This window comes from Eptesicus fuscus, chromosome 4 (assembly GCF_027574615.1).
Source record: "Eptesicus fuscus isolate TK198812 chromosome 4, DD_ASM_mEF_20220401, whole genome shotgun sequence".
Lineage (NCBI taxonomy): Eukaryota > Metazoa > Chordata > Mammalia > Chiroptera > Vespertilionidae > Eptesicus > Eptesicus fuscus.
The window spans coordinates 24,921,542-25,065,720 of record NC_072476.1 but is presented as its reverse complement, the minus strand read 5'-3'; the positions used below and the strand labels follow the sequence as shown (position 1 = coordinate 25,065,720).

Here is a 144,179-nt window from a genome sequence, read left to right as displayed (position 1 = left end):
GAGTCAGGCCCTGGAGCAGCCCTCAACTGATGACGCTGGGACTGGTGGAGAGACACCCCAGCTCCCTCGCCTTGCAAGTAAGAGAGCTCGGGATGCATGCTAGGGGTGTGGAAGAAAGGGTCTGGTAGAGACCAGAAAGGAGGCCCATGCTAAGAGGGTGAGCTGATTGGACTAGGGAAGCCCCTCCCGCCTCGCCCATGCGCTTCCTGTTGAAGTGGAGAACTAGTGGGCCTGTCCTTGGATGCAATCCGAGCCTGCTCGGTAGGCTGACACCAGGTCATGCTGTTCCTGATGCGCTGGGGTACCATGGGGACCAGGGGGAGGACAGTGGTTAGGAGCTCAAGCTCTGGGATCAGATCTTGGTTTTCTGGAAGCTGTGTGACTCAGAAGCTGTGTGATCTTCAGCAAGTTTCTTAAGCCCTCTGAGCCTCAGTCTGCCATCCCAGTATCACTGTGGTGAGCATTCCTGCCCCCATCTCCTTGGACAATGGGCAGGAGTTTCTCTAGAGCACATCCCTGCGGTCGGGAGGAGCTGAGTAGTAGGAAGTAGGCACCTTCAGTGTTATTAATGAAGGCCAGGGGCACTCTGCAGCGAGGAGCAGTTTACACTCCCACCCGTGTGTGCTTCCCCTGCTCCTGGGCGTCTTACGCAGCACAAGATGCACGTTCTTCAGCTTGCTTTGTTTTTCACTTACTATGTGCACTGCAGATATTTTTATATCAACCATCTAAATATGCCTCATTTTTAAAACAACAACAACAAAGTTTTATTGAGTTTTAACATAATTATAGAAAAGTGCACAGTGTGATGCTTTTCCAGTGAAAACCACGTGAGTAATCAGTGACTACTTAAATCCAGAAACAGAATGCTCCCCTCACCCCAGAAACCCCCTGCCTTCCCCTTCTTGCTCCCTGCCAAAATGCTTTTGTAAATAATTTGTAGTGTGTGTGTGTGTGTGTGTGTGTGTGTGTGTGTGTGTGTATTTCCTTTGGATAAACATTATGTGTCAGATTATCTATGTTGTTGCATGTAACGACATTTGGCAATGTCTGGAGACATTTGTGGTTGTCACAGCTTGCAGAGGGGATGCTACTGGTATGTAGTGGGTGGGGTCCAGGGATCCGGCTACACAGCCTACAACTCACAGGACAGCCTCACGGCAGAGAACACCCAACCCCAGTGTCAGTAGTGCTGTTGTAGACCAGGCTGAGAACTTTGGATTAGATATATGTTCAGATTAACTAGATCCCGCCAAACTATTTTCCAAAGTGGTGTGCCTTCATTCTTGATTAATGCTTGCATCCTTTTCCATCCCATGGGCATCATTTTACCAGTTCCGATTGATTAACTTTATAGAATTTACTACAATCTTTCGACCTTTACACCAGTATCAAAATGCAAACCCTCGTCACAGTGTATTTAGAGAGAATATCATATGTATATATAAACACACAAACATTCTCTCTCTCACACACAGTTTCTCTCTCTGGAGACTCCAGACAATGTGAACAGGACCAGAATTTAATGTGAGTGTACATTTCCTTCACCCCCGCATGTCGAACATAGAACTGACTTACAGAAATAGCTCCTGTCATCTTGGCTTCTGCTGCGGGTCCACATCTAGTGCGAGCGGACACACGATCTGGAAAGATAAACAGGAAATCCCTGGCTGCATGGGAAGATGGGGCAGGCCTCCGTTCCACCCAGAGCTGGGACCTGAAAACTCGCGTCAACCCGGGTGGCCCTAGAGGACCCAGAGCTGACCGGCCTCTGCCCACAGGCAGGACTGACCAGCTCCGAGGATGATTTACAGGTTTTGCTCTGAATGCTTCATGTGAACTAACTCCACTTTGAAATGACTCTCTGGCCTGAAGGCATCTCCATGCCTTTTATCTTTATCTAAAATGCAAACAATGAGCAATGCTTTGATTTCAAGTGCACTGCTTTAAACTATAACGACATAATATGTCCTTATCATTTTATCAGGCCTATTTTTCAAGCAGCTGGCATAACAATTTAAAAAAATTAACCCTAAACAAATATTACAAGAACAATAAAGTCAATAGGACAGATATTTTAAAATATGCATCACATAAAGAAAGACTAAGCCCAGACTCATCCAGTTACTTTTTAAATTTTTAAAAAATATGTTTTATTGATTTTTAGAGCGAGAGGAAGGGAGAGAGAGAAAGAAAGAGAGAGAGAAACATTGATCAGTTGCTTCCCCTTTGCACCCTAACTGGGACCAAACCTGAAACCTGGGTATGTGCCCTCACCAGGAACTGAACCAACAACCTTTCAGTGCATGGGACAACGCTCAACCAACTGAACCACACCAGCCAGGGCAGATGCAACAGGGACCGGAGCGTTCTGAGCCCATAAAGATGTCAAAAAATAAAAAGATAAATACTGGTAAGTGATTACCAGATAAATACTGGTAATATTCTGCAAATTCAAACTGAATGTAATCAGCTATGTAAAAGAGCTTGGAAATAGAGCTGCAGAGAGACAGTTTTGACCTCCTCCTACTGAGTGTATGATCAGACAGTGGAGAAAACAAGAACTCCTTAAGATGCCAAAAAAGGAGGCCTTAAGAGGAAAACCAGCAAAATGTTTAAAATATTGATTTCTTAATTTTGGTTTGGAAAAGTGGGGGCATCTTATACACGGAAAAATACGGTACTTATTTCTTTTTAATATATTTTTATTCATTTCAGAGAGGAAGGTAGAGGGAGATAGAAACATCAATGATGAGAGAGAATCATTGATCAGCTGCCTCCCACACACCCCTCACTAGGGATTGAGCCTGAAACCCTGGCATGTGCCCTTGACCAGAATGTAACCCAGGACCCTTCACTTCGCAGGCTGATGCTCTGTCCACTGAGCCAAACCAACTAGGGCAGACACCTTAAATTTCTTTAGCAACTACCAAGTGCCAGGCACATCGTAGGGCATTTTGTGTAATTGTGAGGGGGTATAGGTTGAATTTAAGAGAGTGGCTGATTTGGGCTCACTCTGCTTCTTACTAGTCATATGACTTTAGGCAATTATTTAACTCCTTTGAGCCTCAGTTTCCTCACCTGAAAAATGCACAGAGAATGGTGTCAACCTCAGGGGGTGTTGTGGGGACTCAGCAAATTGAGCCTTGGGAGGACTTTGCACAGAATCTGGCCAGGAGGGTGCCCATTGATGTGCTCTTAGTATTAAGAACCCTTTGTGATAAAAAATATGTGGTATAGCCCGGCCAGCATGGCTCAGTGGTTAAGTGTCGACTTAGGAACTAGGAGGTCACCATTTGATTTCAGGTCAGGGCACATGCCCGGGTCTCGGGCTCAATTCCTAGTAGGGGATGTGCAGGAGGCAGCCAATCACTGATTCTCATCATTGATGTTTCTATCTCTCTCTCTCCCTCTCCCTTCCTCTCTGAAATCAATACAAAATATATATATATGTATGTATTTTAAAGAATATGTGGTATATACATAGGATGAAAGCTTATTCATCCTTGAGAAAGAAGGAAATCCTGCCATTTTAACAACATGAATGGAACTAGAGGACATTAAACTAAGTGAAATAAGCCAGACACAGAAGTCAAAAATTACATGATCTCATTTATGTGTGGAAGCTGACATAGCCAGATCCGTAGAACAGTGGTTGCCAGGGGCTGGAGGGAAGGGCAAAGGGGAGATGTTGGTCAAGGGGTACAGAATTTCAGTTGTGCACAATACGTTCTATATAGAACAACATAGGGCCTGTGCCTAACAGAACTGTATTATATACTTAAAATTTTACTGAGAAGGTAGATCTCATGTTAAGTGCTCTTATCACAAAAGAGAAAAACCACAGAGGGCAGGAGGAAACTGGAGGTGATGGATAACGTTATGGCATTGATAGTGATGGTTTCATGGGTGTATGTTTGTCTCCCAATGCATCAGATTGTGTACATTAAATCTCCATATAGATATAGATGTAAAAATCCGCAATGAGACCAGAATGGCCAGCTCTGTGCCTCAGTGGGATCACCCTCCCTTCCCCCGTTTATAAGCCTTTCTTCTCCCCAGCCCTGCACTTCCCCAGATCTCTAGTTGCCCTGTGGTGGTGTTGGTAAGTGTGTCGGGGGGGGAGGGAGCGGAGGGGGGGGGGGGTAAGAGGAAACAACTAGGACAGTGGCTGGAGTTCAATAAACAAGCTTCCTGTGAAGTGGCCAGAAGACCTCAGCTATGAGCTGTCTACTTGGTTTTCACTGCAAGCTTCATAATAATGACTTCCATTTTTACTTATAACATGTTTCCCTGTCTACTAAGCTCACATCTGCCTGCTAATTGCCTCACTTCCCTTCTCTGGCAATTCTGTGAAGGGACAGGATTCTCATCTCCATTTTATAAATTAAGCAAAAGAGGCTCCGATACATTAAGTGACTCCCTCAAGGTCACCCAGCAGAGCAGATACAGAACCCAGCTCGTCTGGCTCAAGTTCAGGGCTTTCCTCTCCCACATCCTGCTGCAGACAAGCAGTTGATAAAGCTATTTCTGAAATAGTTAAGACCTAGAGCTGGAAACAAACAAACAGACAAACAAACACATTTTGAATTTGCAAGAGAGATTTTGAAAAATAACATATGTCAAATCCTTGGCTTTTTCCTGATGTGGCTGCTTATCCCTTGTTCACTATCATCTTCACCCTGCTACCCAGAAACAAAGCAGCAGACTAGTTAACTCATTCATTTATTCATTCATTCATGCATTTCCTATTATAGATGGAACTAGAGGCCTGGTGCACGAAATTCATGCACTGGAAGGGGGTCCCTCAGCCCAGCCTGCATTCTCTAGCAATCCGGGACCCCTCGGGGGATGTTGGGCCTAAACCTGCAGTCGGACATCCCTCTCACAATCCAGGACGCTATAAGCACCAGTGACCATACTTTTCATACAGGTGAAAGGCATCTTGCTGTTGTATAGGCAGCTACATTTTTTGCCCTGATTATAAAAAGGGCATGATCCCTCTGAGGCAGTAGCACCATTTTCCCCATCTTATGGGGGTGGGAAACTGAAGCAGAGAGATGTTAATTGGCTTTGTCACACACTTATGTGTCAGAATCAGGGCTGACCACAAAATGTGCAACCCAGAGTCCATGCATGTCATTGCTGCATCATCCTGTTTTTTCAGTGTTAGAGTAGCCTTGCCAGGTTTTAATTTTTAAATCTAAGAGACTGTTCCCAATGTATAGGGTAGGGTCTCTAGGCCTGGCCAGTGATTAGGGCCGATCTGTGGGGTGACTAGCAGGTGGGGGGGTGGGGGGAGACCCCCGCTGGCACCCACCTTGGCTGGCGACCTGGTGCTGCCTGCTGGGGTGGGGCAGACACTCAATGCAACTCCTGCATTGAGTGTCTGCCCCCTGGTGGTCAGTGCGCATCATAGCGACCGGTTGTTCCGCCAGTCGTTCCACTTTTTGGTCGATTTGCATATTAGGGTTTTATTATAAAGGATTGTATCTGCCCTTCTCTCCCCAATTCATATGTTGGAAGTCCTAATCCCCAGGACTCCAGAATGTGACTGTACAGGGAGGGACAAAAGTAGGTTTCCAGTGGTTTGCATGGAAAACAATAAAATAATTACTAAATGATAATACAAGAACCAACTCTGTATTTTTCGTACTCACAACTACAAACCTACTTTTGTCCCTGTATTTGGAGATAGGGCCTTTAAAGAGATACTTAAGGTAAAATGAGGTCATATTGGTGGGCCCTAAACCAATATAATGGGTATCCTCACAAAAAGAGGAGAGTAGGACACAGACACATAAATGGAGAGGCAACCATGTGAGGAAAGAGCAAGAAGGTGGCCATCTGCACACTAAGGAGAGAGGCCTCAGGAGAAACCAAACCTGCTGACACCTTGATCTTGGACTTTCAGCACTTTGAGAAAGAAATTTTGTGTTTAAGATTCCCAGTCCGTGGTATTTTGCTGTGGCAGCCCTAGGTGACTAATACACTCATGCATTCCTTCATTCCCACTTTTATATACACCTTACTTCGTGCAGGCCTTTACTTAACTGTCACCCAGCAAGGCTTCCGGAGCACTCTCTTTCAAGTTGCAACCCCATTTCCTCTGGCCTCATACCCCTAGTCCCTTCTCTGCTTCATTTTTCTCTAGCATTTATCACTATCTGGAAATCCATATATTTGCTTATTTGTGTGTTTATTGCCACACAACAAGGGGAGGGATGTTTGTTTTGTTCCCTGTTGCATTCACAATGCTGAGGGCACAGTAGGTGCTCAATAAGTGTATCTTGAATGAATGAGGTCATGCACCCACTCAACCAATCAACAGCATCTAAGCTATGATTTAGCAGCAGGCACTGTGTCAGAGGCCGGGATATACCTGGGGGCCTAAGAATCTGTTTCCTATACTGGATGGAGAGATACCAGATGTCAGGGGCCATGTAGTATTCATTCCTGTAACCTCCACATCCATCCCGGGGTTGGCCTGGAGGCAGAGCTGGACCAATGATTGTGGAATGACTGTGTGTTGGGAGAAGGACCTAACATATGCTCACACCTTGGTCATGAGGGTGAATGGCCTCACTGTGGGGTCATGATGTGGCAGGTAATTTATTGCTTATTTATAATGAAGTACCAAAGTCTGCAAACAGGAATAGAGGATGTAGCCTCCTCCTCCATTACTTGATTCAACTGCATGCTCCTGAGCATGAGAAAAAGGACAGATGATGTGATGTTTTGCAAGGAGAGATGTGCCCAGAATCCCTAGAGTGATCCACACTGCCCACCCTCCTGGCTTCCTTCCATCCAGGGCTTAGGGGACATTGAGCTGTTATTTTAGAACTACATGCATTTGCCTTTAATTTTACCCACGGAGATATGTTTACTAAGGTGGAAGACCAGCAGGGTTGGAAAAAGCATGAGCACGAGGACACTTTCTGGGGTGATGGTGATGTCCTGTGTCTTCATAGGGGTTTGGATGGCACAGCTGTGTGCCTTTGAATAGGGTGCTTAAGATTTGTGCAAAGTACTATATGTAATTTTACTTGTAAACAAATACGGACTCTAGGGAATGAGAACCTTAGTGAAGTATTTTTTTTTTTTTGTAAATATATTTTTATTGATTTCAGAGAGGAAGGGTGAGGGAGGGAGAGATAGAAACATCAATGATGAGAGAGAATCATTGATCAGCTGCCTCCTGCACGCCCCACACCGGTGAAGTATTTAAGAGGAAGCCAACAATATCTGCAACTTCCTTTGGAATGCATCAAAACTCAGATGGATTAACAGATGGAAAGCGGGAAGGGCAGATTCATGATAAAGGATGAAGTAAAATATTAGTGATAGAGCCTATGTGGTCACCGTAAAATTCTTTAAACTTTTTGGCATGTTTGGAAATTTTTATGATCAGACATTGGGGGTGAAAAGCATGAGCAAAGCACTCATCCTTCTGGGAGGAGGGGATACACAGGTTTCTCGGACACGGTGGTACGAGGGCTGGACAGGGAGTGAGACTGAAGTGCCATTTTCAGAGTAGGTTCCACATGCTCCGGATTTGCTGATCCTTCTCGTTTAAAGAGTTGCAATGGTGATGGCATCTTAAACAGACAGACCTGTGATACCCAATTTATCCCAGTGCGTCTCAATTTATACAGTGGGTTGCAGGTACTTTAGCGAGCCTTACAGTATTTCTAATATTTAATAGAATCATTGTTAATATTAATAAAAATTAACAGTCTTTCTTGGAATTCGGAGACACTCATTCACTTATTCATTTTTCACCCACTCATCTCCTCTTTCCTTCTTTCTTTCTTCTCAATCTTTCTTTCACTAACTCCTTTAAGCGCTCATTCATATAGAAGCAATTCTATGATTAACATCATAGAATTAGTATCAGACAAGTGAAATGTGCAATAATGTTTTTCATATTAATAATGTGTTAAAATCTACACAGCTTGTGTGCTGTCATTTAAAATAATAAAGTTTTTTTATGCTTCTTAATCAGTGATACATCTGGACAGAGTTGCCAGATATAGGAAATACAAATACAGAACCCTAGGTACATTTGAATTTCAGATGAACGGTGAATACTTTTTAGTTTAAATATACTCATGCAATATTTGGGATATATTTATACTAAACATAATCATCATTTTTCAGAAATTCTATTGTAAATGGGCTTCCTGAATTTTTCTCTGGCAACCCTACATGCAGACTCATCTCATGTATATTCCTTGTAAAGTAGAAACCTGGAAAACATAACACTGATTTTTAAAAAATCTTTTTATTTTGCAATAATTTTATATTTACAGAAAAGTTGCAGTGATAGTACAGGCAGTTCCAGCAGGCCCTTCACCTAGTTCTCCAACGTTAACATTTGACAAAACCCTGGTGCATGTCACAAGACTGAGAACTTCATCGGTAACAGGAGGATTCACCAAGATCCACACTTTATTCGGACTTATCCTACTTCTCCACTGATGTCCTTTTTCTGTCCCAGGGTCCAGTCCACGTTTCATTTAATAACTGACTTTCTTTTAAAGTGCCATATTTTTGGAAGTGAGATTGGGTGTGTTTATTCGCCTTTCCTTTAAAAAGGGCAACTTTTTGAGATTTTTTAAATGACTGTTTTACATTTTCATAGGCTAGCAAAATGTTAGTAGGAGAACCATCGCAAAAAGAATTCAATCTTGAGGCACTGATTACTTCCTAACAGGTTTTTTGTTTTGTTACAGTCTGGATGTGCTGATGGGAGTGAATTGTATGTGTGAATTTCTTATGTAGCTGAACTGCAATTATAGCAGCATTATTTATTGAGCAATTACTATGTGCCAAACATTGTGATGTTATTGTTATCAGATCAAGAGCCCCGTGAGGGCAGAGACAATCCTTTACTCGTGTTGGTAACGCCAGCTAGTGTTTGGCATACAGTCTGTGCTCTGCAAACATTTACCAAATAAATGAGGTATATAATTGTTCTCCCCAAGTCTATCACAACCAGTTTAACTGGTTTAGACGTTTAGATTTTTCATTAGTCAGATGAAGCTAAGTTATACTGTGGTAATAAATGAATTCCTGAATCTCCATGGCTTAAGAAAACAAATGTTTATTTCTCATTCCTGCTACCTATCTAACTTAGGGTAGTGGGGGCAGGGGTGGAGTTCTGCTCCCCTCAGAGACTCAGGCTGACAAATGCCCATATACCCCAACCTCTGCATTCTTGGTCCCCAAAGTAGAGTAGGAGAGAACTGAAGGCTGCACCCTACTTTTATTTTTTTTTAATCCTCACCCGAGGACATGGAGAGAGAGAGAGAGAAGAGAAGACAAGGGGAGGGGAGGGAAGGGGAGGGGAGGGGAGGAGAGAGGAGGGGAGGGGAGAGGGAGAGGGAGAAACACTGATCGCCTGCCCTACCACACTCGCCCCAACTGGAGATTGAAGCTGCACCCTAGGCATGTGCCCTAACCAGGAAATGAACTAGCGACCCTTCCGTGCACAGGATGACGCTCAATCAACTGAGCCACTCCGGCCAGGCTGCACCCTTCTTCTTAAAGACATTGGTCACTTGTGCCACAGCCCTTTGGTTAGAACTAGTTAAATGGCCTCAGCTAGCTGCAAGGGGGCTGTGACATGTAATCTTCTTTGACCCCCAAAAAGGGAGAAACGAAAGGGGGCTTGGTGAATACATGGCATCGTGTGCCATGTGTTTAATTACTTTCGTTTAAGTGGAGCATACCTGTGATGTGCGCTAACCTTCTCCAAGGCGGAGAGAAATCCATTTCTATCCACTTGCCAGCAGAGGTTGGCACCAAACAGGTGCACTGTCAGGACTTGTGGACTGAATAAATCACCTCACTTTTTGCCTGGCTTTGGGAAGCACACACTCTGAGTCATATTTAATTCCCTCACTCCCAGGCCGAACCCTTTCAAAGACCCTAATTAGATTCTTAGAAGAAATAATACCCATCAGACAAACAAATGACAGGAGGTTGCCTGTGGAGCGAAACTCGGGCTGGGAAAATGTAATAAGAGGGTCCGTTCCTCGGGGGACTAGACAGATATGAGGGGAAAAGGTCATGCCTATTCACAGCGGGCACAATGCCCATAGACAGTGTCCTTCAAGGACCAGCGCCCTGTTCGCTGTTAGTCTGACAAGGAAGAGAGAACACGCTTATGGAACTGTAAGGACACTCTGTTTCTGATCAATTAAGCTTCAGAGATAAATTAAGTTCTGATCAATGAAGCTCCAAATCGTTGGCAAAGGCTGTATTATGGGAAATATGGGGAATTCCAGAACCATCTCTATGCTGCACTTTGGCAAAGCAACAGCAGTTCACCTTGGTGCTCTGGCCTGTTGATTATCCCCTTGTGTGGATGCACATGGGTTGTCACAGTATCATAGGGTGTCACCTGGGACCTCAGAATCATTTGAGAACAACCAGCTCAATTTGCAGATGAGGACATTGGAGACCAGACAGGTTACACTCAGCACAGTTTAATGTCTGTCACTGAGCAGGCTGTGCACTGCGGAACTTAGAGGGTACGATTAACACAGGCTCCGTGTGAAGGACGCCTCCTGGGATAGTCCTGTTTTCTTCCACGGTGAACACAAAATGACCTCTTGTTGATTTGAATGAAAAATGTGTATACATTTCAAGTATCATTCAACTGAGATGATTTGAAGAAGGTTAGCAGAGCTTTGTAAATTGTAATTCTCAGAATCTTGACGAGTCCCATATTTTTATTTCCTTTTTAAAAGTCAGGATTTTATTGCAGTTACAAGTAAGAGTTCAGACTCTGGAATCAGACAGAAATGTGATCTGACTCCTAATTAGCTATGACCTTAGGCAAATCACTTTAGCTCTCTAACATCAGGCTCTTCATTTGTAATATGAACATAATATTATGACTGGGTGGGACAATGTTACCTACAAATTACCCATTTCCCCCACCCCAACCTGGCTTCTTTGCCTACTCTGGATTTGTTCTAGGCAGGAATGGGCTCACCTTAGACTATGGATCATGATTGGGCACAAGGCAATCAATCTTGCAAACCCATTCCCTGCTTTCTGAGATTCCTTTGCAGCTAGGGGTAGCCATGTGATCTGTTCTGACCAACGGGAGTATTGCTTTCACTTTCAGGAGATTCAATTACACTTGAGTTCATTTTATTCTTTAAAGAATTAGATAGGTCTTGAAGGTGGAGTCCAGTCTGAAAGAGAATCCATCTGTGCCGGTGGCTCTCTTATATGACCTGGGGCTAGCCACTTGCCTTTGGGATCTTGGTTTTCTCACATAAAGTGAGGAGGGCTGGATGGTGCCTGACAGATTATTTATTTATTCGTATGTAGTATAGGCAGAGAGTACTCTTCAGACCTCAGGCCTGGCCACCCACTGCCCAACACCCTTTTAGCTTCTCTCCAAGGGGAAGGTGCTAATTGGCTCCCTCAGAGTCTGGGACACTCCTGGGGCCATGTGTCCTAGTGTGAGGGGTCACTGTGTGGCAATGGCTGTAGCTCTGCTCTGCCTCCTCCCCCACTTCACGAGGCTGAGTAGGACCATGATCTAACACCTGCTTGAAATTTTGTACATTCCTTTAAACATTGGCCACTGGATTGGGTTATATATTAAAGTTGAAAAGACTCTAAGACTATGTTCATGGTTGGGGGTGGGGGATTAGGAAAACTGTTTGAGTCTGGAGTTTAAACCAAGTGCTCTAATCTAACTTTTTTCTAGAGAGTTTTGTATTTGGTGATTATTAAGCCCGGGGTCAACTTTTAATAAGTGTCCAAGCCAGCTACTATTCCTTTCATATGGCTCCCCGAGGAACTTTGGGAGTGGGGTGAATGGGAGGGAAAGTATAAGGAGATTGACAGGGGCAAGATTCAGGCATCCCTGGATCCTAGTTTCAATAGCATCAACAATATTAGCAAAATCTCAGTGCAAGCTAATTCCTATTAAACTTTTAACAAATATTTCAGAAACACCCATTTTATGCTATGCCAGCCATCTCTGATGTTCTAAGATGCTAAAATTCTACCACATTGGTTAGGATCGACATTGAACCCAAAATTCTCATCTTCCCAATGGTTTGTGGTTTCTACTCCTGAGACTGAATACCAGTGGTGGCTCCAAGGGCCAGTTGGTGAAATAAATGGTCCAAGCAGTGTTTTAGGAGGGGCTGGGGAAATTCCCATATTTCAGCACAGCCTCTTCTCCAGTGCTCTAAAGCCATCTCCAGCCCTTCCTTTCTCTGCAGGATGGTTTGCACTTACTGACCTCCCATTTGGTTTATTTAGGAAAATTTGTGTCATGAGCTTCAGATCTTAACTCTGAACCCACTAATATCTAGAACAATGGGTAGTTACATCGGTTTGACATTGGTCCTCACTGAAACCACTTAGGTTGGTGTATCTTTGATTCCCCTCCCCATGATAATCTTCAAGTTGATCAACTTTAATGGAATTTGAGCCTGCAAAAGGCATTAAAATGCACTTTAAGATAAGAATGCTTTCATTCACTCTGTGCCCAGCATCCAAGACTCTGTAGGGTCAGAAATGGAATGATCAAACTTTATTTGGTGTAGTAGAAAGGGCAGGAACTGTGCTCACTGTTACACCTGGATTCAGATCCCAGCTCTGCCACTTACGAGCTGTCTGATCTGGGACAATATCTCTTAGCCTCATTTTTTTCTTGAAAAGTGGGTATTGTCTCTGTGCCTGGCTTACAGAGTTGCTGTGAGGATGGAATGAAAACATGTATTAAAGGGCAGTGCTTGGACACACAGTAAGTGCTCAGTAAATGGAAATTGTTATTATTAAACACTATCAAGTGGCAGCAGCCATGGTGATTGGGGCTCCATTCAGAAAGCCACTCATCATCTTCAACCCACGGCCCACAAAAACTACTGGACAAAGATGAAGGTAAACACTACAAGACATACTTGAAGAATAACACTCTTAAATTGTATATCTCTTTTTCCTCACAGAGCCTCTAGTCTCAGAGATATTTGGATTTCAGCTTGCAGGAGGAGGTGATTTTTTTTTTGTTTTAGGTTGTTTTTTTAAGTTTCTAATAGTGGATAAGAGTGGGGCTGGGATGAAGGAAGAGGGGTGCAGGAGTGACTCAGGGAAGGAGATGAGGTGCTGGAGTCCTCCAGGTGGGATAAGGAAGAAGAATTTATGTCATGAAGACAATGCCCATTTAGTAGCCATGACACAGAAACCTCTTTTCAGAAAGATCCCATGCTTGGTTCGATGTTGTGCTGTCATTATCATCTTGAAATTATTAATAATTTTAATTAAGGGCCCTGAATTTTCATTTTGCACTGAGCTCTGAAAATGTACTTATGAGGCCAGTCCTGCATAAGGGTAAGGGTGAGGAGTGGAAGGGGCTCCGTGTACCTTGAGCTGCCTGCCCCTGTGGATTACCCAGTGATCATCACCGTTGAACCACGAGGTATCCCAGAATCAGCACTTTTTAATCCCCTTGAGAGGAAGGAGGACTTGGATGTGTATGGGTGTCTTTAAGAATGGGGAATCTTGCTGTCCCTGACCAAGGTGGATCTGATATGACCAGGAAGGCTGTTGGGGAGCACACGAGACTTGGTTGGAAAGTTTGTAAGGAGGACATTCTGAGAAAAGGGAAGTGTGTGGAAATGTGAATTACGACTTAGGGGAGTGTTGAAGATGGCACCCTAATTATTCCTTGACCTTTCTAAACAGTCCTGTGCATATGCAGACCCCTGGGTGCTTACTGGAATCCTTATGCCTCATCTTTGGGTGCCCTTGCCTAGAGGACAGTGCAAACACATGTGTCCTCCCAAGAGTACTCATCCCACTGATTGTATCTAAAGATAAAAACAGCAATAAAAGCCTAAGGAGGCAGGCAATCGGGGCTGTCTGGTTGCTATAGCCAGGCAGTCCCTTAGCCTCTCTTTCACAGCAAACATTCTGTCAGAATAATCCATTCATCTGTGGCTCAGGGTCTGCTAGTCAGCCCCGGCAGAAGGCGTTTCCCTATGAGCAACTGTTAGACTGGCACCTATGGCGGATTTATGCTATCAGAAGTATGCCCTGGCTGCCCTTGCCCATAGGACATTTTGCCCTATTATGATTTTTTTCTGCACATGGGAATAATGTAATAACTATATACTGTTTCTGCCTTCTCAGCATCCTTATTTCCTTTGCAGGAACTCTCCTTCTCTTTTCCATATGTTTCCAGTGGAACTGCTAATCATGATTCACTGTCCTCAGCCCATGGACACGTGACCCAGGCTGGGCCAATCACAGGGCTACATCCCCCCCTCAAGTCTGTGAGGGAGGCAGGGTGGCAGTTTAGGGGCTACCAAAGTTGAAACCATCTCCATCCTCTGATTGCATTGAGATGGAAATTGCAGGTCACTGAAAGACAGACTAATCAGAGTATTTCACTCTTCCTTAATTCTCCGTGATCACAATGCAACTGTTCCTGTTGCTTCCTGAATGTGGGAATCATCAATTGCTCTGATGGGCACAGATCCCTGCAGCTGTGCAGCTCACTCAGGGAGGGGGTCAGACAACACAGGGCCTGCAAACATGACCAGGAAACCACTGCAAAAGTCCAGGTTATCGTCACCCCTTTTATTGCCGTAGGGAAGAAAGAGGCCTATTTGTTTGTTTTGTTTATATAGTTAGTTCATTGATATTATTTGAGAACCAATAGGTGCTTTTCTTTGAGCTTCCATGGAAACAGCTATCTATAAAGTGAGGAAGCATAATTCTCAAAGAGAATTTAAGAGGAGATCCTTAAGACATGGAACCATGCAAGGGCTTTTCATTTTATTTTATTTTAAAAAACAGCTTTGTAGACATATAACTTGCATACCTTAAAAGCCACTCATTTTAAGTGTACTATTTAATGATTTCTAGTAATTTACCATCACCACAGTACAATTTTAGAACATTTTCATCTCTCTCCCTAGAATTTCTTGTGCCTATCTGCATACATGCCCCATCCCTACCCCCAGCCTCTGGCAACCACTAATCTACTTTTTCTCTCTATAGATTTGCCTTTTCTGGATATCTCTTATAAACAGAATGATATAATACATGGTTGGTTTTTGTCTGGCTTCTTTCATTTAGTAAAATATGTTTGAGGTTCATCTATGTTGTAGCTATATGAGTAGTTGATAGTTCGTTTCCTTTTATTGCTGTAAATTACCCCATTGTATGCCGACACCACATTTTGTTTATCCATTCATCCATGTGAGCATTTGGGTTGTTTCCACTTTGGGGCAATTATGAATAATGCAACTCTGAATGTTCCCATATAAGTCCTCACATAGAGCGATGGTTCTTTAGACAATGCTGGATTTTTCTTCCTCACCACAGCGAGGCAAGCTCTTTCTTGGGAGAACTTTTGTGAACCTTGCTTGAGAATAATGGATTGGGTGATAACACTCATCTGCTACTCTTGAGAAGCCAAAATTGTTATAGAGGGTGTCAGAAGGTCTTAGTCCCTAAATAAGGGATTTTCCTATAGTTCCCTTAGCAAGGCAGGACAACACCCAAAAGGGGCCAATGAGTCCCCTGATTGATCCGTATGTGGATATTTGTAAAGATCTCTTTTCTCATTGGGGTAGCTATGCTGAGAAAATGTAAAGTTGGCTCTCACTAGTGCCATTTGTTCACTATGTGGAAGGAGACTGTCAGCAGAATTTATCCAATAATATTATTGAGTGCCTTCTAGGTGCCAGGCACTGTCTATGTATTATAATAATAGCTGTATAAGAAATGGGCAAAAAATACCTAGAGCTTATCTCTAGTTGGGGAGACGATGAAAAATATAAGACGTGTTACATGGTGATATGTATTATGGAGAACAATGGAGCAGGAGAGGGAAGTAGGGAGTTCCTGGGATATTGTAGAGGCTGCTATTTTGAAGACGGGAAAGCTGGGGAAGATCAGATTGAGAAGGTGATGTTTTGGCAAGCCCTTAAGGAAGCTGTGTCATCTAAGGCTACCTAACAAATTACCACAGACTTAGCTGCTTAAAACAACACACATTTATTGTCTCACAGCTTATGAGGGTTAGGAGTCTGGGTGTGGCTTAGCTGGATTCTCTGCTTCAGGGTCTCCCACAGTCAGCTTTAATCAAGTCGGCTTGGGTTGGGGTCCTACCCAAAGGCTCAACTGGGATAGGATCTGCTTCCAAGCTATCCTATCTAATAAAGACGGAATATGCAAATTGACTGTAACTCCACGACAAAGATGGCAGCGCCCACAGCCAATAAGGAGGGAATATGCAAATTGACGTGATAAGGAGAGAGGTAGAAAGGTGGCTCCAGCTGGAGCGAAGGCGGTGCCAGCAGCCAGGGGAAGGAAGGCCTATTCTTGCACAAATTTTCGTGCATCAGGCCTCTAGTAGGCTTATAAGAGTCTCAGTTCCTCAAGGGCTTTTGGCCTGAGGGTCTCAATTCCTAGCTAGGCACCCTCATTTCCTTGCTGCGTGGGTCTCTCCATAGTAACTTGTATCATCAAATCCAGCAAGGGAAAGAGTCTGCCACCAACAAAAAAAGTATTGCCTTGTGTAACATAACCACAAAAGTGACATTCCAACAACAGCTGTGATAGGTCTTGCCTATACTCAGTGGGAGGAGATTTTTCAGGGGTGTCAGTACCAGGAAGCAGGATCATTATGGGCCTTCTTAGAAGCCGCCTGTCAGTGAGTCATGGGGGACTTCAGGGGGAGGAGTGTAAGAGGCAGAAGGAACAAGTGCAGAGACCCTGGGGTGGGGGGGAAGGGTGGAGGACTTGTCTGAGTGTTCAAGGAATAGGGAGGAGGCAAGTGTGGCTGGAGTGCACTGAGCAAGGGGTAAGGGAGTGGAGACGAGGACAGAGGGATGGGTAATGGAGGCCAGGTTATGTGGGACCTTTTTGACTTTTACTTTAAATGAGATGGAAATCACTGGAGGGTTTTGAGCAGAGGAATAACATGAGCTGACATTATTCTAGATCCTTGATACTCAAACTGTGGTCTGTGGACCCGCAGCATTGCCATCACTTAAAGCTTGTTAGAAATGCAGCATCTCAGGCCCCACCCCAGACCTACAGAATCCAAGTCTGCATTTAATAAGATTCCCCAGGTAAGTGGACTGCACAGGCAAGTCGGAACCTTAGTGGCATCAGAATCACCTGGAGGGGTTGTTGAAACACAGCCTTCCAAAAGATGGCGACCGGCAGGAAGGTAGGGAGAGAGAGAGTGTGAGTGAGGAACCCATAGAGAAGAGTGTAGACGTGTGTGGTGTGTGTGTGTATGAGCTAGGGTCAGTTAGACTCTGCACGCCTTCCAAGGGGCTGCCTAACCGGGCAGTCCTAGACAGCGGAGCCCCGCGCACAAAGCGGACACATCTCCGCGGCTGTTGCGGTCGCGGAGACCACGCCATCTTGAGAAACAGAGCTGCCTGAGACTCGGATCCTGGCTTCTGACACAAACCAGGACCCTGCAGCCACTGGGGACAGAGAACTGCTATCACAGCTTCAGACCAACAAACAACAAGAATCCAGACGCCCCGGCAGAATTCCGTGAGTCAAAGAGCCTACCCCCTCCCCGCAGGCGCGCAGACAGCGCCATTTTAACTGATAGATCCGCCTCTCTCCCAAGCCGCAGAGCTTTGCGCAGGGACTCGCTCCCCCTCAGGGAATTTGGCGCGCGCGCGAGCGCACAGGAGAGAATCAGCTCCCTGTTGGGGAAATCTGTCAGTGCGCAAAGAGGGCACCCCTTCGGAGAATTTGGGGGAATTTGGCTTGTGGGTCACAGCTCTCCCTTCAGGGAATCTTAGTGCTTGCACAGAGGGGCTTTCCCTTGGGGGAATTTGGCGCGCAGGACAGACTCCGCCCCCCTTCCGGGACTCCGGGAGAGTGCACGGAACCAGCTCACCTTCAGGAAATCAAGAGTGTGCGCCCTAGCCGGTTTGGCTCAGTAGAGAGAGCACACACAGGTCGCAACTCCACTTCAGGGAATTTGGCACGCCGGACACAGCTGCCTGGGATCCCTGACTCACAGCGCATTCACACTAAGAGCCAGCGACCCCAATTGTTGGTGCATGCACACATAGGGACCCTGAGTCTCAACGAGAAACCGCACAAGGCAACAGAGACTCTGACACTCTAGTCCTGGTGCAGAAACAGGGAAACTCTGACTCCTGGCACTTGCTAAGGATCTCATTTTCGGCACATACCAACAGTGTGGTGCAGACAGGGTCCCTGAATCTAAGTGTGCACACGAGACCACACGGAACACTGGGGACACTGACCCTGGGCAAGTCTGGTTCCCACCAACCAAAGGCAGCCACACGTCCTAGTGTCAGAGCACTTCAGTGAAACTCGGGTGGAGTGAAGTCCCCACAGCACACGGCCCAGGTCCACGCAAACGGAAGCTTGAGCTTTCTGGTGATAGCCAGAATGGGGAAACGAAATAACTCACAGAGGAAAGAAAATGTGGAGTCGCCAAGAAAGGAAATCAGTGAAACTGAAGCTTGCAACATGACCGAAAAGGAGTTTAGAGTAATGGTCGTGGAATTTATACATCGGATGGATGAGAAAATCAACAACTTATGCAAGAATCAGGAAGAAATGAAAAGTGATATAGCTACAATCAAAAACACCATGGAAAGTTTCAACAGTAGACTACAAGAAGCAGAGGACCGAATTAGTGAGTTAGAAGATCAGGTACAGAAACAAGCTCAATCTCAACAGCAATTGGAGAAAAAAATTAAAAAGCAGGAGGAAAGCCTAAGGGAGCTTCGGGACAACATGAAACGAAGTAACATGCGTATAATAGGGCTGCCAGAAGGACAAGAAGAGCAGCAGGGATTAGAAAATCTATTTGAAGAAATAATGACAGAAAACTTCCCGGATATGGGAAAGATAAAAGTTACGCAAGTACAGAGAGTCCCAAGCAGGATCAACCCCAAAAGACATACACCAAGACATGTCATAATTTCAATGGCAAATATAAATGATAAAGAGAGAATCTTAAAGGCGGCAAGAGAGAGACAGAGAGTTACCTACAAAGGAACACCCATCAGATTGTCAAATGATTACTCAACAGAAACACAACAAGCTAGAAGTGAATGGACGGAGGTATACAAAGTGTTGCAAAGCAAAGGACTGAATCCAAGAATACTATATCCAGCAAGACTATCAATCAAAATTGAAGGGGAAATCAGGAGCTTTGCAGATAAAAAAAGGCTTAAGGAGTTTATTACCACCAAACCAGCAATGCAAGAATTGCTAAAGGGAATACTGTAAAAAGAAGAAATAAACAGGTAAGAAGGAATATAGACACAAAAATAGATATGACCACAAACAAATACCTTTCAGTAATATCTTTAAATGTAAATGGACTAAATGCTCCAATCAAAAGATATCGAGTAGCTGAATGGATTAAAAAACATGACCCATATATATGCTGTCTACAAGAGACCCACCTCAGAACAAGAGACTCACACAGATTGAAAGTGAAGGGATGGAAAAATATCTTTCAGGCAAATGGAAATGAAAAAAAAGCTGGGGTAGCAATACTTATATCTGACAAAATAGACCTCAAAGTAAATGCCATAACAAGAGATAAAGAAGGCCACTTCATAATACTAAAGGGAGAAATCCAACAAGAAGAAATAATTCTGGTAAACATATATGCTCCCAATATAGGAGCACCCAAATACATAAAAAAACTCCTGGAAGATTTCAAGGGAGAGATTAATAGCAATACAATCATAGTAGGAGACTTTAATACCCCACTATCACCACTGGACAAATCCTCTAAACAAAAAATCAGCAAAGAAACAGCAATCCTAAATGAATCACTAGACCAGATGGAATTAATTGACATCTTTAGAACATTTCACCCCAAAGCCACAGAATATACATTCTTCTCAAGTGCACATGGGTCATTTTCAAAGATAGACCATATGCTGGGTCACAGGCAAAGTCTCTTCAAATTCAAGAAGATAGAAATTATATCAAGCGTCTTCTCAGATCACAGTGGCATTAAACTGGAAATCAACTACAATAAATACAATCCAAAGAAATCAAACACTTGGAGACTAAACAGCATGCTATTAAACCATGACTGGGTCACCAGAGAGATCAAGGAAGAAATAAAAAACATCATGGCAACAAATGACAATGAAAACACAACAATCCAAAATCTTTGGGATACAGCGAAAGCAGTCTTGAGAGGGAAGTTCATAGCTCTACAAGCCTATTGCAAAAAACAAGAATCAATGGTAATAAATTACTTAACCCTACAACTCAAAGAGCTAGAAAAAGAGCAGCAAGAAAAGCCCACTGTAACCAGAAGGAAGGAAATAACAAAGATCAGAGCGGAGATAAATGACATAGAGACCAAAGAAACAATACGAAAGATCAACAAAACCAAGAGCTGGTTCTTTGAAAGGATAAACAAGATTGATGGACCTCTAGCCAGGCTCACCAAGAAGCAAAGAGAGAGGACCCAAATAAACAAAATCAGAAATGAAAGAGGTGAAATAACAACAGACCCCGCTGAGATACAAAGGATTGTTACAAAATACTACGAACAACTCTATTCCAACAAACTGGACAACCTGGAGGAAATGGACATATTCCTAGAAAAATATAACCTTCCTAAAATCAATCAAGAAGAATCTAAAGAGCTCAATAGGCCAATAACTATGGACGAAATTGAAGCAGTCATCAAGAAGCTTCCGGCAAACAAAAGCCCGGGGCCTGATGGCTTCACAGGAGAGTTTTACCAAACATTCAAGGAAGAACTAAAACCTATCCTCCTCAGACTATTTCAAAAAATTCAAGAGGAAGGAACACTTCCAAGCTCCTTCTATGAAGCCAGCATCACCCTAATACCAAAACCAGATAAAGACAACACAATGAAAGAGAATTACAGGCCAATATCCCTCATGAACATAGATGCCAAAATCCTCAACAAAATTCTAGCAAATCGGCTCCAGCAGTACATCAGAAAGATCATACACCATGACCAAGTAGGATTTATCCCAGGAATGCAAGGATGGTATAATATCCGCAAATCAATAAACGTGATACATCACATAAACAAATTGAGAGCTAAAAATCACATAGTCATATCAATTGATGCAGAAAAAGCATTTGACAAAATCCAACACCCTTTCTTGATAAAAACTCTCAACAAGGTGGGAATAGAAGGCTCATACCTCAACATAATAAAAGCTATATATGATAAACCCACAGCAAACATCATACTCAATGGACAAAAACTAAAAACATTTCCCCTAAGAACAGGAACAAGACAGGGATGCCCACTCTCACCACTCCTGTTTGACATAGTACTGGAAGTATTAGCCATTGCAATTAGACAAGAAGAAGAAATAAAAGGCATCCAAATTGGAAAAGAACAAGTAAAGCTATCTTTATTTGCAGACGACATGATATTGTACATAAAAAATCCGAAAGACTCCGTCAAAAAACTAATAGACTTAATAAATGAATTTGGCAATGTAGCAGGATACAAAATTAACGCCAAGAAATCTATGGCCTTTCTATACACCAATAGTGAACTTACAGACAGAGAGACTAAAAAGGCAATTCCATTTACCATCGCACCAAAAAAATTAAGATACCTAGGAATAAACTTAACTAAGGAGGTAAAAGACCTATACACGGAAAACTACAGGACACTGAAAAAAGAGATAGAGGAAGACGTAAACAGATGGAAGAACATACCATGTTCATGGATTGGTAGAATCAACATCATTAAAATGTCCATACTACCCAAAGCAATCTATAGATTCAATGCACTCCCCATTAAAATACCAATGGCATATTTCACCGACCTTGAAAGAACTCTCCAAAAATTCATCTGGAATAAAAAAAGACCCCGAATAGCCACAGCAATCCTGCGAAAGAAGAATAAAGTAGGAGGGATCTCAATACCAGATTTCAAGCTGTATTACAAAGCCACTGTTCTCAAAACAGCCTGGTACTGGCACAAGAACAGACATATAGATCAGTGGAACAGAATAGAGAATCCAGATATTGACCCAAACCACTATGCTCAATTAATATTTGACAAAGGAGGCATGAACATACAATGGAGTCAAGACAGTCTCTTCAATAAATGGTGTTGGGAAAATTGGACAGATACATGCAAAAAAATGAAGCTTGATCACCAACTTACGCCATACACAAAAATAAACTCAAAATGGATACAGGACTTAAACATAAGACGGGAAACCATAAAAATACTAGAGGAATCCACAGGTAGCAAAATCTCAGACATATGCCAAAAGAAATTCTTCACTGACACTGCCCCTAGGGCAATGGAAGCTAAAGAGAAAATTAACAAATGGGACTACATCAAAATAAAAAGCTTTTTCACAGCAAAAGAAACCATTAACAAAACAACAAGAAGGCCTACTGCATGGGAGAACATATTTGCAAATGGCATCACTGATAAAGGTTTGATCTCCAACATCTACATGCAGCTTATACAACTTAATAAAAGGAAGATAAATGATCCAATAAAGAAATGGGCAACAGACCTAAATAGAAGCTTTTCAAAAGAAGACAGAAGGAAGGCCAAGAGACACATGAAAACATGCCCAACGTCACTAATTATCCGAGAGATGCAAATCAAAACAACAATGCGGTACCATCTCACACCTGTCAGAATGGCTATCATCAACAAATCAACAAACGACAAGTGTTGGCGAGGATGCGGAGAAAAAGGAACCCTCGTGCACTGCTGGTGGGAATGCAGACTGGTGCAGCCACTGTGGAGAACAGTATGGAGTTTCCTCAAAAAACTGAAAATGGAACTCCCATTTGACCCAGTAATACCACTCCTGGGAATATATCCGAAGAAACTAGAAATACCAATCAGAAAGGATATATGCACCCCTATGTTCATAGCAGCACAATTCACCATAGCTAAGATTTGGAAACAGCCTAGATGCCCGTCAGCAGATGACTGGATCAGAAAACTGTGGTACATCTACACAATGGAATACTATGCTGCCATAAAAAAGAAGGAATTCTCATCATTTGCAGCAACCTGGATGGAATTGGAGAACATTATGCTAAGTGAAATAAGCCAGTCAATGAAAGAAAAATGCCACATGATCCCACTCATTTAGGGATTGTAAAGATCAGTATAAAGTGACGAACAAAAAGATAGATACAGAGACAGTAAAGCATCAAACAGACTTTCAAATTACAGGGGGAAAGTTAGGGAGAGGTGGGGGAGTTATGAAATCAAATGAAGGACTTGTATGCATGCATATAAGCATAAACAATGGACGCAAAACTCTGGGGGGGGAGGGCATGTGTGGGTGTGGGGGGGGGGGGGGTAATGGTAAGATATGTACACATATAATACCCCAATAAAAAATAAAAAAAAAAAAAAAAATTGCAAAAAAAAAAAAAAAAAAAAAAGAAACACAGCCTTCCCAAGGCTGGTGTAAGATAAGGCAGATTAGAAAAATGCATGTGAAGCACTAGTGCAGCATAGTTCAGAACCCCGGGTTTCTGATTCAGCAGGTGCATTTCTAGCCAGGTCCCAGATGAACCTGATGCTGCTGGTCCAGGGACCATGCTTTGAGAACCACTGGTCTACAGTATGCCCGGTGCCAGGGCTGAGGGCTGAGTAAGACAAACCCCTGTCTTCAAGGTACTCACAGTATCAGGCCTTTCTCCCAGCCTCTGGGGAAGAACAGCATGTCAGAGCCAAAGCTCTTTCCTTGTTATAAATCCTAGGAAGGCAGGTTTCATATGCTGCCCCTGGAACCCCATCAGTGCCCTCACGCTCAGGCCCACCCTGGTGTTGTTCTATTTCTGCAGTCAGTCCCATCTCTGTTTCTCCTAGCCGCGCAGAGAGCGGGAACAGGTGGTCACCAGCTCCCTGCTGTTAACTCTTCATATGTGTGCAGCCCATTATTAAATCGCCCTCAGATTTTCCTTCTCGAAGACTAAATAATTAGCTACCCTTTTCTGAATCATGGGGTGGAGAGGGATTGGCTGACTGTAGCTACCAGCCTCTGACAGGATCATATGTGGTGGAAATTCTTGAACCAGTGTGGGGGCTGGAGGTAAGATGGGGTGGAGGCTTCAAAGGTTAGACCATTAGACTCCTTCATCTAAGCAAGATCCTTAGAAGAGATGCTGGCAGACAGCATGCAAAATCAAGACATGTCCGGTGGGACGCAGGAATCAGCTGGAGGTCAGCCGTCACGGGTGAGTCAAACATCTTCAGGGACTATGGGCACCATCAGGCTTACCCCCACCTCAGGGTGGTCTCCCACCCTGACCCATTCTAATCAATGGACCAACTCTCAGGGGGCAGCCCGATGGTGGTGATCAGCCTCCTAGGTAGGAAGTGTCTGAACATCACAAAGATGATGTCCTGGCATGCCCAAGGTCAAGGTCAAACTTTGGACTACCTGTGTCAGCATCTTCTGGGAGGCTTGTTAGGAAGCAGATCTTCAGACCCTACTCCTAAACCTACTGCATCAGAGTCTTTGGGTGAGGAGTCTGACAATAGGGAGTTTAACAAGGCAGCCTCCCTCCGCCCCCCCCCCCCCCCGCCACTTCCCCTACTCCTACTTATATGCACAATTAAGTTTGAGAAGGGCTGTCCTAGTGTGTGATATGGCTCTTTCTATTCTCAATCTTGGCCACCAACAAAAAAGGAAAACTGTTCAGAGTAAATAAAGTGCCAAGTACAGCTACTAGTAAAAATACTGACTTGTCTGTGTGGTGTGTTTATATTTTGAAAATAAAAAATAGTAATAGGGAGCATTTCTTGAGTGCCTCCTTGGTGGCAGGCACTGTGCTAAGGGAAAAATATAGATTGGCCTGTGGAATCCTCACCTCCATGAAATTAGTAGCTGTTAATATCCCATTCACTTGAGGAGGGACTGAGTCGCATAGAGACATGCCCAAAGTCATACAGTTGGTAAGTGGCAGGCAACATGACTTAGACCCACGCCTGGCTGACACTGGCCAAGATTTTAACCTCCACATTATTCCTTCTCCTCCCTGACACACATTTCCTTTCCAATTACGAGACAGGATAAGAGATTAAATATATGCTGGGGAAAGAGGGGGATGGCCACTAATTCTGAACTATGCACTACTGCTTCACATGCATTTTTCTAATTTGCTTTATCTAACACCAGCCTTGGGAAGGGATATTATACCCATTCTGCAGGTGAGGAAAACTGAGGCTACCTGGGATTAAGTGGATTGCCTGAGGCCACACAGCTATTATGGAGGTGAAGCTGGAATAGAAGCCAGATCTCTCTTTTTTTTTTTTAGACTTTTTTTTTTTTTTAATATATTTTTATTGATTTCAGAGGGGAAGGAAGAGAGAGAGGGAGATAGAAACATCAATGATGAGAGAGAATCATTGATTGGCTGCCTCCTGCACGCCCCCTACTGGGGATCGAGCCCACAACCTGGGCATGTGCCCTTGACCGGAATCGAACCCGGGACCTTTCAATCTGCAGGCCGACGCTCTATCCACTGAGCCAAACCGGCTAGGGCCAGATCTCTTACTATAGAATCACACGGCCCCTGGTGAGGATGGAAATGAAAGGGGTCAGTCCTGAGGATTATACTTAGCAGGTAGCCGCCCTTCCTATTTAAACCAGCCGTTTCATTAGCCTGGAGACTTCTTACTTCCTGAACGTTCCGACACACTGCCCAGGTTTACAGCTAAAACAGGCTCTAAATGGCATGTTCGGGAAGCTGTATACTTAAAACGGACCTGCATGGCAGAAATAGAAAGTCACTTAACCAAATGTGTGTTACCCATATGGATGTCAGTGACTGCTTTTGCCAGTCTGGCTCTTTTTAACTATAATGGGTATCCTGAGATCTGTGGTTTGCGTTGCCACCTTAGGAGTCCTGCAGAGAAAACCATTATTATGTGCCTGTGTCTGCCATCCAGAGTGGGGCTTGGAGGGGAGAAGGTGAGAGGCCAGGTTCCTCATAGCCGCTTAGCCGCTATAGACTGATGAGCCCAGGAATGCCACCAGGATGTAACTGCAGCCTCGTCTCCTGGTCATCAGCACTGTCTGTCATTCTGTGTTAGGAGGGGCTGAACTCCAGAGCCCTCTAATCTGCCCATTGGACAGCTCTGCCTGGACGTTCCACAGCCCTATCAGCATGGATGTGTCGTTTTTGTCTGCCAGAATCTTTTTTTTAAAGAACCTGCACCTCCCCCTCTCTACGTGGTCCTTGCGGGATCATGGCTCATGATGCCCACACATCTGTGGTCACCTGGTCCAGGCAGAGTGCCGAGACCTCAGAGCTTGGTCCCAGGACCAATTAGAGTTGTTCCTTAAGATTTCATAAAAAGTCTCTTTTCCTTTTGGAGCATAAGGTGTTAAAATATAAGCTGAAGGCCATTAGTGGCCATTTTTCTAATGTTCACAGAGAAGCTGTGAGAAGGTGAGATACGGAGAGCGAGTGAGCATGGGTCCTCATGACATCAACAGCATCCCTAATCAGCCGTGCCTGTAGGATTTGCCCTGGGACTCCCAGTTAATGAGCCCCGCAAGTTCTTCTTTGCTCAAGCTGGATTGAATTGGGTTCTTGCAGGAACCCTGGATAATACATATCTGAGATTCACAGTATCCAAACACAAAACCCGACTCCTCTCCCAGCAAACTGCTTCCTTCTAGCTTCCCCTGCCTTCCACAGCCTCAGCACTGCTCATTCCGTTACAGCCATTACTCACTGCCGTGGCCTTAGTTCAGATGCACATCACTTCTTCACTGGGTTGTGGCAATGGCCTCCTGCCTCCAAGTTTGTCTACTCCATGCCCACAAACAGAACCCCTGCCCCAGCCAAGATCTTTCTTTCTGAGCCTGATCCTTCCTGCTGTTGTGTGGGGTCATTCACGAGGCTGCTGGACTTCAGGCCCCGCCCACCTGTAAACCTCACCTGGCACCAGCCTCTCCTGGCTCCAGCAGAACTGCTTGCAGTTCCCATGCTCACTTCTAAGCTAACATACATGCTACTTTCAGTGGTTCTCAATCCTTTCTGTGCCAAGGACCCCTTGCCAGTCTGTTGAAGCCTATACAGCCTCTCAAAATAATGTTTTTAAAATCAGAGACTAGGATACATAAGGTTATAATGAAATTATAATTATATTGGTATCTAGTTATCAAAATATTCAAATTAATTTATATGGTAATGTAGGTGCTTTGTCATTAATGCATTGAATAGAAAAAGCTAGTGGTGGGTCTAATAACTGTTTTACTTTTCAAGCAGTAAAGAGTGTAAAAGAAATTTCAATGTATTTGCAACAACTGTAATGTGATATGAGTAGATATGACTTCTATTGGTGACAAAGTCCCATATTGCTGCCTGCATTCACAATGAAAGGAAATACTGAATTTCAGGTAGAGGTTAGGGACAAATGGAGATGTAACTTTCATGGATTCTCCAGAATCTGATCCATGGACACCACTGCCGGGGTTCTTGTCCCAGCATTACAAAGGGTTCAGCAATCTGGAGAAAGGCTGTGCATAGATGATTAAGTAGGAGAAAGATAGTTTTGAAAGGCATTGGGGATCAGAGGAGCTTCAGCTAAAGGAGCTAAAGACTACCCCTTGACTCAGGACCCAGTGCTTTTTATTAACACAATTTGTTCTAAGGCAAGGTGGAGACATACACTTCAAAGTGTAGGGTTTCAAAGGGTAGGGTTTACAGAAGCATTGTCAGATTGGGGAATAGCCTACAGCTGTTCAGGTGTTTGGCCAACAGGAGGCAATAACATGTAGATTAAGATGCCCTGAGCTGTCTGGCAGCAAATGATTATCCTATTCAGGTTTGGGGGAGATGCTTTTTAGCCATTCCAACAGATGATTACATACGTGGCTCAGCCCTTGTTGAGCCTCCAAGCTTCATCAACCTTTTGATGAAACTCTTGTAATTATGACATGCTGGAATTGGTTCCTGGCGCACCACCACCCTCCATAGTCAAGCAACACTGGACTCTAGAGTAATCGCCCCACTTTTTGTTCTTTGGGACTCAGCTTAATGTCAACCCCTCCAGAAAGCCTTCTTTGACCTTAAATACACTAGGTTGGGTTCCCTCCTATGCACTCCTACAGCCCCCTTTATCATACCACAGGCCCCATGCACTTCCACACATTCGTCAGTCTCCTGGACTGGGGGCTTCTCCTCCGAGGCCTGTGAAAGTGCCAGCTGCCGTGTCCAGACAGGCACAGCCTTGTTCTGAGTCCAGGTTACAACTCAAAGCCAGACTGCGGGTCCCTGAGATGGGCAGGGAGAGGTTCGACGAGCTGGAGATGCTGAAATCATCTTGGAATGACAGCTGACACTTTTGATGAATGGCTTAGGGCCGACATCTCATTCATTCTTACATCTGAGGCAGATGGTGCAGCTGTGAAGAGCTGGTCCTTTAGAGCTAAACCTGTCTGCACTTTCACCCTGTCCCTGTCACTTTTCCCTGTTTACATTGGGGACTCACTTCCTCTCAGAGCTTCCTCACCTGTAAAATGGATTAGACAGTAATAGTGCCCACCTTGTATGGCCCTGGTGCGTATTTAACAAGAATGCATGTGTAGTGCACAGTCCTAATAATGACTTGAGTTAGAAGCACCCATATGAGCTATTATTACCATCCATTTGCTCTTTCAGCAAACATTTATTAAGGACTTATTGCATGCCAGGTGCTTTACAGACATGAAAGCATTTGATACCCTCAGAGGTAGGTTCTCTTATCCCCATTTTAAAATAACCTCCCCATTGGTAGAGGGGTGCTTGGTATTCTCAGACAGTTTTAAGTCGTTAGGGACTAAGATCCCAAACTAACCCTAAAGGTATCATCCCTCCCCTTTCCTCCAAGATTCTGCGCTGTGAGGCAGCCAGGTACAGTGGTTAAGGGAAGGTTCCGGCTTAGGCGGTCTTTGAACCCCAACTCTTGGATGCTGCATAACCCCTGGGCAAGCTCATCTAAGGAGTGGGATAGTATTAATACCCACCTCATGGTTATCAGAGAATTAAAAGATAGAATTTTTGTAAAAGGTTTAAAACAGTCTTTCAGACACGCAGTCTCCAAAACGTTAGCTATCTTCATGGGAACACCTGGCATATTCCTCCACCTCTGGCCAGTCCCCTTGAGGGGCACCCATCCCAGCAGGCACCCCTCCTGTGTGAGGCCCACTTCCCATAATCAAATCACCCCTTCCCATCAGTGGTGAAGAAACACTGTGGATAAATACCATACACTGGATAGGTGTTTGGACCTTGTGGGTTCAAACGCCAGAGGGGCCAGCTGTCATACCTGGGTAGAGTGGTTTTCCCTCTCTGCACCTCAGTTTCCTTATCTGTAAATTGGGGATAATTGCAGCCCCTCCCTCATAAAATTGAGAGTAATCAAGTCAACAGCAGCAACAAAACACTGAGTGAGTGTCTACTAGTACTCTGGTTAGGGACTGTGCCAGCTGTGTAGGAGTGAGCAAGAAGGATGAAATGAAATAATGCTTGTGAAGTGTTGAGCACAATGCCCGCTGAATTATACACGTTCAACATGTGTTACATGCCAGGTGCTCCAAATGAAATAGTGTATCACACTCAAAATGTGTATGTATGAAAAAAAATGTGTATGTATGCTAGATTTTAACACAAAATATATAAACATGTGTAGCACATCTTTCATTACTTCCACATTCATTTTCTTATTTATTCCCACAAAACAGCCCTGGAGGATAGGCAGGGTAGAGATTTTATGCCATTTTTACCATGAAAAAAGAGGCGCTGGGAGGTTAAAAGACTGACGAACTGGTGACTGGCAACTGGAGAAGGCTGGCCGTTTAAAAAGAGAGCCGGCGGAGGGCAATGTTCCACCTCAAATCCCTCAGTGGAGAGCCAGCCCCAGCTCTGGGGCCTTGGGGTGGGAGGACCAGCTTGGAGGAGGCTTCCAGGCCCAGGACGCCCCAACCACGTGGGGGAGCTGCGGGTGGACACGCCCTGGGGCGCACGACCAGTGGCGCGGAGCTTCCAGCGGGCAGAGGCGCTCACGACTCTGGGCACGGCGCTGGGTGGCGCTGCCGGGCCGCCCCGCGCCAAACCTGTTGCGCGGAGGGCGCTTCTCGGCCAGGTTAGGGTGAAGGGGTGCTCCGCTCTCTCCCCGAGCCCCCTGCGTCCTCGGCCGCATCTCCCTTGGGGAGCCAACGCCCCATCTTAACGTGAGACTCCTTCATTTGCTTCTGCATTCCTCACTGCAACAGTTCTAGGCGCGTCGGGTGGGGTGGGAATAAAGTTTTTCCAAGCTGGTCTGAGAGAGGGCTGGGTTGGGGAGGACCCTCCCAGCTACAGACTCCATGGCTGGACTGTGCCCTCTGCCACCCCGGGGGCTCTGCTCTCGGTAGGTGCCAGCCCTGGCGCCGACCGATGGCTGACCCTGCCCGCCCTTTCCCACCCGCTTCCCCATCCCCATCCCCATCCCCTCCCCCGCCTCCCGTGCGCTCCGGCCCGGCGTCTCCGCCCCTCCCGCGCCGGGGTCGCTGCAGTCCCCGGCTGCCCCCGGCTCCCTCCTCAGGCGCCCTGGCCTCATTCCAGCCTGGGAGCGCCTCGGGGGGAGCGCGGGACAGCGAGGGAGGCCGAGGCGGGGGCCCTGGGCACCTCAGCTCTCCCAACCTGCTGGCGGCCCCGACTCCGGGAGCCGAAACGCAGGGAAAGGCAAGGACCGGGCGGCCGGCGGAGGGGCGGGCGCCGCTCATCAGCCACGCCAGTCACGTCTGGGGCCGCCCGGCCGCCTTTTCTTCCTTTCCCCCTTTGCTTTCTCCCCCCTCTCCCCTCGGCGAGGGCAAAGTGGCCGTGGCGGCGCCATGCCCGGGCCGGAGTGAGTCGCGCGGGCGAAAATGGCGTACATCCAGGTAGGGCTGAGGCTGGGGGCCAGGTCCGCGGGGTGGGTGGGGAGGCCGTGCCCCCTTCGACCGCGAGCGCGCGTAAGGGAGGGCTCGCGGCTGCGCTCCCGCAAACTTGCCTGGGGGAAAAGGGTGCCCGAGCGCAGCAACCTGTGCGCCCCAGGAGGAGAGGCTGGGTACCCCCACACCCCCTAATGCAGGGCCCCTTGCGGACTCTGCACGCGCGCCTTCACCTCCTGGGGAAGGAAGGGGGGGGGGGGTGAGGCAGACTTTTCTTCCCACTCACCCATCCCCCTCCTTTGGCACCCCACCCCAGGGAGGGGCGGAGGCGAGCGGCCCGGGGCGCCCCAGCCACCCGGCCCGCCAGCTGTTGTTGCCTTGGTGACGGCCGGGCTAATTGGCAGGCGGAGTGAGCCTGAGGCAGCTGTTCTGGCCAGGAGGGACAAGGACGTTGTCTCTCCCGGGCCCTGGGTGCTAGGGGTGGGGGACACACCAGGGCTGGTGCTGGTGCTGGTGCCGGTGCCGGTGCTGGTGCCGGTGGGGCAGCCGATTACTTAGGCCATTGTCTTGGGGTTGCGAGTTGTGGACCCCTATCATTTTGGGGAAACTCCCCTAAGAATCCTCAGCCGAAATAATTTCCAAGCGTGATTATTTTGGAGGGGGATGGAAAGTGGGGGTGAGCTGCTTGACTAAGAGACCTTTCTCCTTAATACAAGGCTGGAAGCGGCGACAGGTCAGCGCCAAGGTCATGCAGTCAGACCCTTTGCTTGCTTCTGGGACTGGCTCCTCTGAGCCGGGCAGAGAAGCCTACAGGCTCCCACATCCAGGGTGCATCTAGGCTCACTTCTCATCTCCTCCGCCACAGTTGGGGGGCTGCTGGTCCCCGAGTTTCCCTCGGGCTCACACATCCCCTCAATTTGTCCTCAGACTTGTCATTTAGCCAGGAACTCTGCTCTGTCACCTGGCGAGCCTCCTCATCTCTCTCCTGGTTTAGGTTAGCCCCATTGGCTCCCCTTTCATGAAATCCCTAGGTCATCTTTTCAAGTTCATCGTAGATCACGTCTACACCCACTGTGTGCTGGATGTTGTTAGGAGGACTATTCAATAGTTGCTCAAGAAACAGTTGGGTGACCACCTATTATGTGTGTGCACTGGGGGCACAGCTGTGGACACAGCATGGCCCCTGCCTCCCAGAATGCAAATCTAGTGAGACACGGAGAACATCTGAACAGGCTTCTACCGTTCTTATTGACCACCTTCAGCACCAAGGCGACACAGCTGCTTAGGGGGTCATGGTGAGGTCTAAATGTGGGGACCAGTGAGGATGGCCTGGTGATGCTGGCTTAACTTCTAGAACAAGTTGTTAAACTTTTTCTGTCAAGGGCCAGGTAGTAAATATTTGTTTCTTTGAAGGCTGCAAGGTCTGTGTCTCAACTCTCCTGCTCTGACTGTGGTGCTGGACAGCAGTAGACAATAGTCAATGAATGGGCGTGGCTGTGTTCCAATAAAACTTTATTTGTGAACACTGAAATTTGAATTTCATATATTTTGCATGAGTCAAGGAGTATTAATCTCCTTCTGACTTTTTTTTTCAAACATTTAGAAGTGTACAAACCGTTCTTAGCTGAAGTGCCACACAGAAATAGGCTGGCTGCAGGCTGGATTTCTCAACCCTGTTATAGAATGTCTGCATTTCCTTTCATCCTGTTACTTTCTGGCTTGAATCAGTTCTCCTCCATTGGATCAAACACGTGAACCCAGGAGGCCCAGCGTGAGGAAAGGCTCACAAAGCATGCTGATCGCCTCAGAGCACCTTCTCTCTCCTCTTTCTTCATCTCCCTTGGTTTTTCTTTGCTCCCTGACACTTACCTTGCACCTGGGTCTTGAGAAGGCTGGATGGTTGTTCCTTAGCAGGGACCCTGAGGTGGCCTTATCTCTGCTCATCACGGTTTTATAAACGGCTCTCCGACCACCACATGCCGAGGAAAGGCTTCCCTAAATGAAGATAATGGGCATGGATTGTGAAAAGGCGTCCCTTTATCCTTGTACTTTGTTGGAAGCTTTTTAAAGCACTTGCTCTTGTAAGCCCGACGAGGACATAGCTTTCTGCTGCTTTGCTCACCAAGATAGTCCCCCCTGGTGCCCGGTTGCTTCCAGCTGGTCTGAGAAACCACCCTGTTCTCATGAACCACAGAGAGGGGGCAGATATTTTGCAGCTGGGCAACACACAAGCATTTTCACAGCGTCCTAGCTTAGTCTTTCCATAGAGGAAAGAGGTAACTGAGGCTCAGCGTGGCCCCTTCACTTGCCTGAGTCACATGATTGGCTAGTGGTGAGGCCAGGACTAGCACTTCTCTACTCAGCTCTTTGCGTGCCTACGTCCCCTGTCCCCCCACCCCCCTGCCGCCCACCCAGCAGGTCTTGTTCTGGTTTGAGCTTTGCTTTTGGAAGAGTTTGTGATTAGTGCCCGAGACTTTGTTTTCCAAGCTGCAGCCATATCCTTACCACTTCAAGGATTTTGAATTTTTCGTGAGCTATGTACCACCTGTACTGTTATTTACTCAATATTTTTTCTATAAATGGATTCACACTTTTTTTAGTTTAAAAACTCATATGAAAGGGAAACTTTATGTCAAAACCATAATAGAAAACCAGGATGACTTGATATAAGCAGAAGGCAATTGGACAAAAGAAACACAGTTAGAATAATGCCACATTCTTAGATGCTCCCTTTGAGGCTCTGAGATGGGGGGGGGGGGGAGGGGGAGGACCTTCTCTCTGTTTAAAAAGGAAGGGGTGCATGTGTTAGGAAGATGTTAGTGAATCTTTCTCCTCCTTGCAAGAGAATTGAAAAAAATAATAATAACTTTCTCCCTCTTGGTTCAAAGTTCTGAGTTTGAGTCTTGCCTCAGTTCCTCTCTGGGACATGTCCCAGGCTAGCATGTGGAACTCCTCCTAACCTACCTGGTTTACTTGGCCCCTTTGGAAAGCCATCAAGACTCTTCCCTGGAAGAGGGGAGGGAGCCTGTGTCTTAGGAACCTGTGAGAAGAAGATGGGATGGGGGGGAAGGGGGCGGCAAAGAAGGGGGGCAGCCTGTCCCTCCTCCAAGGACCAGATTATGGCTTCCTTTTTGGCTCCCTCTGTTTGTGGGTGGTCTTATGAAGCTTCCCACCATCTCCATTGGAGCAGAATTAGAAGGTAGGGCCTCCAGGAGGGCTGGGGAGCCAAGTCACATCCACTCAGTGCCTGCTTGCATGTGGGCAAATCATGTCTTTTGGGGTTGGCTTCATGGTTATTTCTGTATAGGAAGGTTTGCTCTTCTGAAGTGTGGCTGCATTGGCTAGCATGACTATCTATCCACCCGCACTGATTCATAACAGCATACGGTGCAAATCAAACCGAAATGCTAAAGTTTCCCATTTATTCGGTGTTGGCTAGCCAGGAGGCTACCCGCAGCCCTGAAGATAGCAACACCTAGTTAGGAAGTCAGCTCCCTTCCCAGGATGGTAAGTGGAAAGATCCAGGGCTTTTTCTTTTTCTTTTCTGAGTTGCTGGAATATTGCTAAACTGGTCTTGTCTCTCTCTTTTTGTCGCCCCCACCCCCTCCACCCCGTGGCTTCATCTTGGATCTCTAAAAGGGCAGTTGGAACCTTTAAACGAGGTGGGTTAATTCAATGATTCGTTTGGTCTGGCTTCTAATCAAGAAATGCTTGCTTTTCATTTTGGAGTCTTATGTGAGGCTGTGGGGAATATTGAATATTAAACAGTCACCGGATGTTGATAAGGGCACTGTTTCCATGCCTTTCTGTGGCAGGGAGATCCCGGTGAAAAGACACTAGATGACAAGATAGGTTTCCCTCCCCACCCCCTACTTATTCCGTTTGATTATCTCCGTTTGCTTTTGTGTCACTGAGATTATCTTTTCTAAAAAGACTATTTTTGCTTTGCTCTCAAAATGACAGACTAATATTCACTGTGTTTCGGAACATACTGTGTAACCCTCACCATGGTGGGTATGCCGCCCACATGTCAAGAAAGACGTTCCCATAAACTACAAAAGAAACTACCTGCAAATGTCTCGCTGGCTATTAATGGCTCCGGCGAGGTGGTGTTTGCCATCTTTGCGCCTGCAATTGGTAAACAGAAATGGAAAACATTTTGTTCCAAGTGTTGACAGACCTCCTGCATGTCGTTATGTCTCACCAGGGATGGGCTGCTTGTAATTCGGGTGTTTTTCCTCTTCCTCCTCTCCACCCTTCCCGCGTCTCCTCTTGCCCCCCTCCCCGCCCACCTCCCCCAATGGCCTCAGGGTTTTCTTTCTAGAATCTCTGATCTGCTGCTGTGCAGATGGACCTGCCGGCACTGCTGTCAGAAGTGTTACGAGTCCAGCTGTTGCCAGTCGAGTGAGGATGAAGTTGAAATTCTGGGACCTTTTCCTGCCCAGACTCCTCCCTGGCTGTAAGTAACACTGCTCTCAACTCCCTTGAAAGCAATCTCAAGACCTCTTTTTATTCTGTTTCTGAGAGGGGGTGGGGTCTGGGGAAGGAGGATTTGAGGTATGAAAGCTGGGAAGGAAGGCAGGGTGCCCATTTTTTTGACCTCTTTGCTACTGATGGGACATGATCTGTGCCTCTCACTTTTTTTTGGCAAGCTGGTGAGACCAGCTGGTGGTGGGACTTCTGTTCAGCTAGTTTCACATCTTCTGAGATGTGAACTGTGTAATGCTAAACACGTGGGCACTTTTAATCACGTTGGGTGTCATTCCAAGCGGAAAAGAGATCTGTGAGCATCTATAGTCTTCAAGGGATGTCGGTTCTAAAGGTGTCCATCCAAGTCAGTACCTGGCAATTGGCCTGGCATCTGACCCAGTGCTTGGCACATGGTAGATGCATATAAATGTTTGTTGCCTGGCTGGGTAGATGGAATGAACAAACAAGTGTATCTTAGCTGATCTGACCAAGAGCTTCAGAAATAGGGAAGCCGAAAAGCACCTCCGGGCTTCATCCTGTCCTCCAACGCTGTTTATGTTCTCCCTGGCGTCTTTCATTTTATTTCCAATTCGTTCTCCTCCCGCGCCTGCACACAACATCTCCATCTGCCAGTCCCTCAGATATTTTGGGAACGCAGTTTTGAAGCTTTTGAGCCACGTGTCTGGTCCATCTCTCTGTGGCTGGGAGAGGGACGTGGCCAGAGAGTCTGGGTTGAGTCTAGAGGGTCTGGGAATCATCGAGTACAACTTCTTATGATACAGACGGGGAGGCCCAGAGAGGAGAGAGACAGTGCACGTGCCCACAGCTGGAGCCTCCGTGGGGACCCAGTGCTGTCTCAGCTAAATCCTTGGGCTGAAGTTCTAGAAGCTTCTGGTGCCCCGTCTTTCCCTCCATACTGGGGGGAGGGCAGGGTGCAGGGTGGGTCATGCCTCAGTACTTCCTCTCATTTTCTGTTTTTAGAGGCAAGTATTGCATATTTCCATAACAAAGTGGTTCTGTGTCAGGCTCTGTGAGTTGGTATTCTATTTTTTCTACTTTTTCCTAGTTCTGTGACCTTGAGCAAGTTGCTTGATCTCTCTGCCTTGATTTTCCCATCTGTAAAATGGCGATGATAAAAATAGTAGTATTTATATCATAGAGTTGTTGTGGTGATTGCATGAATTAGTGTATGGAAAAGGACTTAAGAATGCTTGACACCTGGTTGGCAATCCTAGATGAGAGTCTTTTTACCCTGTTTTTGTCTGTTTCTTCATCTGTAAAGTGGGAACAGTAATATGACTTATTTTAAATGGCTGTTATTCAGAGTAATGAGATATGCACATACCATGCTTATCACAGTAGTAAGTATTCATTTCTATCATTATATTGAGAGGGATTCTTTAAACTGATTTAAAGGCGATGTTAAGGCACTCTTCCATTATTCATAGGTAGTGACCTGGATCCCGCAGATGTGTGTAGAGTTGAAATGTTTGGTGAAATAAACTCATTAATCAAGAGCTCAGTCCCATTTTCCAGTGCCCTGTGTGACAGAGATTGGCTTAGCCCATCTGGTGTCTTTTCTTTAAAGAATGCCAGCTTTGTGAGGGCAGGGTTTCTGTCTGTCTAACTCCAAAAGATAGTTGTTGACCAGCTGACTAACGTACAGGCAGAAATTGAATCCTGAAAGCATCAGTCATCCAATTGAGCCCGGCTGGTGGCTCAGTGGTTGAATGTCGACCCATGAACCAATAGGTCACTGGTTCTATTCCTGGTCAGGCACATGCCCTGGTGTGCAGGAGGCAGCCGACTGATGTTTCTATCTCTCTATACTCTACTTTCCTCTTTAAAAATCTAAAAAAAATAAAAAAAAATTAATCTCAGTTTCTTTGGATTATTTCTTGAGTATACCCTGCAGACACTCAATAGAATCCTATTACTGTACTCAGGGGATTTAAAATCTAGTATAGGGGCCCCAATTGGGTGGCTTAGTTGGTTGGAGTGTTGTGCTGTTCACTGAAAGGTTGTGGGTTCAATTCTCAGTCAGGGCACATGCCTAGGTTTTGGGTTCGATCCCCTGTTGGTGTAAGTACAGGAGACAACCAATAGATGTCTCTCTCTATCTCCTTTCTTGTCTCTTGAAAATCAATAAAAAACATATCCTTGGGTGAGGATTAAAACAAAAACAACTAGTATAGGAGATAAGGCGAGTACATAAGTCCAGGCACCCCCTAGAGTTATGCATTCACACCCTGCACACCCATTTGACAGTCCTGCATAGAGTTGTCAATGGAAAAATCCAGGGAGAATGGCTTCACTCAGGCATAGCTGGATCCAGAGGCTTAAATATTGTCTGCGTGTGCATGCGTGTGGCTCTCTTTGTCTTTGTTTTGTCTGTATTGGCCTCATTCTTAAGCTTGCTTCTTCTTTGCCCCGTTCTTAACAGCAGCAAAAACACCAGGAAGGGCTCTCTTTGCCCAGGTTTGGTGTAAATGTGCCCAATCACTTTTGCTTGGAGGAGATGGTGCTGGGATCATCCCTGGATTGCCTGACCATCCAGGGGCAGGGTCATTTCCACTTGAAACACTTGAACTAAGCTAGTAGAACAGCGTTTGCACACTTTTCCTGTGAAGGGCCCGATAGTAAATATTTCAGCCTCATGGGCTTATTCTATGTTGCAACTAGTCAACTCTGTCATTGCTGTGCGGAAGCAACCAGACTCAATACATTAATGAATGGCATGGCTGTGTTCCAGTAACACTTCATTTACAAAAATCAGGCTGTGGATTTGGCCCTGTGGTTCGCTGACCTTTGTAATAGACAGTTTGGATGCTGTGACTGGACCCAGGGCAGGCACACACGACACATGGACACTACGTCTTGGAAGAGTTGTGAGGATCGTAGAAAATGAGCCTGCAAACTCTGATCGTGCAGGGTCTTGAGTGCCAGATGAAGGAATTTGGATTTTCTTTTGAACCCGTAGAGAACCGGATAGACATTGAAAATCACAATCTGTTTGCCCCCAGATACCCGGATGGAGCGTTACAGATGCCCAGCCACTGAGTTGGATGACAGTTGCGCTTTAACCAGGCTACTGACCCTTTGGGCATGCAGAGGATTCTTTTGGGGGCAGGGGGTGGGACCCTCTGGGAAGACAGTTCTTTTGGTTTTGCCACCAGCAGAAAAGTGGGCTGGGAACTTCCCAGCAGAGCCAACACACCACACAACTTCTGGAGGCTCCGTTCACTGGTCGTTATTATGAATGGCACCACCCAGAGTCGTGCAGTCTGCAGCCTGGACACTGTACATGACCTCCAAGCTGCCCAGGATGAACCAGGTCTTCCTGGAATCCTGGGCATCACTGGGTGCATTTTTGGCACTCAACACAGGGCAAAACGTTCAGAGAAATCTGGAAAGGGGAAGCGGGTTCAGTCATTCAGAGGGCGAGTTTACAGCTTGTGCTTTCCCCAGCTTTATTTACCAAGTGGGCAGTTGCATGTTATCAAACAGGAAGGGAGTAGAAATGTCAAGTGCACAGGCTTTGCAGTGCTGTTCCTGCTGTGATATTTGAGCCCAGAACCACAGGGCTGGCAGATGAGCTGGCTCTGTGCTGGGGGGACACACCATTCATTGTCACACGTGCTTCTGTCATGTGGGCCCCCAGCTTTCCTTGGCTGGGCTGGCCTAGTGAGGGTCAGGAAACTGTACCATCCAGCTGGCTCCTTGGGGGCAGTGCCAGAAAGACACTCCTTGAAGAGTGACTTAAAGTCAGGTTATTTGTCTCTGCAACGAGCATGTGTTGAGTACCTACTGTGTACAAAGCTCCACATGCCTTGCAGGGGATGTCCAGCTCAGAAGTATGGAGCTGTGACCCGGAGCCTGGCATTGCTTGACTCAGTTGGGGTTCTACCATTTAACCGTGGTGCCAATTACTTATCCATCCCTCTCCCCACCCTACCCTGGGGCTTATATTTCCTCACCTGTAAAAGGGGCACGGTTATTAATAACTAACTCCCAGGTTGTTTTAAGGGTGAAATCAGATGATTCATACAGAGCATTTAGCCCAGTGCCCAGCACATAGTGGGCACTCAGCACCTGGTACCTTTGATCACAGTAGGTACATGTCTCACCACTAAGAAGTGTATCCTGTTATAGGAGGGTTGACAAGACATGGACTCAGATAATTGTGACACAAGATAAATGGGATAAGAACCACAGGAAGGGTGTATTCATTCACTCACTGAGAAAATAAATGTGGAACACCCCAGATGCGCCAGGTAGGAAGGCAAGGTTGGCAGTGGTGACAGGTTAAGACAGATACTATCGCTGCCCATATGGAGCTGAAGCTTGGTGTCAGATGCAGAAGAGAAGCAAGCAAGCAAGCCACAACCAAAGATAAGTGATGTGCAATGTCAAAGAGAGACAAAAGCAGGTGCAGGGATAAGGGTTGAAGGGGGTGGGAGGAGGTGACGGGGACAGGGTGGGGCCTCTCTGAGGAGATGCTGTCGAAGCTGAGACCTGAATGATGATAAGGAACCAAACAGGTGATGGGACCTGGAAGAGCATGCGGGGCAGAGGGAACAGTTGGCGCAGTGTGTGGGAGGAAGGCAGGGAGGCCTGGCGGTTGCAGAGGAGGCAGGGGTGGCTCAGGCATACACTGGTACTGTGTCAGAGGACTCAGCCAAGGCCCTGAGGGCCGATGGTGTTTAAGCTGGTCCTGGGAAGCTGGATGGGACTTCACAGGTGGAGGTGACTGCCACAGAGGTATGGCAGTGGGGAGACAGGCTGTGCAGGTGGAGGTGCCCCAGTGACTCCTTCCATGGAAGATGCTACAGCTTTCATTTAAGGGAGAGCAAGAAGAATGATTGGTACAGTGTGATCCCACCTCTGTGACCTCCCCTACTTTCCACCCCCCACATTTCATCTGCTATGTTCTCCTAGAGACCAGGAGCCGGGGGCAGGCGAGGACTGTGCGTGTCCTGGCCTTATCACAGCCCCGGTCTTGTCCTCGCCATGACCCTTATATCACTTTGGAAGAACATCAGATCCATCTCATTTCATGCACAGGATGCATTGGAAGACCTTGGAGAATTCGAAACTTGCATTTTTCAGGACTAGTTTCCCTGCAGGCTTAAATGTCAAGCTGGGGGATGCAGGCTTAAACATATCAATCCACAGCTGAGAGCTTGGGGCGTGTTATTAGCAGCATCCATCTCACGGCCACTTTGCCAGCTTTTGTCCCCTCCATCTTCCTCCCCGCAGCATCCTAACCTAGCAGCCTTATGAATATTGGGGGAATCTTAAAGACACCAGTAATACTAGCTGAAATGTATTGAGCACCTACCTACAGCATGCCAAGCACTGTTATATACATTCTATCTGTGTGAACACATTCAGTGTTCACAGCAGCCATGCAAGGTGGGCACCGTTATTCTCATTTTACAGATAGGGAGATGGAGACACAGAGAGAGGAAGGGACTCGCCCAAAGTCACCCAGCCAGGGTTCAAACCAAGAGGTCCTGCTCTTTAATTACTACTCTGTATCGCCCCACCCTCCGACCCAAGGCTTTTTATCTTTTCATTGGGAGCACATTGAGTCGTGCCTGCTGCTAATTCATAGCTATTTCTTTACATCAAACTATTGTTCTTCAGTCATTGATTCTCAGGGCCGTTTTGTAGCTATAGCCCTGCCTCTCAAAGACCCCTTGAGTGACATGGTTATGGATATTTTTAAAAGATGCTAAACTATAGACAGAGGGGCTGTTGGAATAGCAGCATTTCTCACCAAGAGCCACTTGCAAAAGTTGGGATGCACATGGACAGCCACATGGTTCCTTCCAGACTGAAGATTGACAGGCCTCATGACTAGTCAAAGTGGTGCCCCACCTCCGAGGCCACATCCTGAGTAAGGTCCCATATCTCTCCCTTCGGCCCCAGCTTTGACTGATTGCTCTAAATTGGGAAATATTCATTCATATCATTTCACATTTTGTGCAAAAAGCAAGACGTTATTGAGAGTTTAGGGCTACCACACTATTTCAGATTTGCATTATCCCAAGCTGCATAAATGGCATGAGAGCTGTTTCCTCGTGGTCTGTTCTCCAAGGGCAGAGATGCCTGTCCCTGGGGATTCTTTGACAACCATCGAGACCTCTTCCCTCCCACAGGATGGCCAGCAGGAGCAGTGACAAGGACGGGGACTCTGTCCACACAGCCAATGATGTCCCGCTGACCCCACGTACCAACTCCCCAGATCAAAGATGCTCATCCTCAGACACGTCGAAGTCTACGTACAGCCTGACCCGGAGGATTTCAAGTAAGCATCTCTGGCGTGGCAGAGCGTCCTGGCTGGGGCAGTCTTGTGCTGCTCACCTCCCTTCAGAGTCCATGAACTAATCCCACTAGCTGGGTCCCAGGACAGAGGCGGGGGGCTGGCTTTCCCAGACACTCAGCAGCAGCCCCAAGGAAAGATGTGAAGGACACGGTTGTCCCTGGGGAGGGGTAGAGTGGGATGACAGTCAGGAGACAGGATGAGGCAGCGATAATGACAACGTGACAGAAGTGCATTGCAGTGATCATTTTGACTGATTATTTTGTTTTTGCTCATCACTTTTCATTGAATTGGCTCAATTGATTGACATTGTCAGCATATATCATTTCAGCCCCCAAAGGCAAGTGTTACCATGTTATACTGCAGGGCTTGCAAATTCTAGTGACTCCAGGGTCCAGGTGGGTTGTGTCAGTAACTGAGTGAAGAGGGTTGGATAGAGATAAATATCACCCTAATGCAATGACAAATGGGAGCCGACTCTCAGCCTTGGGAGGTACTAGGGCAGGGTGGGGACTGTGGCCAATGGGGAAGCTAATGCCCTGTTGAAAAGGGCAGCTGCTACTCAGCTGTAGCCATGGGGGACTGTGGGCCCAGTATTGCCTGATTTTTTTAAAAGAGAAACTGGCAACCTGGGTTTTCATATGAAACTTTCTTACTTTTAAACCCAAATAAAATGTATCTGCGGGTTGAATTTGTCTCGCAGGCCACCCAGTTTTTCCCCTCTGATGTATAACGTATGTGTTTGACCATATGGCATGATTTGGGTGGGGAGGAGGAAGCAGGGTAAAGCCTAAGGACTCCCTAAATAGAATCGTTGAAGAAGTATGATAGTTACTTTGAGGTAAGCATCATTGGCTCCATTTCACCGATGGGGAAACTGAGTCCCAGAGAGTCTAAAAAATGTACCCGAGTCACATGGCTCATTAGTAGTGAGTCACATGGCTCACTAAGTAAGTAGTCGAGGTGGAACTTGACCCAGACACTCCAGCCCCAGAGTCCATTCTGAAAGTGGAGGGTGTATAGGGTAATGGTTAGAGCCAAGTCTCTGGGGCGACGCAGGTCAGGCAGGACCCTGGCTCCTCCTCTTATTGGGTGTGTGACCTTTGGTGAGTACTTCGGGGTTCTGTTTCCTCGTCTGTAAAATGGCTGGGGGTGGTGGGAATAGTCATTAGCGAATACCTTGTGGAGGTTAGATGACCTGCTCCATGCAGTGCATTTAGAACAGTGCCTGGCGCTCCGCTGCGGGGAGTTTGGTGATGGGCCGATGCTGCCTCTCTGAGTGGAAAAGAGGCTTTCCGGTGTGGAGCGCAGAGGGTGAAGAGCGTTAGGAAGCAGCGGGGACGGCGTGGGAAGCTGGGAAATGCTGCCCACCTCCGGAAGGGGCCCGGGGCCGGTCCACTGCGTGGTGGTGGTCATTGTTATTTCTGGCGGCTGTTTAGGTCTGGAGTCCAGACGACCCAGCTCCCCGCTCATCGATATTAAACCCATCGAGTTTGGCGTCTTCAGCGCCAAGAAGGAGCCCATCCAGCCCTCGGTGCTCAGACGGACCTATACCCCCGACGACTATTTCAGGAAGTTCGAGCCGCGGCTGTACTCCCTCGACTCCAACAGCGACGACGTGGACTTCCTGACGGACGAGGAGATCTTGTCCAAGTACCAGCTGGGCATGCTGCACTTCAGCACCCAGTACGACCTGCTGCACAACCACCTGACGGTGCGGGTGATCGAGGCGCGGGACCTGCCGCCCCCCATCGCCCAGGACGGCTCGCGCCAGGACATGGCACACTCCAACCCCTATGTCAAGATCTGCCTCCTGCCGGACCAGAAGAACTCCAAGCAGACCGGGGTCAAACGCAAGACCCAGAAGCCCGTGTTTGAGGAGCGCTACACCTTCGAGATCCCCTTCCTAGAAGCGCAGAGGAGGACCCTGCTCCTCACTGTGCTGGATTTCGATAAGTTCTCCCGCCACTGCGTCATTGGGAAGGTGTCCGTGCCGCTGTGCGAGGTGGACCTGGTGAAAGGCGGGCACTGGTGGAAGGCGCTGATCCCCAGTTCCCAGGTAAGGGGGTGGGGGGGTGGGGGGGGGGTGTGCCTTGTCTTCTTCTGGGAGTTTGTGGTTTATTTTTTATGAGGATTTTTATTTTAAAAAATTGTTTTGCACCGTAAAACATTCTATTTTTAAATAATTCTCTACTTACAAGAAATTGCAAACACAGAACAGAGTTCCCATGTACCCTTCCCCCAGCAACCGCCATGGTAAATCTTACACGACTAGAGTAGAGTACATTAGCACTGGCAAGTGATGGTGGCAGCTAAACTGCAGGCCTTCCTCAGTTTGCACCCGTTTTTACATGCACTGCTGTGTGTGTGTGCATGTGTGTGTGCAGGTCTATGAAATTGTATCACATGTATAGGTTCATGTAACCACCACCACCCTGGGACTCTCTAGTCACTGAGGTGGGCTATTTAATAAGGAGAGTGATTATCCTGGGTAGGAAGCTATCAGTCATTTTGACTTTCTGAAATTGATTTGGGAAAAATAAAATGAGGGCTGAAGAACAGGATGATAGATGGATGTTTTGCAGGCAAATTGTGAGATCCCAGCCCAGGAACATGCAGTTGGCTGCTTCAGAAGCCACCCATGGGCCAGGCTCTGTGCCCACTGGTGGTTAGAGTCCCCCCCCTTGGGCACTCTGTGGCTGAAGGATGACAGTGCGCCCACTGGGGGTGCAGCATGTGGTGGGAGCCCAAGGAAAGGAAAAGCCCCGGCCCCTGGAGGCCGGCCCAGCCCGCTGTGCTGCAGAGAGCAGTCCTGTACAACAGGCGGGTTATTTTGCATCAAACACAGCAAGGTGCTTCTCAAAGCTGAGCTCTCCTGGCCAGGGATTTAATGGTCCAGCACCTTATGTATAGGGTACACATGTTAAACATGAGGACTGGAGGGGCTGCCCCACTGCCAGAGTGTCCGTGTCTGTGCACATCCTCAAAGGTAGGAGCTTTGTTCATCTCTTAGTTTGGATTCCTCAAGAAGATGACCCTGGGGCAAGGGGAGTCATTTATTAGGGATGTGGCACTGGAGGGAACACAAGGAGAAACTGGAGAGGTCACATAAAGGGTGCATTTGGGGGCTGGTACCACTGTGGGTGACTGGAATGGAAACTTGCTGGGAAAGCTGGGAGCCAGTATCGGACGTGCCTGAGGGTCTTTCTACCTGACGGCCAAGGGAGCTAACGTTTTTATTCACTAACTATTGTCAGCTATTGGATGCGGGCTCTTGGGAGATGAGGAGGTTTATTTCCTGGCATTTCTGGACTGTTACACTGTCAGATGAAGAGACCTTTGACATCCACCGATGCCGGCCCCTATGCACTGACGTGGTCACGGCCAAGAGGTGGTGGGCAAGGTGTTGATAGTGTCTGCTACAATCCTAAATTCTCCGTGTCACGTGATCCCAATATATTGGGTGCTTCCCATGTATCGTCCGCAGTATTTGATATCACTGGGTTTTCAACTGTCAAGAGAGTTACAGTTGAAAGAGGGAAACCCCCCTCAACAAAATAATTTCTTTATGGCCAGGCTCCATTGTTGACATCAGTGGAAGGTCCCGGAGATGCAGAGAATCTTGCCTCCTTTAGGTCTTGGCTGAAATATCACCTTTTCAGCAAAGCCCTCCTGGCCTATCTGCCCTAGTTTGGTTCTCCTGAATGCTGAGGCCCAGGCAAGGACCTGGGTACAGGTATATTTAGGAGGTGCTCCCAGGAAGAAGGAGTGAGGGGCGAGCAGGACACAGGAAGGAGGGGACGTCAGTAGTCAGTGGTGGTTTTTGAAGTCTCCATTCTGTCTGCTGGCGCGGGGACACTGGCCAGGGGGGCTCCCTCAGGAGGGCTGGGCAGAAGAGAGAGAGACCAGGTGTGCCGGTATCGGCCGGAGCGGAGACCACATCGAGCAGGACTATGGGAGCATCTGTAGCTGACACCAGAGGCCGCGTCCGCTGCATCACCCTGTTCATGTGGCTGCCTCCACCGTGGGTCCAGCTTACCCTTCCCTTGCTTTATTTTCCTCCATGGCACTTAGCATCATCCCACGGAGCATACGTGTTAGGGCCCGTCTTCCATGCTGGTAGGTAAACCCCACAGGGCAGAGGTCGTGTCTGTCTTGTTCCCCTGCACTGAGAGCAGCGCCTGGCGCGTGGTGGTGCTCAGTGGGATTTGTGGGGTGAATGACGGATAGAAGGGAGAAAGGATTCCCCAGAGTGAATTTCTTTTTTTCCTCCTCCCTCCTTCCCTTTCGCACCCCTTCACCTCCCTCTGTCCCTTCCTTCTTCCCCTTTTTCCTTCTTCCTTCTTCCTTTTCTTGTCACACGAAGAAAGGGCTCATGGGAACTCGGAGGGAAGAAGGACTCAGGCTTGCTCGGCCTTTATGCTCTTGAGGGCACAGGCCAGTTGTCTGTGGCTGGGTTTCCTTGAAGCGGTGCCCGAGGCAGGAATTTGGGTGTGGATTAGCGTCCCAGGGCTGCTGGGTGGCTTAAAACTCAGAATCGTATCCTCTCACAGTCTGGGCGCTAGGAGTCGAAGATCAAGGTGTTGGCAGGGCTGTGCTCTGGGAACCTGTAGGGAATCCTTCCTGCCTCTCTCTGGCTTCTGGTGGTTGCTGGCTCTCCGTGTTTCCGGGCTTGAAGCTGCATCAGTCCGATCTCTGCCTCCGTCATCACATGATGTTCTCTGTGTGTGTCTGTCTCTTCTCTTCTCAGAAGGACACCAGTCCTATTGGATTAGAGACCCACCCTGCTCCGCTATGACCTCATCTTAAATAATAATCACATCTTCAGTGACTCTATTTCCAAATAAGGTCACACTCTGAGGCACTGGGGGTTAAGATGTCAATATATCTTTGAGTGGGGGTAGGAGGGTGGGAGGGGGCGGGGAGGGGGTACAATTCAACCCAAAACAAGATGCAGGAGAAAACCCTGCAGGGAGGGAGTGAAGCCATCTAGGTAAAGGGTGACAGCCAGGGGCGGGGGGGGGGGGGGGGGGGGGGGAGGAGTGATGCGGGGGCGGGCCATGGCATCCAGTGAGGCCTGGCCTACGCCTGATCTGTGCTGGGGAGGGGACTCTGGACTGTGGTGCGCTGCAGTGTTGTTCCTCCGTCAGACAAGCAAGTCAGTCTGGCTGCGAACCAGACCAGGAACAGCCGGGCGGCCATGGGCCTACCTAAAGCTCCTGCGCTATAAACAGGGGTTCTGAACCAGGGGCACGTCTATGTCTCGGGACACTTGGCAGTGCTGGGGGACATTCTGGGTTTGGTGGATGGAGGTGCTACCGACACCTGCTGGGTGGAGACCAGAGATACTGCCACCCATCCTGCCATGCACAGGGCAGCCCCACGGCACAGAATGATCCGAGCAGAGATGCTCATAGGGCCGAGATAGGGTGAGGAAGCCTCCTGTGGAAGAAAGGGGGAACAGAGGTTGGGGGCACAGCAGCGGGATCCGCCCTGATGGGCAAGCTGGTCCCTGAAGGGTGTGGAGCGTTTTTCAGGGAGAGACGTCATTGGGGGAGAGCCAAGGATGGAGGGGTGAGGAGCAGATCTCCAGGTAGCTGCTTTGCTTTTCATTCCATATGTGGGAAAGGAGATACTGGTTCTCAACAAAAATCCACATCAAGCAAAAGGCCTGCACTGGAGACAGCAACCAGAATCCTCGCGCAGTGCGCTGAGGCCATGGCTGGCTGTCTTGGGAGGCCAGCATCCGCCTTCACCAGCACGCTTTGTTGGTCGGTTGAATGGCAGGGGAAGATGCAGTTGTGTAGTGGGGTGGAAGCCAAAACTCTGCCGTTTCTCATTTCCAGCCTGACTTCATGGTGCACAGGTCAGAGTGCCTCTGAGGGTCTAGTTCTCATTCTCTGCCTTGGAGAGCCCCTGGTTGGGTGGCTGCTAGCCCTCACAGAGAGGTGTCCTCTGGCTCACGGTAGGGTGTCTCAGATGTTTTGTGCCTTTCAACATTGTGTCTTTGATCTTGGCATTCAAGAACTTAGCAACTAATGGAGCTACAGCATATTTTTTGGTCTCACTGATAAGGTTTGATTAAAAGATAATGGGAATAAAGACAAAGAAACAGGAAGTGTGCTGGGTGATTGACATAGGTGTCAGGTTACACTGGTCACTGAAAAAAATTCTGCTCATCCAAGTGGCCTGGAGTGAATTGATGCTTTGGCCATTTGGAGGTGAAATCTATGTAGGTGCAACTCCTTAAAAAAAAAAATTAATAATTGTGGTAAAATATACATAAAATTTACTGTCTTACCAATTTTTAAGTGCATAGTTTAGTAGTATTAAGTACATTTACATTGTTGTGCAACCATCACCACCATCCATCTCCAGAACTGCTGGGGTTCTTTTCCCAGCCTTACAAAGGTTCAGCATTCTGGAGAAAGGGGCTGCGCGTAGATGATTAAAGAGTCTGGATACGAAAGATATTTTTGAAAGGCATTGGGGGTCAGAGGAGCTTCAGCTAAAAGGAACTGAAGACTCTTACTTTGACCAAGGACGCTGCTTTTATTCGTACAATTTGTCCCAAGGCAAGGTGGACATATACACTTCAAAGGATAAGGTATCAAAGGGTACAGAAGCATTGTCAGTTTGGGGAATAGCCTACAGCTGTTCAGGTGTTTGGCCAACAGGAGGCAGTAAAATGCCCTGAGCTGTCTGGCAGTTAACAATCCCATTCAGGTTTGGGGGAAGTGCCGTTTAACGTTTCCAACAGGTAAACTACATATGTGACTCAACCCTGTTGAGCTCCCCAAGCTTCACCAACCTTTTGGTGAAACTCTTGTAATTATTACATGCTGGAATTGGTTCTCGGCACAGAACTCTTTTTATCTTGCCAAACTGAAACCCTTTCCTCCAGCCCCTGGCAAACAACATTCTACTTTGTGTCTCTATGAATTTGACTCCTTTAGGTACCTCCTATAAATGGAATCATACAATATTTGTCTTTTTGTTACTGGCTTATTTTCACTCGGTATGACGTCCCCAAGGTTCATCCATAGTGTAACATGTGGCAGGATTGCCTTCCTTTCAAAGGCTGAATAATACTCCATTGTGTGTACAGGCCACGTTTTGTCCATTCATGCATCCATTGATGGACACTTGGGTTGTTGCCACCGTTTTGGTTATTGTGAGCAATGCTGCTCTGAGCATGGGTGTACAGGTATTTCTTCAATCAACTCTTTTTTGAGCCAGAAAAATATCCAGGATGAAGGCAGCTCATTTTCTGTGGAGATCGTGGCTTTGGGCAAGGGGGGCAGAGAGAGGAAATGCCCCGTGGCCATGCGGGAACCTCACAGAGCATCAGGAAGGACCAGAGTGCTTGTTCCAGCCCTTTCACCGGTTCAGATGTGACTGGAGTCACGCAGCCTTGTGGGCCTTGGTTCACTCATGTCAGGTGGAGGCAGCACCCACTGTCTTCCCTCCCTTGCAGTGCATCTGTGGAGATACACAACCTTCTCCGGAGAAAGTAGCTTCTGGAAGTGCAAGTCCCTCAAATTGGGGGCAATAATAAATATATTGTACATAATAAATATACAATAAAAACATGGTATGTGTAAAAATATTGATTTATTTAGTCAATAAATATTTGTTAGGTGCTTATCCTTAGCAGCCCCAAGGCCTGGGGCTACTAATATAGTGTACATTAGTGAGTGTCTTCTGGGAGCCAAGCAGCGTTCTAAAGGATGTTTATGTGCTAACTCATTTATCCTCACAAGGACCCCTTTTCAAAGTGGGCAACTGGACAGAGACAAGTTAAGTAACTTGTCCATGCTACTAGTGGTAGAACTGAGGCTCTTTGGCTTAAAAGATGATGTTCCATAACCAAGACATTAGACCGGTTCTCTACAGCAAGCAGAACAAAGCTTCCTGCCCTCGGGGAGCTTACGTTTTAGTAGAGGGAGCTATGCAGCAAACAGATGTGTTAACAAATAATGCCGTGTTGGCATTGTCTATGCCAAGAGGAAAAGAGAGCAGGAGAGGGATGCTGGGTGGTGAGAAGGGGGAAACTATTTAGATGGGTGAGGAGATGACATTTTAATAGAGAGCTGGATGGAATGAGGGAGTAAGCCTGGAGGATGTTAGGAGACCATTCCCAACAGCGAGTAAAGCCGTGCAAAGGCCCTGAGGCAGGAGCTGGTGTGGCATGTTGACAGTGGGAGTAGAGTGAGTAAGGGGAAAAGCAGCAGGAGATGAGGTGGACTTGGTATAAAAGGTCGTTTCTCATTGATCTTATAGGCTGAGATAAAGACTTGAAATTTATTCCTAAGTGTGATAGGAAGCCCTGGAAAGTTTTGAAAAGAGAGGTACCCTGGAGAGAAGTCACTGAGGGACACATTCAGAGACAAGGAATTTATATCTAAAATATATAAAGAACTCCAACACCACTGAGCCACACTGGCCAGGGCCAACAACTCAAAGATAAAACACACACCCTGAATTTAAAAATGGACAACAGTTATGAACTGATGCTTCACAAATGAAGACACATAACAAATTGTCTATACGCACATGGAAAGGTGCTCAACATCATTAGCTATCAGGGAAATGCAGATTAGCCAGTTAACTGCCACGATATTTAGAATTTAATTTAAAAAGGCCCGCCACTTGCGTCTGTAGACGCTTATGGCGTATAAATGGTTAAAACCACAGTGAGATACCACTTCACAGCCAACCCCCAGAATGTCTAAAATTACAAAGATTGAAACACCAAATGTTGGTAAGGATGTGGAGCAACTGGAACTCACATTGCTGTGGGGGTATAATGTGGCATAACCACGTACGAAGAAGTTCTAGTAGTTTCATGTAAAACTGAACATTTATCTACCCTATGATCTAGGTATTTATGTAAGAGAAATAAAAATGGCATGTCTGCACAAAAACCTGCACACAAGTTTTCACAGCAACTTTACACATAATGGCCCCAAACTAGAAATTGCCAGGTGCCCATCAATAGGATAAAGGCTAACAAACAATGGTTTATTCGTATAATGGAATATTATTCAGCAATAAGAAGGAACAAAGTACTGATACATACAGCATGGAGGACTGTCACAATCAATATGGTAAGTAGAAGCCAGCCACAAGAGAGCACATATATACGATTGCATTTATATGAAGTTCAAGAATTGTCAAAACTGATCTATAGTGAAAAGAATCAGAACAGTGATTATGACTGGGGGAGTGGGAAAGGAGATTGACTAGAAAGGGGCAAGAGGGACATTTCTGTTCTACCTCTCCATAGAGCTTTGGTTTATGCATTAGTCAAACTCGTCTACGACACTTAAGGTTCGTGTATTTCATTGTATATAAATTTTATCTGGGGGGAAAAAAGAGCCATACACCAATATTAAACTCTGGTTAAAGATATGCCTGCCGAAGTGTTTAGGGGGAAGCATACTATGTTTGCAGGTGACTTTAAAATGCGTTCTAAAAAGAACATTAGATATGTGATAAAGCAAATAACAGCCTATTTAACAAATATTTTAGGATTATTCATATGAATTGTTCGTTGTAGAATCTTGGTGGTGTGTACAAAGGGATTCACTGTACAGTTCTTTCAGCTTCCCTGAATTTGACAATGCTCATGGTAAAACGTTGGAGAGCAAAAGAGAGAAAGAAGCAGAGCCGCCAGTTAGGAGCCATTTACTGTGGCCTCTAGGTGGGAGGTGGTGGCCTGGACCCAGGTGTCAGGTGCAGGTGCACAGGGGGTCAGCTTGGGAGACAGTTTGAAGGCAGAGCCTCTGATGCCTTAGACCAGTGGTCGGCAAACTCATTAGTCAACAGAGCCAAATATCAACAGCACAACGATTGAAATTTCTTTTGAGAGCCACATTTTTTAAACTTAAAACTTCTTCTAACGCCACTTCTTCAAAATAGACTCGCCCAGGCCGTGGTATTTTGTGGAAGAGCCACACTCAAGGGGCCAAAGAGCCGCATGTGGCTCACGAGCCGCAGTTTGCCGACCACGGCCTTAGACATTGAACTCCAGCTTCAGGATCATCCAGGAGCTGTGACCATGGGCTTCCCAAACCTTAGCCTCGAAAATTCTGATTTCCTAAGTCTTGGGTGGATCTGCACCTTAACAAATGTGCTGGCAGATTGTAATGCAGGTGAACTGTGGACCTCACTCTGAGAAACACCAGGTGGCCGGCAGAAGGCAGAAAGGGTCTGGCTGTTTGAGCAGGACAGGTGCGCGGGAAACGTGACTCTCCACTCACGGTGGGCTGTTGTGATGGTTGAGCGATGGCTGCCTGGGTGCCCAAAGTAGGCTGCCCTTAGGATTATGTTTGATGGAGCCATTCAGAAAAGGAGCAGTCTCAGGTTAAGTGCCCTTAGAAATTCTTTGGGGATAATTCTGAGTCACGTGGGGTGTATCTTTGATGACCAAGCCAGATTTATCACTGAGGAGGAATATTTGATTTGAGCCCAGAAGAAGAAAATGTGTTTAGTCAAAAGTGATATTTGCACACCGGGATGCTGGATATTTATGTTTCGGAAAATCGCTTTAGCCTGAGATTTGCTCAGTCCAAAGGAACGAACGCCTTTTAGGCCTTGGATGCTTAGAATTTAGGGCCCTGTGGCTTAGGAAGTGAAGCCTGTGCGTGCCGCCTTGGCCAAGATTCAGAGATGGTAGCAATAAAGGTGTTCTGGCACTCGCCACGTACCACCTGCTGGGCTGGGGCAGTACCCACGTTACCCTACCAGATGGATAGTAATGGCACCTGCATCCTATAAATCAGGACCCCGAGGCTCAGAGAGGTTAGGGAACTTACCCAGGGTTGCACAGATAGAAGGGGGACTTGAATCTGAGGCTGACTCCATGCCCACACCCATAACTTCTATGAAATGCTCTGCTTAGGAAAAAGTCCTGCCAATGGGTGCGGGCTGCCCTGGTGCTGGGAGTGTGTCCCATGGCCTCTTGCTATTAGGATCCCTTCGCCAGGGGAGCAGCCAGCCTTGAGGATGGGCCCTGGTCAGATGGCCTAAATTCAGCTACCTTCTCTGGGCCTCACCGATCCGTGGGAAAGTCACCGGTCGTCCTAGGTTGGGCACCTCTAGAAACAGACCCCGAGGCCAAGTATTTGATTTGGGGGAGGGGGGGTGATGCCAAGAAAAAGCAGAAGGGAAGGGGGAATGAGACCTTTAATAAAAGGCGTGTTATCAGGCAAGTGAGCACTGTGGGCAGCTGCATGGTGATCCTCCTGGGACTGTGGGGTAGCCTGAGGGCTGAGGGCACTGGGGTGTTTATTCACCGGCTCTCAGCAGGCACAGGTTGAAGGATGCTTCCAGAAGCCTTTAATTCCCTGGGCTCCTCTGGCTTGCCTCATGGACACAGGAAGAAAGGACTCTGGTGGCCATAGAGACTCCTCAAGATGAGAGATGCAGGGCTAGCAAAAGGGAGCTTGTGGTCTCCAGCAGTGATGCCGTCAGGCTGGGGCGGGGGGAAGGGGGCCTCTTCAGCATCCCTACACTTACCCTTGCCGCCTCCAGGGCTCCAAGTGCAGGGTTTCACGTGCTCCCCCTTCTCTCTGCTGGCCAGCCTCTCCCCATTTTCCTTTCCTCTGGTCGGGAAGGTGCTAAGCAGATGAGCAAACCCCCCTGGCGAAGCAGATGCCCATAGAGAAGAGTGGCAGTCACCCCTGCCTGTAGAAGCATCTGACCTTTGAGTGACTCGGCAGCCGTTTCTCTCAGCTTTTGCTGGATGGTCAGGGACACTCCCCAATTCTCCCCACTCATCAGTGCCTCCCGTCTACCTCCCTGTCTGCTTCTAGAGGCAGGGAGGGAATGAGGATGGTGTGAACACTGCAGGACCCAGTCTCTACCCCTTAAAAAATTGCAGAGGGCTGCCCCCGTTGTTGCTGGCTCCTTGGTACCTCTCCCTCATCCCCAGCTTTGGGCCCAGGCAGCCAGTTCTGGGGTCAGCTAGAAAAGATCCCCCCTGCGTCCTGTCAACGCGCAGCTAAAGGCTTGGCCAGACTCTCCATAACTTCAGCTTTTGTCATTATTTATTCTCAGTATCTTTGGCAAGGAACTTGGTAAATGGTTTTGGACTGAATAAATATCATTATATTAAAAATATTCTCTTTAAAGTTACACTGACCTGGTTAAGGTCCCAGCTTCACCATTTCCTGGCTGCGTGAATTTGGGTCCAACTCCTCACCTGTAAATTAGGGATAATAATGCATACTGCACAGGGTGTTGGGGAAGTATATGAAGATAACAATAATGATAGGCGACTCTTGCATAGCACTCTCTGTGTGCCAGGCACGATGTTTGGATGATGATGTTGTATTAACTATCAGTTGTATTAATTATCACTTCATTTTAATCATCATCCCATTTTATACATGGGGAAACTGAGGCACACGTTAACTAACATGTATAAGACCGCAGGACTGGGATTTGAATCCAGGCTGTCCAACCCTAGACATCACCTCTTGATAAACCAAGGTTAGTTAAGCAGGCAAAGCACGTGGTGTGTAATCATACATTGAGTACAGGGTGACTGGGAGCTGAGGCCCTGGGAGGTTGGGGGAGGGGACTCAGGAAGGAGGACACCAAAAGAGGAAGGTGAGGTTGGGAGCAATTGAGATGGAGGAATTGGCATTAGAATCCTATTCGCAGCCCTAGCTGGTTTGGCTCAGTGGATAGAGCATCAGCCTGTGGACTGAAGGGTCCCAGGTTCGATTCCAGTTAAGGGCACATGCCTGGGGTTGCCAGCTCAATCCCCAGTAGGGGGCATGCAGAAGGCAGCGGATCAATGATTCTCTTTCATCATCGATGTTTCTCTCTCTCTCTCCCCTCTCCCTTCCTCTCTGAAATCAATAAAAATATATTTTTAAAAAAGAAAGACTAGAATCCTATTTGCCTTTCAATATAGACTACTTTGGTCTTAACCATGCCCCAGGCAGATGAAGATAGAAGGGATTTAGGATATTTTTTTAAAAGGAAAAATTGTAGATGATTCTAGGTGCCCCATGTTTGGTGCTGATTGGGCCTAGAATCTGGAAACTGCCTGAGTGACTCATGCTCATGGCCTCTCCTGGCTGCGTTTTGTATTTTGAGGTCATTCACCACCTGCTACCATAGCAGGCAGGGCCCTTGGCAAGGCAGACATCAGTGTTTTGTTTTCTGGTGGTGTTTTTTTTTTTGTGTTTTTTTTTTTTAATGAGAATCTCTCTTTAACTTGCCCTGAGCTGCTGCCAGCCTTGACCCTCTTGGCAGAATCCTCGCCTCTGTTAAAAGGGTTTCCTGCCCAGGTTTTGGTGAATAGCTGTGTTTGGGCAACACCGTACAGTCGCCTGGGCTCGGGCCAGAACCTTGCAAGGCAGCATTAGCTAGAAGTTTTATTTCGTGTGCTCCTTCTTGTTTTACTTCTCCTGAAATAGAAACAGAATTTACATTTCGGTCCTCAACATGAGCTTTTAATTTCTAGTTATAATGTGAAGTAGAAGAGGAACCATAAATAATTTGGACCAACCCTATTTTATAAAATGAGAAAACTACAGCACAGAGAAGTTGAGTGACTTGTCCAAGATTACACAGCTTTCAGGGACAGAAATGAGACTAGAGACTTCCAGGCAAGGGGTCTTGCCACTGTGCCACACAGCTTTACCCCCCAAGGGAAGGGATCTATTGTGGCTAAGAGCACAAGCTCTGGAGTCATACAAACCTGGGTTCAAGTCCCAGCTTTGCCACCCTCTAGAGGTGGGGGCCCAGGAGAGTTAATTTCCATCTCTAAGCCTCACTTTCTTCCTCTGTAAAATGGGGATTTTGTGCTAGAGCTAGCTTGGACTGGCTCATAGAGCCTATTTTATTTTATTTTATTTTTTAGGATGGGTGGCAAATGTGGCACTAAGTCTCTTTAGTTTAATATATTTTATTGATTTCAGAGAGTAAGGGAGAGGGAGAGAGAGAGGTAGAAACATCAATGATGAGAGTGAATCATTGATTGGCTGCCTCCTGCATGCCCCCTACTGGGGATCTAGCCGCAACCCAGGCATATGCCCTTTGACTGGAATTAAACCTGGGACCCTTCAGTCCACAGGCCAGAGCTCTATCCACTGAGCCAAATCAGTTAGGGGCATAGAGCCCATTTAAAAATTTTCAGGTATTTTCCAAGCTGCTGAGTTCACATTGCTAGCTTGAAATCAGCCTTTGTGTATGAAATTGGCAAATGAGAGGCTTTTCCCCCTGGAGAGTTAAACACTTACCAGCATATCACTGATCATGGAAGTACTTACTAGTACTTCAGAACATTTTCCTGGGCCGCCAGAGGGCTAGTTCACATGAGGCTCAAAGCACACAATCTGTCAAGTGCATACAGTGGTGCCTATGGAAGTCAAGAGCAGGGCCCATATCCTCAAGCAACAGTCAGCCCAATCACTTCATGAGGTGTGACCCAGGACAGTTATTCAATGTAAGTGAGTACCCAGGGCTTCAGTCTTGGGGGTCATCCTAGAATTTGGCCTCCCTACCCCCCATGGGAGAGGACTCTAATTGGCTGAGTTGGTCACATGACCATTTCTGAGCCAATCACCTGGCCAGGGAGAGGAGGGCCATACTCCAGCCCTGCCCAAATCACTCCAAAGAGGTTCTGATAGAAGAAGGAGGCAGTGGTTCTGAAGAGACAAAAAGTGTGATTTTTCATAACAGGGAGGGCTTCTTAGGGCAACAGATATAAGAATGGTAAGTAGCTACAGAGGATGCCCTGTGCTTTTCTTTCTTTCCTTCTAAGTCATCAGTTGATATATTAGATTCTTACCATATGCTAGTCCCTGGACTAGGTAAGAGAGTGGGCTTTGAAGTCTGACAGACCCTAGTTCAAATCCTGACCTGACCCTCACATTCATTCATTCAACAAATATTTACTGAGCACGTAGGCAGAGCAGTAGTATTGTCACAGGGGACAACTCACTGTGTGACCTTAGGAATGTTAGTTGACTTATCCAAGCCTCAGTTTACTCTGGAGGAAAGTGAGAACAAAAGCCAAATAGCATAGTTGTCAAGAGTGCACAAACGAGTCAGCCTCCAAAAGTTCATACCCCATAAACTGTTTTTACTCTTAACACTTCTGACACCAAATGTATGGGGTTTTTCTCCACACTAACAAATTCTCCATTTCTCCAGACACTAACTGGGTGTCCTGCAGTGCAGTTCAATTCTAACACTAACTGCCTGGAATTGGCTCACATCAACAGGGAGAGGGCTTAGTCCCAGAAGACTAACCCAGTTCATATGCCAATGGCAAGTCCCAGGTTGTCACTCATACTTACGATCAAATCAGGGGGTTTTTTTTTTTTTTTTTTTTTTGTACTTGGACATTTTAATGAACTTCCCTCCATGTAGCTTCAAGCTACCAGGACACAGGCCCCACCAACACCCTTAATCTTCTCCTCGGCTCTCCTGCTGAAGAACTTGGCCTTCACAATGACAGGCTGCTTCGGGAGCTTTCCCTTGCCCAGAACTTTGTAGTAGCCCGATCGCACCACATCAATGATAGGAGCAACTCCAGTCTTGCTTTTGGCAGCATTTACCCGTGTCTGCTCACTGACCAGGGTCCACAGTTTATCAAGGTTGACAGTTGGGCAGAAGCTCTGGTTCCTCTTTAAGTGGTAATGCCTCATACCAACTTTCCCAAAGTAACCTGGGTGATATTTGTCGAAGTTGATCCTGTGATGATGCAAGCCACCAGCATTACCGCGGCCCCCGGGGTGCTTCCTGTGCTTGCCGATGCGGCCGTGGCCGTGGCTCACGTGGCCCCGAAGTTTTCGGGTCTTCCTGAGTCTGGATGGCATGTCGGTGGCCGAGCTGCAAGAGGGAGGCTTTTGGGAAGTCTCAAATCAGGGGTTTTTGTGACCTCTTTCTCAGGTTCTAGAACTTGCTAGAATGGCTCACAGAACTCAGAAAGGCACTTTATTTACTTCTGTCAGTTTATTATAAGGGCTACAACTCAGGAACAGCCAAATGGAAGAGATGCATAGGGCAAGGTATTGGGGGGATGGGAGCAGACCTCCCCTTCTCTCTTCAGAAGCTCTCTAAGTCCTGTTTTAAAGGAATTTTTATGGAAGTTTCATTATGTAGGCATGGTTAATTAAATCATTGTTCATTGGTGATGACTCAGCCTTCAGCTCCTCTCTCTTCCAAGAAGATGGGGGTTGGGTCTGAGAGTTCCAACCCTCTATCATACCTTAGTCTTTCTGGTAGCCAGCCACCATCCTGACATTATCCAGAAACCTCCAGCCACCGGTAATCTCATTAGCATACAGAAGACACTCTTACCACTCCAGAGATTCCAAGGCTTTTAGGAGCTGTGTACCTGGAATTGAGGACATAGACCAAATACATATTTCTTATTGTATCATCCCCTGACTCTGCTACCTGCTTTCTGTGTGATGTCAGGCATGTGCCTTAAACTTCCAGTGTTTTATTTTACTCATATGTGCAATGAGTATAATAATTGTCCCTCTTTCAGTGGGTTGTAATGAAGATTAAATGGAAAAATAAAGGAAAGCACTCAGAATCCTGTGCCTGGCAGAAGGCACTCTTAGTAATGTTGGTTGTCATCAACATTATCATCATCACCATTATCACCATCAGCAGCAGCAGCAGTATCACTGTCGTCATAACAGCAGCATCATCATTGGCAGCATCATCATCATCAACATCATCATCAATGTTATCAATGCCATCATCAACATCATCATCAATATCACCATCATCATCATCAACATCATCATCAACGTTATCAATGCCATCATCATCAACATCATCATCAATATCACCATCATCATCATCAATATCATCATCAACGTTATCAATGCCATCATCAACATCATCATCAATATCACCATCATCATCATCAACATTATCAGTGCCATCATAATCATCATCAACATAATCATTAACACCATGATCATTGTCATCAACACTATCATCACCATCATCATCACCATCAGCAGCAGCAGCAGCACCATCATAATCATCATTAACATCATCATTAACATAATCAAAATCATTATCATCATAACCATTATAATCATCAAAATAATCATTAACACCATGATCAACATCATCATCACCATCAGCAGCACCATCTAGTCATCATCAACATTATCATCATCATCACAATTATCATCAATGCCAACATGATCATCATCTTCAACACAGTCATTAACACCATGATCATCATCAGCAGCAGCAGCATAATCATCATCAACATCATCACAATCATTATCATCAATACCATCATCATCATCACCATTATAATCATCAACATCTGCAGCATCAGCATCATCAACACTATCATCATCATCAATACCATCATTGACATCATCAATACCAAATAGTTCTCTTGAGAATTGAATGGGATAATGCATGCCCTATGCTCATCCTCATGTGTGGTACAGAAGTACTCAGTCAGTGTTTCTGCTATGGTTATTCATTTAGTTAGTGAATATGTTAGGAAGTTTCTCATGTGTCAGCTCTAGCGTGGCCTCATAGTTTAGAAAGAAGGTGACAGTTAGAACCCAAAGTCCTAAGTCATGCCCTATCCTGACACCTCCCTGGGATGGGGTTCCTGAGGATCTTATTTACTGCTCTATACCCAGTGCTATGCCAATACCTGGCTCAGAATAGAGCTTCTGTTTGTGGAATTAATGACCTGTTGGTAGCATTCACTTTAAGAGGTAAGTCTGAGGCCTATAGGAGCACAGGGGAGGGGCACCTCTGTCTCTGCTTTTGAGTGTGGGATAGGAGCGGGAGGGAAGTTGGGTGGTCTGGTATATTCCATTTGCCTGGCACATAATTTGGCCATACAAGGAATGTCACGGCATGAGATTGAGGGGAACTGGAACTGGGGGTTGAAGAACCTCATAGATAGTGTTTATTTGTGAGGGGGAGCAGGAACCATTGAAAGATATAAAGGGGAGAAACCTGCTTAGGTTTGCATTTTAGGTTGTTCCTTCTGGGGCAATGCATGAGTTAGATTTAGATGAGATGAGTCCAAGATAAGTTATATCTCACCCTCTGCACTAGTGACACCTTGGGCCAGATCACTCCCCTCTGCGGGGCTGTGCTGAGCACTGTAGGATGTTCAACAGCACTCTGGCCTAGATCCGCTAGATGCCAGTAGCACTCCTCCCCCAGTGTTGACAACAAAAAATGTCTGCAGACTTTGCCAGATGTCCCCTGGTGGTACAGTCACCTGGTTGAGAACCATTGGTGTAGAGATGTGTGAGAACAGAGGCAGATGACCTTTGACTGTGGTGGGTGAGGGGTTGAGGATGTTTAGGAGTTGAAAGTGACAGGAAGGAAGAGGGTGAGGGAGGCCTCCAGGATCTTGGTCAATTTGCCACATTGATGGGTTTGCCAGTTGGGGGTACTGGATAGTGAAGTGGGAGGAGCAGGTGAGATTGGGGGGTGGGGTGGTGATGAGTAGTTTAGTTTGGGATATGGGGTGATAAGCATGAACATGGCGCATCCATGTGGATATTTCTAGTGGAAGAGATTAAAGATCCCTAAGTGATCTTATCTGATCCCATACCTTGAAACACCCATGTTACCAGTATTTCTGGGTGCATATCTTGTGGGGTACTTGTTTAAAATACTATTTTCCAGGTCCTCTACATGATCTGCAACTTAGTCCTTTTGCTTAATTCCCACTGTATTTCCTGGGTCTGCCAGAACAAATCACCACAGACCAGGTGGCTTAAAACAACGGGAATGTATTCTCTCATAGGTGTAGAGGCTGGAAGTTCAAAATCAAGGTGTCAGTAGGGCTGGTTCTTTCTGGAGGCTCTGAGGGAGATTCTGTTCCATGTCTTTCTCCTAATTTCTGGTGGTGTGGCCATTCTCAGCATTCCTTGACCTATAGATGTATCACCTCAATCTCTCCCTCTCTGTGTCTCCTCTTATTAGGACACCAGTCATATTGGACTTAGGGCCAGACATACTCCAATATGACCTCATCTTAACTTGATTACATCTGCAAAATCCTTATTTCCAAATAAGGTCACATTTGTAGATGCCAGGGGTTAGTACTTCAACATATTTTTTTGAGAGACAAAATTCAACCCGCACTAACCATGCTACTTTCAATTACTAGGGCACAAAGGAGAGATGGGTGAGAATATAGAAGATGCACTCCTTCCCCACAGAAATTTGTACATGAAAATAGTACCATGAAAAGTAAAGGAGCCTCCTAAAAGAGTTTGTTATGAAAGAAACTCATAGAAGTGAATAATTGCAACATAAATGAAAGATGGCTGAAGAAGGAAGCAGGAAGAAGGTGCAGCCAGAGGGACCTTTTAAAAATGCACATCTAATTAGGTGACTCTCTGCCTAAAGCCTTCGGTGCCTCCTTATTCCTTAGGATAAGTCCAAACTCCTTACCTGGCAAGAAGGCCTGAGCAGACCTGTCGTTCCCCAGCCCACCTGCCCTCGCCCCATCACTTGTCCATATTGTAACTCCTGCTCCTGCTTCTACAGGGGATATCTTAGGAAGGTCAGTTCCCATAGCACCCACCACAGTGCTGATTAAATCACCCCACAATTAGTTATGCATAATAATTAAATAATGTTTACTCTCAGGCACTGAATTACCAGGACCCTTGCCTGTCTTATCTGCTGCTTTGCCCTGCATGCCTGCTACAATCACCCAGTCATTGGATCCTAATTGTGCATCTATTGTGTGCTAGGTGTGCATGACATGTGGGAGGTTCTCAGGAAATATCTGTTGGCCCGGGTAGTTGGACTGGATCTGAGTTAAGTGAGTAAGGGTTGGTGAGACACAGAGAAACAGACGGGGTCTTTGTATGCAGAAATAGAACAAGCAGATGTATGAAGGGTCTGGGGGCTGGACTGTCCAGGCTCAAAAGTTCTCCCTTAGCTGGCAGAGCTTCTCCCAGCTGCTGCTGCTTCTTTTTTTTAATCGATTTGAGAGAGAGAGAGAGATTTGTTGTTCTACTTATCCATACACTCATTGGTTGATTTCCGTATGTGCCCTGACCAGGGATCAAACCTGCAACCCTGGCATATCAGGATGGTGCTCTAACTAACTGAGTTACCCAGCCAGGGCTCCCAGCTGCTTCTCTGTAAGTGCCCTGGTCCGACCTGTCTGCTACTGCTACTACTCCAGGGGGACTCACCCCAGTATAATCTGTCCACTTTCAGTCCTTCATTACAGGTAGCTGGAGGCAAGGCTTCATGCCTGTCATCTAGTTTGGGCTAAAGCATTGCATGTTCTGGAGCAATCTCTGTTAAACAGCTGCCTCGGCCACACTGGGAGCCCAATTTAGGATGGAATCAATATCTCTTTCGAGAAGCTTGAGTGGTTCTGAAGTAGGTTGATCTAATTTGGATGGCCATTGAGCCCTAGACATAAACTCTCAGACATCAAAAGATCAAGCTTCTCTTGAATCTTCCCTGGAAGGTGTAGCTTCTATGAAGGACATAGACAAATGTTTCTCTTGGCCAACCTTCCCGAGGGGTGTGTTCTGTTCCTGGGGAAGCAATGTAAGATCACCACCTTCAATAAGTTCACAGCCTCGTGGGGCAGAAATACAGAGAAAAGAAGGTCACTATCTCAAAAATGAAAACAGAGCCTTATTTCACACCACACGCCAAAATTAAGTGCAGGCAGTCCAGGGACTTGCATTTGGAAGGCCACACTTTAGGTCCTAGAAGGGTAAAAAGGAGAATATCCTTATGACTTCAGTGCAGCAAAGCATTTCTAGAAAGGCCAGAAGGTGTGACCCATAGAGGGAAAGGATGGCTGCACTCGGCAATAAAAGTATGCACTCTGCTCAAACCCACAAACTGGGAGACCGCGTTTGTACACACACATTAGTTTGCTGGTAAAAAGTACCACAAACTGAGGGGCTGAAACCGAAATACGCTGTCTCACGGTTCTGGAGACTTAGCAGTTTGAGATCCAGGTGTGGGCAGGGCCTGCTCCCTCTGGAAGGATCTGCTCCAGCCTCTCTCTTTGCTTCTGGTAGTGCCTTGGCTTGTGGCAGCTTAACCAGTCTTCACGTGGTCTTCTCCCTGGGTGTGTCTGTGTCCAGGTTTCCCCCTTTTATAAGGACACCAGTCATACTGGATTAGAGGCTCACCCTACTCCGGTAGGACCTCATCTAAACTGATTATATCTGCAAAGACCCTATTTTCAAATAAGGTCACATTTTGAGATTTTGGAGGTTGGGACTTAAACACAGGGACTTTGGTCAGACACATTTCAACCCATAACAACACAAAACTGGTGAATAATTTAGTAGTATCCATAATATTTAAAAGACTGTTTATAAATTAACTAGAGGCCCGGTGCACAAAATTTGTGCACGGGGTTGGGAGGGGTCCCTCAGCCCGGCCTGCACCCTCTCGCAATCCGGGACCCCTCGGGGGGTGTCCGACTGCCAGTTTAGGCCCAAACTGGCAGTTGGACATCCCTCTCACAATCTGGGACTGCTGGCTCCTAACCACTCACCTGCCTGCCTGCCTGATCACCCCTAACCCTCTCTGCCTGCCTGCCTGATCGCCCCTAACCACTTGCCTGGATGCCTGATCACCCCTAACCGCCTCTGCCTTGGCCCTGCCGCTGCAGCTTTGTCTGGAAGGACCTCCGGAAGGTCGTTTGGCTGTCTGGTCTAATTAGCATATTACGCTTTTATTATTATAGATAAGAGAAAGACAAATACCCAATAGAAAAAATGGGTAATATGAAACAAGCAGTGTTTTCAAAGAAGAGAAAGCATGAATAGCTGATAAGCCTGAAAAGATGCTCAGCCTTTTAAGCAGTCAGGGACATACAAGCTAAATCCACAATAAAATATCCAGTGGGCGGGAGTCATTAGAAAGCCTGACCCTAACAGACCACAATCCACGTACCTTGTAGCCACACCATGTACAGGTGAGGAGGGGTGTTGAACTCACAACAGAAATCAGAAAGTCAACGTTTCCGTGCAAAACAGGAAATGCAATTAATATTTCGATATATGCCTACAAATGCAAACAAAAAATAGTTAGCAACCCCCCTGATCAAGGCCATTTGTCAGATGTTACCACCCAGCGCTGGTTCTGTCCCCTCTCTGCTGGTGGCCGTGAGGTTAGTTCAGCCCTTTGGCCGGTGCTGTGTCAATCCATATTGAGTGGGAGGAAAAGAGCTGGGTATTTTTTATATATCTTGATACAGTCTTTGACCCAGTGATCTCACCCTGGGTTTTATTAGAATGATGTAATCTAAAAAAATAAAAGATGTCAAAGTGCCCATTTTAGGTCATTAGAAATAACCTAACTTCCTAACAATAGGAAAAAGCTTAAAGTAAATTACAGTGTTTCAGCCTAATGGAATATTCTGTGTAGATATTAAAAATTATACTTTCCATGTCTAAGTAGTAACATGGAAAATGAGTGTCTATTTAAGTTTAAGGGGGGCGGGGGGAGATCTCAGAACTCGCCTGCGTTGTCAGTACAGCTATGCAAATATAGTTTGGTTGTATGACAAGGACTGGAACAGAACCTGAAGGGGGGTGGGCTGGAGAAAAGAAAGCATTTGATGAAACGTGTAAAGTGCTGAGATTATGGCTGGATTTTGCTTTTTAAAAATACATTCTTGTTCTAGCCGGTTTGGCTCAGTGGATAGAGCATTGGCCTGAGGACCAAAGGGTCCCAGGTTCCATTCCGGTCAAGGGCACATACCTTGGTTGCAGGCTCCTCCCCAGCCCAGTCCCTGATCGGGGCTCGGAAAGGAGGCAACCAATCGATGTGTTTCTCTCACATCTATGTTTCTCTCTGTCTTTCCCTCTCTCTTCCACTCTCTCTAAAAATCAATGGGAAAATATCCTCAGGTGAGGATTAAAAATAATAATAAATAAATAAATAAATAATAAATAAATAAATAAAAATAAAATAATAAAAATGCATTCCTGCCCGGCCAGTGTGCGTCAGTGGTTGAGCATTGACCTTTGAACCAGGAGGTCACGGTTTGATTCCTGGTCAGGGCACATGCCTGGGTTGCAGGCTCGATCTCCAGTGTGGGGTGTGAAGGAGGCAGCTGATCAATGACTCTCTCTCATCATTGACGTTTCTATCTCTCTTTCCCTCTTTTTTCCTCTCAGAAATCAAAAATATATTTTAAAAAAAGAAGTGGATTTTAAGTAAGTAAATAAATAAAATGCATTCTTATTTTAATGTTATCTGTGTAGTAGAGACAAACTGTTTCTCCCAACCCACGGGAACAAAGGCAGGGGAGCTCACAGCAGCGGCGTTCATTCAGGCGGTGGTAAAGTGTGTGCACACATCTGAAACCCTCTGCTAGGTGAGAGAGCAAGGTGGCCCTTTAGAAGTACTTCAGAGGAAGCACGGCAGGAGAGCCGGGCTGTTGTTTTCCCCAGAAAGTGCCTTTTGTCCCAGATGGTTTTCTTTGATTTCCTTTTTATTGATTAGAACTTAGCTGCGTTCAAAGGCTGCAGGGAGAGAGAATTTTTGTCTGGGAAGAGAGGGAGCGTCTGCACGAGCCGGCTGCTGGGAGCTTGCAGGGGGCCTTCTGGATCCATTTTAGTAATTTACTGTCTATTTCGGTTCTCCCAAGCTACCCCACGTGGTTCAACCAAATTAAGCTCATCAGGATCTTAAAAAAGGAAACAACGCCTGTTTATTTGTGACATTGCCTTGAGAAGGGAAAAAGTAGAAGTGGCACCCAGTTCCTTCTCCCACCTCAGCTCCCATTCTCTTGAGGTTGGATCGGGCCGGGGACAGACATCACGCCGACGACTCCCTTGGAACCGTCATGGGGCAGCAGAGCCGCCAGTCGGCTGCACAGCCCATTCTCACGGTCATCTGTTGAGTTGTTCAGGTGCTATGAGTACAGTGGTGGCGAGATGGACATTGTCCTTGCCTTATAGAGAATGAAAAAATATCCGGTAAGGACAGAGTGCCCCGGAAGAAGTAAGCAAGGTGATGTGGTGGGACGCGATGGAGGCAGGGGACTGTTTTTCACTGGGTGCTGGTGGAAACCTAGATGAGGTGGTAGCATTTCTATTGAGATGCCCACGTTGAGGGCACAGCAGGTGCAAACTCAGAGTGATGTCTTGTGTTTTCAAGGAATAGGTGAGGTCTGAGATGTAGGCAGGACCAAATTATTTAGATCCTGGTAGATCTGTGGCTCTCAGGTGGGCGATTTTCCCCTCAAGGGACGTTTGGTATTGTGTAGAGACATTTTGGTAGGCTTTCAGCATCTAGTGGGTAGAGACCAGGGATGCCCAGGACGATCCTCCTAACACGTTTTGGACCAAGATGGACAAATCCTATTGAAGACCAGGCTAAGGGTTTCGGATTTCATTCTAAGAGTGATGGTGAGTATTAAGCAGGGAAGTGAAAATAATGGGCTGGTTCTGTTTTCCTTTAGAAACCAGAGTATTGGACCAAATTACTCCAGGTCTGACAACCTTATCTGACTAAATTGAGATAGGAGAAAGGAGACTTCAAAGAGTTGTAGATCCTCCCAGAATAAGCAATTCATTCTCCTCGGGGCAGCTGAGCCTACTTCCTGGGGAGAGTTTTGTGTCTGGTGCTTGGGTTTCTGCTCACAGCAGAGGAAGCCCTGAGGAGGAGGCGAAAGGATGGAAATTGAAGCTTGATCTTTGGCTTGCAGCTGGTGCACTGGCCTCTTCCTTTGGTTGCTATTAACACTTATTCAGGCTAGAACCATGTAAAGAGAAGAGTCTGAATCAGCCCAAGGTTCATAGGTTCAGTTAACATTTTTCAGCCTCAGCACTATTGACGTTTTGGGCGAGATCCTTCTGTGTGGGGTTGTGGGGGGAAGAGGGAATGTCCTGCGCTTCCACCCACTAAATGGCAGTAGCAACCCTCTCCCCAGTTGTGACAAACAAAAATATCTCCAGACATGGCCAAATGTCCCTGGGGGTGGAGGGGCGGGAGTAAAATTGCCCCAGGTTGATGTAAGTCTCATATGCCAATACTTCATAGCACAAAGATCGCCATAAATTCCATGATCCTTCAGGACAGGGGCCAGGTTGGGGAGCTACTGGGTAGGTGGTCCTGCTTTCTGTTCCCACATCCTAAGTTTCTCACCAGCTGGCTGCTGGTCACTTTTTAAATGTAGCATCTTCTAGGGAAGAGAGGCTAAGAAGACACTGGCCTCAGGAACCCTCCGGGCACAGTTTTGTCCTCAGGCTGTTTGGAGCGGCAGTTTTTGATGCCACATGGATGCTGTTGCTCATTGGTGTCACACGTTCTGGGGCACAGGAAGTGAGGACCCTCACTTTCTCCAGGGCTGGGTTAAGATATGACCTTGATACTCCACGCCCTGAAAATTATGGAGCTTCCCATCTATGTCGATTAGGATAATTGTCAACTACAAGTCATTGCAATGGTCTAAGTTTCCCACAATGATTACATCAGTATTATTTCTGAAATACCAAATATTCCATTCTTGTGAAGAAAATGATAGTTCTCCCTTTTTTTATTTGAAGTGGAGGTGGAGGGATAGACCCTGCTTTTAGGGGGCCCGGAGCACACACCTGTCCTACCTGACAGGCAAGCCAACATTGTCTTTCCCGCTTAACAAACAAACACACAATACCAAGAATGCGAATAAGGTTAATGATATTTGTAAGAGGAATCTTCACTACTTTTTTTAGAAATCCAAATTATTAACCATAGTGGTCCTGCTATCTGGAGTTAGTCTTCCTGTGTCCAAATGCCAGCACTATCACTTTCCAGCTAAGTATTTAATCCCTCCGAGCCTCAGTTTCCTCATCTGTTATATGGGAGTAACACTCATATCTCACAGACTTATTATGTAGATTAAACCAGTTATTATATGTAAAGTGTTTAGCACAATACTTGATTGTCCTGTAGCATTTATTTAATATCATTATTGATGCTTTTGGTATCATTATGTTGTTGCTGCTGTGAAGTGTTTTAAGAGCAGAAAAAAACTTTCTGGGATAGAAAAAAGTAATTGGGATCAGAGGCTAAAAGAAGTCAAAGAAAACAGTACCACTGTCAACTGATCCACCCACGGAAGCCCGATTGTGAGCTTCTGGATCAATTTCCTGTGCAGTAGGTGCAGAATAAAAGAGAAAAGCAACTTCCTGACTATTCCCTTTCTCTGCAGAATGAAGTGGAGCTGGGGGAGCTACTTCTGTCACTGAATTATCTCCCAAGTGCTGGGAGACTAAATGTTGATGTCATTCGAGCCAAGCAACTTCTTCAGACCGATGTGAGCCAAGGTTCAGGTACAGTGTGACTCCCTCCTTCCCCCTTTTCTTCAACAGGGCACCGTGTTTGTTTGACACAAAGGACCTCATTTCTTTTTCTGACAATCTGACAGCCCAACCACCTACCCATCCTTTCATCTATTTTTCCATCAACCCATCCATCTTCCCACCCACCCTTCCTTTCATTTGTTCATTTTCCCATCTGTCTATCTGTTTTTCATTCTTCCTTTTCCCTTCCTCTCTTCCTCTAGCCATCCAGTATTTATTGAGCTCCTCCCATGTGTCCGGCATTTTATAGGCGAAGAAACTGAGGGCTCAAGATGAGAAATGATTTGCCTAAGATCTGGCTAGTGGAGAAAGAGCCAGACCCATCCTGGATACTCTTAATAAGATAAGATTTTGTGAGGATAGACAGTATCCAGAACTAGGATGTTAGTTCAAGAGGAAAAATAAATAATCACATCTCTCTTAAAATGAGGCAGGTAAATGATGCCATCTCTTAATCCCATTTGAATTGGGAATTTGACTGAGAGCAGGTGTGATAACTACTGAAATTTAGATTCTCTTTGTACACATGCTGCCCGAAGGAAGTGACTTGCCTTTCCCCTTGCTATGCCTGCAATAGAGACACCATCCTCCAGGTGGCGTGAGTGTGCATTGGCCTTGCATCCTAATCAGGGAGAGTGGTGCACACACCCTCAGGTTTTCCCCCCCAGCTCATTTCAAATGTACCATAAATCTTTATAAATAAAAGCTCTGAAAAGACTGTCATATTTAAAGTGTCTATTTTATAGCAAACCAATTCAAACATGACTTTTAATGAAATGGAACAGATTACCTTCCATCTGTATGTAGCTTCTCCAGTGACAGCAAGGATATTATCATGAAAGCAGCCATGGTCGCTGGGATCTCTTCAGCTCAGGGGTGGAAATACCGTCTTCTCTAAATGCAATAGCTAAAATAAATTACTTTTGCTATAAGGTGACAGCTGAATTTAGAAGGCAGTTTGCATTCTCAAAAATCACATTACAAAAGCAGGTTTCTAAGGGGCCAATGGGAGGAATGGTTATTAAGGCTGGAGAGTCAGTATGATAAAATGATTAAGGGTTTCAGAGTCAAACTGCCTGGAACCAAATCCCATTTCTACTGCTTGCTAATAACATAGCCTTGGGGAAGTTATTTGACCTCTAAAAGCCTCAATTTCTCCACCTGAAAAACTGACATAATAACAGTATTCTTCTCATTGGGTTGTTTAAACAATATTCAGTTGTATAATGTACATGGATCTCTTTGTACACTGTAAAGTGATCTAAGAATGACAGTTATAATTCTGCCTTCCCTATTCTGTGTATGGGCTCACTGACATGATAATGGGTTTCTAAGACAGAAGCCAGGACAGGCTCTGGGTCTGGCTCTTTCTCCACTAGCCAGATCTTAAGCAAATCATTTCTCATCTTGAGTCCTCAGTTTCTTCTTCTATAAAATACCCGACACATAGGAGGAGCTCAATAAATATTGGATGGCTGGAGGAAGAGAGGAAGGGGAAAGGAGGAATGAAAAATAGATAGATAGATAGATAGATAGATAGATAGATAGATAGATAGATAGATAGATAGATAGATAGATAGATAGAAAAATGGATGAATGAAAGGAGGGGTAGGTAGATGGTTGGGTTCTCAGATAGATGGGAAGGTGGATGGAAAGAAGGAAGGAGGAATGAATGAGTAACAGAATGAATGGATGGGAAGTTGAGTGGATGAATGGATGGGTGGATTGGATTTCATGATCTCTGACATTCAGTGATGTTGTATCCAATTCTCAGACCCGTTTGTGAAAATCCAGCTGGTACATGGACTCAAGCTTGTGAAAACAAAGAAGACATCCTTCTTACGAGGCACAATTGATCCTTTCTATAATGAATCCTTCAGCTTCAAAGTTCCCCAAGAAGAACTGGAAAACGCCAGCCTAGTGTTTACAGGTAGGTAGACCCTGATGACTCCCCCAGGTGAGGTGTGTTCAAGTCATTATCCTAGAGGTAGAAGGCACCTAGAAAGGGTAATATTTAAAACCTTCATGTCTGGTGTTCAGCTGCCTATTTTTGAATCTGCTTACCCTTTGTGAACTTAAGCAAGACTCTTAGGGCCACATAGCATAATTGTTACAAATATAAATTTTGGAACCGTATTTCCTTATTCTTCCTCATAATTACTAAAGCCTTGAGCAAGTTACTTAACCCCTCTTGAGCCTCAGTTTCTTCAGCTATCAGATGTGGGTAAAAATAGTATTTGCTTCTAGGTTTGTTGTAAAGATTAAGTGACTTACAACTTTGGAATAACAATAAATGCTCACTATGTAAATTTTGATGATACTACTCAAGTAGCTTACTGTCTAATAGGGAAACATGAGAAAATAGGGGCCTCAGAATCCTCAGAGAGGAGGATTTTGAAAGGCTTCCCAGAGAACTTCATGTTTAAGTAGAGGCTACTCTGGTTGAATTTAATCTATTGTTTCCAGGGCATACTAGTTATCCACTGCTGCATAACAAATCACTCTAAAATGTAGTGGCTTAAAACAATGAACCTATATTGTCTCATAGTTTCTATGAGTCAGGAATCCGGGAATACCTTTGCTGGGTGCTTCTAGCCAAAGTTCTCAGATAGGCTCTAGTCAATGTATTGGCTGGGGCTGCACTGTCATCTGAAGGCTCAACTGAGGGAGGATCTGTTTTCAAGCTCACTGACATAGTTTTTGGTAGAATTTAGTTTCTTGCAGCTGTTAGACTGGGGGCCTGATCCTTCCTGGGTGTTGGCCAGTTGACCTGCCTCAGTCCCTCACCACATGGGCTTCACCATAGGGCAACTCACAGCATGGCAGATGCCTTTCATCAGAGTGGGCAAGTGAGGGAGCAAGAGATGGTGAGCAGGATGGAAGCCAGAGCCTTTTTGTAACCTAATCTCAGAAATGACACCCTATCCCTTTTATTCATTAGAAGCAACTCACTTGGTCCAGCTCACACTCAAGGGGAGGGTATTGCACGAGGGCATGACTACTGGAAAGTAGGGCCTATTGGGAGTCCTTTTAGAAGCTGCCCACCACAATATGGTTAGAGTTCATAGTAGTAATTGTTATTACATCCTGTGTTCTATTCACGGCAGGGGCTTCACCGATATTACTGTTAATATTCATTAGATCCTACCTTGTCAGTATCATCCTCATCAATTTATAGGGCTGAGGACTGAGCCTTAAAACCTAAACAACCCACCCAGCGTCTCACGCTGGTAGAACTAGGATTCAAGCTCTGGTCTTGTTAACTGTTGTTAGATCAAAGGACCTGCATTTCCTCAAGCACAAGGTAGTGCTGGCATCGGGGATCTGACATTGTACTCAAAGGAGTCCTGCTCTGGGGTAATTGGCAGCTCTCATCTGTTTAGATCTAGTCTAGAGTCCTTGGCTGCATGTCTCCCAAGGAAGCAGGCCATGGCTGAAACCCCCTTGCATGCACGGCTTTCTCTGCAGGAGCTTACTGTTTCTCATCACCAAGATTGCAAGTGTTCCGTGCTCCGAGACCCCTCCAGGCAGGTTGGTTCTGAGCTTCCTCGGGGCCCGTCACCAGGAGAGTCTGCAGCCAATTAGGGGATGCCTGCCCTAAGCAGATATATACCGATTCTATCTGATGCAGCCTCTGTGGCTGCTGTCCAAGGACCCTGCTGTCCCTGAGATTTTAGGTCAAACACAAGACCTTCCATTGAATCTGTAAATGTTGGAGGGCAGGCAGTGGGAATTACAGTTAAACCTTATCGCCCTACCCGGTTTGGCTCAGTGGATAGAGCATCAGCCTGCGGACTGAAGGGTCCCAGGTTCCATTCCGGTCAAGGGCACATACCCGGGTTGTGGGCTCGATCCCCAGTGGGGTCGTGCAGGAGGCAGCCAATCAATGACTGTCTCTCATCATTGATGTTTCTATCTCTCTCTCCCTCTTCCTTCCTCTCTGAAATCAATAAAAATATGTTGGGAAAAACAAAAACCTTATTTATTCAATAAATACTTGTTAATTTCAATAAGTATTTAGTATTTATACTTTATTCAGTAAGTATTTATTGAAAAAGTTGCATGTAAGTGAACCTATGCTGTTCAAACCTGTATCATTCAGGGGGCAACTTGTATTTTCGATACACAGCTAGGAACCCACAGATGTGAAGGGCTGACTAGTTACCCATAGATTTTCGACTGCATGGAGGTCGGCACCTTTAACCCTGGCTTTGTTCAAGGGTCCACTCTGTTTTGAACCAAAACCAGATCCAAGCATGGAACATCGATTCCTAAGTCCCTACCGAGAATCAAGAACTTAATGTTGCACTGGTCGCAGGAGTGGGGGCGGAGGTCATTAAGAGCCCATATGGAAAGCCCTGACACTGTTATATTTCATGAAGAATGTAGCACATGGGTATTATAATGAATGACACAACCCAAAGATGTATAAGGACAAGGAATCAGAAGAGCAGAGGGGTGAAATGCATGGGCTATATGTGGGGGATGGGGGTTGGGGGCTGGGGGGCGGCACGCCTGGCCCCTGGGTTTGTGGCCTTGGACAAGATCTGTGTGCTTAGGTTTTTCTCATCTGTAAAATGGGGATCGCTGTACAACAGCATTGCAAAGGATTGTAGCATGAATTAAATGAGGGGGATGCTGGTGGGGGGTGGCAATGGTAAGATATGTACACATATAATACCTTAATAAAAAAAATTGAAAAAAAAATAAATGAGGGGGATGCTGACCACTGTGCCTAGCACCTAGCTTTTTAAAAAATATATATTTTTTATTGATCTTAGAGAGGAAGGGAGAGGGAGAGAGATAGAAACATCAATGATGAGAGAGAATCATTGATTGGCTGCCTCCTGCACACCCCCAACTGGGGATTGAGCCTGCAACCTGGGCATGTGCCCTTGACCGAAATCGAACCCAGGACCCTTTAGTCCGCAAACCAACGCTCTATCCACTGAGCCAAAGCGGCCAGGGCTGTTAACTCTTATTAAAAGGAAATCTTACTGTCTTCATCATCCCCCTTCCACGTCCTTTTCCCTGAAGTCAGCACCTTTAATGTCCAGGTGTGAATCATTCCACACACTTCTCCTTGTTCACACAAACATCATCCACATATAGAGGATTCAGTTCTTTAAAAAAGGTGATCATTATTCAAGAAGTGTGTATGAAGCACCTTTTCTGAGCTGGACACTTTCTCCAAGTACTAGAATGGAGCAGTGAACAAAACAGACCATCTCTGCTCTTGTGGGGCTTCCAGACCATTCTGTGGACATCACTCTGAAACTTGCTTCTGTGTCATTACAATGAGTGTGTTCAGTCCCTCCAGGTGAATGTAGTAAATGAGAAAGCACCTAACTCTTTATTTTCAATACCTGTGTTATATACCACAAGTGGAATACTGTGGTAAAAGCGGAGGTTATTCATTCCTGGGTGGTGGCGGGGAGGTGTGTGACAGAGCTTCAGAGAATGTGTTGTGAACTCTGGATGACCCTCCTTAGAAAAATACAGAGGGGACAGAAAATTTTGCATGTAGTTCAGAGGTTTTTTGAAACCCATAAACCCCATAAGGCAGAAGCCTCAAACTGGAACAGCACCCCCAACCCCTCACCCCCCACATCTCTCATTCGACCCACCCTACTTGAGGTGGCTGTCATCAGCTGCACCCATCAGACAAGGCCTGTGCTCTCCATTCATGGGAGACCTGCTTCTCTCTTTTACACACTGGGGTTTGGGCCCCTGGCTCAGGGTTCCCTCTCCTCAGGTTAAAAGCCCATTGAAAATGTTCTTTATAGACAAGGAAAGATTGCAGGCCTCCCTGTCCCCTTAGGTAAGAATTCTCAACCATGGCTGCTCTTCAGAATCAGCTGGGAACTTTAAAATGCTACCAGGAGGCACACCCTACCCCAGAGACTGTGATTCAGTTAGACTGTGCTGGGGCCTGGGCTCGATATGTTTCTAAAGCACTCCAGATATTTCTAATGCTCAGTCAGGTTCAAAACCATGGCCCTGAGTGGAAATCCAGCTGGGTGACATTTTTCATAAAGGGCACTGGCTGGAATAATGAAAGAATGCAGACTGAGCTGATACATATCTAGGCAAAGCCACTGTTCTCCTGAATCCCAATCCGTAAGGTTCTAGCTTGTTTTATTTATAGCGAGAGGAAGGAGCTATTACCTCCAAGCCCATTAACTTGTTTCCAAACACTTCATAAGAAAAGTAAGGTTGATGTGCAATTTGAGCATTTGCCAAGAATCCTGGTAAAAGACCTGTAATTAGCTGGTGGGCTGGGCTTGAGCAGTTCCTTTCCTGTGTGGGAGAGGGTTCTTCTGGATTCTTCAATCAGGTGATTTCTGCAGCTGGAGTTTAAAGAAAAGATGGAGGAAATTGCTTTTCAACTCCTGGGCTAGCAATACGCCGTCCAGGAATGTGGCGTGGGGTTGGCCACTGAGGTTATTGGGCTGTAATTGGAAGTGGGGCCGGGGAGAGAAAAGAAACATAAAAAGATATGTAGCTTGCTGATGGCTGCTAAAATTTTTTTAAATGGAATTACTATAATTTCACTTCCGGGTGTACACCCAAAGGAATTGAAAGCAGGACTCAGATATGTGCACACCCATGTTCGTAGCAGCATGTTTCACAATAGCTAAAAGATGGGAGCAACCCAAGTGTCCATCAATGGGTGGATAAATAGATAAGCAAAGTGTGGTCTATACATATGGTGGAATGTTATTCTGCCTTAGAAGGAACAAGATTCTGACACCTGCTCCAACATGGATGGGCCTTGAGGACATTACGCTAAGTGAAGTAAGCCAGATGTGAAAGCAGAAACACTGTATGATTCCATTGAGGTACCTCAGTAGTCAAATTGGTAGAGACAGAAAGTAGAATAGAGGTTACAAGGGCTGAGGGAGGCGTGAGAATGGGGAGTTACTGTTCAATGGGCACAGAGTTTTAGTTTGGGAAGATGAAAAGATTCTGGAGGTGGATGGCGGAGGTGATTGCACAACCAATGTGAATTGTCTTAATACCACTGAATTGTTTATCTAAAAATGATTAAAATGGTAAATATTATCTTACCACAATTTGGGGGGAAAAAGAAAGAGAAAAGAAATGTAACTTAATGTCTACAGAACCCAGACTCCCTCAGAGCAGTTCAGGGTAGTGCCTGATGCTGAGGCTGGCCCCCTGCAGACTGTCTCCCTGAGACCAGTCACCATTCTTTCACTGCCCCTCTGAGAGGGCAAGCACAGATGCCTGGGGTTCACTATGTGAACTTGGCACTTTTCTTGGCCACTCTGTACCTCAGCTTCCTCATCTGTCAAGTGGGGATAATGGTCCTTGCTTCAGTAGATTGTTGTCAAGTCCAAAATGGCTTAATATATGTAAAGGCTTGGAATGGTGTGGCTCAGAAAGTGCTCCATAATTATTAGCTACTAGAGGCCCAGTGCACGGATTCGTGCACCAGTGGGGTCCCTCGGCCTGGCCTGCACCCTCTTGCAATCCGGGACCCCTCAGAAGATGTTGGATTGTTGGTTTTGGCCCGATCCTCGCAGGCCAGGCTGAGGGACCCCACCGGTGCACAAATCCGTGCCCTGGGCCTCTAGTATGCATATAAGATCTTTGGTTAATCTCTTCCTGCCCTCCTTCCCCCCTTCCCTCTGAGATTCATCAGTCTGTTCCATGTTTCCATGCCTGTGTTGAGTGTCTGCCCCCTGGTGGTCAGTGCATATCATAGCTACCAGTTGAACGGTCAAATGGTCAAACGGTTGGTTGGTCTCTTAGGCTTTTATATATATATAATTATTATTACTTAAAGGACGCCAAATGTATGCAGTCAGATGCCCCCGCAAGGCTTTTCTGGAACAACATGGGGCATAAATACATAATTAAGTCATATGTTCTACCAACTTTGTCAACTTAGTATGAGATTCTGCAGGAAATCCCCAAAGGGAAGGAAACACTTATTTCACAGACTTACCTGGGTGGGAGATTGTCTTCCTGTCCCCCTGCCTCCCAGCATCAGAGGAAGACCCTCTGCCAGCTTGCAGGTGAAGTTTTGGGGAAACCGTGAGGTTAGAAGCAGCTAAATGTCATGTCATGCTCCTCTAGCCTTGAATCTCCCTCGGTTTCCCTTAAGTACCCTGGGCTTCCTGGCCTTCTAAAAAGCATCCAAACTCTTACCTATCTGGTGATCTTGGTCAAGAGGCACTTGACTTCAGAAAGGTTCCTGGTGCTGGAGGAAGCAGGAGTGGGGCATGCTGTCTACAGGCAGCCTCTGATGGTGCGGGTGGGAGAGGGTGAGGTAGGCTCCCTGCAGCAAGAAATGACCAGGTCTTGTCAGGCCCCACAGATTCAAATTTAAAATGTGTGTGTGTGTGTGTGTGTGTTGTGTGTGTGTGTGTGTGTGTGTGTGTTATTTCAGAGAGGCAGATAGAGGGAGAGGGAGATAGAAACATCAATGATGAGAGGATCATTGATCAGCTGCCTCCTGCATGTCTGACACCAGAGATCAAGCCCACAACCTGAGCATGTGCCCTGACCTGGAATTGAACCATGACCTTCTGGTTCATAGGTGAATGCTCAACCACTGAGCCACTCCGACCAGGTCCCACTGATTGAATTTTTTAAGCACCTGCCTGCGCTGTCCACTAGATGCTGCATATTCAATTGGGAACCAGACATTCATGACACATGTTGTCATCGAGCTTAATTCTAGCAGGGGACAGACATTAACCAAATGGCACACCAATAATGACTTAATTGTGAATTGGTCTCAGGGTAATGAAGGAGAGAGGCAGGACATATTGCCCAGTGCCCGACCTAACTGGGGGAATGAGGTGACGTGAGCTGGGAACTGAAGTTGTAGGGGATGAGGAGAGATCAGGCAGGGCTCCAGCCCAGAAGAGAAACTGAGGTCTGGAGGAGAAATTGAAGCCGACTTCATGCTTCAACCTGGGTGCTAACGGGCTGCCAGGGGTTGGCCGAGAGCGGTGGTCGACAAACCACGGCTCGTGAGCCACATGCGGCTCTTTGGCCCCTTGAGTGTGGCTCTTCCACAAAATACCACGGCCTGGGCTAGTCTGTTTTGAAGAAGTGGCGTTAGAAGAAGTTTAAGTTTAAAAAATTTGACTCTCAAAAGAAATTTCAATCGTTGTACTGTTGATATTTGGCTCTGTTGACTAATGAGTTTGCCGACCACTGGCCTAGAGGACTCATGCCCTTCTGCCCACATGTCCCGTTAAATTTCTCGAGGCAGCTGCTGCAGGATTTGATCTTGGCACAGGCCTAGAAGGAGCCCATTAGTGGTAACCAGTGTCAGGCAGCTGCCGAGCACCCAAGAAGGGAAACCAGGTAGTGACTGACACTCCTTGCTTCTGCCAACTCTTAGTTTCTCTATCCAGGACCAGAGAACATGGTGCCTGAAATGAGATGCATAGGCATCTCCCAGGGGTTTGTTAATACGCAGATTCTGACTCAGTAGTTCTAGGGTGGGGCCTGGGATTCTGTATTTCTAACAGCCGCCAAGTGATGCTGATGCTGCAGGTTACAAACCACACGGTGGAAAGCAAATACATAGAACCAGGAAGTGCAGCAGGGTGAGTGACAGTCACTTACCTGTTAGAATCAGACTGTCGAGCAGTGATCCCTCCCTCTGCACATCATTACACTTCCTACCCTGTCTACATTCGTATCATGTGGGGTCTTTTAAAAATCCTGATGCCCAGGTCCCAGCCCAAAGCAACTGAATCAGCCAGGGCATCTGCATTGGGGGGAAGGGCTGTACTTTTCAAAGCTCCCAGCTGGTTCTCTTGTGCAGCCCGGTTGGCAAGCATTTGCCTATACTGTCCTGCCTCCACCCCACCCCGCTGTCTGCTTGGAGGCTTCTCAGGCCCCTCTGTGTGAGTGAGTTCCAAGGCACCTGGTCTGTTTTCCATAATTGCTTGGCTTTCTGCAGCTGTAGCATCAAATTGGTTAATTGAATCTGCTGGTGAGATGAGCTGGGAGGGGAGGCATGGTGGAGAATGAGATGGGAGGTCTGGGACACGTGCTGCCACCCTCTTGCCTGGGACGACCCCAGATTGAATGGGCATCGGAGGACATGTTGAAAGTGTCAGGGTTTGAGTAGTGGGACAGTGGAGAAGCTGGGCTTTTCCAGCACAGGAAGCCACTGTGAGAGGGGCATAGCCCATCTCTGTGAGCCAGAAACGCCCTTGAGATCGAGAGATGCTGTGGATTTGTTCTGTGGCACAGATGTTCTCCAGTATCTGGCCTCTGGCCTCAGCCCACCCATGCCACTCCTCCTCTCTGCAACCTCCCAGCAGCCTATGGCTTCTACCCTCCCAGCCCAGCTCTGCCTCCTAGAGAGACAGTTGAACAGCCATGCAAAACATAGATTGGAGTGAGATACAATATGGTTCGAATGTCACAGCACTTAGCAAGTGTTATGTGACCTTAGGCAAATGATATCCCTTTTCTGAACTTCCATTTCCTCTGTTATAACCTTCCGATCTTTTTTGTTGTTGTTAATCCTCACCCGAGGATATTTTTCCATTGATTTTTAGGGAGAGTGGAAGAGAGAGAGAAAGACAGAGACATTGATGTGAGAGAAACACATCAATTGGTTGCCTCCTGCATGAGCCCCAACCAGGGCCTGGGCCGGGGAGGAGCCTGCAACCAAGGTACATGCCCTTGACCGGAGTCCAACCCGGGACCCTTTGGTCTGCAGGCCTTCGCTCTATCCACTGAGCCAAACTGGCTAGGGCATAACCTTCCTATCTTGATACTTCTTATCAAAAGCTTTAGACAGGGCCTTCCTCGTAGTTAGTGCTCAGTAAATACCAGATATGATGATGATGATGATGATGATGATGATGATATTGATATTGATGGACCCTGCCATAGAAGAGCAGACCCTAGAGTTACATGGACTTGGGTTTGCACTTGGCCCCCCTGTTAACTAGCTGTGTGACTTCAAGCAAATGGCTCCACCTCTCTGAGTTCCCACTTTCTCTTGTGTAAACTGTAGCAGATCATTCCTATTATGGGAACTAAAGGCAAATCAGCATGTGGATCCATCCATCCCAGAAGTCACTTGGAAAATCATATCTGCCGTTTTAATAATCACAATGTGCCTGAGAGTTGAAACCCTGGCACTTTTGAGATGAATAGCTCAGCCTGTGGTTATCTCCCCCTCATCTTCCTCACCTAATCACCATCACCCCAAAGCTACCAGCTGGTACAGTCTGGGAGCCAGGGGTTGACGCTAAAGCTGTGCCAACCAGCCACAGAACCAGACCAGTTGGTGCTCCCAGCAGTGCCCCGGGGTTGGCAATGTGTAAAAGGAGTTGGCAGCAGGCACTTGGCTCCAAGCCCAGCCCAGTCCTGGGAAGTGAGAGGCAGAGTGGGGACACTAAAGCCACTGCTTTCTAGCCAAAGGGGCATGAAAGTGGGCCCCTGAGAGCTAGAGCGTGGGGAAGATTGCAGAAAGGAGGCAGCTCCTCACGAAGGGGCCCCATAAACTTACGTGTAAACTCCTGGGCCCATTCCTGAGCTACATGTGAGTGGATATGACCCTCAGTAGTACACCAGAGACTGTGAGAACTGAACTACAGGGTAGACCACCACCTAGGTCCTGAGCTGAGTCCTGGGGGACCGACACAAATAACCTGCAAAGGCTTTGAAAACCAAACTGACATTGGAATAACAGCACACAGAAGGCTGGCGAGAACTTGTGGTCTGAAACTAATCTGGTCAATTGCCAGCTACAACTGAAAAAAAAAAAAATCAACATATTAAATAGGATTTAAACAAGACCTAGAGTTTTGTAACATAATATTCAAAATGTCTGGAATACAATCCAAAATTACTTGATTTATGAAGAACCAGCAAAAGCTGGCAAATTCTTAGAGGAAATATAATCAGTAGACACTAACTATAATATGACCCAGATGTTAGAATTATCAGACAAAGACTTTAAAGCAGTTATAATAACCATGCTCCAAGAAGTAAGGGTGAATCTCTAGAAAAGAATGGTAAGTTGGAGAATATCAGCAGATCAGTAGAGAAATAGAAGATATGAAAAAGATCCAAATGAAAACCCTAGAATGGAAAAATACAATAACTGAAACAAATTATTCACTGGATGGGCTCAAAAGCAGAATGGAGATGACAGAGGAAGGAGTTCATGAACTTGAAGACAGATCAAGAGAAAGTATGCAGTCTAAGCAACAGAGTAAAAAGACTGGGGAAAGCGGAACAGAAGGGGGGAAAAGAACTATGGTATAATATGAAAAAGTTCAAATTCATATCCTGTGGATCCCAGAAGCAGAAACAGTTGGAAGCATTGGGATGGGGGTGAGTGACTCACCCCCCAGAGGATCCCTGAGTTCCTTAGCAGGTTCCTGGGCCCCCAGCTCAGGAGAGCCACTGCTGTCCTTCCCTTCCCAGAAGCGATAACCCGTCATGAGGAGGCAGTATTGCACTATGGACAAAGTCAGCCAAACCTGGCTTCAGACTCTGTGTGACTACAGGCAAATTGCTCTACCCTTCTGCACCTCAGTTTCCTCATCTGAACAACAGGGACAGTAGTGCTTACTAGTACATGTATCATGAGCCTCTTATGTGTTCATTGTCTCCCTTAATCTTTCAACAAGCATTTAAAGTCTGATGTATTTCATGCCTACTTTTCAGTTGGGGAAACAAGTTCAGAGAAAGGAAGTACAATGAATTGAGCCAACTTCAAAGCCTGAGAGAACAATCCTCACGAGACTGGCCTCACTTCAGACATTAGCTATAGACTCAGGGCTTCCCAGAAACACCCTCACTTCAGTTCGCTACAAATTTGGGGTCCCTGTGGCCACCCTGGGGTACAACAATTTACTAGAACAAATTAGGTCAGCACTGCTTATGACGACAGTTTTATGATAGCGAAAGGATACAAATTAAAATCAGTCCAGTAAAGAGACACAGGACAAGGGGTCCAGTCACCTCCCTGAAGAGTCATGGGCACATTACGTCCCCTGGTCACTAAGTGTGACCTTGTGCACAGAGTAAACGAACCAGGGAAGAGTACTGAGCCTTTGGTGCCCAGAGTTTTTACCGGGGCTCAGTCACTGTCCAGCGGCTGACCTTCAGTCTCCAGGGCCTCATCCTTAGTCATCAGTTTCTCCAGAAGTCTGAGCTGACACTGCGTGACCCTCACGCTGCCATCATAGATCACATGTTAGACTGTCCAGTGGCCCAAGCCCCAGGCAAACAAAGGCACTTCTGCAGGGCATTCCAGAGGCCTGGAGGTCACCTCCCAGGAGCCAGGAGCCAAGACCGGACCTCTCTTCTAGTAAAGCGAGTTCACGCAGCCAAGTCATCCGGCACGTGAGTGGCTGAGCTCAGCTTCAACGCAGGCCATTTGGTTTCAGAGCCTTCCTCCCTCTTAACCATTACACCTGGCGTGCCTATGGGTCACCTGGGGATCTTGTTAAAATGCAGATTCTGGCCTGGCCAGCGTGGCTCACTGGTTGAGAGTCAACCTATGAACCAGGAGGTCATGGTTCAATTTCTAGTCAGGGCCCATGCCCAGATTGTGGGCTCGATCCCCAGTGTGGGGTGTGCAGGAGGCAGCCAGTCAATGATTCTCTCTCATCATTGATATTTCTCTCAATCCCTCTCTCTTCCTCTCTGAAATCAACTATATATATATGTATACACACACACACACACACACACACACACACATATATGTATTTTTTTTTTAATGCAGATTCTGAGTCTGTCAGTCTGGGGTGGGGCCTGAGCATCTGTATTTGTAATATCTCCGGGTGACACCGTGCAGGTCTGAGGACCACAGAGTGAATAGAGAGCAGACCCTTCCTCTATTCTCCCAATTTACCCCAGCGTGTCCAGCCTGTGTGTGTGTTTTCTAAGTACATAGAGAGGTCTTCGGAGGGTTTTGACCAGGGAAGTGATATGTTCTGGATAGTGTTTTAAAATATTCCAGCTGTTGAGTGGAGAATGGATTGTAGAAGAGCAAGGGGGAGCAGTGCCCATCTGGGAGGCCATAATGCTAGCCCAGGACCGAGGTGATGGTGGCCTGGACCAGGGAGGTGGCAGGAGGGTTTCAGAGAAGCAACTCAGGGGGCTGTAGCCCTGGAGGCAGAGTCAACAGAACATGCTGGTGAATCAGCTGTGAAGGATCGTCCCCGTCTTGACAAGTGACTTAACTCCTCTGAGCCAGGATTCCTTGTCTGAGATGTCAGTTGCCACCTTTCAGAGCGTTGTGGGAACAAAGGAAATGATGCGTGTAACGTGCTAGCACAGTGCAGGCGTATAGGGAGGGCGCGGGGGATTGCGGCATTGAACCTGGATGTGGGCAGAGGCAGAACTCCAGCCAACTGGTCAGGGGATAGAAGCAGAGACCTGTTCCCCTGGGGTTCTCTGGCAGAGCACAGAGCCCACAGTGGCACCCCCACCCCAGCCTCTCCCCCGGAGAGCTCCCTGAGGCTGCCGAGTCCAGCCGGGCGGTAAACCTTGGCTGGATCTTAAACATTCATCGGGTTCCAGTGACAGCCTTTGAAGACCAGGCCAGCTGCCAGGACTTCTGAGATTTTTGTCCCATTTTCATGGCTGTTTAATGATTTGGGTGCCTTTGGATGGAGCCTCGTTCCAGACAAATCCTCATGGGGGGAGAACATTAGGGGGCTGGGCATTTATCCAACCCCACGTGTCCCTGCAGAGCCTGAGGTAGGTAGTGTGGGAACCGAGCCAGCCAAGGCCCGGTGCAGCCTTCCCTGGTGCCTCAGCTGGCTCTGCAGCAAGGCAAGCACCCGGGTGAGTGTGAGATGAAGGCTCATGCTGGAATACCATCAGAGACCAAGGGCATCCTTTCTGTTCATCACCCCGCCCTGCCGTCACCAGCCCAGAGCTGCCCGTGAGCGGGAGAAGGCTTAGCCTTTAAAACGCCAGGGCCTGCAGGGTAGTGTCACCAGTCTCCATGCATTTCCAGGAAACGTTTTGCTGTAGTGAAGATAGCTGTGGCTTAGGAGTCAGAAAACCGGATTCCCAGAGCTTGGTTGCTGTATCAACCTGAGCAGGACCCATTTTCCATCTTTCAAATGCGTATAATAAATGAACTACCTTAGGGTTGTTCATTCAGTTTTTAACAATAAAGTAGCAAACACATAGACAGAGCTTCCTTCGTGTCAGGCACTGCTCCAAGTATTTCACATGAGTTAGCTCATTTAATCCCCACAGCAACACTATGGTGCAGGAATCATCATTTTATGAAAGAGGAAACTGAGGCAGCAATAGGGTAAGTAGCTTGCCTGAGATCCTGGAGCCAGGATTCAAACTCAGGTTGCCTGAACTCGGAATCTAGGCTCTCAATCTCTGGGTTACATAGCCTCAAATATTTATGAAGCCCCTACTATATTGAGATGCTGGGCTAATTGCTGGAGAAATAGCAGAAAGACAGAAATAATTCATCCATTGTTATGCTGGCATTCTAATTGGGGTGAGACAGACAAAAAAGATAAAGACTTAAATAATAATAGAGTAAGGCAGCAGAGAGGACCTGAGCATTGCTATAAACTGAGAAAGGGCCAGTTGTGCAGAGATAGGGGCTAGGAGCATTCTAGGCAGAGGAATGGCAAGTGCAAAGGCCCTGGGGTGATGGTGGCCTGGATTATTTTGTTCGAAGAAGAGAAAGAAGGCCAATGAGGTCAGAGCAGTAAGTAGGAGTTATGGTAAGGAGCTTAGATGATAAATATTTATTGAGCCCCTACTATGAAGGCTGCTAGGTACTGGGGAAACAGAAGGGAACAAGACAGATGTGCCTCCCGCCTTCATAAAGGATGCGGACATGTGTGCAAGGACACTCAGCACTTAGCAGATGCTCAGTGGGTGTGATCTTCCGTTTTCTCCTGTTTGTAACTGGACATGAAAACTGATTCCCTGGGTCCCTTCCTAACCCCCACTCCCATGTTAAAAGAGAACAGGACGTAGCATATAATGACAGTCATTTCTAGAGATGGCCGTAGGCAAGAAGGGCATTATTTACCAGAAAAAATAAACCTTTGGGTGAAGGATAAGCAGAGTGAGTGAAAGGACACGGCCTTCCCTCTGTCTTTAGAAGAAGGGGCCCCACATTGGCAGGGAGGGAGGGTTTTGGGGGCTTAACTGCTGGCCACTCCCTTTAGGATCCTGAGTTACAGAGCAGGCCCAGGAATGGTGTCCACTGGCTTGGTGCCAACAATGGTCCCCATTATGGCTCTGCCTTCGGATTTTATCCTGCTTGATTTTACTGGGGCCGGAGAAGCAAAGGGGAGTTGGATGGGGTCCCCGTCCATCCTTGTTGAGGGTCACCTTAGCCTCTCAGTGGCCTCTTTGGTAAGGAGTGGCCAGGACATTTAAGAGATGCTTGGCCCTGCCCGGTTTGGCTCAGTGGATAGAGCGTCAGCCTGCGGACTGAAGGGTCCCAGGTTCGATTCCGGTCAAGGGCATGTACCTTGGTTGTGGGCACATCCCCAGTAGGGGGTGTGCAGGAGGCAGCTGATTGATGTTTCTCTCATCGATGTTTCTAACTCTCCCTTTCCCTTCCTCTCTGTAAAAAATCAATAAAATATATTTTGAGAGAGAGAGAGAGAGAGAGGGAGGGAGGAGAGAGAGAGAGAGAGATGCTTGGACAACCATACGATAAAATGAGGTTTCTCTGCTTCAAGAAGTATTCCTAAAATCCAACGTGTCCCCAAGGATTGACAATGAGGCAAGTCATTCTTTTCTAAGTTATTGCGTGTGATTTGGAAAAGAAGTCAAAAGGGAAATTGAGGAGAGCAGGAATTCTGTGGTAGCTCTTCTCCCCACAAGTAATAAGAACCAACCTTTGTTCCAGTCACTGTGCCGAGCATATCGCAATTGGTCCTCCTGAGGGAGGTACTGGCATTCTCCCCACTTTACAGAGGAGTTAACTGAAGCTCAGAGAGCGCAAGTGACTTGCTAAAAGTCGCTGTACTAGTTAAGAAGAGGCTAGCTGCTGTAACAGGTCAGCCCCCAAGGTTTTGTGGTTTAACACAATAGAAGCTTTGTCCCTTTTACGAGTGACCCAGACCCCTTCCATCTCGTGGCTCTGCCACCTTCCCAGGCCTTGGAGCGTTTCCCCTCCAGCTGGTGAATGGGTGAGAGAGAGAGTTGAGGATTGAATGGGAAATGTTAAAGGGCCGCGCCTGGAAGTTATTCACATCACTGCTACTTCCCTCAGGCTCTATTGGCTACAGCTCCCTGCAAGGAAGGCTGGACAGTGTAGTCTAGCTGCTTGCCCAAGAAGAGAAGGCTTTGGTGACAACACAGCCACGGGTGCCACAGGTATCCAGGCGGGCAAATAAAAGAGCCAGCCTGGACCCTGAACTAATTTGCTCCGCTGCCACCCTGAGTGGCTGTTGCCTATAAGTTCATGATAGGTATCAACATGGGTGGTCCCACACCATCTAATTCCAGGTTTGTGGAATTCAGCCCAACTAGAGCTGTCCCTCCAACAAATTCACCAAATACCTTTTGTCTGGCAAGCCTCAGGTCCCTGCTACCATAGAAAAGTAGTTATACCAGTGGTTGTCAGCCAGGATGATTATCTCCCCCAGCAGACTCTTGGCAATGTCTGGAGGCAGTTTGGGTTGTCACAGCTCAGGGATGCCATTGCCATCAAGTGAGTGTAGGCCAGGGCTGCTGCCCAACATCCTGCCATGCACAGGACAGCCCCACAACGGAGAATGTCGGTGGTGCTGAGGTGGACACCCCTGAGCGAGAGCCTCCTGGAGTTTGCAGGGATGGGCGGTGACCTCGGCAGCTCTGAAAGGCAGGTTGGCTTGGCTGGGAGCCAGTGGCTTTTGTTATGTTCCTGTTTGAGGCTTGTTTATTCTCTTTGTGGCGTTTTAACCGCTCATCATTCCCAGGGGTTCCTCTTCAGCTGCCTGAATGGGCAGAACTTGGAGGCAGAGCCAGTAGTGAATTCCTGCTCGTCTGGGTAGATTTTTCAGAAGACTTCCCTGTTTCTGCCCATAAGAATTTGGGCAGACAGAAACATCTGGCTCTGCAAACAGGCCCCGTCTCCCAGGTGGTGGGGCCTGGGCGGGGAGACTAGCCAGCTCAGCGGAAGGTGGGGTGGGAGCCCTCTTGGGAAGAGGGGTGCAGTATTTTTAAGTCAGATCTCTACTTCTTGCCAACCTTGTGGCTTATGGGTGCATGTGGTGATATGAAGGGGATACATGGGGAAAAGGGGGCTGATGACCTTTAGTATTGTTATTATATATATATATATGTTTGTGTGCTGTATCTAGGTATATAAATTGTGTGTGTGCATCTGTGTATATGTATGTATATATCTCTATCCTCTGTTGATAGCATCCAAAATATTTTTTTTCCTGCAAGTTGTTCTTTTCACTTAATATATCTTGCCCATTTTTCCATATCAGCATATATGTATTTGTTCTCCAATATTCGTTGAGTGAACAGATTAGACGGAGTCCTGGTTTCATCAGGCTCATATTTGAACGTAGGAAGATAGACAACAGTAAACAAAGAAAATAACTGAATGATGTTAAATGCTAAGGAAAAAACAGCAGCAGGGGGAGGGGAGTGTGAATGGTAGGTAAGGGTTGCCATTTTTTAAAAGGTGGCCGGGGAAGGCCTCACAGAGAATGTGACATTTGAACCAACATGTGAGAGAGGTCAGGAATGTGCTCTGGGTTTTTGTGGAAAGTGTGTTGTAGCCACAGGGAATGGCAAGTGCAAAGGCCCCTCCATGGGGGAGGCAGTAAGGAGGTCAGTGTGGCTGATGTGGAGTGCAGATCCCCCTAAGTATTTTTTAAATATGTTTTTATTGATTTCAGAGAGAGGAAAGGAGAGAGAGAGAGAGATAGAAACATCAGTGATGAGAGAGAATCATTGATTGGCTGCCTCCTGCACGCCCCTCACTGGGGATCTGAGCCTGAAACCTGGGCATGTGCCCTGACCGGGAATCGAACAATGACCTCCAGATTCATGGGTCAATGCTCAACCACTGAGCCACGCCAGCCGGGCCCTGTAAGTATTTTTAATGGTGCATGATATTCCATTAAGCCCATGAGTTGAAGAACAATTTATCTAGTCAGTCCCCTGTTGGTAACATTGGGGTTAATCCCCGTTATTTGCAGTTACAAACACTATTGGACTGAGCATCCACGCTCATGTCTCTGCTTATGTGCCCAAGTGCACCGTGGGCTAAAATCCTAGCAGTGGAACTGTTTGGTTAAAGCATCTATGTTTGTCGATTTTGATAGCTATTTCAAAATTTGCAATTCCAAAAAGTGACACGGTTGTTTACTATTTTGTGTCTTCTTGAAGCATGCAATTGAAACAAATGACTTGGGCCAATGTTTTGGCCCTCCTGTGGCCCAGAGAGGCCCCAACTCCTGTCCCCTTCAAAGGATTCTTGTAAGGGTGAATTAAGCAAGCTTTGAAAATTAAGTGCTCAACAACTACGAGGCGATTTTTTTAATCATTCTTTTTACCTTGAAATTTTTTTGAGTTTTAATTATGCATTATGTAATCTTTCAAACATAAGGAAATGTACAGAAAAAAAATCACAGGCAGCCATGGACGCTTCTGACACCCCTCCCCCCCTCAGATCTGCTTCAGATTTTATTACAGTTTGTATTTCTTAGTTGGCATAGGCAAAGGAGCTCCGCATTGGTTGCTGGCTTCCAAAACCTGGGTGTGAAATTTTTGTTAACTAAAATGAGTGAAAAAGTAATAAAATGAGTGGGAACGCAAGATGCTGTAACCATTTTGGAAAATAATATGCCATTGTCTTATGAAGTTAAACACACATTTACCTTACAAACCAGCAACTCCAATCCAAGGTAAATACTCAAGAGGAATGAAAACATGTTTACAAAAAATTATGTACACATATGTTTCTAGAAGCGTCATTTGTAATAGCCAAAAATGGAAACAATACAAATGTTCATCAACTTGCGAATGGATCAACAAATTGTGATAGAGCCATACCTTCGAGCACTACCCAGCAGTAAAAAAGAAGAAAATATTAATACACATACACATGGATAACCTAAAAAAAAACATTGTGGAATTGACTATATTCTGTATGATTCTATTTTTATGGAATTCTAGAAAAGGCAAAAAAGTATAGGACAGAAAGCAGCCGATCTGTGACTGCCTGCGGGGAGGGCCTGCTTGGATGGGAGGGATGGAGGAGTAAGGGGCAGGAGGGAATTGTTTTAGGGGGAGAACTATATCTTGAGTGTGGTGGTGGATACACATGTGTATAAAATGATTATAACTCATCCAGTTGTATACTTAGAGTGGATGGATTTTATTCTATGTAAATAATACTTCAGAAAACAAAATCGAGGGGAAATGTTACGAAAATGAAACGCGTGGTTGTGATTTTCATTGGCAGTTCTCTGATGACTCGTGGTGTGAGGCATCTTTTATGGGGAAGGAGCAGCGGCATGTGTGCCCATTGGTCCAAAGGAGACCCTTTGTTTCGTGTTGTGACAGACCAAACATCAGGGTGCTGGACCCTTCTGTTCGGGCCAGGACAGCGGCTCTGGCCACGTGTGGTTTGGTTGTCGTGGGATAAACCCACTGGGAGCTCCTTGCCGTCTCTCCCGATAGCTGGCGTGTTCTCTCCGTGTTCAGTGGTTCACCAAGTGCCCTTCCTGTATAGGATCCAGCAGCCGGGGGCCAGCCCGTACACTGCGTAGCCACACAGACCTGGACATTTATGTTTCTGTGGCATACAGAAGCAAGTGGAGGCTATAGAAGTAGGAAATTGAGCCTATTGTTTGCTTGGGTTTTAAAATCCCAACATTTTAAAAAGAAACTTTAAAAAAAAAAACCTGAAAGAATTGTTCAGTCGACACCTATGTTCCTACCACCCAGATTTTGCAATAAAATGTTGCCATTTTCTTATCACACATCTATCCATCCCTCTATTTACCTCTCAGTTCATTTTTTTCATGCATTTCAAGGTCAGTTGCAGATATAAGTCCCATTTGTTTGTTTTTTAAAGTTGACTTTTTTGTTGAAGTGTAACATACATATGTACAGAAAATCATTACGCAGGCATGATTGATGAAGGCATTGACCACTAGTGATTAAGTCGATCTCCTGCCCTCTCCTTTCTCCAGAGATTGGGTGTTGGAGCTGAAAGTGCCAACCCTCTCATCACGCCTTGGTTTTTCTGGCAACCAGTCTCCATCCTGAAACTATCTGGAGACCACAGCCACCAGCATCTTATTAGCATACAGAAGATAATCGTATCCCTCCTAAGATTCCAAGGGTCCTAGAAGCTCTCGTGTCATGAACAAGGGACTAAGACCAAATATAACAGAAGGTGATCCTATCACTCAGGAAATTACAAGGCTTTTAGGAGCTCTGTTGTCAGGAAGTGGGGGTAAATACCAGATATTTATATTTTTGCTAGAGGCCCGGTGCACAAATTCATGCACAGGTGGGGGTCCCTCGGCCTGGCTGGCAATCGAGGCCTATTGGGGGGCCGGCTGGCCAGGGGGAGGGACTACGGGAGGTTGGCCAAGTGGGGGAGGGGCCGTGGGAGGTTGGCTGGCCGGCCGCGGGAGGTTGGCTATGGGAGTGCACTGACCACCAGGGGGCAGCCCCTGCATTGAGCATCTGCCCCTAGTGGTCAGTGCGCATCATAGCAACTGGTCAACCAGTTGTTCCAGTCGTTCAAGTCATAACGGTCACTTAGGTTTTTATATATATAGATTATGTCACATAGCCATGCCCACTCATTTACATATTATCTGTGGCTGTTTTCTGTTACTCTGGCAGAGTAGTTGTGACCGAGACTATAGCCTATATTTACTATTTGACCCTTTATGGAAAAAGGCTGCCTATCCATGCCCTAAAGTAACACCTCTGGGCTCTCTTTTATTATTTAATTGATTCTCTTCTATCCTTTATTCACTCCTCCCAGGGAAAACTGACTTATCTGATTGGGCACCTGGTGAGTTTGTACGTACAGGACCATGGACCTCTGCTGGATGAGATTAAGGTGTTAAAGGTCTCCCGGCTCCTCCTCTCTCTGGGACCTACCTGCACACAATAAGCAGCATTCTCTGTCACTCCGTTAGTGAGCCTGCTGGCCAGGCTTCACCCTGCAGGTCAGAGAAGTTTAATTCAAGGAGAGCACATAGTGGGGTCAGGCTCCTTTCTACAATCCGACTAAACCAGCAAAATCCAACTGATTTTTTTTTCCCATTGATTTTTTCAGAGAGAGGAAGCGGGGGGGAGGGGGAGAGAGAAACATTGATGGATCACCCCTATGCGCGCCAACAGGGCTCAAACCTGCATCCTAGATATGTGCCCTGACCGGGAATTGAACCTACAACCTTTTGGTGCACAGGATGGAGCTTAACCAACTGTGCCACACCAGCCAGGGCCCAACTGATATTTTGATTTGTATCTAACCTGACTGCACCTGAGAATCACCAGGGGAACATTTGAAAAACATCCAGTCCCTCACCCCCTAAACCAATCAACAGAATCTCCTGGGGTAAGATCCCAGCACTGGTATTTTTAAAAAGTCTTCTAAGTCTCAACCAAAAAAAATCTAGGAGGCAATAATCGAACAAAAAGCATTTGTTTGGGATCAAAGGAATTGCAATTCTTGGAACACCAATTAAGACAGAAGCCCAGCCGAAGCCGGTTTGGCTCAGTGGATAGAGCGTTGGCCTGCGGACTGAGGGGTCCCAGGTTCGATTCCGGTCAGGGGCATGTACCTTGGTTGCGGGCACATCCCCAGTGGGGGGTGTGCAGGAGGCAGCTGATCGATGTTTCTCTCTCATCGATGTTTCTAGCTCTCTATCCCTCTCCCTTCCTCTCTGTAAAAAATCAATAAAGTATATTAAAAAAAAAAAAAAAAAGACAGAAGCCCAAATAGTGTTCCCTCCTGCAGGAGAGGGGCCCAGGGTTTTTATGAGAAAAAAAGGGAAGAAAATGAGGTAAGTTGTTTTAAAGAAGAGTTCATTGGTGCAAGATAAGGTAAAGTTAGATTCCTTCTTCACAGGTTGGCTTGAGATTCAGTCATTAGGAAAAGGGCTAGATTTAAACTTCATTGATTGGTTGGCGATTTGGTAATCACAAGGTCTAAATTTCATCAGTCCTTAAAAACAGGGTATTTTCTCCCTAGGTGGTCTGGCTCAGTAGACAGAGCGTTGGCCTGTGGACTGAAGGGTTGTGCGTTTGATTCCAGCCAAGGGCACCTGCCTTGGTTGCAGGCTCTATCCCTGACCCAGGTCAGGGTGCATGCTGGAGGCATCCAGTCGATGTGACTCTCTTGAATTGATGTTTCTCTCTATCTTCCTCCCTTCCACTCTCCCTAAAAATCAGTGGGAGCCCTGACTGGTTTGGCTCAGTGGATAGAGCGTCCGCCTGCGGACTCAAGGGTCCCGGGTTCAATTCCGGTCAAGGGCATGTACCTTGGTTGTGGACACATCCCCAGTAGGGGGTGTGCAGGAGGCAGCTGATCGATGTTTCTCTCTCATCGATGTTTCTGACTCTCTATCCCTCTCCCTTCCTCTCCGTAAAAAAATCAATAAAATATAAAAAAAAAATCAGTGGAAAAATATCGTTGGGTGAGGATTAACAAACAAACAAAAAAAAAAACAGGATATTTTCATTCTTACTGACTTCTTGGAATGAGCAGTTTAGTCAAGTTCAGAAGATAAAGAAAATAAGATGTGAAGGGCAGTTTCTCTGAACTGGCTACTCTGGCTCTATTTTAATATGACTCCACTCACGTCACCTTTCACACGGTGGTTTTCACGTTCATGGTATTTTTACTTTATATTCTCAGTTATTTCTCAATTATTTTAGAAGATGGAAGGGGAAGATTTGACTGATTATCCCCGTAAAGCTTCAATAGGTATCTTGTAACTAGTTCTGAGGAGAACATTTCCCCCAAGCAACACCAGCATCTCTAAAACAAATGTACAAAGACGACCCTCACTCAGATGTGTCAGTTTTGGCCGTTCTTGTAAAAACAAGCACATTACTTTATAGCCACACGTTAAATGCATCCTCCAAGACGGCGTGATTCACACACAGATCTGCAAGTGATTCTTCAAACCATATGTCGGCTTCCTCCACGCAGGTTCCACGTGGCTCCGTTCCCACACACGGGCGTACAGCAGTGATCCAGCTGTGGTCCAAAGGAGCCTTAAAAGAATTTCCAACCTTGACTTCTGTGTCTGGAGGAAGGAGAGACAGATTTCATTCCTAAGCCACGGCCACCTTTCTCAGGGGCTCCTTCCCTCCACTTCCCAATTTTCTCTTACCCTGAATTTGTTTTGGAATTTCATCTCCTTGTTTTGGCCCAAGGAGATAATGGTACTTTTCTTATAAATACCGTCACTGTGTAGGTTAAACACATACGTGCTATCTAAGTGTCAGGTGCTGTTATTATTTTGTTCATATCGATAGTCCCTAAACATAAGACAGCTTCCTTGTCTGCTGCTTGCTTGAAAAAGGCAGCCATCCATTCAGACACTGGAGGCAAACCTGACCATACCCGGCCCTAGAGAGACGGTGTGAGGGTCTCCATGGCACCTGCGTGAGGGATTCTTGAGGGCCATTGACTGTTGGCACCTCTTGTCTTACATGCTGGCTTGAGGATCAGACTCCCTTTCAGTGCACATGGCACAATACCTATCTCCTCCTAACCTTGTCCTGATCACACGGCAGGGTCAAGGGAAGAGGGGGATGGGTAAGACTTCTTTCCGAGGTGGGAGAAGGAAAAATGATGCTGACCTTTGAGTTTCTTTCCTGTGGTGCCACGTTGACCTGAAGCCCTTAACATCTTAACCCTCTAAGCCTCTAAAATGGGGATGTAAATAGTACCTCCCCTAGCAGGATTGTGGTTTGGATTAAGTAAAAAAATATAGCTAAAGTACTTTGCTCAGTGCCTCGTTTACAGAACTCAGGATTCACTATGGCTGCTCTTTAATTATTATAATACTGTTATCTAAATTGTCATTTTGACTCTTGGAAGGAATAACATGGAGAAAAAAGTTCTGTCCGAGCAGCTGCTATGAATCACACAATGAGCCAAAAGAGCTTAAAAAACATCACCCTTAAGTCACGGATGAAATTTCTTAGAGCCACAGAAATGTCATAGCTAAAAGGGGCCTTCAAACCTACCGGCACTCACCCGTTGTATAAATGGGGACCCGGAGGCTCTGGGGAGGGATCTGATCTACCTTGTTTTGAAGAAAAACCTGAAATAGCTTCTAGGTTTCAGAGAAGGAAAAAGAGGGAGAGTTGTCGTTAGGGGAGGTTTTGTAGAAGTTGAAGAATGGGTGCCACCTTTGTTGGGGTAAGTCAGAGGCGGCCTGTGGGGAGGGGAGGGGAGGGGCGGGCAGGAAACGGATGTGTAGACTGCTTGGGGCTCCTTCAAGGGTCGAGATAACCAGTGAACATCCTGATGAGTGTGGGGGTCCCTCCGTGGTGAGGAACTAGGGAGACTGTGAATCAGCCCAGGGTGGGCTTTGCTGGCTTAGTGCATCCAGCACCCAGGAGGTGGATTACGGGGGACAGCCATGATCAGGGGCGCCCTGCACGGGGCCGTCAGGCTCAGAGCCGCAGAGGGGACATCACCTTGTGAACCAAACGTGCAAAATGGGGAGCTGTCTCATGGGCTCCCATCGGTAACGTTTTTTTCCCTTTTAATTTGCAGTGTTTATCACACCCACACGCCAAGTCATCCCGCTTCCCTTCCAGAATCATCTTGGCAAACTAAATTAGCAAGCCAAAGAGTTTAGCTCTGAGAGGGAAGAACAAATTCATTTTTGCGGCAAATATCAACATGTGAAAGACTCAACTTGCCTCTGACTCACTGGGGCAACTGGATCTTGCCTGGAGCGGTGAATGCTCTCCCTGCGCCCCGCAGGCCCTGTTCTCCCGCCTGATAGCAGCCCCTTAGAGCAGTGTCTCTCGTTGGAGTGGGGGTGGGGGGTTATGCTCCCCGGGGACATTGGGCAAAGTCTGAAGATACATTTGGTTGTTGCAACTGGGGAGGGCTGTTAATGGTATCTGGTTGGCAGAGGCCAGATGTGCTGCTAAACTTCCTGCGATGCTCAGAACAGCCCCTCACCGCCCAGGACGGTCTGGCCTAGAATGTCAGTAGTGCTGAGGATGGGAAACCCCATGCTAGAGGGTGGACGTGAAGATTAAGTTAATCCACGTGGCCTGCTTAGCCCTGGGCCGTGCACATAGTAGGGCTTAACAAAGCAGTGTCACTCTCCGTGCTTCCTCAAAGCCCGGTCACACCGTGATATCCCCGGGCTCTGCGAAGGAGTAAAGGGTGTTTGCCCTTCACCTAATGGCTCAGTTCCACCGTACTTTCTGAAGTTCTTGTATCTGTCAGGTGGTCACAGTCCACTAAGTTAATTTAAATGACCGCAGGTGGGGAAACCAGATGATCACGTTCAGTCGAAGAATGTCTAAATCCATGAATAGGATGTAGGTTCTTAGAGAACGTGTGAGGAGCCCTCTTCCTGGGATTTGTGCATGACTTTGTGACATCTCTTCTGACTGTTTAGACGCCTGTTGCCACTCTCTGATGGTACACACTGCTGGGAAGGTGCTTCCAGATGACTAAGGTACATTGGAGCATGTACATTGTCATACATATAGTGACTATAGTAAGAGGAATCAGTCCCCTGTCACAGCCAGTGGGGACATTTGGGGGGCCTTACAACAAAATGTCTGGGTGTGATTGTTTCTGAAGAGGATTGTAGGGGCCTCGTTATGAGGAACGTGCTTCCTTTGCAGGTTATTTGCTGCAAATACTGCGAGTTTTAGTACCAGCTAGCTGGGTGACTCGGTTTCCTTACGGATAAAGTGGAGGGGGCAGGGTGTCTGGCCCACTGTTGCTGGGCCCCTTTCTGTCTTCTACAAGTAGCCAGTCCCCAGAATGTTCAGTGATGGCAAACCTTGATATTCTCCCAGTTAGCTTTTATCATAGACGTCATTGGTTTTTTTCAGCTTCAGCGTATTATAATTTGCATTTTGAATGTTTGCTTTCTCAAAGACTTTCAAAGTTGCCAACTGACTTGCCGTAACTTGACCAAGGGACTCGCGAGTGCGGAGCCCGCCAGTTACCTCGGACTGGGACGGCCACAGCTGCTTCCTGGCAGAAAGGCGGACTCAGAAGCTCCCCACTTTTCCCGGCCACGTGACTCGCCACGCACTTTGCAAATGGGGATACGGAGCGTAGGATATAACTTCCTTTTAGTCTTCTTCCCCTTCTGGCAACTTAGATGTAGATTCTCTAACAGTTATTTTTTTCCTGTTTCCTTTCCATCACAACATGCACTGGTGAGAAGTTTAAACTGTACATACTAACCTAACAAAAGCGAAAGTTCCCTGTTTTCCTCCCTAGAGAGAGCCACTCTTAAAGAGTTTGGTGAACATTCCTCCAGATACTGCTTTCTATATATTAGTATGTTTTTAGCAAAACGAGATTGTGTTGACATACATTGCTTTGCAACTTGCTTTTGTCTCCTAGCAATAGGTCTTGGAAGATTTTTCCATTTGTATATATAGGTCTGTGTCATTTTTAACTGTGACATTGGTTTCCATGGTATTGTTACATCAGAAATTACCTAATTAGTCCCCGCCAGGCCTAGTCTGGGTGCCTCCCAAATCTAATCCTAAAACAATGACTCGTGCGGGCAAGCTACTAGGAAGGGGATCCCAGGAAGCACTGGCAAGCGAGTGGGGAAGGGAGGCAGGAAACCGAGGCAGTTCTTTTGAGTGTGTAACTGCAGCTCAGGGGCCCCAAGACCACCCTCAGGTTCAGTGCTGTGATAGACGATGGAAGGACTCACGAAACTCAGAAGAGTTGTTAGACTCGTGGTTACCATTTATTACAGCAAAAGGGTCCAGACTAATATCAGCAAAGGGAAAGGCGTGAGGGCAGAGTCCCGGAGGGCCCAGACAGGAGCTTCCACTCGTCCTCTCCAGTGGCGTCCTGTGGACAGCAGTTCATTCTCCCTGTAACAGTGTTGGCAACACACTCAGTCCCGCCCACCGGGGAAGCTCACTCAGGCCCTGGTGTCCACATAGGCATGGCTGCCCGTCCAAGTGGCTTCATCTAGTCTCCCGCCCCTTCCAAGGTCAAGTTGATATCGAGTGGCCCAAGCCCCCCCCCTCCCTGCCTCCCCATAAATCACCTGTTAGCACAGACTGGGGGCCCAGGCAGAGAGCCATGGGGGCTTGTGGTAGGGCACCGACCACAGAAGCTGCAGGTGGCCTGCAGGGCGGGCTGAGGGGGTGGGTTAGGGCATCAACAGCCTGGGCCACACTTCCTCATGGACATTTTTGTTATTTCCGTTTTTCATTCTTATAAACAATATTCTGGAGCAGGGATCAGCAAAGGTTTCATAAAAGGCCAGGCAGTAACTGTTTTCAAATTTGGGCCACATGGTCTCTGTTGAAACTACTCAGCTGTGGGGCTGCTGTGTGAAGGCAGCCGGCGGACAGCTGTGAACAAGCGGGCTTCACGGGGTCCCAATAAAACTCACAAAAATCAGGTGGCAGCCAGATTTGCCTTGGGGGCTCTGGTTCGCCAACCCCTGCTGCAGAAACGTGGTAGTGTATCTTCATCCATTTGGGCAGATCATTCTGTGGGGTAAATCCCTAGAAGTAGAATTGCTGGATCACGGATTATGACATTTTTATTTTGCGCAGATACTGTGAACTTCCCTCCAAAGTTGAACCAACTTCCTCTTTCACCAACAATGCATGATTAGTGTTAGAGATTTCCTTTCTTAAAACCCTCACCCCAGGGAAGCAAAACCCGTACTGATTTACTAAGATGCTTCTGCATTTTCATTTGAACGTTGGGGAGGCAGAGGAAGAGGGAATATTTTGCCCCAATGGGAGAAAACCAGATGGAGCCTGAAATGGTCTCATATATCTTGCTAAAATGATAATAATATCTTGCTTTAGATTTGAGGTCCACAGAGAAGGGGACTCTGATAACTTCTTCTTATTTGGTGAAATCAAACCTTGCACTGCCCACCAGGTGTGGTTCAAAACAGTCCTGAGTGTTGCCTATTCAAAAACAATTTTTTTCAAATGCATCAGAAAGCTCCTTAGCAAAAGATTCCATGCCTAACTTTCATGAAAATGAAGTCCACCTATGCATACTGAGCATTTTGCCAAATGTACAAAAAATATACATGGTCCAATTTTTGTCCATGGAGCGGACAGGTACGGGAGGGACACTCTTGACCGAGGCGTGTAGCGTTTCACTTAGCCTCGTTCACTCAGCTTAGTTCACTCTAGGTCTTTCGGTTTTTAGACAATGGATGAGGTTTTTGTTCTTGTTCTCTCTCTTCCCCCTCCCCCCCCCCCCCCCCATTTTTATCATTTGGAATTTCTGATGTGAACCCCACAGGGGAGAACAGAGGCTCGTTAGCGTTCAAGCTCTGTTTGGGGCTGCATATTTTAGCCGGTTTATTTGATAATGGCTTCCCTCCTGGGATGCAGCCTGCCTCTGTTGGGCTCACGCTGGGTGAAGCTGTGATATTTCCCGTTCTGGAGTCCTTCATTTATAACAGCCGCGGCCTGCTTTCCCAGTAGCGAGATGGCACGCCTGGGCTACCCACATGCAGATGAAGAATTAGGCGGAACTTGGCTGGGAAGATAAATCAAGCTAACTATCTCATTAGGCTTGAAAGACACAAATTAAGCTTGCATTGGAATTAACAGGAAAGCTTTCCAAAGAGACATCCAGTACAGCCAGGGATGAAGGAACTGCCGCAGCCGTTTCTCTCAGGAAACTTGCCTCTGTTGCCTGGAACAGAGCGAACACAAAGTCTCTTTTCACAAAGGTCCAGAGACGGAGACGGATGCAGAATTGTGCACGGAAACCTGTGTAATTTCTGTTAACCAGTGTCACCCCAATAAACTCAATAAAAAGGGGGAAAATAAATAATATTTAAAAGGATCAACAGAAAATGTGGACGTGAAATAGCTGTGCATTAAATGAGTGCTTACTGTGTGCTAGGTAGGCACTGCGTGCTGAGAGTTTTACATGCATTATCTCATCGAAACCTCGAAAGGTAAGGTACTATTAAGATTGCGATTGAACCAACAGGAAACTGAGTTTCAGAGCGGTTCCCTCACTTGCCTCGGGGTCCCAGAGCTGGTCACCTCGCTTGCCTCGGGGGTCCCAGAGCTGGTCACCTCGCTTGCCTCGGGGTCCCAGAGCTGGTCACCTCGCTTGCCTCGGGGTCCCAGAGCTGGTCACCTCGCTTGCCTCGGGGTCCCAGAGCTGGTCACCTCGCTTGCCTCGGGGTCCCAGAGCTGGTCACCTCGCTTGCCTCGGGGTCCCAGAGCTGGGCACCTCGCTTGCCTCGGGGTCCCAGAGCTGGTCACCTCGCTTGCCTCGGGGTCCCAGAGCTGGTCACCTCGCTTGCCTCGGGGTCCCAGAGCTGGTCACCTCGCTTGCCTCGGGGGTCCCAGAGCTGGTCACCTCGCTTGCCTCGGGGTCCCAGAGCTGGTCAAATGATGGCCAGGACTCCCGTGGGATGCCTGGCCCTTGGCCCACAGCTAAGCCTAGTGGTTCTCATCTGGAATGGCCTGACCCCCGGCCCCCAGGGGATATTTGGCCACGTCTGGAGTCACTTTGGGTTGTGGGAGGGGTGCTACTGGCATCTAGCAGGTAGGGGCCTGAGGTGCCGCTACACCTCCCCGTGTACAGGTCAGGCCCCACAACCAAGAATTATCCAGCCCCAATGTCATCAGTGTTGTGGCTGAGAAACCCTGGTGTCACTGCTCAGCTGGACTCGGGGACGGTGACCGTCCCACCAGGACGGTCTGGTACTCGAGCTCTGCAGGCAGCATGGCAACCGGACAGAGTTCCAAGCTGCGTATCTCAGGGGCAGCTGTCCAGCAGCCAGTGCGAGGCGGGGCGAGGGGGTGGGGCAGGACATGCCTGGCCTGGGGAGAAGCAGGAAGCCCTTGCCAAGCCCAGTGCCCCTGCAGCAGAGCCTGTGGGAGAAGAGCTGAGGGAATCGGGAGTTCTCACCATTCAAAGACACAGACAGGGTCCTGAAGGCCCGGACCCCGGGTCTGCCGCTGAGGAATGTGTAGACTAATGGCCTGTCTTGTTCCTGCCTCCTCTTCTGTCCCCCTCCTCCTCTTGCCTCGTCCCCCCTAGTGTTCGGGCACAACATGAAGAGCAGCAACGACTTCATCGGGAGGATTGTCATCGGCCAGTACTCTTCGGGCCCCTCGGAGTCCAACCACTGGCGGCGGATGCTCAACACCCACCGCACGGCCGTGGAGCAGTGGCACAGCCTGCGGTCCCGGGCCGAGTGTGACCGCGTGTCTCCTGCCTCGCTGGAGGTGACCTGAGGCTGCAGGGAAGGTACCGGTCAGATGTAAAAAGAAAAAAAAAAAGAAAAAGAAAATTTAAGACAAAAAAATGTGTCATCGTGTCATCTACCTATTACATCCACACACACACACTCACACACACACACACACACACACACACACACACACACACCCCGAATCCTCTCAGACATGAGAGGAAGCTGACTATTGATCACGAAATGGCCATCCTCAGTGAGCAAGGCCTGAGAACTTTCCGGAAGCCCCATCTGTGTGCCATGAGTGAGTGCGCGCTGCTGTGAGGCGTACTGGCAGTGCTTGCTCTTGTTGACACCCCTCTTCCCCCAAAAATGCACTTTCAACCTTCAAGCCAGAGCCAGGGGCTCCCAAAGGGAGCCAGCTCCAAGAGGAACTGGAACGAGCGTTGGCCAGTGTGGGCGAGGCCCGACCCCCAAGCCCAAGGCGCACACCCACCGCTGACTGGAGCAGGCTGCTGTGCCCCGGGGTGCTTCGAACCTGATACCTTTTCCCCAGAGCGGAAGCCCTTTGTCTTCTATCTCGGGGGCGGGATAGGTAGATCAGACCATTTGGAGACCCAGTCGGCAACAAACAGATTGCAGCGTGCGGAGCCTCTGCTGGCTTCACTGAACGGCTCCTGTGTCAGCTGATTCCCGGCACTCCCTGTGGGCGTGCGTGGATGTTCCCCTGCGTGTGCCCTCACCAGTGAATGTGTGTGCCCGTGTGTCCTCTTGGTGAGCAAGGTAGTGGCCAGGACCTCCGTCCTGAGCCTTCCCACTCTGCCTCTCCCATCAGTGAAATTTCACCCCGTGTCCTGTCGGTCAAGACCCCGCCTTCACTAATAGTAGTGTGTATGTATGTCAAGAAAATAGAACATGGTAGAGCAAAAGCAGCATTTTTTTCGACCAAATCCTGGTGGCTTTGACCTGCAGAGGACAATGACATGGGTTAGAACGGCCACCGCACCTGCACCCTCATCCAGGACGCGCTCCTTCCTGTCATATCTGAGGATCTTCCCGTCTGTGTGTGAACCAAAGTTCTTTCTCTTGTGCTAAGGAGTTAGCGTAGTTAGAATAGGTATCTCTGTTGGATGCTTCTGTATCTTTTCCCACAACATATCGTCTGGTATGCTGGGGAGCTGTTTGTTGAAATTAAAGATTATTTATTTGTGCCATGCATTCGCGTTATCTTTTTCTTCAGGGAACGGCGCATAGAGGGTGGGAGGGTGGTTTGGTTACCATCCTGATGCCTCAGAGCACCTGTATTTATTATGTTCATGGATTTTGTCGGTCAAGAATTGAGACCAGACACATCAGGGTTGGCTCATCTCCGCTCCATGGTACCTAGGCCCCCAGCTGGGAGACTCATGGGGTAGAACTAGACAGTCAGCTGTGCGAGGCATTGTTGGTAATATTAGTGTGGTCTTAGAAGGAGGAACAGTTGAAACATTAAAGTATATTAATCTGATGACTGATAAGAGAAACCTTACACAGAGAAGACAAGGATTTAACACCAACTAGTTTGTGACAAAAGAAGTCCCGCCTTCAGGCATAGCTGGGTCCAGGTGCTCAGATGAAGTCATCAGGCTTTGTTTATCCCTCGGTCTCCAGGACAGCAGGTGAGGCTGCATCAACCACCAGTGCGGGCAGCTGGGCTCAGGCACGCTGGGCCCCATGCAGGACACACGAAGGAATGATCATTACGGGAAGCTGGAGTGCTTCACTGCTGACCCTGTCCCTCAGGGCTTAGGGTTGCCACTGGGGCTTTAAGTGTTTGGTACTTTACGACTGTCCTGAGGAAGCCCTGCAGCTCCGAGAAATCCCCGGCAGAGAACGAGGTGCATGTGCTGAGTCAGGTAAGCGTTCTGTGCACGGCCGGGTCCCCGCAGCCACAGGGGAGCTCAGGTGGTCTGGGGGCTCTGCAGTGGGCATGCCCAGCACCTACTGCCCTCAGTAACAAGAGGGCTGGCTAGCACCAGAGGAAGTGCCAGATATCTCATTTAGTCCTCACGCAGCAACCCACATGGGAGGTGGTATTCCCCTTTAACAAAGGAGGAAACCAGGGTTTAATGAGAGAGAGCGGCTGGTCAGTGATAGGGCCAGACTGCCTGTTACAGGCTGCATCGTGTCCCCCTCACAAAAGATATGTAGGTGTACTCACCCCCAGGACTTAAATTTGTGACCTTATTTGAAGACAGGATCTTTTTGTTTTGTTTTATTAATCCTCAACCAAGGATGTTTTTTCCATTGTCTTTAGAGAGAACGGAAAGGGGAGGGGGAAGAGAGAGAGAAACATCTATGTGAGAGAGACACATCAATTGTGGGGATCGAACCTGCAATCCAGGTACGTGCCCTGGACCGGGGATCAAACCCGTGATCCTTCAGTGCATGGGCCGAGGCTTTAACCACTGAGCAACACAGGCCAGGGCTGGAGACAGGGTCTATACCGAGGCAATCAAGTTAAAGTGAGGTCATTAGAGTGGGCCCTAATCCAATATGACTGGCATCCTTATAAAAGGGGGAAGTTAGGACACAGACACTGACAGACACACAGGAAGAGGATGTGAAGAGGCACAGGAGAAGGCGGCCATCTACAAGCCCAGCAGAGAGGCCTGCAACAGCTCCTTCCCCACGGCCCTCCGCCAACATCCTGATTTCGGACTTCTGACCCCCAGAACTGTGAGAATGAAGTCCTGCTATTTAAGCCGCCTAGCCTGTGGCCCTTTGTTAGGGGAGCCCTCGGTCACTAATCCAGAGCTGGTGTGGCTAACCGTCTCAGCTGAAAATAGGGTGACAATTCTTACCCCATATGCTTTACATGAGGATTAGCCGGGATAGTGCCTGCAAAGTCTCAACATACCGTCCTCCATGGCTGCTCCTGCTCAGCACGCATCAGGCAATGCTTGCTGTGGACTAATGGGAAGGGGAATAGATGTCAGAGCTGTCCACGTCTCCGAGGATAGAGTTTGTCAGGAGACAGGGAAATGTGTTGAAAGGTGAAGGAGTGACTTGGTTTCTATAGAAACCAGAGCCCAAGGTGCCCTGTTGTGGCCACCCACTCATTTTAATTAGCATCCTCCGGCGGGAGATGGGAAAGGAGATGCACAGGCCATCTGCGTACCGTCTTTGGGGTGCAGGACCCCAGTTCAAAGGAGGAGGTGGGGTAGGAGTTTTAAAGTCCTATTTTCCCAGGGCCGTTTAAAGTAACTCAGGAATGATCACTGCTGTGTAAAAACTAAAATCGTCTGCCTAGAAAAAGTCTGGAAGGCATTGTCCTGAAGGCCAGCAGGGTTATCCTTCGGGAAGTTGCTTTGCTACTCGATTCTCTGCCCTCCTGTGCAGTGTTTTCCCGGGTCTCAGAGGGACCGAATAGTAGCTAACATACACTGAGTGCTTATCGTGTATCAGGCATTGTCCTGAGTACTTGTGTGAGGGAAGAATTGATTTGTTCCCATTTTGCAGATGAAGGAACTGAGGTTTAATGGGATTAAATGATCAGTGTGCGGTCACACAGAAACAGGTCTGGAATTTGAACACGGATCTGCCGGAATTGAAAGCCATGAATGAACTAGCCTCTGTTGTCCCTTTTCTAATGGTGGTGAGGGGCCAGGAGACTTTTCTTATTGGTAAATAAACAACATTTTTAAAAACCTAGGACATTAAAGGAGATGATAGATAGATAGATCGATAGATAGATAGATAGATAGATAGATCGATCTTCACTGAATTCCCCAGGCCACCATGAGCACAGTGCATGTATGAGTGTGTGTGTGTGTGTGTGTGTGTGTGTGTGTGTGTGTGTCCTGGTAGAAGGGGGAGGACTGGTAATGCCATCACATGATAAAGACAACTTTAGGAAGCCAGAAAATATATACTGAGGGAATTGCCTACTTTATGGCCAGTAAATTTGAGGTCTAAAGCAGGGGTTGGCAAACTATGGCCCACGGGCCAAATCCTGTCCACTGCTTGTTTTTGTAAATAAAGTTTTATTGGACCCCAACCAGAGCCACTCCTATAATCTCTGGCCACGTTGAATAGTTGTGACTGAGACCGTATGGCCCACAAAGCCTAAAATATTTACTACCTGGCTTTTCACAGAAGGTTAGTTTCAGTTGTGTAGGATGAGTACGTTCTACAGAGCGAATGCATAGCCGGTGACTACAGTTAATCACACTACACTGAAGACTGGGAATTTGCTAAGAATAGACTTCAGGTGCTCTCATCACAAAAGAAAGGTAACCACAGGAGGAGATGATACGTTAATTGGTTTGACTGTCGTATCATTTCACTGTGTGTATGTATATCAAATCCTGTCATACACCTTAAATATATACAATTTTATTTAAAAATATAATAATAGCCCAGCTGGTGAGGCTCAGTGGTTGAGCATCAACCTATGAACCAGGAGGTCAAGGTTTGATTCCTGGTCAGGGCACATGCCTGGGTTGCAGGTTCGATCCCCAGCGTGGGGAATGCAGGAGGCAGCTGATCAATGATTCTCTCTCATTGATGTTTCTCTCTCTCTTTCCCTCCCCTTTCCTCTCTGAAATCAGTAAAAATATTTTTAATATATAATTTTTTAAAAGCTTGCCTACCCCTGTCTAGAGCTATGCTTCATAAACGCTAATGTACATATGACACACACACACACACACCCCACCTCCACCCTGGGAGCTAGTGACAAAGCAGGTTTGATTGGGCAGGTCTGGTTTGGGGGCAGGGCATCTGCATTTTTCACATGCTCTCAGGTGATGCTTCGGGTCCAGAGACACTCAGGATTGAGTCTGTAACAAACACTTTGTGTTTCCATCCAGAGACAGGCATGAACCCATCTACCAACACCTTCAGCCATCACACACCCACACATTATCAACAAATCATTAGGAGGTTTATTTGCCAAATCAAAGGATCCTTCACTTCTCAGTGGCCTGCGTCTGACTCCCCACTTCTCCCCACCTGCTAGGTTCTCACTCAGAGAGTGATTTCCATGACAGCAGGGGCCCCCAAAGTAGAGTGCACCAGGTGATGGGGAGTGGGGAGAAAATAACCAAACCTTCTTCTAGATTTATATTTTGTGCCAACTTTTTAAAATGTCAATTTGGGGGAAAGGTGTGTTATAACAGACACAATGTACTAGTACAGTAGGCAGCACATGCACATCGCTTATAGAAGAAATGTTTATCATCTATACTAGTGGTCGGCAAACTGCGGCTCGCGAGCCACATGCGGCTCTTTGGCCCCTTGAGTGTGGCTCTTCCACAAAATACCACGTACAGTTCGATTGAAACTTCGTGGCCCATGCATAGAAGTCGGTTTTCGGCTCTCAAAAGAAATTTCAATCGTTGTACTGTTGATACTTGGCTCTGTTGACTAATGAGTTTGCCGACCACTGGTCTATACTAATAAAAGGGTAATATGCTAATTAGAGCGGACGTTTTCCGGACGTCCATCCAGACAAAGCCACAGTGGCTGCGAGGCCGCAGGCTCAGGCAGAAGTGGGCTCAGGCAGCTGTGAGCCCCCGGGGCTCAGGCCTCACAGTTGCAGCGGCGGCAGCAGCGGGGTGATGCGGGCAGCACCTTCCCCTGATCAGCCCGGTTGCCTCCCGCAGAGGAGCGGGCCTAGGTTATCAGTAGGACATCCCCTAAGGGCTCCCGAACTGTGAAAGGGGGCAGGCCAGGCTGAGGGACCCTCCCTCCCAGTGCACAAATTTTCCTGCACCGGGCCTCTAGTTTATAGATAATTAGTGTGCATGCTCTATGCACACCAGCACAGAGAATTGAGGCACCTGGTGACGTGAGGCATGCTGCCTGCTGAAACGGGGCCTGGGCTGCGCTGTGAGCCCGAGTCAGGCCTCGGCACAAGTTGTTTCTCGCAGGCACACCAGTGAGTGTTCCAGGGAGAAAAGGAGTGAATGCCAGTCGCACAGAGTGTCAGGCCAACCGGCTGAGATTTCGGGAAAGAAAGGGGGCGGTGCAGGGTGTGTAGAGTGTGGAATGGCAGAAAAAGGCTTGCACGAGGTCAGTGATAATCACAGCAAAGTTTGCTATCGTTTATTGAACACCTACTACTTGCCAGCATCTATTCTAAGTTTTATAAGCAGATTATTTCACTTAATCTTGGTGAGGTCGGTACGGCTACTAACTTCTCTTGTATAAAGGAGGAAAGTGAGGCTCAGAGAGGCAAAGTGACTTGCCTGAGGGGACCCGGAGTGCGGGAAGACTGGTTTTTAGCGATAATAATTCTCCGTAAATGCAATGAGATCCCCATGAAACACCAGCGGATTTAAAAACATGTCAGTCTGAGCAAACCACGCACTAGAACTGTTTATTAACAGTAACATTTGCTTCTCTTTGTTGAGCACTTACTCTATGTCAAGAACCTTCTACCCGAGCCTTCTTTAACCTCCAAGAGACTCTGAAGGCTCGGGCACACCTCCCCTTCCTCTGAGCCTCGTGCTCCACCCAGGTCTCCAGTGCTTTGGGGACCAGGTGGACAGGGTGGGGACCAGCCGAGCAGAAGCCCATAGGCCCCACCTGAAGGGGGTGCCCTTCCCCAGCTCTGACCAGTTGTTCCCATGGCTCAGTGTAAATGACCTCTCACCAGATCTTCAGATTTTCAACAGAAGGCAGAAATCTGGACTTACACCTAAAATCTCCCGATGTAATACCCTGACAACAATTTAAAAAAAATTTTTTAAACACAGCATGGGCCAAACAACTCACTGCCCTGGGTGAGCTGGCTTTGGCCGGGAGACCTCTGTATTCAATGGTAACTTGTATTTTTACCTTCTGGTCCATATTTCCTCTGAGGGGCCGAAATGCTGTATCTCCTGAAACAGCTGGGACATGAGCTCTGTTATTACCCCATCTTACAGAGGAGGAAACTGAGGCTCAGAAGTAAGTGCACACCCAGGGCCACAGGGGCTCAGAGGCAGGGCTGCTGCTTCTCTTAGCTCCTCTAAGGGGCTGGTCCAGGGCAGCGATCACGCTGTCACTGTGAACTGTCTCCTGCGGAGAGAGGAGGAGGAGAGAAAAGTGGGGAGGAGGAGGAGACTGGGGTGTGCCCTGTTCCTTCCAGCTCTGGCCGTCCCCACCTGTGCCCAGGAGAGCAATCCGCACCCCAGCTCCCCCGGGAGGGCCTCCTTCCTCCACCTGGGGCTTCTTGGGGCCCAGGACGCAGAGGTGGCAGCTGTGGGCCTCGGCCGCCCTGACCTCCTCTCTGCACAGGCCTTTCTAAGGCCGACGTCAGTATCAGCCCAGGTGAGCACGCGTGCCAGGGCCGGGAGCAGGTGGAGAGGAGGACGCCCCATGGACACTGAGGTGCTGTCAGTGAGGCCCAGCTGCCCGGGCCGCAGGCCGCCTGACCTGAGGAATGCTGGGGGCCAGGCTGAGCCTCCTGACAGCCCTCCAGCTCCCCTCCCCCCACCTCATGGGCGCTGTTCTCCTCTGTATCGTGTGGCCACTAAAGCAGCCCGGAGAAGGGAAAGCAGAGCTCAGGCATGTGCGGTGTGGGAACCCCAGTTCTGTTCACCAGAGCCAGGACTCCCTGGGAAGGAGGATGGGCTGGCAGTGGGACGCGTGGACCAGGGAGGCAACAGGAAGTGATGGTGATGAGAGTGACTGAGCCCTCCTACGGGCCACCTTCCTGGACACTGAGAGACACTTCCTCCCGACCCTCTGGGGCACACTTCCGGGGTCCAGCAGTGTGGATGGGTGGGGGGACCCACACAAAGGTGGCCCCCAGAGCCTCCCCCTCCTGCTCCCCCAGCTGGCTCCCAACGCTGATCTGGGCAGGAGGCAGCAGGGTAGTGAGTTTGTGGGTGGCTGGATTGGGGCCAGCGGAGCGAGCAGCCAGATTGAGTGGGAAGGTGACAATTTATTCTTTTAAAGAGAGAACGTGGGAAAGAAAATGAGCCTTGAGCTCCACTGGTGTGTTCTTTCCTTAATAAGCTCAGTGGTCCCAAAGGCTCTGACTCCCTTCCCGGGCGGAGGACCTAGGGGGCCTCTGGTGCTGCTAATTGAAGCAAAAGACCTTGCAGTTTGGCAGCTTGGTTTCCAGAGCAACAAGCTCCTTTGTGCATCCTTTTCCCACCCTCCCTCTGTCACCTCCTGGGCCTCTTCTCTTAACCGCACCCCACCCCCCCCTTACCCCAAATGCTTCTCTCTCTCTTATACCTTTGCACACACTGTTCCGCTACCTGGGACACTCTTTCTCTGATTCTCATTCAACTCCCAGGGAGCCTCCCTGATGGCCACATGGAGGTGATGTGTCCCTTTTAGGTGCCCCCGTGACAACGTCCTGTATTTCCTCCGTCTGGGAAGGGGACTCTGGTGCCTGTTACAATCACCTCCTTGAAGACAGGGGCCAGGCAGCCACCAGTTCAACTCGGAAGAGAAAAGAGGCAAACAAATAATCAGCTGCCAAAATCCTTTGGGGGCTGCGCCCTCAAGTTTCTGCCTGCACGACACCCATCCACACATTCCATGTTAGTGACATCTTGATGTGGGTGCTTATTTTTCTTAATATCGGTGTCCATAGGCATGCGGGCAGAGCCACCGCTGTGTGGTTTGCCACACAGTACGTCCAGCGTGCAACCGGCTGCCTGAGACCAAGGACGTGCTCACATGGGACGTGTGGAATGAATAAGGGAGTGGATGAAGGTCCAGCCAGTCACGGCTGAGACCGAAGGAAGAGGGCATGAACGTAGCTGAAATCTCTAAATTAGATCTGGAGCCAGACAGCCCGGCTTCATCACTTAGCTCTGCCCCTTAGGAGCTGTGTGCTCTTAGGCAAGTTACTCAGCCTCTCTGTGATTTTGGTTTCTCAGTCTGTGGACTGGGGGTGACCTACATCATAGGATGTGTGAAGACTCATAAACTGGTAAGTGCAAAGCACTTGACACAATGCCTAGCCCCGATGAAAACCCAGTTGGCCTGGTTATTCTGTTGCCATTACTCCCTGTCAAGCTATAAAACTGTAGGACTCCCTTCACGAGAAAGACATTAACAAAGGCTACTTTGGGGGTTAGGTTGATGAAAGATGTTCCTGGGATCCTTCTATTCCAAGTTTCTAAAATCCCAGAGGAAAAGTGAGTATGGGAGGGGCGGGAGGAGGGGGTGGATACCAGGCAGAGTGGAATTCATTACCATCCCAGTGCTAGCACCAGGCTCCTGTTACCTCCCAGGTCCTCCCAGTTAAAGGCCTTTGCCTGCTCACCTGGAAAGGGGAGTAACTGAGCACTGACCTGTCACAGCCTCATTTTCTGGTATGTTTCACCCCAGGAATCCATCACCATCATTTTCTTGGGGGAGAAAACCAAAAGGATCAGGAGCAAGGAGTGGGGAGGGGGTGTTAATAGCTCTGTGGGGCCACACCTCGGGGAGAGAGTTTTCCACAGGAGGACTTGCTCTTAAAACAGTCAGGACTTGCTCTTAAAACTGTCGTCAGGCTTCGAGCCCTGGAGAAGCCTGGGAGCTTCCTGGGAGCTGGGATCCTCCCTCCCCTCCCAGCTGCCCCCAGAGCATTTAACTAACCATCCAGTCCTCCTGGCCAAGCCTGACTCAGCGAGTGAGTGAATGAGTGAGTGATTCTACAGGCTCTGACCTTTGGCCTGGCACACAGTAGACCAGTGCTCCCAGACCTTCCGTGCACACGAACGTTGGGAATCTTGTTAAAATGCAGATTCTGACTTGGTGAGGCTGGGGCAGAGGTGCTGAGATGCTGCAGTCCTTTTCTCTTTTTCCTTTATTTTTTTAATCCTCAATCGAGATTATTTTTCCATTGAATTTAGGGAGAGCGGAAGAGAGAGGGAAAGACAGAAACATTGATGTGAGAGAAAAACATCGATTGGTTGCCTCCTGCACGTGCCCTGACCAGGGCCCCGGGCCTGGGAGAAGCCTGCAACCAAGGTACGTGCCCCTGACCGGAAATTGTACCCGGGACTCTTCGATCCGCAGGCTGACGCTCTATCCACTGAGCCAAACTGGCTAGGGCAAGATTCTGCTTCTCTAACAAGCTCCCTGATGATGCTGTGCTGCCCTTCCCAGCTGTTGTGCTAAATAATCTGGGAAATCAAGCGTCAGCCTGCCTTCAGTGCTCAGTGAGAAAAGCCATCCCAGAGTCAGGACACATGGATGGGGCACACACCCTTCTCTCCACGGTTCCCCCAAGGGGGCAGTTGCCCAAAAGAAACTGTGTGTGATTCCCTGGCACGTATTTAGCCATTGAGAATTAGTTATTTTGTACCTCGTATGTGCCAGGCTCTGGGAGAGGGATGACTCAGTAGTCGTTGACCTGAGTGGGGCAGAGGGGCCAGCCCTGGACGTGTGAAAGGAGCCGGGAATGAGACTGGGGCCTCAGAGCAGAGCCCTTGACGGTCCACCTTCTGGGAAAGGGACTCCAGGAGGAAAACCCACACAAAAAACTCCTCCCGCTGTCAAATGGGAGATGACAAATGTCTGTTTCATCCCAAACTCAGGGAGGAAAAGCAAGCTCTCCCTTCTCCAGCATCCTTTGGTGAGGTCTGTACCATTAAATTTAAATACAGTGTTCTAGCAATGTCCCCAGTGCTTTTAAGCCTATAGTGAATAATAATAATATGTTTTAACTCGAAATTAGAGAAATAACCCAAACTCTACTTTTAATCAGTTGTGTGGCCTGTGGCTTAATTTTTGTTAAAATACAGATAAGCTGAGCAACGTGGATATCTGCTGTGATGTTTTGTGTTGCTGCGCGGTGGGGTTGTTTTATATTTTTGGAGTTCTGCCTTCCATCCAGGGCTGGGTTTCTATTGACATTTGGGGTTGGAAAGTTCTTTGTGATGCGGGGGGAGGGCTGTCCTGTTCATTGTAGGATGTTCAGCAGCATCCCTGGCCTCTGCCAATTGGATACCTATAGCACCCCATTTTTAAAAATACATGTTTTTATTGATTTTACAGGGCGAGAGAGAAACATCAATGAGAGAGAAATATCCATCGGCTGCCTCCTACATACCCGCTACTGGGGATTGAGCCGAAACCGGGGCATGTGCCTTGACCGGGAATTGAACCGGTGACCTCTTGGTGCATGGGATAACAAGCAACCATATGAGTTACACCAGCTGCGCACTCCCCCAGTTTTTAACAACCAAAAATGCCTCTAGACATTGTTCAGTGTCCCTGGGGGTGAAAATTGCCCCTAAACCATTGCTCCAGCGTGAACAACGAGGGAGGCCTGGGATGTGGAACTTCCACTTTTAAAGCTGGGACTGCCCCAGGCAAGCTGGGAAGATTTGGCCACCCTACTTCCACCTCGAATAGGAACAGGACAGGCGGGCGGTGGGTTAGCACCAGAAATACCATCCTCTTTGCCCATTAGTCCAGCCGACTCCTGGACAAACCAATGTGGTTACAGTGAGGGGTGGGAAGGAGATGGACTGGGTTTGCTGCTCCCATCCACGTGAGGGGGAAACTGCTCCAAAGCAGCCGAGCCTCCCTGTGTAGAAGGCAGCGCCTGCAAGTCCCCACGAAAGAGCTCACAGCACACAGCGTCCCAAGGGGCCCTCCAGCCTCCTGGCAGCACCCTGCAAAGGTGTTGCAGCAATGGCCTCCGGGACCCGTGCCCTCAGCTGAGAAAGGGGGAGACCAAGCCCTGAGGGGCCTGGACCCGAGCACACCGAGCCCGCTGGACTCTCACGCACAGCTCTGACCTTTGCCATGCAGAGGAGAATCCAGAGGGCAAAGTGTGCATCAGTTTAGAAGATAGCACACATTGAAAGACAGTGGGCCAGGACCAGCCAGCGGGGTGGGACACACCAGGGCTGACCCTGGTCAGATGGAAAAGCCCGGTGGCTCTGACCGGAAGCACGGCTCGGAACCTGCCAGCTTAGCGTAGCTCCATTGATTAATGCAACCGTCCCCTCCTTCAGAAAAAGGCACGGAGGCGCGCGCACACACACCGTCAATTTTGCATTTAGTTTCCGGGGATTCCCTAGACTCCTGAAGCGGCACCAGCCCGATTATGAAACCCTAAGCTAGTCATTAATAATCATACTATTACAGAGTGATCCACATATGCCAAGGGCTCCGCAAATTTACTTGGCCCAGCTAGCAGCCTTTGGCGAGGTCTGTACCATTAAATTTAAATGCAATGTTCTAGCAATGTCCCCAGTGAAGTGGGTGCTAAAAGCCGATGAACCATTCTCAGCCCTGCTGGTTTCCCCATGAGGAAGCATCAGGGGCGTGGGCTTTAAGATCAAAGACTTTGGTGTCCGGAGGCCCCGGTTCAAGTCCCTACTCTGCCACTTGCTAGCAGGATAACCTTGGGCAAGTCAACCTGTCTAAGCCACAGTTTCCCCAATATGATCTTGGCACATCATAAATGCTCAATAACTGTTGTCTACTACCTTTTCGATTCCGCTATTATAGTGGCTTAAAAGGCAAAGACTCTACACCCCTCCCTGAGCACTGCAAAAGGAACCCCAAAGATCAGCCAATTTGACCGCTGAGCAGGGAAGGAGGGTGAGCATCACACAGCTCCTCAGGTGGAGAGCTGGTGGCATCAAATGTCACCTCTGGCCACGGCCTGACCTCACAGACTAGCCACTGAACCTAGTTCAAGGATGGCTCTCAGCAGGCCTTCCTCCCACCAGCCATCTGGACTTACGGCTTCAAAAACAACAACACGCGTTCCCCAAGGGGCCGCCAGAGGGGCTGGAGTTGGGGAGAACTTGATTGTCTCAAATGTGGGTTTTCCCTTCAAGCCTCTTCAGAATTAAGAACAAACCCCAGCAGTTCGATGGGCTAACGATATAAATAGTGTTGGCTGTAGTTTGTCAATAAACACGTGGAAGAAATGTCCACCCTTGCAGGAGAGCCCAGACTTGCAAAGGGAAACAAGATACCATGTTTTGCTTATAAAATTGGCAAAGATTGCCGTTAAAGTGGTAACACTGTGAGATGGGCACTCAGACATTAACGTGGGAGTACAAATTGCTTTCAGGAGGCAATTTAGCAAATTGTATCAAACCTTCAAAATCTCTCCTCAGAAAATCATGAGAAATGCTGAAAAGGCTTTATGCCCATGGCTGTTCATCTCCGAATAATGGGTAATTGTTGTTTAAAAGGGGAAACAATCTAATTACCCTCAAATAGGGGAATGATTGCATAAACTCTAGAGGGGCCACTCAGTGGAGTCTTCAAGAGCTATTTAAAACAATGTTTACTAAAACTTACCATGTGTGGGGGAATGCTCATACTCTCATTTTTAGAAATCAGAATATTAACTGGTGTGTATAATACAATATAATCACAATTGTATTTTTTAAAAATCATCACCCGAGGATATTTTCCCATTGATTTTTAGGGAGGAGGAGATAAGGAGGAGAGAGAAACGTTGATGTGAGAGAGAGACATCGATGGTTGACTCCTGCAGAAGCCCTGACCCTGGCCGGGGATGGAGCCTGAAACTGAGGTACATGCCCTTGACCAGAATTGAACCCAAGACCCTTCAGTCCATAGGCCAGCTCTCTAACCACTGAACAAACTGGCCAGAGCCACAATTGTATTTTTAAAATATATTTTTATTGATTCAGAGAGGAAGGAAGCGGGAGAGAGAGAGAGAGAAACATCAATGATGAGAGAGAATCATTGATCAGCTGCCTCCTGCACACACACACACACACACACACACACACACACACACACTGGGGATCGAGCCCGCAACTCAGGCATGTGCCCTTGACCAGAATCGAACCTGGGACTCTTCAGTCCGCAGGCTGATGCTCTATCCACTGAGCCAAACCAGCTAGGGCCACAATTGTATTTTTAAAAAATCACTTCATTCAAGCATGGCATGAAGAAAAATGGACCAAAGTAGTGACATTTTCCTGGTGTTCTATAATGAGCGTATATTACTTTGATTAATTTGTAAATGCTGGTATGCATGTGTTTTTTGGACCTCACGGGTAGAATTGCATTAATCATAATGGACATGTTTTACTTTCATTCTTGAAAATATGTCAGAAGCTGTAGAAACAATGTTGGCAGTGCCCGCCTTCCTCCCAGCCTGTTTCCTCTCTGCCCCCAGCCGTGCCAGCACTGCCCCAGGCTTCCCTGTGCCCACCGTTCTGTGTGGAGTTCAAAGGTCACGGCTATCGATTTCTCCCTCTCAGTCAGACCTGGGCCGAGGCTGACGCGTGCTGTTTGAGTTCTCTGCCATCAGGAAGTCCACCAAGCTGGCCCCTATCCGAGGTGAGTAGACTCCTTGGTCCTCCACAGCCCAACCAAGCACCCGCTTTGGAAAGGGGAGTGGAGAATGGCATTTGCCACTGGCACTTCTCTTTAGAAATTGAAACTGACTTTTTAAAAAATATTTTTTTATTGATTTCAGAGAGGAAGGGAGAGAAACATAAGTGATGAGAGAGAATCATTGATTGGCTGTCTCCTGAATGCCCTCTACTGGGGATGGAGCCTACAACCTGGGCATGTGCCCTGACTGCGAATTGAACCTGGATATTGAACTGTGACCTCCTGGTTCATAGGTCAACAACCACTGAGCCATGGCAGCTAGGCGAAACTGAACTTTATCCAGCTCAATTGCTCATCAAAACTGTTGTTGGCTATCGAAGGCAAAGCATTTAGTAAGAGGAACAAAGAGTGTGCTGGAAGATCCATCTTTGTAAGTGTCGATCTTGCGCTGTGCCCTGCTCTTTAATCATAGGGGTTAGCCCTGTACTATCGCTCACACGATATACACACAAAGAATATAAGGAGTAATAGCTGATGTTTATTTGCTAAGTGTTGATATACATCATCTTATTAAGCCTCCCTCAAACTAAACTAGGTAGATGTCTCCATTTTACTGACATGGAATCTGAGTCTCCAAAAAGGTAAGTAACTTGCTCAAAGTCCCTTTGAGCAAGCTATACAGTGGTGAAGCTCGGCTTTGAACCTAAGCAGTCAAATTCCATAGTTTACCCACCAAGGTATCCTTCAGCATCCTCTGTCTCCTAAGCCCCAGCCACACTGACTATCTCAGAGTTCTGCAATCTGGTCCAACCCTTTTATACCTCCATACCTTTGCACATTCTGTTCCCTCTGCTGGGAATTCCCATTTATATCTTCTACTCCAGGTTGATATCTCCTCAACCTTCAAGACATAGCTCTGCCGCCCTAGCTGGTTTGGCTCAGTGGATAGAACGTTGGACTATGGACTGAAAGGTCCCGGGTTCAATTCTGGTCAAAGGCACATACCCGGGTTGCAGGCTCAATCCCCAGTTGGGGGTGTGCAAGAGGCAGCTTATCAATGATTCTCTCTCATCATTGATGTTTCTATCTCCCTCTCCCTCTTCCTTCCTCTCTGAAATAAATAAAAATATATTAAAAAAAAAAAAAAAGACATAACTCTGCCTGGGCCGGCATGGCTCAGTGGTTGAGCATTAACCTATGAACCAGGAGGCCACGGTTCAATTCCCGGTCAGGGCACATGCCCTGGTTGCAGGCTCAATCCCTAGTGGGGGTTGTGCAGGAGGCAGTTGATCAATGATTCTCTTTTATCGTTGATATTTCTATCTTTTTCCCTCTCCCTTCCTCTCTGAAATCAATAAAAATGTTTTTAAAGACATAGCTCTAACAACATCTCTTCACCAAAGTCTCCCTGTCTCCGTGGCAGCCACTCCCGTAGAGCACTTTCTCCACCGCATTTAATGACCTGTTTTCACATCGACGTCCTTGCTGGCTTGTGAGCTCCCTGAAGCCAGGTGTGCTGTGTTCCATGCCACCCAGCTTCAAATTCACAACTTGAAAAGCCTCTGCTTTTCAAGAATCTCAGAGACTTGAAGTTAGAAAGGCAGTTGGTTCTTCATGCCTTAGAGTCACTGAGTTTTGCTAAAAACAAAGAGGGGGTCCTCATTCTCTCTTAGTTTCCAAGGGAGTCTTGAATCTTCCCATCTATTCACCCAACAGATATACTGAGCACCCACTGTATTCTCGGTGGTGCTGAAGAATATAGTGAGAATAAAGGATCTAACCAGGAGAACGGGAACCGCTACAACTATTTAAAACAGAGAGAATTTAATATATCCATAAGTGATGGGATCTGAGAACTTAAAGAGACGGTAGTGAGGTGATCTAGAGATTGGCAACAGCAGGAAAGCCAATCCCATCGCTAAGGAGGCCAGTCCCTAGGCAGAGAGAAGCTGGAGCCACAGGCGAGGCAGCACCAGCCGCGACTCCCTAGGCAGGGAGGGAAAGGAACACCCTGACTTCTCCCTCCCTCCCGTGCTCCATCCGTACCTCCCTTACGTGGAGGGCGGCTGACCTGACAGGGAAAGGCAGCCTTGAAAAGTCAAGTGCCCTGTGATACAGAGCACAGCGCGAGACTGGCACATATGAAGGTGGATGAAATAAGTTCTCAAAAATGCTCAGCCTAGAGGAGAAAGTGAGGTACGTGCACTAAAGAGTAACTGTGCCCCTGATTCCAACGGAAGCCTTTCCTCTAGCCGGCCCTCGGGAAGGGCAGTCAGGCTGCCTGGAACCTAAACCTCGGTTCATCGGCATCAGAAGGATTTTCTGCAAACCCAGGGGTCTCCCAGCAACCTCTGGCCCAACTCCTGTTCTGCCTCAACTTCCCGTCTTCCTCTCTTCTCAACTCCCCTCCCTTCCTCTCTTACACTAGCATCCTCCCCCTTTCCTCTCTTTTACAGGCAGTTTTCCACTTTGGCATAGAATGCTTTCCTGAAAACGTGAACAAGAGTGGAATTCCAACAATGATTTGTTGTCAAAGAGGTTTTTGTTCTCATAAAACTGGACACTATTATAAAATTTCCAATTACATCTTGTCTTTGAGACACAATTCAGTTCTATATTTCTAGAATTTTCTTCATGCTTTTCAACTTTGTCCTTTCCTTCATAATTAACCACACATCAGCGTATGTCCGTGGAGTGTCTGATTGAAGTTCAAGTTCATGGTTCTTACCTAATAATGTCCATCTTTGTTTCAAGCAACAGCTGAATTGAATGAAGTTTATCTGCTCTTCTTATTACTTGCAGTTACACCTTGGGCCTTTCTATTTTCTAGTTATTTTGGCCAGGTATGGGGAGAATTGCAATAAAATATAGAAATTGTTTCTCCAGCAGGAGCTGTTGAACAAAGACAGCGATGGCGCTAAACTGACCGAGCGGCCCCTCCACAGATGGCTGCCCAGATGCATGCTCAGCAGTTGATGCAGGCGCCCCTGGATTGTGCATCAGAGGGCACTTGGGATGGCAGTGCTCAGCCAGCTGAGGAGGACCAAGGTCAAAGACCTGTTGGACCAAAGAACACTTTGTCTCCAGAAATCCTACCACTCCTTTTTTTTAAATCCTCACCCAAAGATACTTTTCAATTGATTTTTAGAGAGAGTGGAAGGGAGGGAGGAGGGGGAGAGAGAGAGAAAAAACACACACCGTGTGAGAGACACACAGCAATTGGCTGCGTCCCACATGTGCCCCAACTGGGGCCAGGGATCGAACCTACAACCCAGGTATGTGCCCCTGATGGGGAATAGAACTGGAACCCTTTGGTCCACGGGCCAATGCTCTAACCTCTGAGCAAAACCATTTAGGGCCCTACCACTCCCTTGTTGTCTCTTCATGGTATCGCCAATATAACCCACCTTGTTTGCTAGGTGTGTTGTTTTTTTAGGTGGCTATACATTTTTAGGATGAATAGCATTACTGAGGCCTGCTCTGAGCTGGCATGGATCAAATCCAGAGGTGCCCCTGGGATGACAGCCACATCCAGGTGACCTAATTAAAAAAGAAAAAGGAGAAAAAAAAATAAAAAGCAGGATTGTATCCTGTCCTCTATTTACTCTGGTCCAGGAAGGTTAACAAGGATTGCTTTCAGATTTCAGCGCCACCCTGTGAGCAGAGGCAACAAGAGACACGCTGCTGCTTCTTACCTTCACAGCTGGGAGGAGAGTGTCTTCATGTTCCTGGGATCCCAGCTGACACCTGGACGGGCCTTCACGACCATAGACAGGTGAGGAAGCGCTGGCCAAGGCTCCGGCCAAGAGTCCATTCTCACTTAACCAGCCTTTCATGTGGAACTTGTGTACCCGGTCGTGCTAGGTGCCCAGCAGACAGAGAGAAATCAGACACCAAGGTGCCCAGTTAGAATTCAACAAATATTGTGGCAGAGGTTATGGTGGGAACATATAGCATGGTCAGGGAAGGCCTCTGTTTGGCGTGGATGCTCCAAAAAGCAGACATAGGGAATGTCTTCAGACAGTGATGTGGGTCTGAGACCTGTGAAAGGAGAGGGGAGGGGAGGCCCGGGTAGGAAGAGTCTCAGACCACAACACAGTGGTGAGAAGGTCTTGGCTAGGCCCCTGGGGAGTCCCCAGGCAAAGGATGCTCATGACAGAATTGGGCCAGTGCTCGTACCTCTGACATACTGAGTAACTGACAAGTTATGGCACAGCCTGGAGGAAGCGAGGTCTGGCTGTGAATGCCATGGTGGACCCAAAGGGGCCGTGGGTCCAAAGGGGCCGGGAGCTGAGGCTGTCAGTCAACCATGCTCCCTGCAGCTGGTTCTCCAGCTCTAAGCAGTGCCGTCCGTGGCTGCCACAGCCTCCCTGCATAAGAGACATTTGAGCTAAAGTCTAACGGACAAACAGGTGTCAGCCAGAGGACTAGCATTCCCGGTAGAGGGAACAGCATGGGCAGAGGTCCTGAGGTGAGAGAGATCATGGCACTTTCAAGGACACTAAAGACCAGTGTGTCTGAGATACATAGTGGGGCAGGGGTGGGTGGAAAAATGGTGGAGAATAAGGTTGCAGAAGATGGCTGGGGCTGGATCTCAGACCTGGCAAGACCACAGCAGACTCCACCCAGAGATCTGGTCCCCAGACTTTCCCTGGGCAAGCTGCAAACCGTCTCTATTTTGCATGCATGCTTCTGGCCCTGCCTCAGGGCACTGTAGGGGACAGGGTTCCAGTTCCAGCTCCTAATCTGCCACTTAGTGGCCGCCAGGTGACTTTGAGCAATTTTTTTTTTTTTTTTACCTCTCTGAGCTCCAGTTCCCTCAGCTATAAAATCAGGTTGATAATAATGGTGGTGCCTTATTGTAAAAAAGTAAATAAACTGATGTATGTAAAGGGCTTAGCCTGGCATTGCATAAGAGCTCATCAAGGAGGGTACAAATTGCTTGCAAAGTAGCAGAAGTAACAGTAGTGGCCAAACTCAGTAGAGAGAGGTTTTTAAATCAAAGAATTCCTATGGCAAGAACCCATATAAAAGTTGTAATTAAAAAAATGTCCATTGATAATAGTAACTTTAAAATTGGATTAAGAATACACCTTTTTAGAGTTTAAGGAACTTGTATTACAAGATCTAAGAATAATAATGAAAAAAAATACAGCAAAAGGGCTGATTTTTTTTTTTTTTTTGAGGGCTAGGCACCATGTGCCAAGCACTAGCTAAGTCCTTTGCATGCTTTAATCATTCAATCCTCGCAATAACTCTCTGAGCAAGATACCAACTCCATTTTACAGGTGTGGAAACTGAGGCTCAGAGATTGCAGAGCTAGGAAGTGGGTGGAGCTGGAATCTCAAGCTCTAGTCTCTCTCTCTCTCTCTCTCTCTCTCTCTCTCTCTCTCTCTCTCTCTCTCTGGAACAGCAAGCTATTCCCATTATATGATGTGGCCTCCATAATCATTGGTGCTTTGGGGAGACTTTTCTAAACACTTGAATAAATGGAGAAATGAGATCATGGAATGATAACACCTGCAACCGGAAGTTCCTTTTGTCTGCAAGATTGCGTCTCTGACCATTCATTGAGCCAGTCTTCCCTGTTGGAGTGAGCCCAACTCTAGCATCATCTTGTAGCTGTGCCTAGTGTGGAGTTGACACTCAATAACTGTAAAGCACAGAGGAGATAAATCTCCCAGACAGAGATTTGAAACAAGCAAATCTTGACACAGAGTGGTTGCTTGGTCATAAGTAACAGGAAACCCAATTAAAACTGGCTTAATAAATAAAAAGGGTGGTGGGCCTGGCTGGTATTACTCAGTGGTTGAGCGTCGACCCATGAACCAGGAGGTCACAGTTGGATTCCTGGTCAGGGCACATGCCTGGGTTGTGGGTTCAATCTCCAGTAGGGGGCATGCAGGAGGCAGCCCATCAGTGATTCTCTCTCATCGTTGATGTCTCTATCTCTCTCTCTCTCCCTATCCCTTCCTTTCTGAAATCAATTAAAACACACACACACACACACACACACACACACACACACACACACACACACAGACACAGGCTCTTGGCTTTCATTCCTGGAGCAAGTGTCTGTTCATTGTCCTGAGCTGTTTCTTATGTTTCTGTAGCATAAAGCCTTGTAGCACTAGCCATCCAATCTAGTTATGCTTATAGAATCTAGTTTATCTAGTCATCAGCTATCTGATTCATCACTCCTGCTAGTGTATTCCCTCCCCCAGGACACCCTCCCGGTTCCCTCCATGAAAGTTTGGACAACTGGACACGGCCTTGTGCCGGAGCTGTCTTGCTCCACACGCCATCACTCATCGCCAGCCTGGAGGGAGGCGATCCAGCTCCTGAGCCCCATCTGGCTGCCTGCTTCCTCAGACTGCTCCCAGGATCAGTGGTTCCAGATCAGGGTCTCTGGAAGCGGTTACTGAGACAGAGTTTGGAGTAAATGTTTATTAGGGATCAACACTTGCGAAGAGAAGGCAGAGGAAGAAGTGGAACTGAGCCATGGCCAACCTGCTAGGGAGATGTGGGGCAAATATCGGCCATCAGAGCAGACCACATAGGGCTGGAATGGCCAGGGCTTTAGACCCGGACTTCACTCAGTCAGTGACGTGGGCTTCCCAGAAAAGGATGTGACTTCAGTTACAGCAGCTCTCTGGGGCTGAGGCTGACTCTGAAGGAGATGACGGCTGCAGGTCCAGCTTCCTCCTTCCTTCAAGAAGCATCTGGGTGGTGCATCTCCGTATTACCACATCTGAAATAAAAAAGACGTGGGTTCAGATCCCACCCCTGCCACCCACTGTGTGTCCTCATGGAAGTGGCTTGTCCTTTCTGAGTTTCTGTTTCCTCCTTCGTAAAATGGAAACAGCCCCTTCCAGCTCTTACTGTGAGTTATCAGGCAGCTTTGGGAAAGAAAAAGTCTGCAGAGGTGACTTCTCCAGAAAACCAACATTTATTCCTCAAGCATTGCAACTATCTCTATTTTTTCCACTTTGGCTGCAAATCTTTCTAAACCATCTTATACACTTCCCTGCTTTCTTAAACGGAAGATACCAAGAGGATTCGCCTTCTCTTGATGACACAGGGCCATGTGGGCTGCATCTACCTCAGGTATTTTTGTCTCCTGTCATCGTATCTTGGTGCCATTGTGCCTGTCTCTGACAGCTCACAGAATCCCCCATCTTTTCTAGGATGTTACTGCTGAGACGCTGTGGGAGGGAATAATGAGGGAGAGATTTATGACAACTAATGGATGGATGGATGGATGGGTGCATGGATGAATAGATTCATGGATAGATGAATATTTGAATGAATAGAGATGATAGGTATTTGTAGAGATCTAGATGATGGATGGATGGATGGATGGATGGGTAGATAGATGGATAGGCAGATAAGAAGGCAATGAGGAATCAACTCTAAATCTCAAACTGGGAAGAGGTCAAAAGCACAGAAGGCTGACCGCACCCTCAGGACAGTCGTCTCAGAGAAGGACAGGCTGCACCTCACCCCGGTGAGGGGCCCTTGGAGGGAGGGTGTTTCTCCTGTGCTCAGTGTACAAGCAGGGTGCTCTCTGTGGGGCTGTAAAAGAGACTCTGGAGATGCGTCAACTGTCAAAATAATCAGATGGGGCATAGTTAAGTGATTTGACCAATTTGAAGGATAATAATTTTTTAAAGAAACAGGGAAGTCAGACCTATGTTATTTAGAAGCAAATTTCAGAGCCAACAGCCCAATATCCATCTTTTTAAAGAGGGTCCGACCAGCTGGGGTGCTCTCTGAGGAAGCCCTGTCTTCCCTCTCCCGATCCTCACAAATGAGTTAACATGTTAGCATGTTCATAGAAGATTCCAGGGCTTTCTTTTCCAACCCAGGGTTAGCCACACAGCTCTTCTTCCTAACACCCACTGAGCATCAGGGACTTGAGCCATGGAAGCTCGTTTCTTTCAACAGCCCCACAGCAGGAGCTCTGCCGGCCATGTGTTATGAATGTGGACATCTCCCGTCATCTATGGCGTGGTGAGGTGGGGGACCATTGCCCTAAAGTAACTGACAGTCAGATAAACTATGGCCCATTTGTTCAGGGAACTCCATGCAGCCTTTACATACAGATTGAGAACATGTAGGGGGCATATTGTTGAGGGGTAAAAGCAAGTTGCAGAAATATGGATAAAATATTATATCACTTGCATATCTAAAATCTCTCCCACAGAATTACACTTCTTATTTCTGTAGACACATATAACTGTCAATATGGAATTAAAAAATCTGGAAGGATTCACACAGAAGTGTAAAACTAAGGGCCTCAGGGATGGGGGTAACAGTCCCAAGGGTGAACTTAAGTGTGCTCTGTAATTTTTCACGTTTGACAATGATCATATATTCATCTATCTGTGTGTAATTAAAAATATAGAGCTACATTAAAAATACTATAATTGTTAGTCCATGCTCTCTCACAACCTCCAGGGCTGGGTTTGACTTGGCCAAGAACCCAGGACCAGCTAGTGATTGAGACAAACACTGATATGTTTAATATATTTATTGCCAAAATGCCTAAAAGAGGGTAGTTCCAATTCCCACCCTTACCTATGCAAATAATAACATTCTTTGCTGGTACTGGTTTTCATTAATATTACTTTGATGACCATTGAGGATGAGCATTGTGACAGGATCATAGTGTTTGGGGCCCTCTTGAGTTGGAGGTGGGGGTGCCAGTTTTTCAGTCTCCCCTTGGCTGGGAAATGCCCACCTCCCACAGCCCAGGGACTATTTAATTAGCACCTGCCCCTTACAGAACCAACCAGGCACCCAGCAAACTCCCCCTCTGCAGGAGCCTGTACTTCTCCCACGCCCTCTGGAGTTACTGCTCTTTGCCTTACAATAGAAAGACTGCAACAGTAACATCGGCCTGTCAGAGCCAAGTCTTGTAGGGAGCACTGGTGCGTGTTGATGATGCCGTATATCCGCAGGGGCAAGGCCCCAGCTGTGCGGCAAGCACAGGTGCAGGGGAGAGACGAGGAGAGGCCCCTCGTGCCTGCTCTCCTCCACGTGGGCCCTGGCAGCCTGGCCTTCGCTGGTATCTCCTCGCCAAGCCCCACGGTGCATTAGCTGCCACCAGTGTCATTAACTCATTACCTTCACCCACGCAGGCCAGCCCATGGCCAGCCCCAGCCACAGGCTTTATGGAGAAGAGTGTTGTTGCCAAAGGGGCCTCCTCGTTCTAACAGAGCGGTAGAGGTAAAATTGTAGGCATCAGAATTTCAATGAGGGGCAGACTTGCCTTTATTAGGACAACATCTTGATCAAACACTTGGTGGGGAGGGGAGCCAAAGTAACGAAAAGAGATGGTCAAACCACTCCCGATTCAAAATGAGTTGGACATCTATGGCTATCATGTGTCAGAGATTTGTGTAATTCATCCATGAAGGAACCAGCAGGATGGGAAGAAACTGGGTCAAAGGATAGGATGAATGAATAGACACACACCATCATATATACATTTTGGGGGGAAGAATGCTAGAGGAAATTTCCAAGATAATTACAAAACAAGTTAATGATCAACAGGGCAATAAAACCTCTAGGCCAAGAATTAGCAAATGATGACCTGCTCATCGAATCAGACCCACCACCCTTTTTTTGTATGCCCATGAGCTAAGAGGGTTTTTTACATATTTAAACAGTTGGAAAAAGAAAGGACAATGTTTCATAACACGTGAAAATGACATGAAATTCAAATTTTATTGGAGCTCAGCCATGCACATTCGCAGCAGTCTGGCTGCTTCCACAATGCGATGGCAGAGTTGAACGCTTGCAACGGAGACTGTATGGCCCGCAAAGCCTAAAATATTCATCATCCAGCCCTTCACCTGCTGTAGGGGAATGACATGCCAATACTCTTTGAGATGATGTTCTCTCCTGGACAAAAATCATTTGCAACTTAATTTTCTACAAGATCACATCTAACTTTATAGCATCTGGACCTAATCAATAACAAAGTCAAACTTACATCCCCTGGAAAATCAGATAACCTTTAAGCAGACAGGGTTTCAATTTGATTTTGAAAGATTATACAGCCATCTTTTTACTTTATTTTCGACTTTCAGATAATTGTTCTTAACACTTGGAACCAAAAGGTTATTAAGTATTACGGACTCGGGCATCTATTATGATGTACATTTCATAGTCCAGCAGGTCACTGCTGCCTCGGGAGTAGGTAAAAAAGTCAGAGAAAGTCTATGAATTGGGCCAGTGGTTCTCAATTCTAAGGTGCATGTGAAGAAGGGGATCCTCTTACATTGCACATCCTGCTTCGGTAGGTCTGGCGCAGGGCCTGCGATTCTGCATTTCTAACAAGATCCCAGGAGATGCGTAAGCTGCTGGTCCAGGGGCCACACTCTGAGCGGCAGGCAGGTCATGGAAGTTTAAACTGCTTATTGAGTTCTCCCTACATATCATGCACCGTGCTCAGCACTCAGCGTGTGACGGGGAAGCCCCTGCTCGAATGCAGAGCTCTCTGATCCCAAACTCCGCGCTCAGAGTGAAGGACGTAGAAGCAGGGGCAGGAATGGCCGTCGGGTGGGGCAGTCACACCCCGTGATAACCGACACGATGTGATGTCATCCACTTTCTCCTGTGTTCAGAGAACTTGGTCTCTGGGGGGAAAAACGCTAGAGTAAATTTCCAAGATAAATACAACCTCCGGAGAGGCTGAATATCTGCCTTGTGTGGGTAGCAGGCCCCGCAGGATGAGAAGGTGCTTTTTAACTGCAATGTCATTTCAACACGTTGGCATTTGCTCTGTTAGTGTATGCTCACGAGTCGTCGCCAACTGAGGACCTCTGGTCTCAATTCCCAGACTTTGACTCAGCTCCATTACCTTTGTCACAGGACCTCAAGGGGTCTCTTTATGGACCAAACAATCTCCTGAAGACAGAACAGGTGCGCATTTCTGGAATTTCAATCTGCCCTCCTAGGGAGGCCGGCGTGAAGGAGCAGGTGCCCATCCTCTGCTGATGGGCTCGCTGCCCTCACCGAGCACATCCCAGTGCCTTTGTCCTCCCATCCAGCAGTGATGGGAGGCTGTGGTTGATCACCCAGATGTTGTATGACCGCCACTGTTTCTGGCAGTCCAGAGGGCAAGTGGCAACCACAGCTATCTCCAGTTGGAATGACCACAGCTATGTCCAGTTGGAATGAACCAAAAGGGTTTTGACGTCATAAGACTCAGCGCCTCACCACACCGCAAACTTACCAGGTGTAATCTTAGGTGAATCATTTGATTGCATGCCAAGCTCTTTATTTCTAAAACTAGAGGCCCAGTGCATGGATTCATGCACAGGTGGGGTGCCTTGGCCTGGCCTGCAGGGATCAGGCTGAAACCGGCTCTCCAACATCCCCCGAGGGGTCCCCAGATTGCGAGAGGGCGGTTCTCGGGTGATGAACCCGTAATTGGGCTCCTTTCTCTCTGGTTCCAGGTATGTCACCCTAGAACCGCAGCTGCCAAGTCACCATAGCTTGGCAGCTCCTGCATTGAGCGTCTGCCCCCTGGTGGTCAGTGCACGTCATAGCTACTGGTCAGAGCATCTGACCCCTGGTGGTCATTGCGCATCATAGCTACCAGTCAGATGAATGGTCAGACAGTCGCTTAGGCTTTTATATGTATATAGATGAGTGTAATGATGCGTACCTCACCAGAGGGTTGAATGGATTAAAGTGAAATTATGTAGATGGAAAACGGAGATGGGTTAGTTAGGGTCTGGGGCTTTAAACAACAGAAACAAACAATGTCTACCTTAAACAAAGAAGTAAACATTTATGGAAAGCATATAGAATATCTCACAGGAAGGAAGGAAAATAGGAGAGCCAGGACTTGAAAGGACAGGGTCAAGCTCAGTGTGGTAGGCAGAGTTCTAAAATGACCCACAATGAGCCTTGTCCTTGTATAATCTCTTCCCCTTAAATGTTGGTGGACTCTGTGATTATGATAAAATATCACAACCATGATTCTGATATGTTATCTAACAGAATAGATTTAGCAGATGTAATTAAGGTTACTAATCAGTTGACATAAAAAGGGAGATCATCCAAGTGGGTCTCATTGGTCACATGAGCCCTTTACAAGCAGAACGTTTTCTCTAGCTGGTAGCAGAAGAGGCAGTCAAAGAGACACCAAGTGTGAGAACTATTTGATAGCTCTGAAGAAGGAGGAGATGCTAGGAAATGAGAGTAGCCCCCACCTGATAGTCAGTAGGAGGCTGGGATGGCAGTCCTACAACCACAAGGAACTGAATTATGCCAACAATTTGAGCTTGGAAATAGATTCTTCCCCAGGGCCTCCAGAAAAAACTCAGCTCAGCTGGCATCTTTTTTTTTTTTTTTTCCAGCTGGCATCTTGATTTCAACTTGGGAGACCCTAAGCAATGAGCCCAGCTAAGCCTGCCCACACTTCTCTGACCTGCAGAATTGTGAGATAATAAATGGGTGTTTTGTTATTTTTGCTATCTTTGATATTATCTTAAATTTCATATTATTGTTACACTAGAGTCCCGATGCACGAAATTCTTGCAAGGGGCTCGGCCCTTGCAGCACAGCTGCCCCACAGCCCCGCCCACTGGTTGTTCTGCCATCTGGTCTAATTAGCATATTAGCTCTTTATTATATAGGATATTTATTACAGTGTTTATAAGCACAATTTGAAAAACCAGAGTAACTGTTTTCTATGCTGCATGACAAATTACCACAAATATACCGTAGTTGCTTAAACCAACACAAATTTAGTAGTATCTCAGTTTTTGTGGGTCAGAAGTCCAGGTATGGCCCTGGGTTCACCTGTCTGAAATAAAAATGTAAGCTGGGACTGGGGTCTCACTTAAGGCTGGGGCTTCTCCCAAGATTTATTGGTTGAGTTCAGTTACTTTAAAAAAAATACTTTTTATTGATTTCAGAGAGGAAGAGAGAGGGAAAGAGAGAAACATCAATGATGAGAAATGATGGGAGAGAATCAATGATCAGCTGCCTCCTGCACACCCCCTTATTGGGGATTGATCCTGAAACCCTGGCATGTGTCCTGACCAGCCATTGAACTATGACCTCCTGGTTCATAGGTCCGATGCTCAACCACTGAGCCACGCTGGCCGAGCTTTCAGAGTGTAGTTTTAAGGCTCTGAGGGGATGGGGGCTTGTAAATCCCAATGTTACTAATTGCTCATGACTACTGAGCACTTACCATGTGCTGTGCTAGCCTGAGCACTTTATATCCCTCATCTCACAGCAATCCCAGTCGCCTTTATTATACCCAGGAGTTGGGGGCTCAGAGAAATTAAGCTACTTGCCAAAGGTCACACAGCAAGTGACCGGTATGGGATGCCCACTCACATTAGTGCAACCAACTGCTAGCTTTCCCCTGAACCCCAAGGCCTCTCCTCAGACCCCCTGGCTTCTCTGCCATCGTGGTGAGCAGCTGAGGCAGCCCTGCCTCCCGAAACCCTCAGCTCACCTAGAACGGGAGCAGGAAACAAACAGCAGGCCCTGGCACTCCCTGCCTCCCCGCCCACAGCTCTCTCCTCTGCTTTGCATTCACGACAACATCAATCTTGTTCAAACCCCAGAGCCCGTGAGCCCTGCTGGGCTGGCAGCCTCTGAGTCACCGCACACTGTCAGACGGTGCTAAACTAATTTCCCTGCGTCTTGGGGAAGGATTTGGTTACTGTCTCCCTGGCTAGGAGCCACGCAGATGGTGACAGGAGGACAGCAGGACCCAGGGGCACCCGGCCTGGTCTGGGAGAGCCCAGACTGAGATGTGATAAGATCCTGATTAGCAAAGTGGCTGGAGCTTGGAGAGGGTCCAGGCTGCAGCCTGAACTGGATTAAGGGGTGGGACAGTAGGTGCCCAGCCAGAGGACTGGGGCTGAAACATCCCTGGAAATGTCACCAGGTGGAGAAAACTGCCATTTTTAACAAGGACTTAACAGGGCTCTTACTGCGCATGCAGGTGATTTGATCCTCATCACCACCCTACAAGGTAGAAGCTATTTGTTAATGCCATTTGCAGATGACGAAACTGAGGCACAGAGCTCCAGAAACTTGCTCAACATCACAAACCTGGTAAGGGATGGAGCCAGGTTTTTAACCCTGACCACCTGACTCAACAGGACACTGTCATTTGCCTGTCCAGGTGCCCACATGTCTTGGTCCAACCCCAATCATAGCACTGACAGAAGGAAAAACAGTCCATTGCCATCTTTCTCTCCCAGGAACTGGTTTTGAATTGGTCCCCAGGTGGTGGTGATGTGTATTTCCAACCAGGCCCAGCCATCTTCTTGGTGCCCTTCTTCCTTCTTCCCTTACAGAGCTGACGATGCCACTTTCCGCTCCCTAGTCCCATCAACAGAGGCAGCCTGGGGTGCTGGAAGGAGCCAGGGCAGAGGAGCCAAGTTCAGATCCTGAGTCGGCCACTGCCTGTGGCCTGGGGCACTCGCCTCTCTGAACTGCGGTGTCCATGTCTGGGAAAAAGGCATTGATAATGCTGACCTTGCTGAGCTGTCAGAATGAGCAGACCCATGTGTCTCTCTGTAAGGGCTCACAGCCAGCCCTCCATGGCAGCGGCAGAGGTGACACCGTCAGTGGAGCAGGTTAGCCTGTTGGCCAAGCACACAGACTCCAGAGCCCACAGCTGCGAGTCCGTCAGAGTCGTTCGTTAACCGCAGGGTTCTCGTCCGTGCAGTGGAGTACGAACAACACCCACATTTTAATTAGTTAAAATATATAAAGTTTTAGGACCCCAGTGCACACTAAGTACTCATAATGATTTTCAAAAGCATGATAGCAGAGAGGCAACATGTCCCATGTCCACCTCTGCCTTGGCTTTGGCAGGTGGATAAGATTCTGCTAAATGGCCTGACCGGTGGGCTCGGTGGCTGAGCATTGACCTGTGAACCAGGAGGTTGAGGTTCAAATCCCGGTCAGGGCATATACCCAGGTTTCAGGTTTGATCCCCAGTTGGGCCATGTATAAGGCATCAATCTCTCTCTCTCTCTCCCTCTCTCTCTCTCTTTCTTTCTCTTTCCCTCTCTCTAAAAATCAATGAACATATCCTCAGACGATGATAGTTTTTAAAAAGTATTCTACCCACTCGTTTTTCATCCTAGAAGTGTCACAAAGTCTGGACTATTCTGGACTGAGGTTGAGTGATTGATCTGTGGTTTCATATTTATTATTTTACTAGCTTTCCCGTTGCAGGAAAAATCCTGCAATAGGATTTCCTGCTGCACTCTACCCCGCCTCCGCCCCGCCCTTGTCCCCCGCCTCACCTTCTCCTCCAGCCCGCCCGCGTTTCCCTTCGCCCCCGGCCCCGCCTCCGCCCCACCCCGCCCTTGTCGCCCGCCTCACCTTCTCCTCCAGCCCGCCCGCGTTTCCCTTCGCCCTGGCCCCGCCTCCGCCCCGCCCTTGTCACCTGCCCCGCCTTCTCCTCCAGCCCGCCCGCGTTTCCCTTCGCCCCGGGCCCCGCCTCCGCCCCGCCCTTGTCACCTGCCCCGCCTTCTCCTCCAGCCCGCCCGCGTTTCCCTTCGCCCCCGGCCCCGCCTCCGCCCCGCCCTTGTCACCTGCCCCACCTTCTCCTCCAGCCCGCCGGCGTTTCCCTTCGCCTCCGGCCCCGCCTCCGCCCCGCCCTTCTCCTCCCCGCCCCGGCTTGCTTGCTTCTTTGAAGCTTTACTCCCTTCTGCAGCTCTTGGCTTCTTTGGACGCTGTCTTGATTTGCAAATTAGCCGTCATCTTTGTTGGGGTAATTTGCATACTCGTCCTGATTGGTTGGTGGGCGTGGCTTGGCTGGTGGGCGTGGCTTAGGTGTAGTGAAGGTGCGGTCAATTTGCATATTTATCTATTATTAGATTAGATGTGGAGGGTACTGCTGACCTTACAGTGGTATTTGAACAAGCAAACTGTTCCCCTGCTTTGAGGGCAGCTTTCCCAGGCTGCAGTCTCGTGCGCGTGCTGTTGGCTAACCGTGGAACCATAAGCATACGCCGCCAGGCAGAGCTCAGCTCTGCTCAGATCCAGGGCCCAGTGAAAGAACGTGACTGTGCACAGCCCCCTTCGGTGACCTGCGTCAGCAGCCGTGGGAGTGGCCCTTTGGAAGCCTCCTGAGTTCATTTTTTAAACGATTTCTCTGTGGTCCACAATGCACCCTGAATTTGTAAAGTGAGACACGCCTCCCCCAAAATATCAGGCTGGAAAGGATGTGACAAGCTCCCGCATTTGAAAACCCCGTTACCCAAAGCGGCTGAAATGAGGGCTTTGGAAGCCTGCCGCTGCTCTCCGGGTTCCCAGCTGCCGTGTGGCTTTTAGAGCTGAAAACCCAAAGCCTCAGGTGTTAGAAAGGTGGCCGCTGCAGGGAGAAGCCAAGCGTCCTCTGTTCATATGATTGGCATCAGTCAAGTTTGGCAAGGCTTCTGGGCGACTGCTCAGAGGGGCACTGGTGGTCCGTGTGTCTTGGCATTCGTGTGGTAGCAGGTGGGCATCGAAGGTGCCCACCGGCACCACCTGACATTCCCAAAGCACATATGGCTCGCAGGTGTTTTGAATGTGACGCTGGGTTTCAGTGTGAAAGCTGGAGTCTGAGATCCACACGGGAAAATCTTAACATTTGATTTAAAAAAAAACAAAATTTTTTTAAGCTTACAGATAACAAAAAAACGGTGTCTGTGATTGCCTGTGTTTAGTTTTTAGCTTCAGAGCCAATTGAAGATTTTCTTCCTTCCACTTGGAAAAGGCCAAATCCCAGCTGAGTCCTGCTGATCCTTATCTTGCTTCTAGATCACATCCTCTTTGGGTAATTGGCATCCGTGAGCTCAATAAATTCCAGCCTTCCTCCTGGGAGACAGGGGGGCAGGGGGCGCCCTTCTCAGAAATATGTGGCCGTGAACGTACTTTCTTGATTCTGTGGCAGATGCGACCAGACTCCAGTGTCTCCAGGAGACATAGGTCAGGCCAGCCCACGTCAAACCTCCGTTCCCAGCATCACTGAGAACAGCCGTTTCTGCGGGAGCAAGGAAGCTGTGTTCTCACATGGAGCCCACAGACTGCCGTTAGAAGCAACTGCAGATGTTATTGTTTTATCGGTTATAACAAGATACTCCTTTGCTCTTTTTCTGGTCCCGCACTCTGGGAACCTGGCTGCGAAACCCACCCCACGGCCGGTAAGACCTCCCTCCCTGTCCGGGTGGAGACATCATGTGCGTTCTATCCCATCTTTCACATGCCGTGCTTAAATTAAACCGTGAGCCTGGACCTCAGCACACCTGGCATTTCTATGAAAGGTGGGGGTGAGCAAAGGGCTGGGTGTGGTAAAAACGCCTCTCCCTCTCTCAACTGGGAATTCACTGCCCCCCTCCCCGCCCTCCTCCTTAACTGCTCTCCCATCCCTGACTCTCTCGTTAGCCAGTCACACATGACCGTCCCCAAACAGACCAGAGGCCAGGCCGCTGTTGCACCACTTTTTAAAGAACACTTCCTATCCTCAATTTCATTAAAAGGGATAATATGAAAATATTACCCCACCTGTACAGTCTCCTATCTCTGCAGCACAGTTTGAATTGAATTTTGCTGGGAGACAAGGAAGAACTCTCAATATCCCTCTTCTAGCCTCTGATTTCATTATAAATTGTGAGAATTAAAGTGATATAATTATATCATTTAGGGAAGGTTTTTTAGGAAATTGACATTAAAAGGGAACTGAAGAGAAAGGAACCCTGTCCATTTTTCATCTGTTCAGTGAACTTCGGAGAGAATAATCCTTTGTATCCAGACTTGCCTGTTATCTCCCATAGATTCTTTTCAACGCCATTTATAAAAGGCCGCCATGTGAAAGTGGAAATGTGTACCATAGAAATGTCCTCGCTATTCCAATCAAAAGAAAGAGAGTTCAGCCGAAACCGGTTTGGCTCAGTGGGTAGAGCATCGGCCTGCGGACTGAAAGGTCCCAGGAAAAAAGAAAGAGAGTTCAGCAAGAAGTTTTGGCCGTTAAGGCAAGTTGATGGCTGGGGCTGGGTGTGGTCCACAGACACAGTCTGTTTGATGGAACTTTTAAAAAGCTGGTTGCTGTGGCCGGTTACCCTGATGGCCATTCCCAGCTCCCTTCTCTCTTGCCCACGGTACAGAGATTGTCTACTATAGAGATTGAAAAACACACACACATGTATTGATGTGTCATTTCCTGACTTTGGTTATTCTACCATGGTTATATGGAAGAATAAACTAGTACTTGGGCAATACACTCTGAAATGTGTACAGGTAAAGAGAATTCTGTTTGCAATTTTTTTTTTAATGCTTTTTTTTTTTTCCCCCTGCAAAAAGCTTTGTTTCATTTGGTCCAGTGCATGGGAGAGGGCTTCAGGGTGGCTAAAAGAATGGCTAGTCGTTTCTGGGAGAAGCTCAGGCAAAAGCCAGACGCCAGGGGGATGCAGAGGGGCCCCTCAAAGGCCTCTGGGCTCCAGAGGCTCCTGGTCGTGCTTGAGGGTGAGCCTTTGGAAGAGATACTCGCCCACCAGCTGGGGCCCGGCAGCCTGCTGAGGGGAGTCAGGTGTGGCCCATCTTCTTGATGAGTTTCACCTGCTCACCCGGAAGTGGTTCCCCAGGAGGTCACGGAGCTGAGGGTCTGCGCTGCGGAACCAGGGCCGGCAGCTCCACAAGGGCCTGGCTCAGGTTCCTCTCCGAGGCCAGGGCGGCTTCCATGCGCCCTGAGTTCCCCCCACTCCCCTTGGGGAGGCTTCAGCACGTCCTGGTCCTGGAGGAGAACGCGGCCACCGCGCTGGCTTTGCAACTTTAAGAGACGTCAGCGCCCGCGCTCCTTCTCCGCCAACTCGCGGAAGAGGCGGCCCAGCCCTGGAGAGCCACAGGGATGCGGGGAAATAGAGGCCCAGAGAGGTAGGTGTGGGGGGCCGCAGATGCAGATTGGCCGGGGGTTGACCGCAGCCTCCACCTCGGTGGGATAATTCTGACCAATTTGGGAGCCCATGGGTGTTGGGCAACAAGGAGTTAAGGTGGAAAAGACAAACGGTGTGTTGTCTGGTCCCGGAGGTGGTTCTGAAGGTGGTGACTGGATGAGACGCAGGAGAGAGGCCGGAGGCTGGAAGAAGGGGGTCCCTGGGTCTGTTCCGTCCAAACACTGTTGATGCAAGAGGCAGATCCTGGACTGTCGAGGGCACTGCCTACAATTTATTTTTAATTTAGAAAAAATAAAGGATTATTAAGCAAATATGGCAAAAAGTTAATTGGGGAACACGGGTGAAGGATATGTGGAAGTGCTTTATATTATTCTTGCCACTTAGCTATAAGTCTGAAATTATTTCAAAATAAACTTACTAAGAAATAATGGAAGGAAATGTTTTAAAAATATATTTTTATTGACTTCAGAAAGGAGAGAAGAAGGACAGAGTTAGAAACATCAATGATGAGAGAGACTCATTGATTGGCTGTCTCCTGCACACCCCCAACTGGGGATCGAGCCCACAACCCAGGCAGGTGCCCTGACCGGGGATCGAACCGTGATCTCTTGGTTCATTGATCAACGCTCAACCACTGAGCCACGCTGGCCGGGCTTTTTTCTTCCTCTTTAAAGAAATTTCCCTTCTGCCCATCTGTGGTGGCTCAGTGGTTGAATGGTTTGCCACAACTTGCAGCTGAAAGCATTCCTAATACAGTTGCTGTAGTCAACTTTTTTTAAACCTCCCAGCTTGTAAAGACACAAAATAGGAATTCCAAAATAGCTTCTCTTCTCATTTTACTGTCAAAAGGGACAGCTATTTCCTGTCTCAGTTTCCTGAAAGCCAGGTGCAGAGACATGTGACCCAGGTGCTTCCAGCTGAAGTGCACACCCAGCATTTGGGGTGTGTGTGTGTGTCTGTCTTAAGTATATTTTTATTGATTTCAGAGAGGAAGGGAGAGGGAGAGATAGAAATATCAATGATGAGAGAGAAACATTGATTGGCTACCCCCTGCACACCCCACCCCCTACTGGGGATCGAGCCCACAACCCGAACATGTGCCCTTGACCAGAACTGAACCCAAGACCCTTCAGTCCACAGGCTGACGCTCTATCCATTGAGCCAAACCAGCGAGGGCCACACCCAGCATTTTGAACACAGCGGGTAGTTGGAAGATGTCAGAGGCGGTGTGATTGATGAGCTGGGGGGCACTACTCCATGTCCTGTGCAGCAGTGCCAGGGTTAGCTTTTTACCAGCCTGTTCCTTTGGCAACATCCAGCTGTGTTCCCAGCTGCTGGGCCTCTCGTAGTGCTTGCCCACTTCCTGAGTCCATTTCTCCACTGCCCATGCTACCTGACATACCTTTCCCATAAACCTTTGTTCTGCTTAAGCCAACCACAGAGGATCTGTTAGCAGTTGATACCCCTGACTGGGATAATTGCACATATCTGAAAATTAGAAAATTCACATCAAAGTCTACATTTCTGACACATCTTGAAAAATGAGAAGGTTGTGCAATAGTGGAGCTTACTTTCCATATGGGGATGATAGACTGGTGCTGAACAGCAGCCACCATGCCCCTTTAAATGGTATATTTTGGTTACCGGGCACGTGGTCTTCCAGTCCCAGCTAACCATGTTAAACCTTCATTTATGTCTTATCAAAAGTATCAGAATTAGCCTGGCCAGTGTGGCTCAGTGGTTGAGTGTTGACCTATGAACCAGGAAGTCAAGGTTTGATTCCCAGACAGGGCACATTCCCAGTGTGGGGCGTGCTGGAAGCAGCCAATCAATGATTCTCTCTCATCATTGATGTTTCTATCTCCCTTCCTCCCTATGAAATAAATAAAATGGGGGGGGGGGGAAATGTCCTCAGACCTAGACTCCTGTGTGGCTGCTCCTGGAAGGTGCAGTCACGTGGAACCTCTTAGCCTCAGCGTTCTGAGCTCCAGGAGAGTGTGTTGCAGGTCAGATAGAATTATACACATACTAGAGGCCCGATGCATGAAATTTGTGCAAGAGTAGGCCTTCCTAACCAATGGACACAAGACACTGGGGGGAGGGGGAGGGCATGTGCCAGGGGGTTGGGGAGGCTGGGGGAAGGTCAATGGGGAAAAAAAGGAGACATATGTGCTACTATTTGTAATACTTTAAAAAATAAAATTAAATTTAAAAAAATTACAACTAAAAAAAAAAAAATGCTGGCACCGGCTTCCCTCTGGCACCCGGGACCCGGGCTTCCCTCACAGCCCCAGGTTTGTCCGGAAGGTCGTCTGGAAGGACGTCCGGTCTAATTAGCATATTATGCTTTTATTATTATAGATTGTTTCTTTGAAACCTTCCGCACACAACATCCAGCCGCCTCCAGGTCCCAGCATCATGACCTCAGTTTCAGCACTATTGTTCAGTCCTCATTTCACTGCTTTCGGAGCTGCCTGTTGTGGAAGCAGCAGCCAGAGAAGCAGCCGCTCTCTTGTTAGGCGTGGTTCTTAGCATTACACACATCCGGGGCACATGCACGAAGAGAAGTGGAGAGGTGTGACTTGAAGGGCCGCCTGAATCAAACCTTGCCCTGAAGATATTTGTGCTATTGAGGTTAAAACTGAGCTTTGGTGTCTTTACTGATCCCAAGAAACAGTAAGTAGGGTAATTTTACATTCTTAGTTTCCCCATAAATGAGAATAAATTGATATATGTTGAATGGAAAAAAAAATTTTTTTAATAACAAATAATGCCCTGAAAAATGCACTCTGGCCCTAACTGGTTTGCTCAGTGGATAGAGCGTTGGCCTGTGGACTGAAAGTTCTCAGGTTCAATTCTGGTCAAGGGCACGTACCTTGGTTGCAGGCCCCTCCCCAGCCCAGGTCCTGGTTGGGGCGCATGCAGGAGGCAACAAATCGATGTGTTTCTCTCACATCAATATTTCTCTCTGTCTTTTCCTCTCTCTTCCACTCTCTCTAAAAATATACTTAGGTGAGGATTAAAAAATAATAATGTAATAAAATATTTTTTAAATGCACTATGTAATTTGTTTTTGCTGGTTAGGAAAAGGGTTGGAGAAATAAGATGGTTGAAACTTGCATAATAATATCTAATAGACTCAAAATTCTCGGACATGAAATTGGAAGAAGGAAACTCTTGCCCAGAGTCCGAGGAAGTCACCCCTTTCAGCTCTGATCACTGCCTCCTGCATCATTCAGGAGTCTTTTCTCCATATTTTTATTAGATTTTTGTTTTATCTTCCGAGTTAATATTGTACTTAGATATTAGATATCAAGTACAGTCAGACAAGACTTAAAACTTTCATATCTCTTGAGGGGAAAGGTTAAAAATGTATTCAGTGTATCTAACATTGAAATGGAGAAAAGATTTAATGTAAAAAATATTTTGTTTTGACATTAAAAGAGAGAAGAGGTTTAATGTTTTTTAAAAAGCCTTTATGTTAACTGAGTAAAACCCCCAATGGTGTTTATATTAAGTATAAACCCATTATATTATAAAAAATAAATACAACTGTAATGTCCAGTTAACCCATTTTAACTGTCAACATGTTTCTAAATAGGTCAGGTTCAGTGACTGGATATAGTCGGTACCAATAAATTTATACTAAGTGGGTGAATAAATGAATATAAGGAATGACTGTAGCATCTGGAGGTATTCAGCCTGGAGCTAAGGACACTAAGTCTGTAAATAACCAGAGATATTAGGTGAAAGAAGAATGTGTGTGCTTTGGATTGACCCAAGGTCAGAACTAGACCCGGAGTGTGGAATTTATACAAAAGCAAATTTCCATTGAGACTAAGAAAAAACAAACAATTTGCAACAACGGCTCATCATGACGGGGCTGGCTGCTGAAGCACGAGACAGGTCCCCATGACTGAGGTGTTCACGCAAAGACCGAATGGGGGCTGGGCCGGGATGCAGGATTTGCTGTACTCCGCGGAGGGCAAGGGAAGACGTCTCAGAGTGACTGGGCAGAGGAATCACCTGGGATCCTGTGAGTGGGCAGAGTGCGATCAGTAGGTCTGGGGTGGGGCCTGAGGTTCTGCATTTCTGACAGGTTCTCAGGGGATGCTGGTGATCATGGCCCACAGACCACACTCTGAGTAGCTATGGTTAGATGATCTCTGGGCCCCCTTAGGACTCTGACATTCTGTGAATGAATCTATGGTGGATGTCTTCAAGCTCTAAACCAGTAAGAACCATACCTGCCCTGTCTTTTGTGGCATCTTCAGTACCTAGCACAATGCCTGACACATAGTAGGTGCTCAAAAAATGTTATTGAGAAATAGTAATCAGCAATAAAAAAACTCACTGAGTGACAGAAGTCAGTCTCAAAAGATTATCTAACGTATGATCACATCTATATGACATTCTAGAGAAGATAAAGCTATAGTGACACAGAGCCTACCAGTGTCTGCCAGGAGTTGGGGGTGGGGGGAGAATGCAATTATAAAGGGAAAGCGCAATGCAGTTTCTTGGGGGTGATGCAACTGTTCTCCATTCTGATTGTGGTGGTGGTTAGAGTATCTGTCCATGTGCTAGAATTCATAGATCTGCACACACACACAAAAAAGAGGCCAATTTTACTGTATGATCATTTTAAAAGTAAAATAAATATTTTTATTTTTTGTTAATCCTCACCCAAGGATATTTTTCCATTGATGTTTAGAGTGAGTAGAAAGGAAGGGGAGAGACACACAGAGAGAGAAACATCAATGTGAGAGAGACACATTGATTGGTTGCCTCCCGCATGCACCCTGACCAGGGCTGGGATCGAGCCTGCCACCGAGGTCCATGCCCTTGACCAGAATTGAACCTGGGACCCTTCAGTCCTCTGGCCAATGCTCTACCCACTGAGCCAAACCAGCTAGGGCTAAATATCTTTAAAGTAATAATTATTATTGAAAACAGACATTTTCTGAATCACATTATTTGAATACGCACCCTAGGCCAAGGCAGAAGCAGGGACTGAGGATTCAAAGATGAGCAAGACAAACCCCCACTCCAGGCAGTGAGTGTCCCCACTGTTGTTAAAGCTGCTCTGTGAAAACAATGATCCTGGAGTCATAAGTGACGAATGGAGGCACAGAGACAGTCTAAGTCCTCATCAGTTTGTAATCATCGTTGTTTACGCTGGGAATTGAGATGACTGCTAATTATATTCTGCGCTTTTGATGGGCTTAGAAAAAAATACAGGAATGCTGCTCAAATTGCCTTATTTATTAGCCTGTCCCCACTTAACAAATCCAGGAGTTCGCCTCCAGACTTAACCTTGTCAGTTGTTAAATCCATCCAAGGGAAAAGCCAATTTGCATAATCCAGTCTAGCTGCCAACTGACAGATGAAACAGACCCACCAGACCAAAGGGAATCTTGACTCAGATTTTGTAAAAATGGAAACAACACAGAAATCTGATGGAGAGCTTGCTGCTGCTGCCAGTGCTATGTCTTCCTCTAGTGGGCTTTTCCCATGCACATGCTAACATGTACATAAATTCTTTTGTTTTACAATAATGTGATCATAATGAATAAACTGTTCTACCACTTGCTTTTTAAAAAATATGTTTTTATTGATTTTTAGAGAGAGAAAAAGGGAGAGGGAGAGAGAGAGAGAGGGGAGAGAGAGAGAGAGAGAGAGAGAGAGAGAGAGAGAGAGAGAGAGAGAGAGAAACATCGATGTGAGATCGGCTGCCTCCATCATGGCCCCCCACTGAGGATCGAACAGGCTTGTGCCCTGACTGCTGACTGGGAACTGAACCAATGACCTTTTGGTGGATGTGACAAAGCTCAACCAACTGAGCCACACCGTCCAGTGCCACAGCTTGCTTTTTTTTTTTTTTTACTTAACAATATGGACAGTTTTCCATCTCAGTAATAGAGATGGACTTTGCAGGGGCTGGGGGCGGCATGACTGCGCTAATAGGCTACTGTTGAAATGTACTATATGTATTAACTTAGTCCCCTATGGTAGATTTAGCATTACTTTCCAGTTTTCACTGTTACAAACTCCATCCGCCTGGATGGGCGACGTTAGGCTGCTGTAATGAATATTTCAAGTCTTAGATGAAAACAAGAAAGGTTTATTTATTTTTGCTTATTTTATTTCCTCTGCCGGTCACCTGGGCTCTGCCCTATGTCATCCTCACTCCAGGAACCGGGCTGATAGAGCAGCCATTCTCTGAAATTAGCAGGACAGTGTGACATAGAGAAAAGAGAGGGTGACAAAGCACACACCGGCTTAAAGCCCCGGGTGACCCAAGTCACCTGATCACATTTTCTTTCCCTGACACAAGTCACATGACCTTGCCTGAGTTCAGATGGCAAAAAAGGATACTCCAACCACAGGAAGGGGAGCCAGATATTGGCAGAGTCAGTCTAGGGATGAACATCCTGCCACATGTATCCTTATAATCCTAGGGGAGTTAGGATAAACTCCTACCAGACTCCCCTCGTGTCCCATGTGCCAGATCAGGACCAAATCCCCATTGCTAAGCCTGGCACCACCAAGAGGGCTGGAACCAATCGGGTTATTCTGGAGTCCCATGGGGAGGAGGACACAGGATAAAAATCAGGACTCAGGCTGCAGGAGGGCAAACCAGGTCTTCCCCAGTGTGATCTTTTGAATGAAGCAAGAGTTGAAAGAACCCTTCCTTTCATGTGCAATTAGAATAGCAAGCTAATAATCATTATCTCAGCATTATCACTTACACCCCCAAAGCTAGAGTTTTCTCTGTAAACTGTGTTATATAAGGTCCTACCAAATGCAGAGAGATGGAAAAGATTACCATTACAAGACGCCTCTAGTCTAGGGGGACTAAGAGTCCAAGGCCTCATCTGGCTGCATGACCTCGGACAAGTCACTGCCTTCCCTCCGAGCTCCAATGTCTTTGATCATAAAATAAATATGGCCCTGTGTCTCACTCCCCACTCTGCTGAACTCACTGCTTACTCATAGTTCTTTTAAATATACAAATGTGATGATCTTTTAATTAATGTTTTGTCATCAATATTATTACATTTATTTAAGAGGCATTATAGCCAACTGATTACACAGGCTGTCTGAACATAAATCTCAAATTTATTAATCCACTATTAATGTCAGTGCGACATTCAGCGGGTTAATTAACCACTGTGGGCTTCAGTTTTCCTGGCTGTAAAACAGCATTTACCCCCTAGAAGAACTATATGAGATGAGGCTTGTGATGTACCTCAAATCTGTCTGGCACACAAACACTCAATAAATCTGAACTCTTATATTCATATTAGAATCAATATTGTTCTCATATCATTATCTTCTCTCCTGCTATCGTGTGGAGATACATTAGAATGACCAAGTGAGGGCCGCAAGGGGCCTGTGGTGGGTGGATTAATGGACTCCCCAAGGATGCCCGTGCCCTAATTCCCCAGGACTTACTTGGGAATGTGTTACTTTTATGTGGCAAATTTAACCCTTTGTACACTATAAGCATCTCTAGATGCTTTAACCTTTTGCACTCGGATGTCGAGTGTGACTCGACACGGTTAGCATTGGAATAAAGGAATCGAGAAAAAAGCAAGCGAGTGCAAAGGGTTAAAATAATGTTTTCGTAAGAATTTTCAACAAAGTATTCAAGAACACCCGAATTGTGAGTAATACATTTATTTTTATAATATTCGTTGCAAATTGGTTTTTTTTAATTAAATTCAAAATATCGTGGCGTGTGGTGATGGTTTCTGTTCTGGATGTGTGGCAGTTAGCTGGTTAAGCTACAGATCTTGAAATGGATGGACGATCCAGGCGGGCCCAGTCTAATCACACAAAGAGGGAGGGACAAGAAGGGGTCAGAGAGGTTCAACAGGAGAAAGATTCCACTCGTCATTGCCGGCTTCGAGGATAGAGCGAGGGGACCAAGGAACATGGCAGCATCCAGAAGCAAAGACAGCTGACAGCCGGCAAGAAAACTGGGGCTTCGGCCCCAGGATCACAAGAACTAAGTTCTGCCGACAACGCAAATGTGCAGGAGACTGACTCTCCCTAGGAACTTCCAGAAAGGAATGCAGCCCGGCCAACAACACTTTGGTTTTAGCCCAGGGAAATCCATGTGGGACTTCTGACCTAAAGACCCATTAGATATTAAGTTGGGGGAGGGGAGTTATTGTGGTAAAAAACACACACACATAACGTAAAATGTACCATCTAAACCATCTTTAATCGTACAGTATAATAGTATTAACTGCATGCACATTGTTGTGCAACAAATCTCTAGTACTTTTTCACTTTGCAAAACTAAAACTTTATACCATTGAAAACCACCTCTCCGTTTTTTCCCTCCCCTGCAGCCCCAGGCAACCGCCATTCTACTCTGTTTCTAAGAGTTTGACTACTTTAGGTAACTCACGTAAGTGGAAGCATGCAGTGTTTGGCCTTATATGATTGGCTCATTCACCCAGCATAATGTCCCAGGTCCATCCATGTCGAGGCATATGACAGGATTCCCTTCCTTTTTAAGGCTGAATAATGTTCCTTTGCATGTATGTACCACATTTTATTTACCCATTCATTGGTTGATAGACATTTAGGTTGCTTCCACCTCTTGGCATTTGTGAACAATGCTGCAGTGAACACCAGTGTGCAAATATGTCTTCGAGATCTTGTTTTGCATATTTTGGATATATACCCAGAAGTGGGATTGCTGGATCACATGGTACTTCTATTTACTTTTGTGAGGAATCTACATAATGTTTCACATAGCAACTGCACCATAAATGTCTGTTGTTTTTAAGCCACTAGCTGTGTGGCCATTTGTTATGGCAGCAGTAGGAAACTATTATTGGGCCTTTATTGATTTTTTTTTTCACCCATTTTGAAGTATAACATACACACAGAAAAATGCACCTATTGTAAGTATACAGCTTTATAAATTTTCATAATCTGAGCACACCTGCATAACCAGCCCCCGGATTAAGAAAGAGAATTTTTCAACTCCAACCCCACGCTCCCCAGGACCCCCGGCGTCTTTTGAAAACCATCTTTCCTGACTCCATTTTGCAGAAAGAAGAATCAAAGCCCAGGAAAGTGCAAGCAGTGCCACCTTTTTCCCCCAACGTGTTTTTAAAAGATGCACGTTTCAAATATCAAGCACTCTGAAAATACTTAATAGATGAAATGGTTGGAGGAAAGAAAATCACTCCTCTTCTAGAGAAATTCATTTGACGTTTCCTTTTTAAAATGAGTTTCAAAAGGATCCCCAAGAGGGTTTTAAATATGCCAAAAATAGAAACCATTCCTTAAATTTGTGGACTTGTTCGTAAGAAGCATTTTTAAAACTGTAAACCCACCCATGATTCTACATCTTAGGAAGAATGGGAACAGTTTATGTTTAGTTCTCAATTGTGGCCTGGCCTCTTGTGCCACCTGCTGGTTGGTTGTGGGAACCTCATCACCGCATCCTGTTGTAGGCACTCATTCATTTCAGCAGACACATGCTGAATGCATTATATGTGCTGGACACACACCGTCTTGTGTCTGTGAGGTTCAGGATCTTGCATAGGAGGCAGACATTCACCCACATATAATCAATGAAAAATTGCAAAAGTAATAAATTCAACAGTGAGACGTGATTCCCTAACCTGGCTGTTAATCAGATCCTGTGTGAGAATCTTATTAGAATAACCTTTACCAAACATTCCTCTCCCAGAGATTTGAGTCCATATGCCTGGGTTGGGGCCAGGGAACCTGTATTTCCTACCAGCACTCAGTAAGACTTTTGATGCACAGATCGGTGTGGACAGGGTAGATTGGTTTTGGAAAGGTTATTGCAAAGGGAACTTGGAAAGTTGAATTTTATTTTAAAGGCACTAAGAATAGAAATCTGAGTAAAGCAAAGATGTCAGGTGGAAATCATCAGGGTAAGAGGGCAGTTATAATTGGAGAAAGTTGAGTATTTTGAGAGAGCCAGAGAAGTGAGCAGAGAGACAGAGCACAAGGCAGAGAATAAAGTTTCATGTGGGGAAAAGGAAGGAGAGAAAAAACAATGGGGGAGAGGGAGGAATCGGATCTTCAAAAACACAGTATGCTCAACCCCTACCACTGTCAGTCATCACACCGTGTATATTTTAAAGGCCCAAGAGGATCGAAACAGTAGCTGTGACTTCAGCACCGCCTGGCACAGGGCCATGATACAAAGTGAATCTAGGATTACATTTTTGTCAAGCCACAAAACCATAAAAATAAATCCATTTTTAATTTCTTTTTTCAAATTGATTTTGGACAGATAGAAATACCGATTTGTTGTTCCACTTATTTATTCATTCATTAGTTGATAGTTGTATGTGCCCTGACTGGGATCAAACCTGCAACCTTGGCTTATTGGAACAACACTCTAACCAATCGAGCTTTAACCAACTGAGGTACCCAGCCAGGGCTCCATACTTAATTTCACCATTTTAGGGCAATTATTTGTTAAGTAATTATTATATGCAAAGCAATATGCTACATGCATTATATCTTAACAACCTTACAAGATAGATCTTTTTTTTTTTTTACTCCATTTTTTTCAAATGAAGAAACCAAGAATTACCAGAAATTAAGCAATTTTCCCAAGGTCAAACAGCCAGGAAGCTTGGAATCAAGCTTAGATTTCTTTAACTTCAGAATTCAAGCTCTTATTAATGTCTAAATGATTCTCATCCACATGATTATGCACTAAACACATCCCCAGTGCATTACAATTTCTTTTTAAAAAAAACCCACACATTTCTAGTGGCTACATTATTTCACCTTGTGGATGTAATATAGTTTAAATAATTTCCAATTATTAGTAGTTAGGATATTTTCAACATGCCATTACGAATGACATTCTGTCCTAAATATAAATGACCTGCAGTTTTGTGGGCCAAAATGGGCCCTCGGCCTGTGTTTATAAATAAAGTTTTACCGGAACACAGCCAGCCACACACATTCATTTATGTATAACCTATGGCTTCTCTCACTGCCAAGTTGAGTGGTTGTAAAAGAGACCATATGTCCCACAAAGCCTCAACTCCTTATGATCTGGCTCTTTATAGAAAGGTCTGCTGACCCCTGTTCTAAATATTTGTCAACATCACTGATTGTATCCTTAGGGTAAGCATGGAAAGAGAATCAAGCCAAATTGTTTTCCAGAAAGTTGATCTGGACAACACTGCCACCAGCGGTTTGTTTGAAGGATCCATTTCCCTTTCCTTCCAGCTTTGCCCGCACTGGCCCCTATGCAAATAGATGTCAAGGTGTCCCACGGCTCAAGGCACTGGGGACACAGCAGAGACCGGAACACACAAGTGGCTGCCCTCATGGGCGCATCATCTACCGAAGGGGTGAGAAGATAAAATAACCTATTTGGCAAGACAGTATATCACTTGTCAGTTGGTGACAGGGGCTATGAAGTCAACTAAAGCAGTAAAGGGCGGTGACTAGGAGTGTAGAGTGGGGTGCTAGTTTATGCGGGGTAGTCACCACTGTGATAAGGTGAAATTTGA

At 47.1% G+C, this 144,179-nt stretch overlaps 3 protein-coding genes across 3 annotated transcripts; 2 read left to right on the top strand and 1 right to left on the bottom strand.

The window, feature by feature from the left end:
• The first annotated feature begins 30,878 nt into the window (after nucleotides 1–30,878).
• SYT17 (synaptotagmin 17) lies at nucleotides 30,879–99,584 on the top strand. The gene is made up of 7 exons (XM_054714777.1): nucleotides 30,879–30,929; nucleotides 35,269–35,379; nucleotides 41,555–41,703; nucleotides 43,158–43,777; nucleotides 67,904–68,024; nucleotides 69,829–69,984; nucleotides 99,289–99,584. The coding sequence occupies exons 3-7, from the start codon at nucleotides 41,556–41,558 to the stop codon at nucleotides 99,483–99,485; spliced, it is 1,242 nt and encodes a 413-aa protein (XP_054570752.1). The 5' UTR covers nucleotides 30,879–30,929; nucleotides 35,269–35,379; nucleotide 41,555; the 3' UTR covers nucleotides 99,486–99,584.
• On the bottom strand, nucleotides 57,057–57,592 carry LOC129148811 (60S ribosomal protein L27a). The gene has a single exon (XM_054714779.1). The coding sequence runs from the start codon at nucleotides 57,561–57,563 to the stop codon at nucleotides 57,117–57,119; it is 447 nt and encodes a 148-aa protein (XP_054570754.1). The 5' UTR covers nucleotides 57,564–57,592; the 3' UTR covers nucleotides 57,057–57,116.
• Nucleotides 99,585–99,685: 101 nt separating the features above from the next.
• Nucleotides 99,686–119,281, top strand: CLEC19A (C-type lectin domain containing 19A). The gene is given in 9 exon segments (XM_054714164.1): nucleotides 99,686–99,746; nucleotides 101,225–101,337; nucleotides 113,525–113,660; nucleotides 113,663–113,703; nucleotides 117,403–117,427; nucleotides 117,430–117,482; nucleotides 118,465–118,474; nucleotides 119,203–119,238; nucleotides 119,241–119,281. Coding segments are annotated over 9 exon segments (516 nt in total).
• Nucleotides 119,282–144,179: the final 24,898 nt, after the last annotated feature.

What these genes read in the sequence shown, in the direction of transcription:
- SYT17 (XM_054714777.1), top strand. Translation starts at nt 41,556, where the DNA reads ATGGCCAGCAGGAGCAGTGACAAGGACGGGGACTCTGTCCACACAGCC. An exon ending in CGATGTGAGCCAAGGTTCAG is followed by an intron (nt 68,025 to 69,828) that starts GTACAGTGTGAC and finishes TCCAATTCTCAG; the next exon opens with ACCCGTTTGTGAAAATCCAG. An exon ending in CGCCAGCCTAGTGTTTACAG is followed by an intron (nt 69,985 to 99,288) that starts GTAGGTAGACCC and finishes CGTCCCCCCTAG; the next exon opens with TGTTCGGGCACAACATGAAG.
- LOC129148811 (XM_054714779.1), bottom strand. Translation starts at nt 57,563, where the DNA reads ATGCCATCCAGACTCAGGAAGACCCGAAAACTTCGGGGCCACGTGAGC.